Genomic DNA, 133,215 nt, shown 5'->3' with positions numbered 1-133,215 from the left:
ATTAAAAAAATAGTGCGTATACACCCGAGTGTACAAAATACATACAATTTTTTAGTAATTGTTACAAACAATTTTAACATTTTATTATGCATACATAAAACGTCCTTTTTCGTTCTGATGATACAATTATTGGTCAAGGGCTTTAAGCAAGCTTCTGCAACTCAAAACCAGCTCTCATCTGTTCAATTGGATTGGGATAGGAATTGAACATTTACAATTTCTGTAATAATTATTTTTATCGAAACCGACGTCTATGGATAAATAAACATTATCTTAAATACCAAAAACAAATACTTCATCCTTTCGAGGCTAAAGTAAAAAACACTTTTTTTTAAAGATTTTGCCTGGCGCAGTTTTTCCCAAGTATCATAAAATATATGGGTTTTCTGGCAATCTAATAAATTCCGCTTTGTTGATAATTGTTTTTTTTTTTTCTTCAAAATAAATTAATTAAACACTAAGCATAATAGGGGAGAGGTGCGGACAGTGAGACCCCCTTTTTTTAATTTGGTATATCTTAGAATGTTTTCAAGATAGCTTAACAAAACTTTGAGGACAGTTTAAGACACATTTTATCTTAATGTTGCAAAAAAAACTTGTAGTTAAAGAATGAATGAGAACATCACATTGGACTTAAATGTAGAAAAAGTCAAAACGTCTCACTGTTTGCAAGGGGTGCGATCAGTGAGACATTCTTAGGTGAAACAAAAAATTTACGAAAACGTCAAATAATTAGGTAATTGACAAGAAGTATATAAATAATTAATTTATGTTACTTTAACCCATTTTTTCAAATAAAAATAACAAAAAGCCCAAAAAAGAACGAAAGAAAAAACACTTCGAAATCATATTGAACATTCTGAAATAATAGATTTTTTAAAAAACTATATGTATGTCTCACTAATTGCTTTTTTAAAATCTTATGTCTCACTGTTTGCTTTTACATAATGTCTCACTGTTTACTTTTTGTCATTTTTCGGAAAAATATAAAATTATAAAAAACGAGAAGGAATTCTAATTACATGATATTTTTTTATGAAAGAACATATAAATATAATACATATGTAAAAAAAGTTCTCTCCACTAACCAGATTTTTGTGTGTTATACACTCTTTTTATAACACTCCAAAAACTACTTTCAGATGATTTTGTGTCATATTTTACGGTGTAGGGAAATGGACAGCTTTAATTAAGTAGGGACAAAATTAAAAGACGCAGACGGGGAAATAAACGTTTTGACCCAAACTAGCGTTACTGTGCTTATTTTCAGAAAAGAGAAAAATGGATTGTCTCACTGTTTGCACTGTCTCACTGTCCGCAACTTTCCCCTACATATTTTTCGAAGGAAATTGTCCTTAAAGTCAAAAAGTATCATAGGCAAGAAAAAACGAACAGCCTTTAAAAATTAATATCTGCGCAGCCAAAAAAGATATGAACATTTTTTAATAGTAGTTACAAAGGCTATTATTTATCCTAAAAATTATGACTTTTACCAAGATTCTACAGTTAATATTCCCGGAGATATTATCATTTACAAGAGTAAAGGCATACCAAAGTAGGTGTTTTCTTATATCGTCGCTAATTGGTATTATAGATAGAGCTTTACTGTAGATCATTCATTTCTTAGAATATACCAATTTAATAAGTTTGTTTTAAAATAAAAAATAATTTTAATAATTTATAGACAGTAAAAATACCTTTCATTTGATACCAATATGATTTTTCTACGTTATATATTACGCATTCTACGATAAATTATTTGAAAAAATTGCTGATATCTCGTTTTTGGGATGAGCAACTTCAACCTCAAATATCTCGACTTTTCCATGAACGATTTTTAAAATATTTCACAATTCACACACACATAACAAGCTCAACGCCACCTTTCATTTAATACCTAATTCATCTCTTTACACGCTGGGCCTTGGCTCCATAATTATGTAAATGGGCATTCCCTTTCTAGAAAAATAATTATGAGCCGTTTATAAAAAAAAAAATGTTTATATTTAAAAATTAAAAAAAAACTTAATGCAACACATTAAAATGAAATTTCGATAAAATTCATCAAATCGTTGTCAAAAAAATTCATTTTTCCAAAAATAAAAAATTTGGTTGAATGCTATGTCGTTGACGAGAAATTCATAAAATAAAGCCCTTCTATGAGAAATACCGTTAATAAAGGTACATAAAATATAATTTTTTTTTATTTCAAAAATTGGCTCTTATATGTGTAAAACTACACACACAAATTCTAATCAAAATCTTTGGAGCCGTTTTCGATAAAAGTAAGTTTTCTGTTTCCGTTATATGACAGGTACCGTTATTTTGGGTAAAATTTCATTTTCTTCTCTAGTGAATCACCCAAAAGCGTTTACTATCAAGTTTGAAGAAAATCGCTCCAGTACAGTAGTTAAGGCTCTAGCTAATTTTTGAAACCCCATATCGTCGGCACAAAGCCAAAACCGCGAATCTGTTTTTTTTTTTTACATTTTCACTTTAATGCGTCATTTAGCTTGTTATCGGTCCCTCTATTCATTGTGTCGATCCCAATACTCCATCTGTTGTCTAGAAGCCTAAATTATCAATTTCTGTTGCACGACTTCCCATAAGATTGCATGAGTTTCCAAAACTTTGAAGAGGTTTTTCTCAAAACTAGATTCGTGGTTTTGGCGTTGTGCCTACGATATCTCAGGAAGTATTAATTATCTTAAGTAACTGAAATTTTCTGATGTAATTAATATAGTCTTTGTCGAAAATGGTTTAGGTTGGTTTCTGTAAATAAGTCTGTACTGCTAAAGTTTGCTGGACTCCATCATGCCCCATGATATTCTCGAAGAAAGGAACGAGGAGTATACTTTACAGTGCCCAAAAGATGTTAAGTGTATAGTTTAGTAGGTACATAAATGGCTTGCTTCAAGTGGGTACAAACAACAAACTAACAGCCTTATTGTGATTTACGACTATCAATTGATAGTTGATAAATACTGAAATTCGGGATTTTGAAACCTAATTTATAGGAAAACTGGTTAACTTTTTAATGGAATTTTGTAATTAGTTTTCATTAAATTACGGTTAAGACCATTCTCTGCTTTCAAAACTTTTATTAATTAAGTAATAAGATATGGAAATTTAATTTTTATCAACTATCGATTGATAGTTGCAAATCGCAATAAATAAAACAAATATGTTTGAAGCAATAATTAAATTTATTTAAAGGCAGTAAAATTTTTTTATATAAACCAGTCCGTTTTCAACTAAATTTGTAATTGGGAATTCTTTCCTACACATTTTTGCCGCTTAATTGGCTTTCAAGCTCTGTTGCACCAATGGCAAGTTCTTGCTAATGAAGCACTTGAATCCACGGAACACCCATGAGCACGAATCGCTGCGTTGTTCGTTCTTGTCAACACACTTTTGGATCTCAGCTCTAACTTCAGTTTGGTTGCGGTTCTGTCCTAGTTGTTTGACTAAATTGTCAACTTTGAAGCCATCCTTAGCATTGAATAGACCGAATTTATCAAAGATGCATTCAATGTAGCAGCGTGTCTTCTCATCGTCTGTGAATTCGAATTTCTTGTACTTCTCAACTTGTTCGGGGGTGATTTTTTTCAAGTCGACACATTGTTTCCGGATGTTAACCAGATCAGCTTGGGTCTTAACTTTGTACTCTTGGGCAGATGTCTAAAAAGTTAAAAAAAAAAAATAGTTGTTAAAAAAAGGTATTATTGGTGGACTTTTGTGTCCAATCCAGTGCGATCCTTACAAAAGCGAAAATTGTAAAAAGGATTCCAACAGCGAGGTACTTCATATTTGCTGATTCTATTGTAGTTTTTGTAGTTTTAAGCTTGTGTTTGCGTTGACTTATCAAAACTGACTGATAATCCAGAATACTGTGATAGGGGCTTTTATAGTAAGATTTCCAAGTAGTGCGAGAGACTAGATTTTTAAGTGTCGTCCATCAGAGGGAACAATATCATTGTATGGCTATTAAGCTTGAACATTCGTATATGCGTGGGCGATTCTCGTCAATGAATCGTATTTTTTGCGGCATATATAAATTAATTGGACAGAGGAAAAAAACTGAAAGCATATTAAATCAAGTTCTTGCAAGCAATGACTGCTTGACACATTGTATATGGATGGGGTCTTTTTCATAGGGCACATCATTTCGCTGTGCTGGCTACTTAATTATATTGCTAATTTGTTTTGATGCATTCTTTACAATATTTAATTAAGGCTATAGGCTCTTAAAAATTGTTCTTCAAGTAGATAAATATAAATAAGTTGTTATTGTTTGTCATTAGGGCATGAAGTGATTGCTTGTTTGTAAATGTAACGAGTAACGACCCTTAGAAAGTTTTTATAGGTGCCTACCCTAAAAATGATTGTTATGGTTACACTTTGATGACATACATGTACGTATTTATGATTGCTGCTGAGAATTGGTTGGGTTGCCAGGTGAAAACGCCAACTTTGGCCATTTTTAATCATTTGATTGTACTGCGCCGATAGCATTTAATCCCTTTTCTGTTTTCAGTGTCGCTCACTAAGGAGGTTGGATTGGCGGCCTGTAAAGCATCTACTCAAAAAAGCTCAACTAGTGCTCCTTTATTCAGCTCCTAGACGTTTCGATATCATACATATTTTGTTACCTTAACAAACAGTTATAACGAATGGTTAATTTAGTTCTGGCAAGGAAGACAAAAACTGTGATCACTGATCGTTTTGGTCAGCAGAGACTGAACCTTATGAACGCTTATGGCCGCTATCCTTGAACCGGAGAGGAATTCACCCTGGAGGACCCAGTGAGCAGGACTTTTGCTTGAAAGGGTACCTGCGAATTCGATTACCTTTGGCTTTATTGCTTGTTTAGTTATTGGACATATTTCTTGAAGAGCCTATGACATGTAGGAGTGCTGAACTCCACCCATCGCCTAAGGCAGTAGTCGTTTTAACGTGACAGGCTACTGTTTTCGGATATAGTTCTCTTTCAGCGTCTCAGGAGTCAGGACCTAAAGAGAGTTCGCAGGAGATCGCCAGGTCTTTTTCCGATCGCGTCTTGAACAAGCTTATAAGAAGTTTCACTCTGGCATTTGCAGAGAAGGGTCAGAATCTCAGAATTCCCAATGAACATCGTTTGGTAACACAAGGAAGAAGCGCTCGAGGAAGTACATATAGGGATGGTATACCTATACAAAAAGAGGCTCCTGAAGTTTCACAAGATGTTTAACAAAAACATTTTAAGACTAAAAATCTAGTACTGAAACCTGCAACGACGAACAAACGAACATCGTAGTGAAGCCGCAAGCTATGCTGAAAATTAGGGGAAATCACTTCTGCAATCTTTATTGTGGTGAAGTCGAAAGAACTCGGGCCACGACCTGAGAGAAATGAAGGAAATTATCATATCCAAACTTAAGTCTGACGGACTTACTACCGAACTGTTACAGCGGCATTCGTTGATCTAATGCACCAGTGTGGCTTTAGACTATCCACCATCGACCTAATATTCAGATTACGGCATCATCAGAAGATGACGTATTTGACAAAAGTTCTCCTTGGAGAGCTTTATCTTAGTTTGAAAATGTAATTGACCAGCAAAGCCCTCTGTCGAGCAACTAAAGTGTTCCTATACAAGACTCTCATTATACCAATCCTGCTCTTAAGTGCAGGCATGGACGGAAATATCACTTCTATACAAGTTGGATGTTCAAAATCTTCATAAATAAGAATTTAAAAAACAAGGCACATAACGCTATTGGTCTGTAATTTTTTTTTTTTTTTTTTCAAAAATAACTTTAGTTTAAAAAAAATAATAGCTTCTCAAAGTCGTGTCCACAAATATCAAATGGACTTATTCTATTACACTGGTTTACAAGGGTTTTGTTGCCGAAACAAAAATATACTTTTCTGAAGGTTTTTGGTGCGCTGAACTCGAATCCGAAGTCAGAAACAACTAATCAGCTCCCGTTTTTTGAGATATTACCGTTAGAAAATGCAAAAATACGTTTTTTTGAATTCTTCGGACCTTATTCTTTTGTATAAAGAAAATTGTTTGAGCATATTTAGTAACGGTTTCTATAAGAACTGTTTTCCATTTTTCGACACCTGTTTAAATCTTTTCAATATCTTTTATATTGCCCGAGATATCTCAAACTGAAATAAGTGGGTTTGGCTTCATATATCATAAGGAAGATAATGACGTTATAAAATTTTTAAAAACACCAAACAACTTAGGATATCTCGGGCAGTAAAAAAGATATCGGAAAGATTTAAACAGATTTAAAAAGGTGGTAAATAGTACTTATGAAAACCGTTACTTAATATGCTCAAAAAATTTTCCTTATATAAAAGAATAAGGTCCGAAGTACTGCATTTTCTAACGGTAATATTTCAAAAACGGGAGCTGATTAATTTTTTTTGACTTCAAATTCGAATTTAGCACACCGAAAACCTTCAGAAAAGTATATTTTTGTTTCGGCAACAAAAAAAAAAGTTTAATTTTGTTAACCAGTGTTATTATTATGAACGCCTCACTCGGTATTGCCTGTTCTGGCCAATATAAAATGACAACTTGTATACGTCTGTTCATTTCACGATTTGAAGTTTTGAAGGTGTTGTTGCAAAATATTCGCCGATTCTTTCTGGATATTTCAGCTGATTAAGATTGCTTGGCGATGGAATTCGTTCGCGAATGCGTCTCTTCAACATTTCTCAGGCATACTTTATTAAATTTTAATCCGAATTTCTGGGTTTGTATAGTTTGCTCTTGAAGATATTTTGAAACCACTCTAGCTTTATAAACTTGTTCATTATAGGTAGTGCATCATAATAAACTGGAATAAATTTAGACATGCTGTTCGAGGATAACATTGACGTATTTTTGGTAACTTAACGCAAGTCTATGAAAGCTCTCTTGCTCAGTGTGTGTTGTAAAGCAGATTCTCTAAAGTTACTATTCCTAAGGTAGAATTCTTTACATTATTTAGCACTTCTTTACTTAGTGTTAAATTTCAAAAAAGATATACTTAACATTTTTTCTTGCAACGCCTAAAAATATTTGATATACTTTTTTGTATCCAAACGGTGCAATAAAAAAAATATATTTCAAAAATCGCTAAAAATCCAAATTTCTTCGATTTCTTAATATATTTTAAGCGAGCCAAAGATATTACCTAATAAAAATTAAAATTGTAAGTAAACGCAGAATTTAATTTAATTGGAAAATTCCATAGTTGAGCACTTTGAAAAACCCTAGTGGACCTGGACGTGGACACCATAATTCCATATCTCGCAATTGTTGCCAACCCAAAAATCACATGTCATAGCTTAACATAACTTTAGAATTCGTAATTCTAGTTTTTCGTAACTTCAGTTTCGCTTTGACAGCCGTAACTCTGTCGCGCGTAACTCTGTTATTCGTAACTCCGTTATCATTTCATTTTGAGGTTATGTGAAAAAATTGTTATAGATCTTTTTACTACCTACAACTTTGCAATACAACTTTTTTCCATAGGACTTGTAGTTTTGCTGGAAATCGAGATTTACAATTTTTTACCATTAAAAACTCAACCCACCCACTTCCCAAACTCGTCTTGGGTCTCGCCCGTAATTTATTTTTCCTTTCTATTTTTATAATATTCACCTTCTTTTCCAATTGGTTTCATTCTACTATGATTTTTTTTATTTAAAAAATTATCGACCCTGGGCTAAATTCAAATAAATACCTAATGTGAATAAATTGATCCTTAAGACCTAGTACGCAGATTGAGCTTAATCTTAGCTCCCATTAAAAATTCTCTACAAAATTTAGCCGAAATAAAACTAAATCAAGAATTTCAATTCTCATTTTCGTTTCCAACAGTACAATTACCTGTCACAATTTAGTGGGCTACTAAAGAACACTAAAGAAAAACCGAAAAAAAAATGTTAGCTTGAAATTAGCATGATCTGCTTAGTATTAATTTTAGCTGGGTAAGGTAATTTAACAACATAAGAAAAAATGTAGGAACTTTGAAGAATGGGAACCTTATGCCTAATAGACTAGCCTAAATGTGACTTTATAGGGTACATGGATAAGGGTAGGCCATCCTTTGGCAGTATACTATTCTAACTTTAATTATTTTATTAAAAAAATAAAACACATCTGGAAATGAACTAACTTATAAAACAAAAACAAAAAACAAATCAGGAAAACAATGAACTGCTTAAATAGTTGACTGTATCACGAGTTTACAGCAGTCATAATAATTTTTATTTCTCTAAAAAAAAATTAAAACCATCAGCTTATACCGTGTTACTAAATCTTCAATTAGTTAGAAGAATAAAATTCCACCTAATACAGAAAAAAACTAGTGTGAGACGGTTTACTAATAGAGGTCAAAATGACCTCGAATTACTTTTTTTTTTAAATTATTTTTATTATATTTTGTTAATCATACTCCTCATCCAATTTATGCAGTCACAGACCAGACGCATGGAAATTTACCGAGCATCATCATCATATGATCGAAAAATTGCAATCATAATAAAAAATAAAAAAAAATTAAAGCAAGAAAAAAACCATAAACAGATTACTAGGTTGTTGAACTACAAACACACATTATAATTTAATTTAAGTGAGTCCATTTAATGCAAATATTATTAAGTTGGGGAGAACAGACGATATGTCTTTTAAACAAAATGACCCTCTTTTTCTTTATAGACTTTAGTTACTGTTTATACAGTCGAGTACAAAAGTTTTGTGGTTGTTTTTTTTTTTTGCTCAGTTAAATGTACAAAATTTCCCTTTTTATGAGGAAATCAATTCCAGCTCACCAAATGTTGTTGTAAGCTAAAGGTCCCAATCTTTATTCAGGTGTCAAAAGCTACATAAATAATATTCAAAACTTGCCATCCTCACTTGTAAATTTTCCCTTGTAAAATAAAGCAAAAACTGTGGAATCATGTCACACCCGCATAAGGTGTGTCTCTCTTGAGCTTATATCTCTGCCAATTTACTTTCATTTATATCCAACTACGGGAATGTAAAAGGAAGGTTATTTATTTGACTGGTCTACCTATATGGTATGTGCATTATATTCCATCATACATATGTTATTAACTATTAATAGTATTTTGAAAAATGAGTGACTCTGGAAGCGTTTTGCTCTTCCAATGGTTGTAAGCTATATGACGTCACATTACATTGACTACAGTGCCCTCTAGAGGAAAAAAAAGACATGAACTAATATTTTGAACGTCCAGCGACTTTTCAAATACTTTATCCTGTCTTGGTCATATGCCACCAACTCTTAGAAAAATCACATAACAAATTGAGATGAGTATACTTATATTTTCTTGTTTCAAATTTCTAAGAGCTGGATTTATTTTTTTATTGTAAAGTGATTTGGCAACCGCTTAAAGATTTTTCAAGTTGAGAATTGTGGACTAATTTTTTTTTTCAAGACTTATTTCATTCAAAAGACCACTCTTTTTTACATAACTTTATTCAACCAATTGAACCAAGTTTTATTGGTAAAACGAAACCAATCAAAACAACTTATCTCGGTGTATCAGAAGTTCTTTTAAAGGCTTTTTATCCCAAATATTTTGAGGCACAATAAGCCCTTTAGGAATAATAGGCGTACCGATTGGCAGGTATTCAATAGGGAAATAGTTAAGAACCTCAGTCCCCTGAGGACTGATAATAATCTAGACCCAAATGGCTTAGATAAATTGACAGAGGAATTCACAGGAATTCTACGCGATGCATTGGACAAAAGTTGTCCTCTTATTACCGCGACGAAGAAAAACAACAAACCACCCTGGTGGACAGTTGAGCTCAGTAACTTAAGAAAAGAAACTAGAAAACTTTTCAATCGTGCTAAACGCACTAGAGCTGAAAGTGATTGGGAATCCTACAAAACCAGTCAAAGAAAATTTAAGACAGAAACTCAACGAGCCAAACGCTGTTCTTGGAGAAACTTTTGTAGTACTATCGAATGTACAAATCATTCGGCAAGACTAAGGAAGATCCTCTCCAAAACAGTCACTCCTATAGGCTCCCTAAAAGGGCCTGATAACCAATGGACTGAATCTTGTCAAGACAGCTTAAAACTCCTGGTGCAAGCACACTTCCCAGGTAGTAACTCTGAATTGGAAAATGTTTCCACAAACTCTTTGCACTCATTTTGTGAAATTCCTAGAGAAATTATTACGAAAGAAAAGTTGATCTGGGCCATCAACTCCTTCTCTCCTTATAAATCTCCAGGCCTAGACGGCGTCTTCCCCTTGATGCTGCAAAAAAGTAGTGAATTCATTATTCCATACCTGATCTCAATATTCCAAAATAGCCTACAACTGGGATATGTCCCTAAAACATGGCGTGAAGTCAAAGTTGTCTTTATACCTAAAGCTGGTAAATCCAGTTACACAGAACCAAAAGATTTCAGACCTATCAGTCTAACTTCTTTTACACTCAAAACTCTTGAAAGATTAATCGATATACATATCCGCAGTTATTTAAGACCGGAGACTATATCACCCTTTCAGCATGCATACACAAAAGGTAGAAGTGTAGAAACAGCCTTACACTGTGCAGTCAGAACAATAGAAAAGTCACTTGTGGTTAAAGAATATACCCTCGCAGCATTTCTAGACATAGAAGGAGCATTCAATAATGTTCATAATAGTGCAATTGAAAAAGCACTCACTGATCTTAAAATAGAAGACACGGTCATAAAATGGATCGTGTGCATGTTGAAAAACAGACAAATAAATAGTGAATTAGGTGGGTCACATATAAAAATGTACGCATCTAGAGGAACTCCGCAAGGCGGTATTTTATCACCTCTTCTTTGGATTTTGGTGATGAATGAGATTCTCATCAAACTGAATAACAGCGGTGTCAAGGTTATAGCCTACGCAGACGATCTAGCTCTTCTAGCGACAGGTAAATACCTAACCACTGTAAGCGAACAATTAGAAAGCGCATTATCCAAGGTCAGTAACTGGACCAGGAGATGCGGTCTCAAAGTAAACCCCCTTAAAACAGAAATGGTACTTTTCACAAACAGAAGGAAAATTCCTCCTTTTGCAGTGCCAAAAATTGATGGCACCCCACTTAAGATTTCGGATAAAGCGAAATATCTCGGAGTGATCTTGGATAAGAAACTTAACTGGGGTCCTAACACTCAAGAAAGATATAAGAAAGCCACGTTTGCACTTTACTCATGCAATCGAATTCTTGGCAGAAACTGGGGACCAAATCCTAAAATAATCATGTGGATGTATACCGCCATTGTCAGACCCATTCTGACTTATGGCAGCTTAGTCTGGTGGCAAGCTCTGGAGAAATCCACGAACTTGAAGACCCTAACCAAAGTACAGAGAACAGCATGCATTAGCACTACGGGGGTGATGAGGTCCACTCCAACCGCAGGGCTGGAAGCAATCCTTAATCTCACTCCCTTAGATCTATTTGTACAAGAATTAGCAGCAAACAGCGCCCTACGACTCAGTCAAACCAACATTTGGAATACTAGTCAAAACGGCCACACTACGATCCTTTCTAACTATGTTGGCAACAACGTAAGTACAGATTACATGACCCCTTACTTAGACTTCAACAAGTCTTTTAATGTCAGTTTCCCAAACAGACAAGATTGGGAAAATAGTGTACCTTTCTCAAATGAGTCGACTATCACCATCTTTACTGATGGTTCGAAAATGAATACTGGGGTTGGTGCAGGTTTTTACTCAGAAAACCTTAACCTTGCCAGTTCTTTCAGGCTCCCCGATCACAGCAGTGTCTTCCAAGCCGAGATATTGGCAGTGAAAAATGCTGCTAAACAAATATCCATGATGGCGATATCACCTGCTGACATCACCTTTTTCATTGATAGCCAAGCGGCAATAAAAGCGATTTCTGCCACCTTAATCAAGTCAAAGCTTGTTTCTTGCTGTCGCGAAGAGCTTAGGGTTCTTGGTATGCAGCATAATGTAAGACTCTGCTGGGTTCCCGGCCACAGTGATGTGTTCGGCAACGAAAAAGCGGATGAGCTTGCAAGGGAGGGCTCAGTTCTTGATCCCTCTCTCATAGACCATAACATCAGAATCCCACAATGTGAAATAAAACGAAATATTGTCAACAATATTTCACAAAAAACAAATGAAAGATGGAACCTCCTAGAATCCTGCGGTCACACCAGGAAACTATGGCCGAACTTCGACGAGAAAAAATCAAACAAGATCTTACTACTTAGTAAACCTTCCTTAAGATCACTAATAGGCATCTTAACGGGACATAACCTACTAGGATACCACAAAAAGAAAATGGGGCTTAGTACGGATGATCTATGCAGAGGCTGCGGCAATGAAGACGAACAGGAAAACACTGTTCACTTCCTCTGTCACTGCCCAGCACTCTGTCGCACTAGGAAAAAATTCTTAGGAAACTACTTCTTTAATGAATTAGAAGAACTTTCGGAACTTTCAGGCAATAGCCTACTGAACTTTGTAAAGTCCTCCAAATGGCTCGAACAACCATAGCATTCATAGGTTATCACTTTTTCAGGAAGTTACAATACTTCAGGGTATCACAAGGGATCTACATTGATCTAAGTGTGACGGTAACAAGATCAACTGTCAGCCCATTGAACCTAACCTAACCTATCCCAAATATTGTTTTGGTAATTTTTAATGGCATGAACATCAGATTGGTTTCATTATTTATCACCGATAGAAAACATGGTTTTAACCACTAGAAATAAATGTTCCGCATACGCCACAGTGAACGTCAACGATCGAATTTGAAATAGAATAATATGATTAAAAGGAAAAACACCTTACTTTTCGTGACCATTCGCTATTTTATTTATTGATTTTCTGGCTAATGTTTGATTTATATGATTAACATTATGATTGATTAGTTATTTTTTTTTTCTGTGATTCTTCTGAAATACATTTAAACTCAAATTCAATTCGGGAGAGAATTGTTTTTTTCCTAGTTAGAACTAAGACTATTTTAAAAATTGGATACGTAATAAATAAGGCTATCAGCTTTTCTAGGAATTTATAAAAGTAAGTGTGGATCAATTTTATAGATATTTTTATCTAGAATATTATTGGTATTTTTCGTTGGAAAAAATCTTGATGCGACGGAAAATGCACAAAATTAAAACAAATTCCTCTCTGGCAATGATTTAGATTTCTATTCAAACTGAATTCATGGAAGTTCTCTACTATATCTGAAGTTAGTGTTGTTCATAAAACTACCTTCGTTTCCTATAAAATTTCCATAGAGGAGACCGATTCCTCATAACAAACAAACAAAAAACTCATAAATAAGCTTAGTTTCGAAATAAAATTTGAATTTATAACAATGGTTTTCAATAAAATTTAATCAACCGTATTGTGAGTTCCACTTACAAAAATTCCATCCGAAAAGATTTGATTTGTAGCAAATCTAAGATACAAATGAAATTCGTGATAAAGCCAATTTTAATACTCGTAGATAAAAAGTAAATAATTTTCGATTTTATCTATTAGTCAGTAGTATTCTCTCAATTGAGTTTTCGGCGAAAAGTTGTTAACTTTCAAAATATTCCCTCATTCGGGATTTTTTGTTCAGGTGATATGCGACGTAATCCACAGCACTTTTTATTTAAGTTTGAATGACGAAAAATATTTAAAACAGTTTAGCGCAAAAAATAAAAATCCTGCCAATAAAAATAATTTTATCTGAAAATTTTTCCTCGTAAAACTCACAAAGCGACTCTTTGAGATAAATCTTTTCAGATAATTGTATGTTGTAATTCGATCAGTTTTTTTGCGGTTTCAGAGTACTCCAAAAATCGAGGCTCTAGGCCTGGGGTCTATTACGTAATACAAAAGGAGAGTGAACGATACTGAAGTAAAGGATAGTCACAACAAAGAGCGATTATTTAAAACGAGAAAGTCGTAAGGCTAAACTAATTAGGATTACATGCTTTCTAACGGCAGACGCAACAATAATACGATAACTTAACGAAAATCAAATAATATGAAAAAGACAGTCATAATGATTAACGAGTATCGTTTAAATAAAACAATTGTCGTAATCTCATTTGAACGTTAACGAATTAATTTCAACAATATTCGTTTTACAAAATAGGGCCCCTGGCTTATGTATATTAACTATATTATAAAGCTTCTACAGTTAATTATTGAAAAAGCCACGAGAAAGAAACATGGTTTCGGCAAACAGTTGAATAAACCACTTTTCTGAGCGAAAATCCTGCGGATTTTGTTGTTATTGTTTGCTTTCAGTTGAATGGGTCCAATTTATCTTGAAGGACTGGACTGACAAGTTTTCTCTAGATGTTGAAAATTTTATTATCGAAACTTACTTTGTGAGTGGTTCAACTAATTGATAAACATAAATTTTTTGAACAATCATTTAAATAAATGAGCAAAAATAATTGTTTTGTTTTTAACACAAGCGTAATTGATTATTTTATTTATTTTGCCAATTCATATTTTTTTTGTTTGTCTTTTCTTCTAAATATATAAACATTTTAAAAGCTTCCACAAAAAATGTATAATCTACATAGTTTTACCAGACAAACTGGTTATTACATCTATTTTTTTTTTTTTTTTTTTGTAATTTGTGAACGCTTTAAGCTTTCTATTTTTTTTAATATTAAATATAAGTACGATTATTCTTTGTAAGATAATTTAATGCCTTTCGTTTTGAATGTTTATGAATGACGATTATGGAAATACTTTTTTTATGAATGTATGAGATGATTATGAAGAAGAAACTAAGCGTTTTTTCATTTTTGTTTTTTTTTCTTTGATTAAAATAAAAAAAAAGAAATTATATTCTAGCTATGATAAGCTTATTAAGAAATTCATATAAGGACAAAAATTAAACAAAAAACAAAAGTTCGTTTACATAAATTTCTTTAAATTACAATTAAAAAAAATACAATTAATTATAAAAATTATTTTAAAGTTTTTTTTTAAGCTTTTTCTTATTTTTCAATAAAAATTATTAAACCCAAATAGTATACAAAAACAAAAAACAACAATTTTAAAAATAAATATAATTATAAATCTAAGAAAAAATAGTTAAACAAAAATTATAAACTTAAAATCATAAATTTCTTTGTGTAATTCATAAAGAGTAATTTGCTTAATGGAATTTAAATTAAAAATAAATACTATTAGAAATGCAAACCATTTCAGAATAAAAAAAAAAGAAAAACAAACAAATGTTTTTATCACAAAACGAACCTGGAAATATTAAACACAAAACAAAATCTAACTTAAAGTAGAAGATACCCAATCTTTTAACGAAGAAACTAGTATCTCTCAGAATATAATTTAAAAAATATTGTATTTTGATAAGACTACAAAAAAAAAAAAAAAATACAAAAACTTATAATATCACAATAATTAAAATAAAAAAAATGCAAACGAAAGTGTTTTATTTTATTAAAATTGAAAAAAAAGAGGAAAAATATTTCTAAATATTGTGTGATTGATTATGTGTGTGAGCTTTATATGCTTCCCTATTTTGCTTTCTGTGATTATGATTAAATATTGCATATTTTAGACAACTTGGTACAAATTTATATGTTTTTTTTTTTTATAATTATTTATTTCTGTTACTAGTTTATTTTTTGTTTGTTTGCATTAAAAAAAAATTCAAGAGGATTTTGATATTCTATTACTTTTGTCAATCATTTTTTTTTTTTATGTAAAGTTTTCATCATGGTTGGTAACCATATCATTTATTTTTATTTTTTTAAATTTAATTTTCTGGAATAGAGCTTAAAGGCTGTGATAAGTTAGTTGTTATGGTAAATGATGTTTTACTATCGTCCAGCTCAATATCAAGCTCAGGTAAGGGATCACGCCAGTAGTTAAAGTTGGAAAACTCAATAGAGCCCTCGTCATATTTGATGGGCGGGAAAAGTTGGTCGACAATGTATGTCATGCTGCAATATCTGAAAGAAGATAAAATCATATAATTAATAAAAAAAAAACTTAAATAATCTAATCACAGACAAAAAAAATTTTCGTAAAAGAGATAAATTGAGTGACTTATATTTAAAATTGTTACTATAACAGTAAAATTTAAGAACCAGTACCGATTCTTAAAAATCTTAAAAAATAATGTCAACTGGTATAACGATGAGGGTAGGTCCCCTTTGGCGAGGTCTTAGACCATTAACTTCTGACTGCCAAACCGTTTTTAGATTTTAACTTAAAGCAGTCCAAAGTATGCAGTGCTCTGATCTTTAAAATTAAATGTCGCAAGAAAATGAAATACATGGCAACCAAAGGCTTAAAACGGCTTCTCACATACCTTTTTTTTTTTTTAAATAATTACACAAATGTACAAAAAAAATTAAAAGTTACACAATCTTAAATTGAAAAAAAAACTTGAACAATACCTCAAAACACCTGTGGAGATCTGTTGCCGATGACCAGCCACCAGTTTAGGAAGTACCGTAATCTCTGTTTAAAATTTCGACATGGGAGGCTTTAAAAAATTGTAACTTTTTTTTCTAGGTGTCGAACAAATATGAATGAAGAAATATTTAAAGCTTAAATAACAACCTTTTATATGATATAAAATGTATTATATAAAATTGTCATATAAAAAAATGAATTAAATGGTGATGCAATAAAAAAAATTTATATTTTTTCGATTTTTATTTTTCACGAAAAAATTTTTTTTTTTAAGTTTTCACTTCTACCACGTGTGAATTGCATACATGATTTTTTTTTTGTTTTTTTTTTTTATTTAATAAATTCCGAACACAGGGCAACTTTGACTCCTCGCGGGGTAATTGGCTGTTTAATTATACCTTTCTACCTTTATTGGCTTGATTTTGACAATTATTGTGCGTATCGGCGAGAATCAATGAAATGTAAAAAAAAATTACACACACTTAAGTCAATACATACAAACTCACCCATGATTTTCTTTACCGTTTGTCCGACGAAATTTGACAGACTTGTTGTGTATATGCGCTTACAAGAGTCTATGCTCATTAGGGTGTTCGTTATTTAGATTTTTTTTGACAATCAAGTTCCTAAGTGGGAAAACTGTTTCTAAATAATGCATGCATGTCCTGACTAAATCCCTAGTCATAGAAAAATGGTTTATACCTTTTTGAAAATAGTGTTTAATGTAGACAAGAACCTCATCAAAAATTTGTACGTTAAGGCTATATCTAAAAAAATGGCCTCATAAGTCAAAATATACCTATTTCAAAAAAAACTTTAACCCTCTTGGGCGCCATCTAGCGTCAAAATAAAAATCTGAAATAATTAGCGGATTTTTTTTATTATTTGAAAACAGTTTTTCTACTTAGGATTCAAAAATAACGAACGCCCTAATTCACATATGTACCTATGTATATAAATAGCTAAAAATAGCTTGCATAGTTTAGAAATATCAATTTGTTAAAAAAATCCATATTTACTGACCAAAGTGACTAATATTCAGAACTCCAAAAAGAAAAAAAAAGTAATCGTTCAGATTAGTCTACCTATATTTCTGTTTCCCCAATTAAGAAAAACTATACTGTGTCTCTTCACTTACAACACTCAATAGCAGTTTAGTTCATCTATGTACATATATGTGTATTAAATTTAGCTATGAATATTTTTAAGAACAGCCCGCAAGGATCACTTATATATTGCAAAAACGTATACCTTTTGAAAAAGGGCGAATGAGAAGCAGCGCTGAACAGATGGGATGATGTGACTTGGTGTTAGAAACAGTTGAAGCGGCATCTAATCAAAATTTAAAAAAAACAGCAAAGAAAAAAATAAAAATTTAACAAAAAATGAAAATCTCCTTCATTTATTTTCAAATAAATCTCTATCACCTTACCAAAAACATATTGGATTGCTTTTTTTTGTTGACTTAACAAAACATTCTTTAAAAAATATATACGTTCACATAAAACAACAATTATTGCACAGAGAAAAAAATACAATCACTTAAGGTTTTTTTTTTTTGTCTAAACTAAATTTAAAATTTAAACTTAATCCTAACAAGTAATGCATATCACATTTAAGTAACACATTTTGTTATCCGCTTATACTGCAACAATACGATTTTTGTTTATCCTTAATTTTATAACATTCAATCTTATTTTTGTTTAGCTTCTTCTTCATATATGTATGTATTTCTCAAGGTACTTATTGGACTTGATTTTTTGATTAGCGTCGTCATTCCGCTTTGCACTTTGGTTTTTTTTTTTGTTTTTTGTCTTTTAAACGTTTTCTGCTGTTTTAAAATTATCATCGTCGAAAACATCATTTAAATCTTCTTCTACATCGGTTTGACTGAATTGTAGTTCGTCTTCATCGCCCGATACACAGTCATAATCTTCATCTAAATCGCTATCATCACGTTCGATTGGTGGGAAATATTCATTCACTTCCAGTGATTGATTGATGTAACTACAATAGAAAATTTATCCTCATCATAACAGATGAACAAATTTGTAGGGGAGAATTTTGTTTACATACAACTCGACAAGCAAGGAGCATTACACAAATTACAATTATGTTGAGAAAGAATATGATTTGAAGAGAGGAAACAGAAGGAATTTTTGGAACGCATCACCAAAATGGTACAATTTTTGTTAATCACGATTTAAAGCATTACATGTATGTTTCTCTTTGTTTTTAATAATTATTATCATTTTAGATGTAGACAGATTATGACTTTTTTTTATAATGAGTTAATTGAAGTATCTATTAAGCAGAAATGACGCGTGATTTTTAGTTTTTTTTTTTTTATAGTTTTTTCAACTGATTTTTAGTTTAATTATAATGAATTTAAGCTGAGTATGTTTTTTTGTTAAGCTAGAAAATAATGAAATGTTTTTTGCATAGTTTCAAAATTTTAGAAGCCCACTAACCACAATGAATTTTATTTAAAAATGTAAGTATGGACTCATTCGCAGATCTGTGAAAATAAGCAGAATGTCAATAAGGAAATTCCATTTTTTGGACATCGAGGTTGGTTTGTCACTCTTAATTATGAAACCTATATTTCTCAAAAACCTACATTTCTTTAAGGTAACAAGGACAAAGATCCCTATAAGAATCAGAAAATAAATTTAAGAAAATGAACGGTAAAGCGGTAGCGGTACAGATAATCGTATGAAAAATGATCGTCAACGTTTAGGTATGGAATTTTGTTCATGAAATTACCCGTACCGCTACTGCATAGCTTTCCGGTGTGTTTCTTCTTTAATGCATAAAAAAAAAATATTTAACTGCATTCTCAGTTTGTTTATTGATAATTGTTTAAATTTTTTTTGTTTATACTAAATATATATATTACTTATTTGAACAACAATTTATAGAAATTTCACTACCTTAAACATACAAAATTTGAAAGGTCACAGAATCGTCAGCAAAGTAATTAACTTTTCATTTATTTCTTGTTTAAGCTCTTACAAGTCCACTGTGGCGTATGTGGAATGTTTTGTCTGCTCTATTTGACAGCTATACCGGCTTTTTTGTTTTATTATTTGTTTGTATGGCACCCTTTGACAATCAACTCGAGTATTTGTTTGTAAAATTCATAAAAATTATTGATACCACTTGTTTTCCATTGCATATTTCTCAGATTTTAAAAGGCATTCTTCACTTGTTGTGAACAACAAGTGCAGTATGAATTTTCGCATTCCATTTTATTTTTGTAACGTTGCTATTTTTTTTTATTGATTCAATTCTTTCAAAATAAATTTGTCGAGCGGAAAAAGCTCGTTAAAAAATTACAGTACATTTGGTTGACTAAAAAAAGGGTTTTGATTTACTTATATTCATCAAACTTTTTTATCACAAAAATAGAAAGTAGAGCTTCAAATTACCTACTTTTTTTTTAACTTGAAACACACACATTTCATCAGAATAGGATTACAACTTTTCAAATGTCAATCAATCTTTTGTCCCCAATAGTAGTACGTGGCCTGGTTTGTTAGTTTAAGATGTTAGGAAAAAGCAACGGTCAAATAGGAGCATAACTTTCTCATTGAACGAATTTTGAATTTGGTCACTTCAGATAAAAATTTCTATTTTCTCGGAAAAAGGAGCTTCCGATTGCATTCTCAATTCGTGTAATCTGTGGGGAAAAATCTTGTTTTGCTTTTTCTTAAAAAAAAAAATAACTATTAAACATGAATTATTTTACTTCGTAGAAATAAGTTAATGACTTTTTCATAACAGCGCAGTTAAATATCACTTCGTCGTTCCGACGAATGGGTAGCTTAAACGTACTTAAACTATATGTTTAGCTTTCTAAAGTTAAGAAAGTTTTTTCTTAAATTAATTTCTTGGACCACTTTTTCATCATTCTTTACCTACCTTTTTTGATGAAACAAAATATGTATTTTTTTTCAATATAGATGCTTTGCCATAGACACAGTTAAAAAATAACCGAAAAAACACATTATTTTTCCTTAATTATAAGAAAAAAAAATTGAGCATTTGAAAAGTTGTGTATCTGTTGTAATGAATAATTCTGAAGGCAATTACCAGAAAGAATACGCCAAATTGGAACAAAATCCATCACCATCACATGGATTTTTTTTTCAAATGAAGGGTCCAGGGGAGCACAAGTCCATTCCAACTCGTTTTGAGAAAAACGCATTTTAAAATTTTGTTCTCCATACAACTAAGTACTAAAAGAACACAGTTTATATATTTTTCAGCAAGACTTAAATTTGTTTTACAAAAGTAAGGATGTCATCAGATAGTGCTCAGTAAATACTACAAGACCTCATCTTTAGTTTATTTTTGACAAAAAGTGGACATGTGCCGTTTTTCCCCTGGACCCTTCAAATATCATTTGTGAAATCCAAAGTAATTTATTCGTATTTGCGTATAATTTTAAAATTAATAACGAAAAATCTGGCAACATTAAAAATCCTCCTGGGGCACAACTATTTAATTCGCTTCTACAAAAAATGTGTTCGAATTCGCAAAAAATGGATCTCGGTAATTCTCTAAAACTTTCGAACAGATGCGAAAGTAGCAAAAAGTTACATAGTAGGGCCCCTTGTTCCGAAGTCTGTGAATAGTGATTCTAACTACTGATACTAAAAACAATAATTGACCAGAATAAAAGCTCCGACTTTATGAAGATTATAAATAATGTAGTATTTAAAGTTCAATACATTTACTTTCAATAGTCTCATTTCTAAAGAAAACAATCAATACGGCATCAACCAATCAATTTTCTGATACTATACATAATTTGTGTTGTTTTGTGTCTTTTTTCTTTTGGTTAATAAAAATGAATTAAGTACATTTCTACCAAAGTTAAATTTTATATTAGTTATATACAACAACCTGAATATATTCGATTCGTGCAATGTTTTTTTTTATGTATTTACACTCAATCACCTAAACTGTTACAGCAATAAATTTAATATGTATAACAAATTTACTTACGATGATTGGAATGTTTGTGTGAGTTCATGTTTCAGCTCTCCTTTAGTGTTTATGGTAAATATTCTCATAATAGGAATTCCAACTGCTCTATACGCCCAAACGTCCTAAATAAAAAAAATTTTAAAAAAAATATATAAATCCAAAACATATTATTTTAAAATAAAGTATCTTTACATTAATACGATTTCCATAACCAGCATAGAAAGGATTCTTTTCAGGAAACAATGCTTGTATATCAGACAAACAAGCAATTTTAAATTGTTCAGGTTTCTTTTCAATTACTTCACGATGAAAAGCTGAGATCAATGAAGTAGGATTTAAAAGTAATGGTCCGTCAGGTAATTTAACATCACCTTGACGAATTGATCGCAAGTATTCGCGAGTAGCTCGCGATTGACCAATAGCTCGCGCTGATAAATACAGTAATTTGTAGCCATTTTCTTCAATTTTCGAAAACAATTGCGCAACACCCAATTGTGCCCAATCTTTGCCAACCATTGGCAAAATATGACCCAGAACATCTGATTTTGTGATAGTTCCATCGATATCCGAAATGACTACTTTGTCACTGTGTTTCCAGCGGTATAAATAGCATTTGCAACGACTTGTACCTTGATAAGCCGTTGTCACACTAAATTCAATTTCATTCATTCCTGCTTTTAAATTTAATTGTTTCTGCAAATAAAAGTACAATTTTTATTCAAGGAAGGTTTAAGAGTTGTTGTTTTTTGTTACTTACAATAGCTTCAGAGCTAAGTCTTAAACTTTTTTTGAATTTTTCATTTTTAAGAGCCAATTTGGTTGATGACATGGATTCTTGAGAGAGCTCATCGTTATCAACAGCCGCTGAAGTGTTTTCGGCATTTAGAGTGGAATCTTCTGTTTTGCTTAGAGTATTCTCACTCATACTGACATCAGGTGAGGTTGGACGAGATGTTTGTGTTGCCACAGCAGCTTGATCCGAATCTAATCCTAAAGCTAAACACATTGCATTTAGAAAAACATTGATTTAATATCGAGATTCAATATTATTTACCTTTGTTTTCTTCGTCCTTTGAATCTAATTTGGGATTTTTCAAATTACCAGAACTTCCTGTAGCAGGACGACGCCAATACCACCATGAACGTTTGGCTGCAGTAGCATTAACACCACCCGATGTATTGCCTTCGACTTCACCTTCAGCTTTTGCATTGTCAATTTTAGAATTGTTCATGAGTTGCTCAATTGCATCCTTTTTTTAAATGAAAATGAATTAATGATTATTCCAAATTTATTTTGAAAAATATTTACAAATATGCAAGTTAGTTAAAAAACAAACAAAATTCTCTCAAGGAAGAAACAAAACAAAAAACAAACTGGAAGCAAAACTTACGTTAGACAAGGGCTTCTGAAATGTGATTATAGTCATGACGATGGGGCATGCAGCAGCCCAACTGTAGTATTTACCATTCAAACGAACAACTAAATTTGGCGAGGAAAACAGGCTTGGATTTTGGCAGACCTGAACATACACAAAGGTGCAATTTGATTGTGATATTTTTTAGTGGATAAATATATATAATATGGTTAGATTTATGTATTTATGCATAAATGATTTTTTTTTTTTCAATTTTATTTGTATGTACAAAAAATTATGATTTAATAATTATTTACATTTTTATTTTTGTGGAGCACATTTCAATTTATGCGAGCAAAATCTACGATGGTTTCAAAAATTTTGTTTAAATATAAGATACAATTTTTGCATCATTAATATTTTTTTTTTACATCACAATAAGTTTGCTACAAGAAGGATTTATTGCAAATTTTCAAATAACAGTTAATACCGATTTATAGTTTAATTTTTATTTTACAGATTGATTTAAAATTAAAATTTAAAAATCAATTAATCTTTACTCAATATTAAGTTCAAACATGAATGCTTTCATATTTATTATCGTATCGGTTTAAGTAAATTTTCATTGTGAGATTCAATGAGTTGGAGAGAGGTTTCCAAGTTTTCTTTCTTTTTTTTTATTGTTAAGTTAGCATGCAAAGTAATTTTCATAATTATGTACTCACAGCATACATTCATTCATTAAATAATACAATAAATACAAGAAAGGGGAAGAGTTAACCTTTTAATAAATCCGTTCAGAAATATCTTCATATATGTATACTTTTCTGATAGAAAGGAGATCTTGTCAAATCAGCAAGAAAACACTGTTAACACTGGTTAATTTGCAAGGAATTACCTACAAAAACTGGCTAAAAAATCAAGTTCTGCTAACATTGAAGCGGCTACCCAGATCTGATTCCCATCGAAAATTTGTGGACTTTCGTAAAAAGAGATGACAGAGTATGATGACCACATCAATGAGTGGGCGAATATTCATTCTTTCATGCAATTAAATATAAATCATTTTTTCTACCAGTTTGATAGAGTTTATATGTGGACAAGGCATTTTCCCGCCAATTGTGTCAAAACCAATTTCTTTAAGGAATTCGGAAGATCTCCGCGCAGTATTGCATAGAGAGTTATTCACTAAAATGACAATATGGTAGATGCACCGATCCGAAGTTAAATTTCCTTCACGACCACCACCAGGCACAAAAACCAGCTCGTTTTGAGTGTCATAGAAAAGTATGTACTAAATACTCATAACATAGACATAATGTTGATTTGGCTCTTTAAATTTTGATCTTGTTTTTTTTTTTTTTTTTTAATTAAATTAAAAAAAAAAATCTGGAGGGATAAGAACAGAAGAAATTGGCCGAATCATATTTGATTCATTGATTGAAGATCTGTCAATGCTAACAATTTTTTTTTTCTTAATCCTGATACCTACAGTTTATTTTTTTCGAAATCCTAAAACTTATTTGTATGAGTTAAATATTTATGAGATCTATTCGATTCTCTGAATCTTTAATATTTAGTTAAGAAACCACCACACCAGGAAAATTAAAAAAATATAAAATTTCATCATTTTTGAAGTGATAATGGTTAAGTGTTTTTAAAAACAAACATCAACACTTAACCGGTTAATGAATTTTGTGTGTGATGAAAGAAACGTTGAAGCAAGCAGTAAATTAAAGAAGTTAACAAATATTTCACTCTTCACACTTCTATTAGAACGCTTAAATTGAAATGTGCTTTTAAAGTATTTTTAGCACATTTAAACAAAAAGAAAATCAAGCAAAACAAAATTCAATCTCAAGGCAATATAATCTTACGTCTGAATATTTAATTAAATTCCTGTCAAATTCTTCATCCGAAGGGTCACCCTTTTCAATTCCACCGCACATTGACATTGCAACAAAGTCCAAATATCTTAAATAAAAAATAAGTAACCATAAATAAAATATATTTGCAAAAACTTATTATAAACTTACTTTGGATCCTGAGGTAATTTTCCATCCTCATAATCAGAATCCAAGCTTTTAGGTCCTTCCATCGAACTTGGGCTATGTGGAAGACTTGTACCATTTCCACTTTCCCTATCATCTTCATTTCCAATTATTGTATTGTCTTTAATCAAAGGGAAATACATAGCAGCCATTTCTGGGTCCATACCCTCGGCATCCAATTCCGACAAATAAACTCCACCATCAGTTGCATTCTTACGCATCTTATTGGTCTTCTTCATAAAATTAAACATGCCACTTAGCATGGAATTCCTTTGACCCTGTTGAATGTCTTTTTGATCATCAGTTTGTGTGGGCAATTCTCCCCATTTCCACGAAGCCGAATTCATGTCCGCATCTGTGTCTTTCTCTCGCATCGAAATCTCCAATTCACTGTCACTTTGTATTGGGGTACTGGGGCGACCAGCGCGACTTCCTGTCGATGCAACTTCAGTGTCGCTAAAGAAATGTATATCTAAATCTTGAATACGAGATGATGGTGTTATGGGACTAGTCTGATATTCACTTATCGGACTTGGAGCAATAGTCTCACTGGTTTCGTCAGTTTTTGTAGGTGATTCGTCATTCGATGAATTGGTATTGTTTGACATTGAAACCGCATCGGGTTCGACTTCATTGGTTTCCAATTGAATGGCACTGCCAACCGAACTACTCGATGAACTCTTACGCTGGGCATTTTTCTTTTTCATTTGAGACTTCTTGCGTCGTTTCTTTTTGCTCTTTGATTCTTCCTTAATACTATCAGTGCGTAGGTCAGTAACTATAGCACTTGTTGCTTCTTTGGTTGTAGGTGCTGTTGTAGCTGATTCGGTTTTAATTGTTTCAGCTGGTTCAGTTGTTAGTGATTTTATTGTTGCAATTTCAGGCTTCTGTTGCTGCTTATCCTGCTCTGAGGTAACAGATTCCAACTTCAACTCAACAGGTAAGGATTTTGAAGAAGGCTCTTCCAGTCTCAGTGTACTGTTGCTCCAATCCTGTAATGAATAAAAAAAAATGTGTTTATAAAGTTGAATTTTCTTCAAGATAAGAATATGTACTCGTTGTTTTGCAAATCAACATTTAAAAAAAAAGTTTAAAAGATTATTAGTTTTTGTGGTCAATCTAAAGAATCTAGCCATAAAGATCTAGTCCATGGAGAAGCACGTAAGTTGCTCAAATGATTTGGGTATGGGAAAGGAAAATAAAGGCTTGATTATAAGTACATATAACAAACGCGAAATATTAAAAGACGACGACTAGCGAAAGAGTCACTTGCTATCCAAAAGAAGAAGCAGATAAAGGATACCGAAACAGTGCATAATACTTGGAAAGCTTCGAAGGATTAGTTCTTCAAATTAACAGATGATTATTTTTAGCGACACAGAGCTCTTTTAATAAACTTATGAGCTCAGTAATTTTCTACAAAATTATTCACCAAGAAAACTAAAATCATTCAAATCAAGTTGAATGATTTTACTGATACGGGGTTCTCAAAAATCGCTACTACCTACATATATGTAAGTAAAAAGATAAATGAAAAATTAACTAGATACCAAAATGCTCGCTGTTACTTCAGGATTTAATGGGACTCTACAGAAATATTTAAAACGACCAAAGACCTAAGGCAAGGTGATGCAATATCAAGGAGCTGCTTTAATATTGTTCTTGAAAAGATATATCGACAACATCCAAAATTTTGTTTTTTCTTTCAAAAATTCACACACTCTTGTACTCTGGCAAAAAGTGGCCAATATAGTTAAGGCTTAACTCTTGCTAAGCACTGTCTCTAATAAAGCCTTATATGTATAAAACACTCATAATTCCAGTTTCATTTTATGACGCCTAAGCATGAACTATTGAAAAGAAGGCTCAACGTAGTATTTATGGTCTGGTTTAAACTAATAGAGTGGCAAACATTTGGAGAAGAAATTATAACAACGAAGTATACAGTATAACATGTCACTGGTCAGGAAGCTGCAAATAAAATAGTTAATATAGCTGGGACAAAGAGCCAGCTCTCAAAAACTTCAATGCCGAGATAGATGGAAAATAAACAAGAAACAGAGGAAAACCCCATTACCGACACGGTGTTGGACCACAGAGAAATCTGAGAAAAAGCTTGAAGTTGAGTTACTTTTGATGACAATTTCAATCATCGCGTAAGTCCAGCTAAGTTGGCTTCAGTGCCGGGAAAACTCGTTCCTAAACTGAAAGGAAGACTCTTAAAATTGGTTGTTCTTTCAGCACTCACGAATGTTCCTACGATTTACAATGTTGGAAAATGTAGAGAAAGTACGTTGGAATTAGAAGTTGGATCACCTGACAAAGCCTTTACGTTAAAAATGCAGTCACAAAAAAAAAACGACCGGCTTAATTGGTAATTACATGTTAACAGAAGAATGTAAGAAGTCTTTCAATACAATCGCAAATTAAGAAGAAATGCAGAATTTAAAGCTCCTGGTAAAGTCACCAGAATTTATTCGGCTACACAAATAGAACGTCTGTACGTACAAGACGTAAATCATCCCAATTTCGCTGTATGGAGCGAAGATATGGATAACAGCGGATGTCGCTTAGATTAGGAATAGATTACGGAATAAATTAAATATGTAACGCAGTGAAAAGAATTTTGGAATGTGAATTTAAAAAATATTAAAACACAAGAATGTTCCAGTAATCCAAATTCATAATTATGATTCCCATCGAAGAAACAAAAATATTGCCATTTAATTTTTTTTTTAATAGCAGGAAAGCTATTGAGGGACAAGTTGAAAGTAAATTGTGTGACAAATTTGAGTCATGTAACTATGTAATTTATAATAATTTTCTATCTCTGCAAATTATATGTTAAGAATAAAACTAATATTTCTTAGCCCTGATTTTTCAATCGTCAGTTAGACTATCAGAAGAATAAATGTCAATATAAAAAAAACTTTTATTCCTAGCCATAAGCTCTATCTGAGGTTTATCTGACTATTGAAAAATTGGCCCTTAATAAACATTATTTGTTCATTGTTTCTTAATGAAACCTGTCTTTTAATAAACGAAAACAAAAATTTTATTATAAAAATGTCTTACATTCTTTTCGGTGACATCAAATTGGAATATTTGCTCCTCGTGTTCAGCCCATTCTTGCCGAATTTTTTGTGTAGTATATTCCTTAATTTTCTCACTTAAGTTACGGCGTTCCAAGACATTGTCAGTGTGCCTAAAATTACAAAATAAAATTTTAAGCGAGTTATATAAATCAATCTTAATTTGTTGCATCAAAGAAAATTATATCAAAAGTTTACAACATTTCTCTTCATGATAAATAACGATAAACAACAATTAAAAAACCAAAAAATTAAAAAAAAAAAAAGAAAATGATTGTTTTCGGTTTTCTTAATTTTTTTACATAATTTATTTTGCTTATACGTATACCTCCTATGGCTAAAGTCAGAAACTTGATTCTCATATTTGGGCACGGTGTCTTCTTTAGTGCTCTCTTTGGAAAAATCAATTGAATTTCGTCTTGGCAATGGCAAGGACATCGGTATGTCTTCACTAGCTTTTCTAAAATGTTATGTAAAGATAAAAAAAACAAGAAAAGAAAGAAAATAAAACAGAAAAATAAAATAATAATAAGAAGAAAAGAAAAAAATATGCAAGAAAGTCAAAATAATTATGAAGAAAATGAAAAATTTGAAAGATTACAAGGAAAATTACAAAAAAAGAAAATATACAAGAAACAGAATGAAAAGCCAATGAATAAAATGGAAAAAAAATGTATTTTGAGTTCAAGTGTAAGCAACATGCATGCATTTAATCATATTTAAAGAACCAATGACATCATTTTTCTTTCAGTTCCGCAGAGAGTATTTTTTCTTTTTTCGTTTTTGTTTTGACTTTATAAAGGGTGCACGCTGCTGTGTGCTGGCTGAGGGCTTAGGTGTTGAATGCGGTGCTGGTTATTTGCAAACTTATTTATTTTATACGTACTTGGCTTTTTCATCGGCATCGTCGATATCAACATCAGTGTATTTGTTGGGGAAATAATCACTGGGTATGGGTGATGTTGCCAAATTGTCTGGCAGCTCTTCAACATCGTCTTCGGCACACTCTTCAACAAAGAAAGCTTCGCCGGATTCGCCTAATTTCATATGAATATCAACTGGCTCACCATTGATTTCAATGTCAACCTGAAAAAAGGAATGAATTATGTATATTTATGAAAATTTTTATTTCTTTCTTTTTGTACATTTGCTTTCTAAATGTTTTTTTTTAAATTCAATTTTGCAAATTGTTTTTAATAGACAAATCGATTGTTTCCGGTGAAAAATTTTAAGTGGCAAATTGCATTGAATGGATGTAAAAGAATTGTGCGCAATTTATTCACACAATAGAATGCCTAATATCAAAAGACAGACAAAATTAGAGAGAAACAAATATGATTTTAAGATGCAAGTGAAATAAAATTGAGAAAAGAAAATCCATAAATAGAAATCCCATCACAATTCAATTATGAGTTTGATATGCGGCACAAATGGTTAGGTTCATAAGTATGTGAAAAATAATTGAATATTTAGGTGATTATGCATTATCATACAATTATCTATTGTGTCACTCAATTTATTCTGGGAAACTTTTGGGGAACCCTAAGCAAGTGCATTGCTAATGAAGACACAATAATAATAAAGTAATGAAGGATTTATTTGTCGAAAGTCAGTTTAAGTAAAGTACATGAAACTACTTTTGCATTTGTTTGTGGTTTCAACTGCTACTTATGGATAGAAACGAAAAAACTTGCAAAGATAGTTAAAATTTAAAAGATAAACTTTTACTTCTGGATAGATATATAGTACAGCTATGTAATCTTAAATGTCTAGAATGAAAATAAGACCGAGAGCTTCCAGCAGAGACCCGACCGACGAGACTTGTTTCTTGCTTTGGGCTCATTTGTCGAGTGTTTGGGCGCAGGTAAAATGTATGTCAAGGGTGTTTTGTAATCAGATAGAGAGAAGAGGGATTCAGGATCCAACTAATTTTAAGTGGTTACCCTCAGGAAATTAATTTTCACAAAATTCAATTTTCAATATTAATATCAATCGGTTATCTCTACCAGCAATTTATACTGATGTAAAAGAGACAAAAATATTTAAAAATTATTTTGAAGGTAACAAGTAATCAAATTCGTTTAAAAAGTTGTAGAAAACTTTCAAAATATTTACCGCTCGGATATTGAAGATTTCAAAGTCAAATTTTTCATATCGTCAAAAAGGTTAGAAGTGTAAAATTTTGTTTTAATCAGCCCATAACATTAAGCATGATAAGCAAGTCCTTAACAGAATTTGGAACCTACATATTTTCCAAAAGCCTTTTAATTTTAAAACTTTAAATAAATGCCGATAACAAAATGGAAAAGTGTACATTTCAGTGATAAAGCAAATTTACCGTGAAGCACGGCGGAAGATCGGTGATTTTTTAGGGCTGTTTATTAAAGAATTAGACATCAGACATGCTTATATGGGCCAAAATACTATTTAGTGCCAAAAAAGTTGGACAGTGAATTTTGAAAAAAAATATGGACATTTTTACCAATATATTATCATATATTTTAGTTGACATAGAATGGTTATATTTTAATCTATTATAAAATAACATTTGCATCGATATGTTTGGAATGATATTTCTATACTTATGACAGTTTAAACAGAAAGTGATTAAAACCAAACAACTGCGTTACTTTACTGGAAATTTCAGTTTCATTTGTAAAATCATATAATTAAGCTCTCTGATATTCCTATTTGAAACTATAGGGACAACGTAAATCTGCTATGAAGTTAAATCACAGAAAAATTAATTTCAATACATGAATGGTGGTAAAAAATTGCAAAAAATACCATCCATTCACGAGGAAATTTTCAGATCCCAAAAAAATGCAATTTCGAAAAAGAAGCGACAAGAATATGAGCTAAAAACAATTATTTTTGGTAATGCTAGGACATCTTAAAAACACCATAACTAAGTCAAGAACAGAAATGTATACAGTTGAAGTTTTTAAAATTCCCCATATAACTGGACTAGCGAACGGATTAAATTTCAGGACTTTTTGCAGATTGTAAAAAAGTATGAATCTGAATACCAAAAATCAGCCTGTTACGAATTTTTTCCTTTCTTCGTCCTTTTTTGGATTAATTTGAAAAACTAGGATTTTTTGTGAAAGTGAAAGATTGCTGATTATAATCAATAATTATTGATAAAAAATTGTGCTAACATATTTCGCAAAATCTCCTACATACATAGGTTATCATTATTGGGCATTCCAAAGCAATACTCAAAAAACAGAACAAGAATTTATCATCCCATCTGAGTGAACTCTATTTTTATAACTATATAACAGCGCTTTCGGTTTACGTAGCTGATTATCATTGTTTCGTATGTTTAATGTATGTTATCTTGCCAATCATCTTTCACAAAAAACTAAAGACAACAAAAGGTTTTTGCAATCCCAAAAGCAGTTATTTCTAATTGTCTGTTTATATCTGGAAAATCTAACCTGTGTTTCTAGCTATCAGTCAGGGTTAGTCAAACAGCATTGTAAGCTGTCGATTCTTATTTTTACCGACTTCCAAAAAGGAGGAGGTATTCAATTCATCTGTATTTTTTTTTTTTTTTTTTTTTTTTTTTTTTTTTTTGTTTGTTACCGCATAACTTTGGACTGAGTGAACCAATTTTGATAATTCTTTTTGTATTGGAAAGCTGGTGGATGCAGTGTGGTCCCATTTCAATTTCGTTAACTTTAAGCCATAGGAACTATTTTAAAAACCATAAAACCCAGTTTTGATCCATGGAAGTCGGTTTTGTTTTTTGCTAAAAATGATTATTAAAAAATCCATAAGTTATAGGTGTCGTACAGTAGTTAATATTAGGCATACAACCAAAAAGAAAGGCAAACAAACTACCGTTTGTAAACTTATCCCTCTTAACTAATATTACATCAGTCCATGTCTACCGAAACAACTATTTTCTGTCAATACTTAATAACAAAACGTGCAGTAACATTCATAATTCGTAATAATCCAATAAGAAAAATGAACAAAGAAAGTTAAAAGAAGAATTTCTTTTGTTTAAATTTCCTGGGTTAAAGTACAAAATAAAAATACTAGTTCAAAGAACGAATTTCAAGTGCTTGGGACAGTGTTATTATGAAAAAAAAAAATGTGAACTCATCATTGTCATCGTCACTTTTATAATGTGTCATAGTAATCATAGCAGTTAAAAACAAAAAAAAAACAGTTCCCATAACTTGTTATCTCTAGACAAAATATTTTGAATAACATATTTTTACTATGTTATCAAGTGTTTTTTTAATCGATTTTAGTTAATAACACTATGTAGCTTTTTGAATACCCCTTTAATTATTAACAAATTTTAATTGTTAATAACAATTATCAAACTGGTGATTTATAGACTTCGAAAATACTCTTAAATTTTTTACTTACCACTTTTTCGCGACTTCTTAGAACACCTAATTTTCCAAATCTCACATGAAATGGAGAACATTGAAATTCACCATCTGGTTGTTCGACAACAATTACGTCAATAGCTCCTGTTAGGGTGGCTCCATTTATTTCACTATAGAACTCCTTGAAGTTACTAAATACTTTAACCAAGCTGTTCATTTTTTTAATTTTTATAGAGTATTAACGTAGACTTTTTATCGATTCTTTTTAAGAAGACAGTATTCGAATAAATAAAATTATTTTGGTTTGTTTTCGAATACGAGAGAGTTTTTGTCGGTCTTTATTTTCAAAAATTGGTGTTTTTCAATTATTCCATTTTTTACTTGAATTTTATTTTTATTTGTTTTCAAGCTTGAAGCTGGTTGACTTATTTTTGTTTTTGTTAACGAAGTAATCTGAAAGAAAAAAAAAATACATATTATATTTTTATTGAATGATAAGGAAATATTTGGGGGAGCTATGGTTTTAGGAAATGTGAAAGTCATTTTCCCTTGATTTTGTTTATCAGATATTAATGGGTTTGATTTTTAATATTTTTAGGGGCCAAAACAGTATAAAAAAAATACACTCATAATTATATACATACATATACAATCACTTGACAACAAAGGAACAATATTTAACAAGTAAGTTAGATAAGTTGGATAACTTGTTTGGCTTAAACGTTAAACTATCCCTAAATCGGGATATCTATCATTTCAAGTAACTTGGGTTCAACGATTTACTTATTACTTGTGTTGTGTAAACCTGACCATAGGTTTCTGAAACTTTTTTGATCGCGAACTTACCAAACTAAAACAAGATTTACTAAAATGTATGATAAATACTACCTGAACGTGAACGTGGAAGTTAATATTGGGCTATCATCTTATCTTACTTTTGCATGTAATCGAAAAGTATAAGTACCTACCAAACATGATACATATAATTCTGATTGTTATTCATATACAGGGTGTCCCACAGTCACCGCCCCAAATGAAAACCATGGATTCCTGAGGTCATTTTAAGTCGAAAAACTTAAGAGGTAATTTTCTCGTTTTCGTCCTGAGTGAATGAAAAAAAAATAATTTTTAAATAAAAAATTAATTTAAATGAATTAAAAACTTTTTCTGAGCAATTGTGGTTAAGAAAAGAACAAATAGATAAAAGTCAGAAAAAGTTTTAATTCATTTAAATTAATTTTGTATTGAAAAATTATTTTTTTTTTAATTCACTCAGTTTGTTTATTTTTTTTAATTACTTTCAGTAGCCTTTTTTATGAAATAAAACATATTTTTTTTTTTTTAAATAAACTGGGCTTTAATAAAAAGCACAAAAAATTTATACTCATAAACGTGTTTTTTTTTTTTACTTAAATCATATGAAAGTGTAAAAAACAACTTAAAAAACGAAGAAAATTGTGTTTGATGCAAAATTGTGGAGAAACGGTTGTCCGCATAAAAAAAAGTTTTGAGACAAACTTAAATTGCAATAAATTCTTGATTGGTTGCAAAAAAAATCTTTCAAATCAAACGTATTTTGGCAAAGATAAGGCCACTTAAAGGACAAGAGAGCAAAAATCATAAAAACCGTGGTAACTCGAAAACGGGACGAAAACGAGAAAATTACCTCTTAAGTTTTTCGACTTAAAATGACCTCAGGAATCCATGGTTTTCATTTGGGGCGGTGACTGTGGGACACCCTGTATTATTTTTCTTTGTATTTTTATGGGGTAATTTCCTAGCTAGCATGTTTACTACTTTGTTCGAAAAAGGGCCCATTAAAATAATAATGAAAAAAAAATATATATTATTAAGTTACATTCTTCAAAAGTTTAGGAGTCTATCGCAGATAAGAACGAGTTTCTTTAGCTTCTTGTTTTTTTAATATTAAAAAGATAACTTGAAGTATGTTTTTGTGTCAGCTAAACATTAAAATATAAAAAATTGAATTGAGCTCATAAGACCACACAAAGCTGATTTCATACTGTGTGGTTGCACTTTATTTCCAATAAAACCACTTTAGTTCAACTTTTCATAATTTTCTGATTAGAGAACAAATTGTTTAGTTTCAAAATAGAGAGTGACAAATTACCATGTGGGCATTTGTCCAAACAATCAGAAAATTAATAATTCTATGATTCACGAAATATCACATAAACATCGATTTTATGCTTCGTATGAAAATGTTGCTATATTTTTCATCTTATCTAAATACATAAAAAACAATAATTGTTTGTCCTCAATGAACTTCAATATTGTTTAAATGATTATGATGAAGTTTTGGGTAGTCGTTCTGAATACGGCGCTATGGTGAATTTATAGGCAAAATCAATATTTTTCGACCGAAAAACTCATATTCAAATTGACGATGGATTAGTCCGATTGCCAAGAATTTTATATTTACCGGGAAAATGACTTTTATTTGCAGTTAATGTTGGCTCAGTTGAAAAAAAAAAACTAAAAAACTGGTGCAATACATCTGTGGTTGAGTTAATAATACTAAACTTTACAAAAAGTAACGTATCAAAGCGTTACGTAACAAAGTGAAACGGTACGATAGCGTAATTAAATAAAGCGTAACGTTACATATAGTAACGTAAAATAACGTACCTTAAGATAGCGTAACGTAAGAATTTTATATTTACCGGGAAAATGACTTTTATTTGCAGTTAATGTTGGCTCAGTTGAAAAAAAAAAAAACAAAAACAAAAAAAAACTAAAAAAAACTGGTGCAATACATCTGTGGTTGAGTTAATAATATTAAACTTTACAAAAAGTAACGTATCAAAGCGTTACGTAACAAAGTGAAACGGTACGACAGCGTAATTAAATAAAGCGTAACGGTACGATAGCGTACCTTAAGATAGCGTAACGTAAGATGGCGTAAGTAACATAGTGTAACGTAATATAGCTTCGCGTAGCATAGGAGTTACGTAACGTTTTATTTGATTTCCCGTTGCAAAATGAGCTGACCGAACAATGTCTAGAAGAGGATTTGTTGGAACCGCTAAAAGGAAGTTTGGGCATTTCCCTGGGTCTACCTGTTGGGGCTGTAATGAACTGTGCTGACAATACAAGCGGTTAGAACGATAAAATTGCTGTTCGCGGAATTGTTGGTCATTTGAACCGTTCTAATGCAGAAGTTGGAGAAAGGGAAATCTGGAAAAAAGCAATGCTCCTGGAGTTGTTTGTGATTTCAGCGGGGAAACAAGTGACTGCACTGAGGCAACTCGGTCAGCCAAATTCACAACAAAATTTACAAAATTACAAGTAATATTACCGATCATTTATTTAGGAGGCATCTCGAAGAACTCTTATAATTTACCTAGACAACTTGCAAAATCCATGATGTTACCTATAGAAAATGATTTTACCAAGGAACTCGCGACTTTATTGGAACGACTTGTGGTTGTACCAGAGTAATCCATTGATTTTTCTTGAGCGGCAATGCATTTTGGAAAATCCTTCATACATAGGATTTTCCAAAATACATTCTTTTCAAAACGATTTTTTTCAAAATCGGTAGAAATTAAAAAGGCAGATATTTGCAACATTGAAAAAAACAGTGTGGACTAATAATATTCGCGAAAATGTTCTATTTTGTAAACATTTTGAAAATAAAATCCCAAATTATTTGTTTTAACCAAATTATAGATCAAGATAAAAAATAAACAACTAAAAGCCTCATTAACTCAATTAATGACTTGACTATAGACGAGTAAACTTTGAAAAGTGTCACGAAAAATATCACAACATAAACAATAACAAAAAAAAAAAAATTAAACGTTCATTTAAAATGTGACAAAGAATAAAAGTTTAAAAACTCATCAACCAAAACCGCACTTTCATAATAAACCATTAACAAAGTTTTTTTTTTTTTTTGTTTTCTTTGTTAGAGTAGGTTATTGCACCTCAACAAAATAAATTGACTATACATGTATGGAAGCTTGTTCATGGGTTCTTGTTTCTATGGGGAATCATTGAGTAAAAAAAGAACCTTGATCTAGCTATGGTATTTTATTAAGTTTAAATTATATTCAACTGCCAATTTAAAGATTTGTTTTATAATGAGTTATTAATGAACACGTTTTTTTTTTTTTTTGCTTTGTCCTCTGTCTGACTAGAAATAATTTTAGTTTCTTTTTTTTTTTTGTTTAAAGTTTCGGTACAAAGGTTATAATTTTATTTAAAAGACAGGTTTCTTTAATGAACAACATGAGGACAATGTTAGGAAAGGATAGACCACTTTTATGAGTAATATCAGAAAAAGCTAAAGTCGAAAATATTGGAATAGCCAAATAAAATAAATATTTAACTTTATATAATTATCTGTCATTATAAAGAAATCAATAATATTGCAGCATTTTTGCTAAATGAATCATAAAGAAGAAGAAGATTTGTTTTATAATACAAATTCTATATACTACTGAAATCAGTAAAATAGAAGAATAAGCACTATATTTAATTGGAATTATTAAATTTTTTTTTAATTAAAAAATTATTTTTTTTTTGTATTTTTATTTTACTTACTGAACGGGAATACATTATCGAAACAAATTTTGCAAAAAAAAAAAAAAAACTTTAAAAACGCTTGTAATAATAAAATCTAAAAAAAAATAGTGTGAAATTACCCCAAAAATGTGAAAAATTAAAATATCTAAAAAAAAATAAACTCCTAGAAAGCAACCAGTGTGATTTTTAGGCTTAGTGAACCCAAATGCATTAGGTTCGATAAGAAAATTTCTGGAAAATTTTAACAAACAGTTAAAATAAGCATAACTTTAAAATAAGTACGAAATTAACCCCAAAATGTGGAAAACTAAAATATTTAAAAAAAAAAATAGAGCTCCTAGAAAAAAATAAATGTGATTTTTAGGTTTACTGATCCCAAATACATTGAGTTTAATATAAATTTTTCTGGAAAATAAATGCTCAAAGTAAGAAAAACTTAAAAATTAAAATGTCCCAAATATGAAAAATTAAATATTTCAAAAACAAGAGCTGCTAGAAAGAAACCAATATTATTTTCGAGCTTACTGAACACAAATCTATATAATTTAATATAAATCTTTCTGGAAAATTTTAAAAAGTTGAAAATTGTTGGCCAGTGTTATTGATTGATTTAATATAGCTTTTTAAGGCCAAATTTTTGTTTGGACTAAAGACCGTAAAAAGCTATAGTCTACAAACGAAAATATTTTACACCGAAAAAAAAAAAACAATATTAATTTAACATTTTTTAAATATCAAATTAACATTTTTTAAATATCAGCCAAAAATGCCGTGTTTTATGATATTTAAAATGCTAAAACAACATTTTTATTATCAGGATGATATTTAAATGTCACATTTTTGAAATTTTGTTTGATATTTTACTATCATTTTTTCATATCAATTTCTCATTCCAAATTATTGAAAAATATTAAATAAAAAATTTTTAATGTGTACTAATTTAAAGGCGCTTTGTGTTTTTTCGAAGTAAAATGTATGATTTACTGAGAAAATTTGATCGGCACTAAGATTTTACTTCACATAGTTTGGGAGAAAATAACAAAACAATTATATCACCTCATGAAAACCATGGATTCCTGAGGTCATTTTAAGTCGAAAAACTTAAGAGGTAATTTTCTCGTTTTCGTCCCGTTTTCGAGTTACCACGGTTTTTATGATTTTTTCTCTTTTGTCCTTTAACTGGCCTTATCTTTGTCAAACTACGTTTTAATCGAAAGATTAACCAATCAAGAATTTATTGCAGTTTAAGTTTGTCTCAAATTTTTTATTTCTGCGGACTACCGTTTCTCCACAATTCTGCATCAAACACAATTTTCTTCGTTTTTTAAGTTGTTTTTTACACTTTCATATCATTTAAGTCAAAAAAACACGTTAATGAGTATACATTTTTTGTGCTTTTTATTAAAGCCCAGTTTATTTTCATAAAAAAATAAGTTTTATTTCATAAAAGAGGCTACTGAAAGTAATTAAAAAAAAATAAGCAAACTGAGTGAATGAAAAAAAAAATAATTTTTAAATAAAAAATTAATTTAAATGAATTAAAAACTTTTTCGGAGCAATTGTGGTTAAGAAAAGAACAAATAGATAAAGCTCAGAAAAAGTTTTAATTCATTTAAATTAATTTTGTATTGAAAAATTATTTTTTTTTTTAATTCACTCAGTTTGTTTATTTTTTTTTTAATTACTTTCAGTAGCCTTTTTTATGAAATAAAACCTATTTTTTTATGAAAATAAACTGGGGTTTAATAAAAAGCACAAAAAATTAACACACATTAACGTGCTTTTTTGACTTAAATGATATATGAAAGTGTAAAAAAGAACTTAAAAACCGAAGAAAATTGTGTTTGATGCAAAATTGTGGAGAAAAAATGTCCGCAGAAATAAAAGTTTTGAGACAAACTTAAATTGCAATAAATTCTTGATTGGTTGCAAAAAAATTTTCAAATCAAACGTAGTTTGGCAAAGATAAGGCCAGTTAAAGGACAAGAGAGCAAAAATCATAAAAACCGTAGTAACTCGAAAACGGGACGAAAACGAGAAAATTACATCTTAAGTTTTTCGACTTAAAATGACCTCAGGAATCCATGGTTTTCATTTGGGGCGGTGACTGTGGGACACCCTGTATAATTATTTTTTTACTAACTGGCAAGAAATCGAAAAATTGGTTTCTTATATTCTTCTTCTTAAGTCATTTTTTTTTTCGGAAAAAATTCACTAATTTAACATTCTGTTTTTACAAAAAATTTATTTACATGTATTGAAAATTAAGATGACATATTTCAAATCTTTCCTCTTTACACAATGCCCAGCAGCCCAGCGATTCAATACAAACCTAACATTTGTTTAAAAATGAAATTAAAAACAAACAAATTTTCATTAAAAAAATTATTGTAAAGTAAAATAATTTGTTAGGCCCGCCAAATTACTATTTTTAGCATTCAAATATAATTTAACCTTTCACAGTTTAATTTTTGCTATGTTGTCAAATGTTTGTCTAAAAGGAAAAAAACCACACATTTTATTTATTTTTTTTTTTATGGCTTCGTTGCTTTCCGTTTATTAAGCTTTTGTGTAGGTACAGTACATAATAGATTTTTTTTTTGTTTACTTGACAATGATGAAAAAAAAATACTTAAAGACACATCAAGTCTTCTTCAGTATAGACAAAGAAAATTAAAGCCTGATGGGAAGAATGTGCGGATATAAAAAAAAAATAAAACAAATAATCCAATTTGGATTGTGGTAAATACTTTTATTTACAACAATCAGTCACAACTGAATTGATTGTAAATTCGATAATTGTTAATATTAATTTCTATTAAATAAAAATACTTATACCATATACAGTGAATTTGAAATTAACAAAAAAAATATTCAAGAATAAAAATATGTTTTCTGTAAATATTTACATATTTAGAACAAGTACGAAGAAAATTTCCATTCATGCTCGATTTTTTTGGCAACAACATTTGAAAAATAGACATTTTTCCAAGTACACATGTTTTCACATTTTATATAGTAATTTGTCTCAATTTTTTTTATTTGTTTTGGTTTGACAAGTATTTTTTGGCAAATATTCATTTTAATAAATCAGCCCGGAACAAAGTCTAGCCTTTTTTCGAGAGCAAGAAAAAGTTATTTTATCGATATATCTCCTTCATGTTTATACTAAATTTGTGATTCATTGTTTCTTTTTTTTTTTGTGTCTGAATATTTATCTCTAAAGTCAAAAAGATTTCACCAAATTGTTGGCCAATTAAAGCGAAAATCGTTGTTCTTGGGGGATTCATTAAAATTTGTTTTAAATTAGAGAAATTCAATTTAGATTTCTCAAAGTTATAATCACTAACTTGTTTAAGTTAGACGTTAGATGTATATATTTATGGTTCTTTTTTATAAGGCAGTAATTTATGTTTAGATAATAAATGAGTATAACACGCAACAGAACAATTTTTTGTATTTCTTTCTTTGTCAGTTAACAAACATTTGAAAGAAGTTATCAATGCGTAAAATAAGGTGTAATGAAATATTGTTTCGCACTAATAAAAAGTAATTCAATCATGTTGAAATCTTTAGTATATGCTGCAACTAGGTTAATATTTTTTGCAAAATAAAAAAAAAATAAAAATATCATGACGACGATGACATAAATCAGAAATTAATATTGTAAGCTCGTTATCTTTCCTACCTTGATCAATATTCTGACTTGCCCGAAATTATTCTAAGGGCCAATTTTTCAATACTCAGATAAACCTCAGTTAGAGCTTATTCCTAGGAATAAAAGTTTTTTTTATATTGACATTTGGCAGTTTTTATTCTTCTGATAGTCTAACTGACGATTGAAAAATCAGGGCTAAGAGTATTTAATTTGACCCCATACCTATGAGCAAGATAGATTATTTCTATTATGTCGCAATATAATACTGGATTTGAACCCAGACCTCTGGCGTGATAGTCCATTGAACTAAACATTGCCACACGGTGTACTACACGTATAAGGTTACCAAAATACAACTATTTATTCGCATGTGCATCAATTGTTACAGCGGGAGAGTCTTAAATTGAATTAATTTAAATACTTTTCGTGAGTGTCCACCAGTTTTATACAAAATTTCATAATAAAAAGAACACCATATTGTCAATAGAATACGAATGAATGGGCTTTTTAAAAAAGGTGTTTACTAGTAGAAACAACCAACCCCCTGTACAAGTACATACACACTAGGGTGTGTCAAAGTGCTATGGAATTTTCAAATTTAATAGCTTTTAAAAGTTGCATTGCTTATGAAAATTAAATTCCGCGTTTACAATTTTCATTTTTACTTGCGATATATGTAGGTACTTACTATATATCTAGTTATGTATTCGTACAAAAAAAAAAAGTTGAGATAACATTTTTCCATGACATTACGATGGTAGAGAATGCCAAAAAAGTGGGTCCCGGAAGTCCGTCTGTCTGTCTGTCTGTCTGTCTGTATAAGGAGCTACAGCCTAAACGGATGGACCGATTGACTTCAAATTTGGTATGTAGCGTTATTTGGCGACTCTCCAGAGGGGTTTTCGGAATTAATTTTTTTGGACCAAAAATAACGGTACTTGTCATATAACGATTTTAGTAAAGTTGAAATTGCTCAAAAACGGCTCCAACGATTTTGTTTAAAAAAATCAAATGTTAGTTTTAAGACAAGGTCTATCTTCTAATGAAAAAAAATTTGTTTGAAAATCATTATTAACGGTACCTGCCATAGAACCGTTTTTTTCAAATCCGATTATCTCCGAAACTGCTGATTCGATTTCAACGAAACTTTTTGTGAAAAAGTATTTATATAATTTAAATATACCTAAGCCAAAAATAAAATTTTGAAAAAAATAATTTTTGGATTTAAAAAAAAAAATTTCGAAAACGGGACATTGAATTTTTTTAAAATTTTGTTTTTAGATGTTGATTAGTTATTTCTACAAAATGGCATACCAATTTTATTTTTAAACTTTTTTTCCAAAAAATTATTTATAAAAAATTAGTTTTTTAAAAAACGGCTCTAACGATTTTGAAAATTTTTTACTAAAAATGCACCTTAATATATCAAACAAAACTGCATACTTGTTTTGTGGGGCGATTTGATTTCAGATATTGTTTTATTTTTTTGAAAAATTAATTTTTTTTTTTATATAAATTTCCCAAGTTTCTATATAAAAAGTCTTAAAAATTTAAGCAACTACAACTCTAAGAGCAAGTTCGTGCGACCCAGTCGTGCATTTTATTATTAATATCTTTGGCTCGCTCAAAATATAGGAAGAAATTGAAGAAATTTAAATTTTTAGAGATTTTTTAAATTATGTTTTTTTTTTAATTGCACCGTTTGGATAAAAAAACAAATATATTAAATATTTTTTAGGCTTTCTCGTGAAAGATAATTAAAAAAAAAAACTTTTAAGCTTATTTTTGTTGAAATTGAACAATTTTTTTTTTCTTAACAACTTCAACCGATTTGAGCGAGCCTAAGACGAACGATGTTATGACTTTTTTTTACATATTATTAAAAATTAGGCCCTTATACAACTTTTCGCCACTATTACATTACAAAATTAGAGTACTTTTTTTCTGCCATACAAAAGTGACACACCCTAATACACACTTATTTCTTATATTATATTTTTATATCGAGCGGGAACATTACGTTAATGTATTTATTCTTCTATAAATTACGTTTAATGTAAGAATATATATTTTTTTTTTTCATAATCATTGTGTTGCCTCACACGTTGTCTGTAATTCCAGGCTTTAGAATTAAAATTAAATATAAACATCAACATCACCACTAAATTAAGGAAGAAGAGTAAGCATTTGTTTATTCAATTGAATAATATGTATGTAAACAAATTTAGTTTTTAATTGAGTTATCAGGAATGAAGACGTCATTGGTGGAAAAGCCTCAAGATAATAAAAAAAAAACAAATTCTTTTGAATAACAGAGTAAACCTTTATTTTATCCACTAATGGTTAGAAAATACGTAATTGGTTAGAAAGTACGTAATATCAAAGTTCATTAGCAAATCGATATCAACAAGTTACACAATTTACTAAATGTTGTAATTGCATTCCTAAATCATGAACAACAAAGTTGTACCGGAAGTTAAAAGAAAATCAACACTTTAAAATACTTAACTGAATTTGAATTAAATTTAAAAAGATTATAAAAGATCGAGTTAATATTATTTTTTTTTGAATACACAATGATTTATCGATTTTGTATAGTACCGTTTTAAAGAAACAAGTTTTAAATGGGCAGAATATATTTTTATAAATTTAAATAAATATTTTGGTTTCTATACAAGAATCACCTTGAACTTGAAAAAAGAGCTTTAAACTCAAAATAAATCCAAATTAAATCTTAAATTATGTATTGATATTTTTATTTTCTGATAAATAACTATACATAAAGTATTTCCACTTAATTCATTCATATTTTTTGTTAATTTTAACTTTTGCAAATGAAATATGAAAAAGTGCAATGGGCAAATTTGTAAGAACAATTCCATTACAAAAAAAAAAAAAAATGTTAAGTATACACCACAGTGACTTTTTTTTATTTAAATGAATAAAGTTGAATAGAATGTTAAAGCTTTTTATGTAAACATTTTGTAAATGCAGAAAATTTTAAATTAAAATGTTTAACTAAAAAAACTTTTTAAACACTTTCGATTTTGAGTTTTTTCTAGAAAAAAGCTGTAACGATTTTGTTGAACAAAAATCTACTGTTAATTCCAGAGATCAGAAATAAATCTCAACCGTTTGAAAGGTTCCTTAATAACTTTTACTTGTCGCCATTTTCAATAAAGGTCATAAAATAACCTTTATTTTTAAAAAAGAAAAATTTCGGTCAAGGCCTGAGAGAAACCTTTATTTTGTATTTTTTTATGTTTCGGTCAACCAGTGAGATTTATCGCTGAGAGAAAAAAATAAATCTCATCTGCAAATGAATCAATTCCTAGAGACATGGGAGTGGTGCCATATGAAAGCTTATATCCTCAGCTACCCGATAGTGGTATAATCGGGTTTTTGGATTTTTTTTCAAAACTCCGAGAAAATCGCGTTTGAAAGTTGGGGTAAATTTTTTTTTCGAAAAATCCCCGAATCTTTGAACGCTCCTGGAAGCTAAACCGCTTGAGAGCAATTTTTGGGAGTGATGACCAAATGATAGCTTGTGTCGTGGGCCTGCGATTTGCACATTGTCAGATTTAAAAAAAAATCATCTTCCATGTTAAACCGCCACATCATGCCTATTTTTTCAGAATCGGGCTTAACTTTTTTTTTACCTTTAAGTTCACCCGGGTTGAGAACGCGTACACCTACAGGGATGGGAGTTGTACCCAAATGTAGGTTAGAGTCCCCGCTACCTTTTGGCATCAAAAATTTTTTTTAATTTTTTTTTTCAAAATTCCGAGATATAGCCGTTTGAAGTTGGGCGGGCGAAAACGCTTCTGGAAACTGAACGCTTTGACCTGGATATTAGTACATCGGTCTCCTGAAATATTCGAAATTGCACTGGTTGTGCTTGTCGTCCCAGCGACACAAATCACAATGGAAAACACATTTTTGTCTTTTGATTTTACTTTAAACGAAAAGAGATATTATACATAATCCTGGCTCTAAAGAACTTAGAGAGTCTATTTAGTTTATACATAATTTAATACATAAACTTAGAAAAAGCATCCTCTTCATATTTATTTTTGCAATATAAAGACATTCTTGACATATTCGACATTTTCCTCTGAATTGACCATTTTTGATTTATTTTCAACGAAAACGGTTAAAGGTTGACCTTTTCCATTTATTTTTTTGTAAAAATCTCAACCATTGAGAGATATTTAAAAAAATATCTTTATTTTTAATTTTTAAAAATAAATCCCAAACCTTAACCGAAACAATTTAAAGTAATGTGGTAACTATCAGAGAGAAACCGATTGAAAATAAAGGTTGACTGTTATTTCTGGTCTCTGGTTGATTCGGATGCAAAATTATTTTTAATGATTACATCGGCACACAAAAAAAAAACAAAAAGTAGGGTGTTCACTAGAACGTTTTAATGAATTTTGAATTTTATTGCAAAAATTCCTTTTTTTGCGATTTTTTAAATGGTCGTGACCCAAGTATTGTAGGGTCGATTTATTTTAGTGTACCTATATTTTTGTTTCAAGTTGAAACAACTTTTTATTCATGGTTAAAAAAATTTTAAATTGACGTCGATCTAATATGATTTTAAATTTATCGTCTTCAACGCAAAAAAAGTTTAATCAAAGTGGTTTTCGAGATTTTTGAGTTGTTTTTTAATTCCTCAGTGTACTGAGTTTAAATTCAATTCATCCGACCGTTATTTTGTTTTATTCGATAAAGTTTTTGAAAAAAAAATCTAAAGGGCCACATTTTGTTCACAGGCTTATTGCAAACAGAATAAAGAAATTCTTAATTAATGAAACAAATATTGTTTTTTTATTTCAAGCTCAAAATTTTCCAAAAAAAAAAAAACAAAACAGGAATAATTTTAGGTAAAGCCTAGCATCACATCGAACATATTAAAGAAAAATACAATCGGTTATTATAGCAAAGTAAAAATAATAAAAATAAAAATCAAAAAATTCAAGTAAAAAAAACATTAGAAAATAAGTTTTAAAGCAAAAACAAAACAAATTTAATTTCGTTCAAGATTTCGTTAACGAAATTTTGTATGGAAAATTTCGTTTCGCTTCAGCTGCGTACTAGGCTTAAAGTTTGAAGTTATCTAATGTAATTTTGTTCAAATTTTGTATACTCTAGAAAGAAGAACGCAACAATAAAGGTTGGTTAATCGCCAACTGAGGAGGGAATATTTATAAAGTTAGTTCATGAATTTTGAACATTAAAAAAAATATGCTGAATAGGCCTTCGGAAGCTACATCAACATATGGGATACCCTTCTATTATACACAAACTGTTATAAATTCGAATATTTATATTTAATTGTTTGGATTAAGCAACAAATGCATTAACATAAAGACTATGATTTGTGATAACCAACAGTATGACAGTGTGTGTATAACAGGTGTATTTCGGTAATGTCAATATACGTCCACACAGGTTCAACGCTTTTTATAGTGACATTCATAGTTTGTCTTCTACCCAAACAAAGTACATTGTATATTTCATGCTTTTAATGCATACAAACTGTTATAAACTAAGATGCATTTGATTCTCTTATTGTATCTATTATTTTTCATTGATAACACTGGTCAACAAGGTTTTTGCCACAAGAACCAAAATATACTTTTCTAGTAGTTTTTGGGGTGCTGAATCCGAATCTGAAAACAGAAAAGTTTTATTGGCCTTCGTTTTTGAAATATTACCGTTAGAAAATGTCAAAAAACGTAATTTTGGCTGTTTTCTAGGTTATGTTTTTATGTGGAGTAATTCATTATGAATAAATTTGTAACGTTGCCTATAAGAGCTAGTTTTATTCTTTCATAAAATGTTTAAATCGTTCCGATATCTCTTTTATTGCCCGAGATATTTAAAATTTAAGTAGCGGTCTTTGAATCAGAAACAACACTGGCCAACCAAATTAAACTTTTTTTTACCACAAGAATCAAAATATACTTTTCTAAAGGTTTTTGGGTTGCTGAACTCGAATCCATAATCAGAAAAATTCTATTAGCCTTCGTTCTTGAAATATTACCGTTATAAAATGCAAAAAAAAAGGGTTTTTTTTAGCATTCTATAACGGTAATATTTGAAAAAACGGAGGCCAATCAAATTTCTGACTTCAGATTCGGATTTAACACCCTAAAAACTACTAGAAAAGTATATTTTGGTTCTTGTGGCAAAAAGAAAGTTAAATTTTGTTGACCAGTGTAATTGTACAGTTCTGCTGTTAAAGCTAACGATCGTTTTAAGCTTATTTGATATATCTTGTTAAGTGCTCTTTTTCTTTTTTTGTAATCCCATTTTGATAGGTTCCACAATGAATGCTTTGTTGAAAGAATATTCAACGTTATTAGACTATGCCAATTTTATATTTTATTATATATTATATTTTATATTCCAACTTTGATCTACCATATTTAGACCAAAAGATCATTCATTCAGAAAAAAAAATGTCAATAAAACACATCTGCTTTCAAATTTTCAACAACTGTTTACGTTTGCATTACAACACATGAAGTTACACAACTTTTTTCCACCTACATAGGCTTCAATTCCTAGTATGCTAGCCTTTTATAAATAAAAAAAAGGTGCATCATCACATCATTAATAGCCGCACGCTTTACATTATAGATCAAAACAAAACAAAAATTCACCTAACAACAACAAAATCAAAATAGTATTTTTTTTAAAGGCCAAACAAAGAACAGATGGACGTTGCAATTATTTATTATTATTTTTAAAACTTACTTGTAACTTATTTAAACAGCTGCTGTGGGTAACTTTAAAATGACGTAACGGGGAAAAAAACATAAATTTTAATCCATAAACATTGATGATGTTACTCGTACTCTTTGAATCGGTTCTAAAGTTTAGACTCTAAAGATTGACAGTTGACAGATAAGAGTAGTGTTTGTTATCTGTATCGTATTAACTAACTTTCGTGCTCGTTTTCAGTTTTTTTTTTTAAGAGATAATGATCAAAAGAGCATGCTTTCACTTTTTTTTTAATACTTCTTGAATAAAAAAATGTATGTGTGAAGTTTTTAACAATAAATGGGAATATCTAACTTTTTATTTGTACAGAAACAAAAATACTTCCGTTAAAGTACTTTATTTATTATTTTTCAAAAAATACTGGAGGTTAGGATATTTTCCACCGCTCATTCACTCTCACTCAGAGATGATCAAAGATCACTTTTTTTTTTGTTTCTCTTAGAAGAAATGATTTATTGCAAAATCATTAAAAAAACAAAAAATTGCACTTGATTTCAAAACAAAAAATCAGCGAGATATACAAAACAAAAACAAATGAACGCACTTTAAGAAAATTACGAGCAAGCATAAATTTTTCTTAATTCAATTTAATTTGTTTAAATTCTTCTCAATAACTAAATCACACTCTTGATTTTGTTTTTTAATTCGTAAATTGCATTTGTTTAGATTAGATAGAATATATAGATTGGCTAGGTTTCTAGCGTTTTAAACTTTAAATTAGGTTTAAAGTCCACAAACTAAAACTTAGCACAGCCCAGAGCACACAGTACACACAGTACAACGGTTAGTATTTGAGTGAAAACTTGTTAGGCTCTGTGTATTTCATAACAAAAAAAAAGGGAGGCAAAAGCTTTTTTCTACTTTTTTTTTTTGTATTTCGTTTCGAACTTGTTTATTTTTTTATTATTTTTGTTTTTTTTGTTGCTTTTTTTAATGCTATAAATGCGACTTGAGAGATTTCGCTATTATACAGACGATACAACGCCAACAAGTGCGGATCTCTTACTGAACGAATAGTAGGACGTGTTACAAGCTAAATACTAATACTAAACGAAATAAAAGTTTGTTTTTTTTTTTTTGAAGAAAACGGTCAACGAAACGACGACGATGGCGAGACGCAGACGATTCAGTTGATGGTGTGGAAAAAACAAGACACGAATATTGAAATCAAAGAAACAGCCGACGACGACGAACGGGCTGAGAAGAAAATGTCTCTGTCCATTCACCATGATCTAACAGCGTTGCCAATTTATTTGAAATACATGTTTCCTTTAAATATCTTGAAGATTTTAATCAATTTTCTGTACAAAAGTTTCTTCTTTTTATTTGCCTACTTGTGAGAATGATCTAGAAATCTAACCTAAAGTCTGATAATTTGTGATAAGACACAAGATCTTTTTTAAATGTCTCTTCAAGGTTCAAGTGACTCACGTGGGAAGTTATACATTCGTGCACAATTTCTCGTCTGTCTTTATGAGTCACACACTATGGTTCGATTTACTTCAAACTTTGTACTTAGCATTTATTGAATACTCAACATCGTTTTGTATTACAAAACCTTTATGGTTTTTGTTATTTTATAAGCTTTATTTCGATTAATATAGGGGTAATTACAACGTTTTGAGTTCTGTGGAAAAAAATTGGAGAAAAATCACAAAAATTTTATTTACAGATTTTACTGACGAGTATATTAAGTGGGGAAATAGGTACCTCTGGAATTTTTTATTTTTGAATTATTTTTTTTTTTTTTTCTAATAAATTCATTTAACAACCGAAGAAACTATTTTCAGTGGTATTAGCCTTAAATGAAGCCTCAAAAGTCCCTAGATAGTTCCGAATCCCATGCTCTCCGAACCTACCACAGCACAGTGGTACCGGTTTTTTTAAGAAGGGCGGCCATAGGGGATTATGGTTAGGATAGCAACAAAATTTACTTGAATATGTGTGAGAATATATTTTTTTAGCAATAAAAAATTAATTAATTTAAAAACAATTGTTTTAAAAAAAAATCTTGTATATATTTAATAACAAAATGTAAAAAGAAGCCTTGAATCTACATACAAACAAATGATAAGTTATTTTTTAAAATTAATTATTTGTTTTTTTTTTTTTCAATTTCAGTCATAATTTTTATGTTACATTTCAGATTTAAAGCTTGCTTAATATCATATATTTTTATAAAAATATGTGCAAAAAAATAAGGAAAACATAAAAACTAAAAAAAAAAAAAATTTTTTGAAAAAGTTTTCAATATGAGAAATATGGGTAAAATTGAAACAATGAGTGTGAAAGAGTCAGTCGTCGCCCGTCGCACTTATTCGCAGACAGATTCAATTGTTTAAGAAACTACACATGCTAGAGAAAATTTATGTATATGAATCATGTATTTATATTGATGACAACATAGTTAAAAGTTTCGGTAAAGTGAGAAGAAAAACAAAAGTATGGAATTTGAACCTGTCCTTTTCTAGTCTGTTTTTTATTGAAAATTTTAAATAAAATAGAATTGTAAACTCTTTAAATAAAGTACATACCTTCAACTTTAAGTTCCATAACAAAAAAAAAAACTTTAAAAATAATTTTAACCGAAAAATACACTTAAAAGTTTAAGTTGATTCGGGACCAAAAATAAAGCATTGAAATCAGACTTTTTTCGACAACTTTTCATGGTCGATATAAAAAGTTCCGTTATTTTCTCAAAATGTCTGTTATGCTATCTTAAAGAATAGGCTTTTTATAACAAACATAACGAAAAATGACGTCATTATATTGACATCGATATTTCGGCCTATGGCCTACTACGGAACCACTGTGCACAGTACGAAAACGTAAACTTTAAACGCATTTTTCTCGAAACGCGTTTTTTTTCGCGCCGTGCAACGTAACTCAAAAACTAATGAAGCTATCGACTTGAAATAAAAGGCAAATTACTCGTTAAATAATTGGCCATTACATGAACCTAAAAGTTTAATAAAATAATTACAAATATTTTTTAAATTATTTTATAAATATTTTTTTTAACAATTGCTTTATAAAAAAAAACATTGTGTTTTTTCGTTTTTTTTTGGTCTCTAATTTTTATTTTAGATTTGTTTTTACTAAATTTAGGTTCATGCAATGCGTATAAATATATTTTATTGGAAAAAAAATTTCTTTTTTGATCATAAATAGTTTTCTGGACCAGGGCATTGCACGGCGCTAACGCGAGGCGTCAACTTCAAAGAGATCCGCCATTTTGTTTTTTTTTTTTTTACTTCAAAAAAAATTGTATCAATACTTCATAATGTCAATATATTATTATATTATGATATTCATATACTTTTCTAAATTTCAACAAAGCTTTCGGTTTTCCAAAAAAAAATTATTGAAAAAGCTGTCTTCCAGAGGGATTTCCCCCTTAATACAGCGCAAATTTAGGTTTTGTAAAAAAATCAACTTTAGATAAAAATTTTATTGATGCTGAAGAAAAAAAGTGGAGTCCTGTGTTTTCTCTGTCTCTAGCTCGATTTGCAGCCTAAAATACTTTCAGCATCTGCTACATACATATTTGCTTTGTAAATTTGTGATGAGGGAAATTTTTGCGCTAACGATTTCGATAACAACTTATCAAAATTTTTGTGAAAAAAAAAAAAACATTTTGGGATATTTTTAAGGAAACTTACATTTCTTTTAGAAAACTTTTGAAAAAGGGAATATTGAAATTAAGTTTTTATATGCGGATTAATAATTTCTTAAGAATGGCCTTTTTAGTCTTAAAAACTATTGTTTTTTTGCCTAAGGCTAAGAATACAACAATTATTTTTGCTGTTTAATGCAGTTACAACAAATATTTAAAGTGACCTCCTTGATTTTTGTATGTAGCTTTTTTTTATGAATATATTTGTTTTTTTATTTTATTACACAAAACAAAACAAATATTTTGTTTTTTAGGTTTTATGTACCTGTTGCAGGTTTTCGAAAGTAGGTACATATTACAAATGACAAAATGTGATCTTTCAAATTTGTGAATGACTTTTCTGCTTGTTATTGTTTTCTTCATAAATTAGTAAAACACTATTGGCTGCGTTAATTTGGAAAAAAAATTATCTACTGCTTAGTATTTAATGCTGCTTTGAACTAGTTTTTCAATATAGCAAAAGTAGTTCAAGGTAGTTTTAAGTAGGTACTAAGCAGTAGATAAATGTTCCCAAAGGAACGCAGCTATTATTATCACGCCTTTATCGAAGAAAAATTACCTCAAAACCAAATTTTTTTTTTATTGTTTTCATCATAAAAATAAATTAGTAAAACACTATTATTATCAGGAATTTTTAGAATAAAATTGACCTCAAAACCAAAAAATATTATATCATATGGGCATTGGAAAATGGAACAGCCTTTAAAATTTAATATCTGAGAAATAATTACAGATATCAACATTTTTTAAACGCCTGTGCAAAGAATAAAATTTCTGCCAAAAAGAAAGACCTTAACGAATTTTCAACCATTAGTATTAACAGTGAAATTACCATAAACATGAGTAAAGGTATACCAAAGTAATGGTTTTCTTAAATTATCGCTAAGTGGTATCAACTTTCCAGATAGAGCTTTACAGCAGAGAATTTTTTTTTGTTAAAAAAATACCCAAGAATCACATTTTTTTAATGTGTTCTTAATTTACTCACGACATTTTAAGTGTTTTAAAATAACGATATCTTCCAAACGATCATTCCGATGAAGAAGATTTTTGTAGCGAATTTAATAATCTTCAAATTCAATAGCTTTCACTTATTGAAAGTTATATGACGCGTTCACGGTTTGTCTATAGACTTCCGGATACGTACATATTTCTTTTTTTTTTTTCTACATGTTAACATGGTCTGCAATTCCTTCAAATATTCAACTCCAATAGAATGTACCCTATAAGTATTACAAACCAAAATTGTAATTTCCAGTCCTTTTTTGTAATAATTTTTTTAATCCAACACAATTTTTTCGAACAATTTTTCAACCTTTTTTATAGCATCGACCAAATCGGGAAACCGACGAAGTTACGAATACCAGAGTTACGGGCGACAGAGTTACGAGCGGCAAAGTTACGCGAAACCGAAGTTACGAAAAACTAGAGTTACGAATTCTGAAGTTATATTAATTATGGAAATACAAACAAGAGATTAACATTTTTCTCATTGGTCAGAACTAAATGAGTAAAGCGAAAATGGGTGTTTTTTAATCTTGTAAAATTTTGATTGGATAGGTATAGATATACATATATGGTTTTGTTTTTGTGAGAAGATCGCAAAAACGTTGAAATAGAAAAAAAACATAAGTATACTTATGTAAGTTTGGGGGACATAATTGAAATTAACTTCTTATTTGTCCAACTAATATTGCACCTACGTATCGATATTCTCTTATTTATGTTTCCATAATTCCATATCGTTCCTCGCAATTGTTGCCAACCCAAAAATCACATGTCATAGCTTAACATAACTTTAGAATTCGTAACTCTAGTTTTTCGTAACTTCGTTTTCGCGTAACTTTGACGGCCGTAACTCTGTCGCGCGCAACACTGTTATTCGTAACTCCGTTACCATTTCGACCAAATCATGTTATATTTTGAAGAAACTATAGACACGTCTATCCAATACTCCGGATCCGCTTTTATAAAAGGTTTCGGTTTTTATTTCACGATCGATGGCTCAAACTAACAAAATTTCAATCGGTATAAAACACTTCGATATTTTTTAAATATAAAATATTAGAAGCATTTTTTTTTTTTTCTTCAAAAAAGTTTGAATTCTTAACTTAACTTAATTCTCTTTTGGCCGATGTAAAATGTCTCATATCTAACAAAATTTCTTGAAACGAGAACTCGGCGTTGCCCACGGAACAAGAAAAGTGTCAGGAACTTTCTTATTTAAATAAATATAAAATTTTATATTTCTAACTAGTTCGTTACGAAATAAACAGGTAACGAAAAAATTCATAAAACATAAAAATTACGGAAAATGTAGATTATAGTTTCGAAAATTAAATTTAAAAACTGTTGCTTTTTTTGCATTTGCGTTTAGTAGGTACTTAAGCCGGCCGACCAGTTCGCATCAAATTCAATATATTATATTGCTGGCGAAATTTCATGGTTGTTAATAATAGCTGTGTAAAGATTTTTTCTTTTCTACTTTTCTCACTAAAAATGAAATAATATATTCCACCAACAACATCATTTATAAATTCATATACACAGATGTTAAAAAAAAATAATAAATGTGCATTATATGCATAACATGGCAACGCTAATGAAAACATCACCCGGTTTTTAGGGCTATATTTGTCAGCTATTATGTTTGTTGCTATTGTTGTTTTTGTCATTAGCACTGGGCATTGAGAATATAGTGGACAAGCAAATAGGAAGGCGTTTAAAATTTCCAGATACAGTCAATTTTGTAAGAGATACATTTATTATTCTTGAATAGCTTTTATTGAAATTGTAAGTTACCTAAACGGTTTTCCAAATGAATGTGATTAGGAAGAGGAAAGACTTTTCAAAGAGACAAACAAACAAGACACATTGACATTTTGCATTTTTTTTCAAAGAACAGTAGGATTGAACATTGAACACCACGCGATCAATGAAATGACTTGTTAGTATTATTATTGATTGTGGAATAAAATTCGTATAAAAGCTTGGGGCTGTGTTTTGTTTGTGCAAATTCGTGATTAATCTATAAAAAAAAAAGCTTTTTGTGACGCAAAATTTGTATGCCTGCTTACTTACAAACATACTTATCAGACAAACCGTATGACATGAGGAGTGTGTTTTTATCAGCTGCTGAGTGTTAGCATGATTGAATAGATCAGTCAATGAAGATTTATTTATTTTTTTTTGCGAGAGTAGGTACTTAACTTTGCAATTTTACAATCAAGTCTTCGCTGTTTAGTGTTTATAAACGGATTATTGAATAATTTTTTTACTGGGGATGAAGGAAAAAAATTAAGTTCTAATATTTGGATCCCGAGTATTAAATAAGTATTGGTTTAAGTAAGGTTTTTACCCTTGGAACACAATCGTCTCATCTAAATTTTCGCTTTTTTTTTAATCTGATAGATATCGAAAAGCACGCATATAAGACCAAAGAAACTGAAGAAAATTCATAAAGCTTTGCAAAACTTATTAGTATTCGGTGTACGTGTCAGTAGAAACATAAGAAGGGTTCATAAATTTGATTAATGAATCACCGTCGTCCATCACCTCTTAAAAAAAGTTAACTTTTCGAGCTTTAAGAATAGATTTATAAAATTACACATAATTATTTTTGTCTAGCTAATTTTTAATTTTTTACAACTTTCGCGAAGAAGAAACCAAAACTTCACACTTCTAAAAGAAGAAATTAAGTGGATACCTACTCGGGAACAAAATTTTTTGATGACATTACACTTTCAATTACAATAAATTATATTTTAAATTCTGCACTTCTTTAATTTTAATTGCGTAAATTTTTATGACTTTCAGTTTAGCAGTAAACATTTTTTTTTAATCAAAACATTGCTAAACGGAATCTAAAAGAAATCAATTTTTCTATTTGTATTACGGAAAATTTTTACAAAAGTTTAATCTCATTTTGCCTTTAAGTTTTTACAGAATTCTGGCATATCGATACTGCGTTTGATTTCCATGACAAATTTAATAAAAAAAATTTATTTCAAACAAACAAAATTGCATTAAAAAAATTTGTATTGCAATGAAAAAAAAAAATGCATTGAAAATAAAATATTTTGCATTAAAATAGTATGTTATTGCAAATAAAAAAAAATTCTTCATTAAAAAAAAATCAATACAAAATGTACTTATGTATTAAATAAATATGCTTTTATGTATAACATTTTATTTTAACGCAAAATATTCTTGTTTATTATTATTATTTAAAATGCAATTTTTTATTTTTTTTTTCATTTGGGATAGCAAAAATTTTTAATGCAAATGTTTTTTTAGTTTGGTGTAACTCAAAAAATATTTATTTATTTTTTTTTTTTTTTTTGACGGGAGGAAATCTTCAAAAGACACTTGGCAGTATTCGACACCAAGTAGTGTGGGACTCTTAACCACTAAAACCACCTCTTTATCAGGACCAATCTTGAGAGATCGACATCAGATTTTTCTTTCTTAACTTTGTAAAATCACTTTGGGGGAAGTTTAAACTTTTAATACTTTCCCATATCTTTTTAGACCATAAGCTCATGAGGCTTGGTTCTTCTTAATCTTCGAACATGGTTTCTTGTATTCAAGACGGACACCATTTCAGAATTGGTATGACTTTGCAGTCTCTGATTATGCGATACAGCGTATTTTTTAACAACTTCTGTAACCGTTTCTATTTGTAAGTCACGATGTAGATCGCTATTTCTTATGTACCAAGGTGCATTAACTATTCCACGAAGGACTTTGTTTTGGAATTTTTGGATGATTTCGATATTTGTTTTCTTTGTACAGCCCCATAATTGGATACCATAGGTCCAAACAGGCTTTAGTACTTGATTATACAGCATTATTTTGTTTTGGGTTGATAAATCAGAGTACATTTTTCTATATTTCAAGTTTAGTTCTTCTCTTTTCTTTTTGATGTGCTCTTTCCACTTTAGCTTTGCATCCAAAGTCATTCCAAGGTATTTGGCCGTATTGGCGTAAGGTACAGCTTGATTATTAATGAATATTGGAATATTGTTTATCTTTTTATTTGTAAAGTTTATATGTGAAGATTTTGTTTCATTGAGCTTGATACGCCATTTTTCGGTCCAATCTCTGACTGTGTCGACGGCATATTGCAGCTTTACTGCTCCCCTAGAGACACATTTGTTGGGTACCAAAATTGCGGTATCATCTGCAAAAGTAGCCATTATGGTGTGATTCCCAACTGGGATATCCCTTGTGTATAGTAAATACAGGGTAGGACCTAGGACACTTCCTTGTGGTACACCGGCTTCTATTTTCTTCAATTCCGAATATTCTTGATCGTACCTTACTCTAAACAATCGGTCTGAGATGTACGATTTCAATATTTCATAGTACTGTCTGGGAAGATCCCTTTGCAGTTTGTACTCAAGTCCCTCATGCCAAACCTTGTCAAAGGCTTGAGCAACATCTAAGAAAATAGCTGAACAGACTTGTTTTTCTTCTAATGCTTTTTCTATTACATCCGTTATTCTATGAACTTGGTCTATCATGGAATGTTTATTTCTAAAGCCAAACTGATGATTTGGGATTAACCTTCTTTCTTCTATAATTTTGCTAAGTCTCTTCAGAAGCAGTTTTTCAAAAACTTTTGCCATAATTGGTATAAGCGATATTGGTCTGTAAGACGTCACTTCTGTAGGTGGCTTACCTTGCTTGGGTATGACAATAACTTCAGCAATTTTCCAATGGTGTGGGACATACCGTTTCTTAAGGCATGCATTTATTATATATTGGAGTTTTATGAAGGCTTTCAAAGGCATTTCTTTCATAACCTGAGCAGTAATAAGATCGTAACCTGGTGATTTTTTATTTGATAGTTGATGTAAACACATACTTTTTATTTCTTTTAATCTTACAATTGGTATTTCACTTTCATCTATCTTATCAACAAGCTGTAACCTATTTTCAGCCGCGTTTGCTGGGTATGGCTTAAAAACATTCGCAAGATGCTCCGCGAAAAGGTTAGCTTTTTCTTTTGGGTTACCGATCCATTTCCCATCTTGAGATTTCAAGGGAGAGTTTAGTAACTGCGGTCTTTTCAGGCGCTTGGCTGCTTTCCATAGCGAAAAATCGGTTGAAGCATCAGTCGTTAAATTCTTTAGGAATGTACTGAGTGAATCGTTTTTGAATTTATAAATTTGTTTTTTAAGATTGTTGCTTATACGGTTAAACGTTGTTTTATCATCTGGAAATCTAGTATTTTGCCATTTTCTTCGAGCTCTTCTTTTCTCTATTATCAACTCTCTTATCTCTAAAGGATATTTTATTTCATTTTGTCTTCTATTAGAAAATGTTGGAGTACTTTCTTCAGCGGCCTGTTGCACATCAGCAATAAATTGTTCCACTTCATGGTCAATTTGCTCGATTGTATCCATGGGAGATCTTAAATTTATAAAACTTAAAAGCCTTTCTCTAAAATCACTCCAGTTTGTTTTCTTATTTACAAGCTTTGGATTACTTTTTTCTATTACTTCCGATTCACTTAGTGTTAGAATCACTGGAGTATGATCTGATGACAAGTCATAATTACCTTCGACACTAATGTGATTTCGTTTGAAAATCGCACTCGCAGATCAAAACAAAAAAAATTTTTTGAGGCTGTGACGTTTTTTGAGGTTATCTTGAAAACCTGACGTGATGAGGCAAAATGGACTTTGGATTTGGATTCAGCGACCCTAAAAACCTATGTATTCCACTAAAAAATGACTCAAAACACAATATATAGAGTTACTACCCCATATTAAAAATTTGAGATAGTCATCGAAAAAAACCCGTTATCTTAAAAACTGTCCATTTTTTTACTTTCTGCCCATATCGACTTTTGATCAAGAGCTTCAAGAGAACAACATACTAAAATTTCAGACAATTTCACCGAGGGCCACTTCCCATACAAAATGTGCGGGGTCCTTTCATCTAAATCCATGATAAAGTGAAATAGTGCCGATTTTTTAAAACTCTTCCGATGTCTATTCAAATTCACATTTAAATGTGAACTAATAATGCCACCAACCGTGAGCTTCAGGGAGTTGCACCAGAAAAATAACTTCCAATTTTTTCATTTTTAGAATTATTCATATTGAGAGAATAGAATTGAGACATAAATATATGATATTGCAAGAAATATTTCCTTTAATTCACTTAGTAAACTCTGGCTCAAAAACAGGATTAAAACAAAGTCTACCGTTCGCTTAAAAAAACTACAGACACTTATGCAAAGTCGCTTTTTGTTGAGAAAAGCTGTTATTTTAATCACTTCTTGAAACTCATAAATAAATATTAAATGGAACATAAGACCAAACATTTTGAATTGGGATTTTTGCATAATGGGAGAGACATAAGTCCGAAATGAATTTGGGACTTATGTCCCTTATTGGATTTGGGCCTTTCATCCCATTCAAAACAGACCAAATATAGTGTTATCCACTTGGGAGTTGTTCCCCTGCATCTGCGGCCTTTTTTCTCAAATGGCATTATTTCACTTTTACAAAGTGCAACAAAGTTGAAAGTGAAAATTCAGCATTTTTCACAGACATAAATTGCAATAAATACGAATTTTGAAATTGGGCTTTTGAAATTCGCTTGGAATTATTTCATGGCACCAATGGATTTCACGTTGATTATTTTGTTCATTGTACTAGTTACTTTAAAATTACCTAATAAGTTTAATATCAAATCTTAAGCCGTTTTTTATATTGAATTGGTCACTGGTTCCGTAGGAATTTTTTTCTGTTATCAGAAATGCTCAAATATTTGATAACAATTCACAAAGAAAGACAGGTCACCACGCTCTATAAAGAAAATTCTCAAATGTTCGATTTTCATTTCAGTACCACCTATAAAATCAAACAAATAATAAAAAATTAAAACAAGTAAAAAATTTGTTTAATAATATAAATGCACTGATATATTTTTTCCTCGCGTCTTCTTCTTTACAATAATGAAAATACTTGTTTTTCTTTTTTTATACAAACAAAAAAAAATATCAAACAAAAAAAAATGCGCAATAATGATAATAATATAATATTATTAATAACGTACTTAAAATTTGTGAAACATTGCATAATTTAATATAACTCAAATACAACCATTTTTGTTTTTTTTTTTTTCTTTTGTAAATAAAATATCTATATGTATATAGTTGCTGTTAAAGTTTTAATCGCACCACATCCCCTATCTCTCACTCTTTTTTTTTTTTCTTTTTACTGATAAAAAAAATTAATTTTTCGACTTCCTGCGTCTAGCATCTGTTATAGCACCCCATAGTTCAATTATAAAATCATCTGTAAACCCAAACGATTCTAGATCTGAGTTATCGATGGCTTCAGCAAAATCCATTGAATTTGTCTTATTTGCACCCAGATCCCAAATTTGTGTGGCCAATTCTGTATCGTTGATGCCCATAAATGATTCTAGCAAATTATTTATAGCTTCAATGCCGCATTGTGTTGAGTCGTCGGGTTTGTCTTCGATTTCAACATTGCCATTCGCTTTGAATCTTAGTGTCTCCTTGCCGCTACCATAGCCCTTCCCTGTCGCTTTAGGTTGTGAACGCGGTCCAATACCTTGGAATCCACTCTTCATCGGTTCCACCAATCGAATGGTGAATGTGGCGCCGGTAGGGATTTCTTTTAATAATCTGGCCACTTCATAGTGGCGTTTCCCCACCATATCCACCCCATTCAGCTTTTCTATATGATCACCAATGGCAATATGCTGAATACGATCAATGACACTCTCTTCTTTGATTCGCTTGATAAATGCATAACCAGCACCATTGTCTGTGATAGTTAGACCAAGTGCATCCTCGGATTTAATAATCTCGATTTCCTTCGGTCGACCCTTGCGATGAGCAAATATAAAGTCATCGAGTCCAATTTGACCACCCAGTAGCTTGGACATGTCAACTTTGTGGGAATTTAATGTGCAAAATAGGATTTCTTCGACGGGAATGTCATAGCACTCGGCAATCTTTTTGTATAGTTCTCTGACACTGGCGAATCCTGTTATCAGTCCTGTGGGACTGCCATGTGCCAGTTGACAATGAAAAACAAGTTGTTGTTTTGTAGCATTGTTATCTGGTCGGGGTACATTTGCAGGAACTGCTGATAATTTGTTATTGTTATCAAGGTGGGGTATCGTGTCAGGCACTGGTTTGGCAGGCTTCTTGGCAAAAAGCGGCATTATATCTGTGTATAAATTGGAACTCGTATAGTAATATAATATTTTTTTTTTGTTATTTTATAATTTTCTTGTGTACAAAATTTACATTCGTGTTGTGTGGTTTAATTACATTATTGATAATAGAGTAAGTAGTATACATGTATGTGCATCTCAAGAACTTTTGGTTGTATTTAAATTTAATTTGATAATTTTTACAATTTTTTTTTTTTTATAATAATACTAGCACCGATTAATTACATTTTATAAATTTATTACCTGACAATTGTTTTGTTCCGTCTTATGTCCTAGTCTTTTTGTTCTTTCTAAAATATCTTTAATGGCTGGACTAATTATGGTTTATAATTTCGAACATCATTTTCTTTGATAAAAAAACAAATCGAAAAGTTTACTCCAAAACGACTTGACTATTTTTGACACTTCCGGCACTATTAAGAGCACTTGGAGAGAATACCAATTCTTAAACTGTTCAAGTTTTGACGACCTTGAGGTAAAATTGAAATAAGACAATTAATTGAAAACCAGTATTCAAAGCAGAATTTCACTTTTTGGTCCCTATAACTTTCCTTCCAAAAAAAAAAGTTACGCAGTTAAATTTTTATTAAAATTATTTGGAATTGGTCAAAACCACAAGTCCTCATCCAAAACAATGCAGTTAAATTGATAAAAACACCATTAAAATAATTTTTTCCAGCGTTCCGCTAATTTTGACGGTTGGTGTAAATATAAGTCGGTTGCATATCAGCTTTTTGAATACGACGTTATTGGCAAAAATGCCATTATAAATTGATTCCGGGTAGATTTATGGAATACGGCGGATGGTTTTATGGACTTCTGGTCTATTGGAATAGGCTATGTTCCAATTAAAGGTCTTAATAAGTCAATTCATGTCTACTCATGTGAATGAATATACATTTGTTTTGTTTTGAATGATATAAATGCTGCAAATGAGGTACTTCAAGTAAAATCAAATGTCTTTGAACCTTCACAGCTTTAGTTCCAACTACACGCTTTTTCAAAATAATTTGTAGAACATCACTCCCCAAAACAAAAAATTCAGTTTCTGTGTTCTGAATTTTAGCAACCAGGTATGTGTGTGTTAGTGTAGTTAGTTTACAAAAATAAAGGGGACCTACAATTTCTTTAGAGTTCGAACGGCTAATATACAGTTCTGGGTTCCAAAATGTAAGCAACTTAAATACATTAATGTTTAATTTCGAAAGACCTATTTTATTTCAAAATCTAGTAAAAGACGGGGAGACTAATAGCCACGGTTACACGATTGGTTGAAAAAACTTGCATATCGGGTCTTACTTTGCTTAAGCCACCAACCTATCACATACATAGATGACTGCTACCTTTGTCGATGGTTTACATTCATCATCTTAACTTGCCAGCACTACCGATATGATATGATAACTCTCCAAGGTCTTCACATCAACCATTGACAATTAGAACATGAGTGAATAATATTCACAGATACCCTTTTGAGCAAGAGACTTCCACATTGGATTTTGCGTTAAACGAACTCGCTTTAAGTCCTGGGAAGCTGAATGGGCACTGAATAAACTGAACTATTCCAGCAATAGGTCAAACAATTTTAATCAAACAATAAGGCCAAAAGTGAGAGACATTCACATGTACCCTTTCGAACGAGTGACTTGCTCAATACTCACTGAGATGGATGAACTTAGCTTTGGGCTCTTCTTTGTTAAATAAGAAATTCATAACCAAATACATCGGCGTCAGTGCAACAGATCGCTACGCAGACGACTGTTGTACTAGGCAAGGACAAACATTCAGCATCCCTCGACCAGGCATCTCACCACAGTAGTTTTAAACTTACTTGACCAAATCGTTGAGTGATACAGTTTTTGTCTGCCTTCGCCAAAACCACACTTAACCATTTCACAAACAAAACGGCGAAATCAGTGGAGCACCTGGCTTTAGAGGCTGTCTTTTCTACTTAACCTGAGTGCATAATTATTATTATTCCACATGGTTATCATTATTCCCCATGGTTATTATTATTCCCCACGAAATTTTACTGAAATTTAATTGCAAAATCCTTCTTTTGTGTTTAATTTTAAATTTGATTTGTTCTTATGCAATTTATCGCAACTCTTAAGAGTTCCCATTTAACCGGTTACTACTGTATAATATAAAATTGTATTTCTCTCAGAACTAGAATAATATTTCTCAATCAAGTAGGTATCCCTATAAAAATATAAACAAGCTAAAATGCAAAAAAAAATATGAGAATGCAAATTCAAAACCATTTTTCTCTCCCTAAATGCAACAAGTAGAATATTTACACAATCATATTCCTAGTGCACTATATGGCAGTATGTTATTTAATACGTCTCTGTCCGCTTTTGAATATATCAGCAAAATGAATTCAACCTCACGCATGCTGGCTCACAATTTCCGTTCCACTATATTTAAAAAAAAAAAACCCTCTCTGTCTCGTCTTGAGAACAATGCAAGCGTCTCGCTCTCATTAAATTAAATCAATTGGACTATAATTTATTTTAATACTCTCCTCTGGTCGGATTTTGACCTTTACAATTTCTGTTTGTTAAACAATTTTTTTTTATATTTTTTTAAATAAACAACTAAAAGAACTTGAGACCACATCATTTAAATACTTAATAAACATTAAAAACACACACAGCATAAAAATAGAAAAAAAATTATTCACCTTTTTCCAAAAAAAAAAAATTAATCACTTAATTAGATAACATCAATTTACAACAAATCCACCACCGGACAGATTTTTGTTTTAACAATTTTAATTTGTTAGTTTCAGTACTTTTTTTAAATTTTTAAATAATTTTAGTTAAAAAAAAAGAATTTTGTTTTTATTTACAGGAACAGAAAAGTTAGGAATGACCTTTTAGCTGCCGTGAATTTTCACTTAAACCGAAAATATCTTTTTCTTTCTTGCTTTTTTCTTAGACGATGAAAAAATAAGTTTCCACTGGAATAGGCCACTTGGTGTCTTATCTTGGAGCAAGATAAGATACTCCAATTGCCCCGTAACCGATACAATACGACGACAAATACAGAAAATATACAAATGTAAACACGCTCACATTCACAGTTCGGCGCTGGAATTGAATGTCAATTTGTCGTTTATATCAGTTCAGCTTCTCCTTCTCGGTGACGCTGAGCTTTTCAAAACAGCTGGCGTCCTCATTTTTTTTTTTTTTTCGTAGTAGGTAGGTATTCTAAAAATGGAATTTGAATATTTAATAATAATGACGACTACTACGACGATCGACGTCCACGACTGACGGTGAATGGGACAAACGAATGTATTCTATGTGGAATGCATGCATATACGAGCAGGGAGATGTGTCACAAGACGCTTTGTCTTAAAATTTTAAAGCTACTGCATTTTACAAGTCGATGTCGATGCATTCATCTCGTTTAAGATGTACAAAAATGGAAAAATTGAACGTTGGACGGCAATTGGAAGACAAAAAGTTTTTAAGATTTCAATCGACACCTCTTCATTTCATATTGCATCGCATCCCACATTCCGGTGGTAGTCAGTTTTTTTTTTTTTTTATATATGTATTTGAATGCTTTTGAGACAGTCAAACCGTTAATTTGATGCCACAGACTTATGTATCAAGTGATTGTATTTTTTTTTTTTTTCTAGGTTATGTACATGTACATTTATTTAACTGTTTATACTCACTTGAGAATCCACGGGGAATTTAGTTCTATGATGAATTTAGTTTTTGGCTTTTTTCTTTTTATTTTTTTTTTCCTTTTAAAAACTATTAACAATTTACTCGTTTGTATTCCAAAACAAAATTTAATATTCTGTCACTTTTGTGAGTGAAGAATTTTTTTTTTTGATTGAAAATTGTTTATTGCTCCACTTGAGTGATAAAATGTTTTCCTTTTTTTTCTAATTTCTTTTTTTCAAAACATTATGATAAGAAGAACACGTAACTTCGATAAGTATCTATACTATACTTGGTTGTTTATATTAATTTTTTTGATTGTTTTAGCAAATTTTGTGACACAATGGTTGTGTGAGTTTATTTTCAAGGGGACATGTGTAGTGTATGCAAGTAAATATTTTGAAAAAAAAATGGTGTTTATTATAAAAACTAAACAGTTGGTTATACATGTATTCAAATCGTAATCATTAATCGATATACATTTAAGACAATAAAAAATTAATACATATATACGGCTACGCAATACATTTATTATTAATTTGTATTAACATTCGCGCCTGGATGCAATTTCCGTGATTGTTGAAAAAATAAGAAACATGTGAATGCCGGTTAAAAGATCAAAGTTCATTATATTATGGTTATTGGTTATGCAATTTATTAGCAGTTACACAAACCATCATGAAAAACGTAGGCGATTATGAAATTTATTAGCCAGCACACAAACCAATTGAAATATCAAGTATTAAAAAGTGAAGTGCTACTAGAGAAGAACTTCACAGATGAAGTGTTAAAAATCACAAGTAAAGTGGTACAAGTGAATTGTTGTACATATTTTGGGTGGTATATTATTTATCTTGCAATTTTTTAATTTTTTTTTAGAGATTGTCATAATACCAATTAGAAAAATATAAATTTTTCAAAACAGTTCCAACGATTTTATTAATTGTTGGTTTTTAGACAAGAGGTACAAATGTATTGTTGATGAAAGTTTTTTATTGAAAATCATGCCAATGAACGGTTTCTTTTTTAGTTCTGACTTTCAAACTCCCAAACGACATTTCAATTTCAACGATTTTTTTTGTATATAAGTTTTAATACTATGTAAACCAAACACAAAATTTTCAAAAAATGAAGTTCTGGGGTAGGTATAAACAATTTTTTTTTTGCCAATTTTTTTATTTCAGGATTTTGAAAAAAAAATATTTTATTTAAGTTTAACTTGTCTTTATAAAACATATAAAATATTTTCTTTTTTTCGAAAAAAAAGTGAGCCATAATTTAAAATAATAAGCAAAATGTAAAAAAAAAGTCTGTGTACTACCTGTTGATCAATTTTACTTGGAAGTGGCCCCAGAAATTATTATTTCGATTTTTTTTTTTTTTTTTCAGAATAAGTACAATAATCACAACTTTCAAGCAATTTTTAACTTAAAAAATTTTTTTTTTTACATTTTTCCAAAAAAATAAAATTTTTCGATCAATATCTTATATTCTATATAAGATAGGAGGCTGAAAATTCAACAGTATGATACCAATAGTATGTGGATCCAAACTAGGGGGTGACCCAACGTTCATTTGAAAATTTTACTTTTCCCATACAAGCGTGAAACACTCTAATGACCATCCTTAAAAAAAATGAAAACCTCACAAAATGAAGTTTTGCAGAAATGCAAAAACAAAAAATAGCCGGGAGCAACAACTTTGATATGTTTTTAGTCTGCTGAATTCAAAACGGTTTACAGGTTCATTCTATCTCTTTTAATTTTTTAAGCTATACGCAATTATATGTATTTTTGATCCAAAATAATATATATTTTCCGTAATGTGTTGCTTTATTTAATCCAGAATGGAATATAAATAAAATGCACGACTGGGTCGCACGAACTTGCTCTTAGAGTTAAAGTTGCTTAAATTTTTAAGACTTTTTATATAGAAATTTGAAAAAAAAAATTCGTTTTTTAAAAAAAATTAAATAAAATCTGAAATTAAATTGCCCTCCAAAACAAGTATGCAGTTTTGATTTTTATGTTAACATGCATTTTTAGAAAAAAAATTTTCAAAATCGTTAGAGCCGTTTTTTTTTAAACTAATTTTTTATAAATAATTTTTTGGAAAAAAGGTTTTAAAATAAAATTGGTATGCCATTTTGTAGAAATCACTAATCAACATCTAAAAACTAAATTTCAAAAAAATTCATTGTCCCGTTTTCCAAAATTTGATTTTTCAAAAAAAAATTTTCAAATTTTTTTTTAAAATCCAAAAATCATTTTTTTCTAAATTTTATTTTTGGTTTGTATTTAAATTATATAAATGCTTCTTCACAAAAAGTTTCGTTGAAATCGAACAAGCACTTTCGAAGATAATCGGATTTAAAAAAAACGGTTCTATGGCAGGTACCGTTAATAATGGTTTTTTCATTGAAAGATAGACCTTAGCTTAAAACTAACACTTGCATTTTTTAAACAAAATCGTTGGAGCCGTTTTTGAGATATTTCAATTTTACTAAAATCGTTATATGACAAGTACCGTTATTTTTGGTCCAAAAAAATTAATTCCAAAAACCCCTCTGGAGAGTCGCCAAATAACACTACATACCAAGTTTGACATTAATCGGTCCATCCGTTTAGGCTGTAGCTCCTTATACAGACAGACAGACAGACTGACAGACAGACAGACAGACAGACAGACAGACAGACAGACGGACTTCCGGGACCCACTTTTTTGGCATTGTCTACCATCGTAATGTCATGGAAAAATGTTATCTCAACTTTTTTTTTTTGTACGAATGCATAACTTGATAGGGTAAAGTCGGGGGATATGGCACCCATTTTCGTTTTTCGTTATTACTTGAGAAATAAAGAAGATATCTATTTCAAACAAAAGCAGATTTATATTAAATCTATTTCTTAAACACAAAATAGGTACATAAGTGTAATTCGAAGATAATTTCTTGTTATTTTTTGCAAAAATAAAAAACATTAAAAAAAACATGACTGAAAAAATGGAGGGTGATATGGCACCCTATATCTTCTTGATATTTTTTTGTGACACTTGTTGCATGTGTTGTTGAAAGACGTACACGAAGCATGAGACCCAAAGTGACATTATGATTACTGCCTTATTCCGCACTTTTCATCCAATCTGAAAGCTATTTGGCAAACTTTTAGGTTCTGATCATTTAAGAAGCCTTTTTAATGTAGTGAAGTGTGAAGGGAATCGCAAAATGCTTAGGTCCTGCTTTTTTTGACATTCCGCAGCTCCAACGGCTGCTGTGATCTGGGTTTAAGTCCACTTGGCCTGGTTTGCTGAAGTTTTTTGAAATTACAATTGTCAGTTGAAAAATAAATAGGTTAAAAAGTAGATGCGGGGGAAATGGCACCGGTGCCATATATCCCGAGGTTTTTGGGTGCCATATCCCCCATTTGACTACACTTCTGTTTTCTTCAAAATACACGAATAATCACGTTTGCTTAGTTATTGCAATGAGCAAACACAAAAATACAATCGTTACCGTTCTTTATGTGTTAAAATGAACCCCCGGCGTCAAATACTTTTGGAACCACACGTACAACAATTTTACACAAAAAAACTTTTCGCTCAAATTGAACTCACTTTTTTGTTTGTCCATTTTTTAAATTTAAGTGGCAACGGTTACTGCGGATCCGAATGCATCCACTGAAAGCTTACGTTAGACTGAATTCTATTTTGCTCTTTTTGATTTGAAAAGAAGTCATTAAGTGGGAGATATTGAAAGGGTGCCATATCACCCGTGGTGCCATATCACCCGACTTTACCCTATGTATATAGTACCTATATCGCAAGTAAAAAACACAAGTTATGTTATGTCATAATTAACTTTGCAATAAAAAAATAAATATGTTGTAGATGATAAAATATGGCTTTTTGAGATTGAATAAGTAGTTTCTCAAAACAATTCAACGGTGATAAAATTCGAAATTACTCAAAAACCGCGTTTTTGATCTGTATAAACAGGTCAAAAACGAGGTTTCAAGTACATATTTCAAAAACGAGACGTGTCGGTAAATTGATTTTGGATTGGGACTCAACACACAAAAATTGCTTTGAAATAAATGGTATGGTTCAAGATCTATTTTAACAAAAACCAAGACTTCTCAGCTTTTATAATATTCTTCTTTCAGAACTGAAAAAACAGCGTTTCTGTATTTCGTCCCACAAAATGGCTGTTTTTAATTTAGTTTCCTGTTCTATTAAAACAATTGCCCATTTCGATCCTATTTTTCAAAATTCGAATTTTTATTTGTGCCTAATAGATTAACAAAAAAACCCCAAAATATAATAATAATTGATTTTATTTTATTCGTCAATTTTGTTCTGAAAATATACATTAGGGTGGGTCAAGAAAAAAAAAATCGACTATCCAAATCCCAATGCACACTGGTCATAAAAAAAACTATTGAAACCAGTGGGCATTAGGGTTTGTAAACAAATATCTTCAAAACGATTTAACACCAATGATTTTTATGTAACAATTAAGCCCCTACAAGAATACATCTTACTAATTTGATAATAATAACCTCTTTTACCTCGAATATCTTTCCAATGGTTAGATTAATTAAAAAAAGTACAGTAGACCTTTTTTGTAGAACAATATGTTTCCTATAAGAATTATCATATAAATATTAAATATTTAATTATCATAATACCCCTTTGATTATTATAATTTCTGTTCAATTTGTTATAAAATTTAAAAAAAAAAACGAATTTTAATAATAATTTTCCAAAACTTTGGACCTCGAATATCTTTTAAACGGTTAGATAAACGAAAAAAGTGTATATGGCCGTTCAATTTTCTGCAAGAATTGTAAGGAAACATTAGTAAAAGTCGATTAATTAAAATATTATTTTTTTTTTTTAAATATGAGATTGATGTAAAAATGGAAAACTTACTAAGAAACAAATTTTCAAATTCGCTTTATTGATTTTTCTGCGAAATGATTTATATTCGCTTTTATTTTTATGAAAGTTATAGATTTTCTCAACTGCGTATAGTGTAATTATAAATAATATGCTTCTATCCGACATAGAAATTCTAAAATGGTATCAAAACACTTTCTCTATGCTATCTATTAGAGTGCCAAATAAGGAATAATATTATTATCATGTTTTTTTTTTCATTATTACAGTTCACACGCGTAGCTCTATAAAATAAACAGACGTATTTTTTTCTAAATCTATTTCGTAAACAAAATAATATAGAACACGCCTCAAGTAGATACAATTGAGTCAACTACCCCTGGAAAAAAAAACAAGAGGCTCGACCAGTTTAGTTGGCTTGGCTTATAGATTGTATACAAGCCGATTGAATAACATCAACATCACGAGGAGGTAGGTATTAATTTATTAACAACAAAAAAAACCGGTACTATGTAGAAATCAACAGATTGTGACAGCTTAATAAGGCATTGATTCTCCGTCAGAATTATAGTAAATAGCAAGTAGGTATCAAGACAAGCCTCCAAAACCACAAACAAGCATAATGCGTTACAAATAAACATTATACCCTGAGACTGAGACTACCGATACAAATAGTCTGCATCGTAGAGCATTTTTGCATTCCTTAATAAATAAAAACAACAAACAACTCAATTGCCTTGTTTTTGTTGTTATTGTTTTTGATAAAAAGCTTTTAGATAAGTAAAATTTTCTATCTCCGACCCTGAAATTTGACAAACAACAACAACAACAAGAGATTTAAATGCGGAAGTGCGTGCATGTCTCGAGTTATATATTAAATTTAAAATTTAATTTTTTTTTCTCTATGAAATATTCATTCTCATTTCAATAAAAATCAAAAAAAAAAATATGTACAAGTTTATGCACAGCACACAGAAATAATTTAAGAAGAGACAAGCCCACAAGTTGTAGCCAATCGTGTTTACGGAAACGAAAACACTTTATTTCAAGTCTGGGCATAGCTAAGCAATAAGTAGGTATGTATGGTTGTATACTGACACACCACCAACGATTTACCCTGACGAGCATTGATCAAGGAAAACCGGTCACAATGTTTTTAGCACAACATAGACAAAAAGCTTTTCTTCTCTAAATTAAAATTCTGCAATAAATTGATTAAAATAAAAATAAAAAGTCAAATTTTATGTCGGCATGGCGTGAATGTAATATGGCGAAACGCGAAAGCTTAAATCCAAAATGTTTAATTATTTACTTTTGGTTTTACCCAATCGTTCGATTTTTTTTGCTCACTTTTTCATAACAAACAACATCACGCCACTTTCGGAACTCAAGTTGTTTTTTTTTTATGGAACGATAACATCTTTTATTTGGACATATTGAGAAAAGGTTGTTGCGGAAAAGAAATGAATATTTTTGTTCTCATCAATTCGATTTTATAACTTTCAATCTTCTTGAGAATTTGATATTGAAAGAATTAATAAACGCTTAATTACAGGCTTAAAGAAAGTATAAGCGTAAACATACTTTGGTCTAGAAGTTGCCAAAAGCAATTGCACATTGGGCCCAATCAAGTTGACGTTTTTTCCAACGTATCGCAGTTTTTTCGCAGACACACGGTTTTGTCGCACTTTTGCGAATTTTTCCGCAAGTGATGTGGCGTTTTTTTTTTAATTGTGTGGCAAATTATTGGTATTTTGTTGTTTTTTTTTTTACATTTTTGCAGGAACTTTTAAAGTTTTGGTTTTTTCTTTGATCTGCGGATTTTTCAGCTTTGTCGAATATTTTCCGCAATTTTTTTTTTGCGCGTTCGTATATTTTTCGCGCTTTCTCGTTTTTTTCGCAAGTTAGGTTGCAGTTTTTTGACATTTTCGCAAGATTTTTGGAGGTTAGGGTTTTTTCCTTGATTTGGGGATTTTTTACATTTTTCAAACTTTTTTGATTTAGGGTAAAAACAAAGAATGAGGTCCATGCAACTGATTTTAAATAACTTCTTAGAATAATAATTGGAAGAAATAGAGTTTTTCGCAGTATCGCAGGATTAATGTTGATTTGCGTTTTTTCCGACATCCGTGTTTTTTTCAGCGTTATGAAAAAAGTTGTTATTATCGCGGTAAGTCCGTAAAAATACTTAATTAAAATCCAAAGAAGTTTAAAAAAAAACCACATCACCTCAAAAAAAAAAAAACATCGAGTTTATTTCCGCACTTTTACAATATTTTTACTTGCGATATAGGTACTATAGGGCAAGTTTAGGATTCGTAAAAAAAATCGAACTCGAGATAACAATTTTACATGACATTACGATGATGGAGAATGCCACAAAAATGGGTCCGGCAATTCTGTCTGTCTGTCTGTCTGTCTGTCCGTCTGTCTCTATCTGGAGCTGCAGCCTAAACGAGTGAAGTGATTTTCTTCAAACTTGGTAGTTAGCAGTTTTTGGTGATTCCCTAGAGGGGAAATTGAAATTTTTTTTTATGACCAAAACTAACGGTACCTGCCATATAACGGAAATAGAAAAGTTAATTTTTTTCAAAAACGGCTCTAACGATTTTGATTAAAATTTTTGTGTGTAATACTACACATAAGGGCCAACTTTTTAAATAAAAAAAATATTTTTTGTACCGTTATTAACGGTACCTATCATAGAACGGTTTTTTTCGTTTCTGAATATCTCGTACAAAATTAACCCGATTTAAATGAAAATTTTTATACAAAAGTGTGTAAGTAAAGATAATATTAAAATTTTAGAAAATTTTCAAAAAACGCATTTTTGGTTTTTTAAAAAATATTTCAAAATTTTTTTTTGAAAAATCAATTTTTTGAAAACGGATCAATGAAAAATTTTGAAATTTAGTTTTTATGTGTAAATTAATTATTTCTTCAAAATGGCATACCAACTTTTTTTTTGAAAAATGTTAAAAAAATTTTATATATAAAAAATTATTTTTTTAAAAAACGGCTCCTACAATTTTCAAAATTTTTTTTTCTAAAAATACCTTTTTATACGAGAAATAAAATGGCATATTTGTTTTTTTTTTTTAAGATATTTTAAAACGGAGTTTTATTAATTATAAAAACAGATTTAATTTTTTTATACTACTTATGAAATTTCTTCAAAATATCGAATTTTAAATTTCTTGAATAAAAAGCTTTAACATTATAGTTACTTTAAGCATAAGAGCAAGTACGTGCGACCCCAGTCGTGCAATTTATTTTTATTGGGTTCCGCAAATTTTTCTTCAATAACGGGTTTTAAAGCGGTTTTTTCCGCTGATTCGGTTTTTTTTTCTCTTTGTCGTAGTTGCAGTTGATGCAATAGAAAAATTACGCTACACCCTTGACAAAATGCGGACAAAGCGGAAAAAACCGCTTTAGCCACTTAAAAAGTATTAAAAGCGTAAAATGAACACGTTTTTTAAAAATGTCATGTCAAAAGATACTAAAAATATGCATCATAGCATTTAGCAGAATCATCTAATTTTAGAGATGGCACTCTACATTTTAGAGATAGAAGAAGATCTTACCCAAAATCTGATGTATGTTTTAGTGTTTAACTTTATTTCTAGTATTTAGTGTTGGATATTTTTCAGCATTAAAATAGGATGGCCGAGTGCTTACTCGTACTCGTATTTTTGAGACATTTTTTGAGAAAGAAAGTTTGATTAAAGCTCATGTTTAATGTATAGTTTAGCCTTTTAGTGTTTAAAAACTTATACTCTTTTGTTCAAAAAAATATTGGCAGGTTCTTGTCATTTAAGCCGTCATAAACAAAAAAATAAAATGTTTAAACATTTTTGAAGCCATTTTTGGTGTTGAAATACTAACAATGTTCCTGTTACCCATACACAATACATATAAAAAAAAACATAAAATGAATGCATTAAAAATTTTATTAAATGCTCACAAAAGAACTGATAAATGAAAAAGAAACTCAAATGATAAACGTTTTATTAAAATGCAATGCAAGCAACACACAATAATAGTAACCATTTGGAATTAAAAAAGTTATCTACATAAATGGTTCATCAACATTCAACATTCTAAAAGATAAAGAATGTTTTACGTCTTCTATCTGGTCACGCAAAAATATTTTTCTTTAACGACAGTGAAACGTCCTCTTTATAATAAAACAAAATATATAATTAAATGAATTATTTTTTAATTAAAAAGCCTTTGGGAGTTGAAAAATGTTTGTCTTAGTCATATACTATTGCATTATGACAAAGGAACTATTAAAAAAAATATTTTTCTTTAACGACAGTGAAACGTCCTCTTTATAATAAAACAAAATATATAATTAAATGAATTATTTTTTAATTAAAAAGCCTTTGGGAGTTGAAAAATGTTTGTCTTAGTCATATACTATTGCATTATGACAAAGGAACTATTAGATGCAGAGATGTTGATTCACGCTATATCTGGTCCTAACATTATGCAGAAATAAAGTAAGTAAAGTAAAATTATGCAGAAATACATATGCCACACAACGGACACGAGGGAACTACACATCATAAACAGTAGTTGGTTTTAGAATCGATTCCTTGTCCTTTTTCTGATTCTTTTGTGTGTATTTCATAAGAATTCGTTTATCAGGATTTTTTGTTTAACCAGATCAATCGAACATGAAGTTCTGATCAACGGCACCGCAATGAGTTGGACATATCAATTCATCGTTGTATAGAAGTTTCAAGCATTTTCTTGAAATAGAAGCTTGTCTTTGTCTAAAACCCTTTAAATCTTAGCAAACAACTTTCTTTTTTTTTTGTTGAACTCTCCTTTGATAGATAGTTTAACAGTTTAAAATTCCTTTTTGTTGGATGTTCGACCATTATGATATTAAACCTAACCGACAACAAAATAAATGGTAATACTATGTTTCCACCTACGCTAAATCCGAGATTTAGCTAAGTAGATTTAGAATAAATCTCGAGATTTATTTTAAATCTACTTCGCTTAATCTCAGATTTGGGTTCAGCTACCCTAAATCAAAGATTTTCAAATACTTTCAATCCGAGAATTAGAATAAAACTCGAGATTTATGCTAAATCTACTTAGCTAAATCTCGGATTTAGCGTAGGTGAAAACGTAGTATAAGTAATTTTAATATTTTAACCGAATCGAAATGTGTTGATAATAATTATTTGATTATAGAAAACAATATTAAACCGTATGAACGGTATATTAAAATCATAAGATTTCATTTAATGCAATTTCAACACTATACAATCATAATAATTCTAACTGTAACCTAATATTAATTTAAACTTATAAACATGTTTCCAAATCACGCCACAAATCCAACGAATGTTTATTTCTTTATCTTTTTTCTTCTTTAACTTCAATAAAAGCTTTTATTTTCTAGTCTTTATGCCTCTTTTTCAAAAAAAAAAAAAAAAAAAAAAAAGCTACATTGTTGTCTAAGGTCATATTCTCAATTTTTATATTCGTTATCGTCACTCACCATAAACTCCAAGTAAAAAACAAAAAAGCATTGAATGATAATTTTAATTTTGTTCGAAATAAAGACCTTGACATCTTACAATAAGCATTAAACCTTTAATTTTGTTTAAGGTTTAAACAAAAGGAATACCAATTATGAGCAATGATAAATTGCTATTCAGCAAACGAAATCATGTGCAATAACTGTTTCCAAGTGCAGTACAATAACCTCAGAGTGAATGGGTTGACAACTTAAAAAGCTAAGCTTAAAGAGAAGAATGAAGAATAGCTTTAAATTTTGGAAGCTCTGACCACTCATACTCATACTCTTACTCGTATTATATTTTTATTTATTTACATTTTTTTTTGCCTCCGGGATCTATACGAGCAAACTTTACTTTATCGGTTTTATGCAAGATTCTTCTTTGAAGCAAATAATGTAATGAATTAAAATCGTATAGTCTGAGAAATCAAAAAAGTACAAGTCTTCATCAAAGAACTTAGAATGAATAGCCTCAGACTGAGCCTTCTAAGAAAACCCAGCAGGATCTAGTTTTCAAACCCGATCCCACGGGCAAAGACCTTTTTAATAGCTAAGTACCCGATCAATCTTAAGCATTTGTTTCTAACCAAAAGTTATGCCAGAGCAGCCTTTCTCACTTGTACCAGAACTAAATGAACAAAGCTGTTATAGAAACTTTAAGTTTATTTTTTCAATAAGGGCTTGACAAGATTTGTTGCAAACCATTTTAGATATCTTGTAAATTTTTATTATTTATTTAAAGTTAGGTCAAAATATCAAAAATTGGAATTTCATGGCGCTCAATGTTTACCACGGGTGCGTTTGCAGCGATTCGGTGAACTCAATTTTCGATGACTTCGCCACAAATTTCGAGGATTATAATTTTACTGTGAAATTGGCCATCTTCTTCCAAAATATGTAGAGAAAACGTCAAGATCCTTACGCAAAATTCGCTATAGCGATGCTTAATTCTTGAGAATGTCGGCTATTAAATTGTTTTGGTTCCTATTTACGCACTTTGCACAAACCTTTGTTTGAGGACAGGCGGCGAAAATTTAGACTCAAAATTATTCACCAGACTATTAGCCACTTGTCTTCTACTGGGACAATGTTTCGTTGCAATTACTGAATGAGAATTTGGTAATAAGTAATTTTAATTATTTGTAAATGTTTCTCTGGGTAACATTTGTATTTTGTATTTATTGGTTAAGCAACCCTGTACATCAAGTAGAACTTATAGCTAGTACAGGATAAATTTTTTAATAAAAACAAAGCGTTTGTTGTGCGATTTTTTGTGCATGAAACAACCATGTTTTAATAAATATGATTATTTTTTTTGAGAAAACGCTTTTATCCAGAGCAGAAAGTGCTGTGATGTTGCAATTTTCATATTAATCAATTTCTAATTATTTTTATTTGAATCTGAGGTTATTAAAGTTCATCTTCCAAATACCGTAAAATCGTTAACTAACATTAAAAATTGCAAATTTTCAACTTTTTTTTTGGCTTAGAAGTAGCATAAATTATTGTTCCATAAAAAGTTATTTTCTCAGTTTTGCTATTTATTATTTTGGAAAATAACTTTTTGCTATTTGTATTTCTTAGTTGTGATATTTTTGACACGATAATACTGAAAAAAACATTTTTTAATATTGATTTTTCATAGCTTAAGGGTTAACTTAAGGATTGGGATTCGCTGTATAGTGAAGACTACATCCAATGATTGTCAATTTGTCTAACCGAATAACCCAAATGAAATTCAACATCAAAGTGAAGAGAATACAAAGCGCCATGAAGAAGACGGAAAAGTTGTAATGGAATTGTAACGGAAACGGGGAAATGTGCTGCTTTCAAGAAACGGGTACAAGAAGTGGGAGCAAACAAATTTGCTAAATCAATTGAGATTGTTACATAAAGCGTTCTACAAAGGCTGGAACTCAAACGAACGAACGAACGCGTTGGATATAAATTTTCGTATCAAAACCCGATAATGTCGGAATCAAACGTGGTGCGACGTCAAATTTTTGAAATTGATATAGCAAAACTGCAGGGAAATGCAGATAATTATTAAGAAATAACTGTTTCTTTTATCGACAGTAATACTCAGTCATAATAAACTTGATTGTTTTTCTTCGCCATACCGTAAAAGGCAATTGAGAGCGAGCTGCTTTCAGCAGGAAAAGCAGGAACAACTATTCAAATTGTAGCAGGACTGCAGCAAAAAAAAAACATTTCCACAATTTTTGTGGAATTATCCGATAATTCGACTTCATCCTTTTCAATGATCACTAATACTGGAAACCAAAAAGGCGGCTTTTTAACACTTGTACCCAAACGTCGGTTGCTAAAACCTTATTTATCTCTCTTAGCCACCAAAAGGACAAAATTCAAAGAATCAGTTGGAACACTGCCAAGGAACCGCCAGAAGATGTCGTGTACTAGATTCCACTAGACAACCAAGAAGTAGGTAACTCCTGGTTCAATAAAGAATGTGAACGAGCATATGCGCTTCTAGGATAAAGCCTATTATACAGCCAATGGTTTTAGCTGCTAAGGAAACATCTGATGAGTTCTTCGTAAAAAAAAATAGTAGATGAACTTCGATACCTAAATGATGGCGAAAAAATAAGGAAAACAAACTTTTTAAAGAGTAAATTCACAAATGACATTATAAAGTGACTCTACTTTTAGAAGATTTTAGCGAAGTTTTTTTTTTCAACAAACTAAACAGCAACTTAGATCAGTAGTAATATGACTTGACAAAACAGCTTACGCCATAATTTTTTTATATATTCTTTGGGTGAAATGAAGTCCCATCCATATAGACAATTTTCAAATTTGGAACTTGTCTTATACGCTGACAGCACCCTTTTAGACCGACGGACGTTTAAAGAATAGGGGTACAGAAACAAAAGTGCATATAAAACTGCATCCAATTTTTAACGGAGCGAAATTGGTTCTTCTGCTGTACCTCATGATTTTAATGTGCTTGTGCCAGTTTCAGCGTTTCTTCTTCAACCACTACTACTCTAATTTCTAAGCAAGAACAAAAACAATTAGCATCTTGGTCCTCGGATTACTATGATTCCGATTAAATGAAAGCAAAACCAACTTCTTCTAGACTTCCGGCAGGAATCAGAAAGCTCGACAAGTAGGTATATGAACGAAATTAACCCTTTCGGACCCAGCGTTACTCTCATGTAACATTTTTTTAAAAATTCGTAAAAAATATTAAATTAAACAATTTTTTAGGTTTTGATGGCTTAATTGAAAGATAATAATGCCTAGTTACTGGATTATTACAAAAAGTTAGTTTAATATCATACCTTTAATTTTTTTTCTATAGAAAAAGGGACTGAAATTCACATTTTATTTTTTTTTTGCAAAAATTTTTTTTTTGAATATGGTCATAATTTTGAAAAAAAAAGATATAAAAAATATTAATGCAGAAAGTGTTTTCTTTTTTTGCTTAGAAGAAGTAGCATACATTATAGTTTCATAAAAAGTTATTTTCTCAGTTCTCCGACTTTTTTTGGTGGTCATAGGCAGTACATGTTACTTACATTGAACATGAGAATAACACATTAGTTTTGCTATTTATTATTTTGGAAAATAACTTTTTGCTATTCATATTTCTTAGTTGTGATGTTTTTGACCCGATAATACCGAAAAAACATTTTTTAGTATTGATTTTCATAGCTTGGGTTCGAAAGGGTTAAGAATTTTTATAACAAATAAAATGTTCTCTACTATTTTTAAAATGATGTTTGTTTTATACACTCCTGCTCAAAATTAACGCACGCTTTTTTCTTCTGTAGTTATACCCTTATCTTATTTTAAATGGCTTTAAAATTATTTGGTCTATTTTTTTTTTTGTTGTTGTTTTTTCTTATCGTTTGCTAAGTCGCATAAAAGCTAAACTGCAACAGTATTATTTACCAAAAAGAAAAAAACATAAACCAAATTTAACAACTCAACGTCTGAAAACTGATATTAAAATAAGTTTTGTTTTTTAAGAATTAACTTTTGAAGGTTTTTTTTTTAACTCTTCCTTCAGTACAGCTTTCAATTGATCAAGACTGCTTGGAGGTGCAATATCGAGCATCAGACTAAATTGTGGACCAAATCAAGGAGTGATTGGAACCGCATGCTGTTCGAGGATATCATTCAAGTATCTTTGGGTACATAACGTAGGTCTAGAAGAGCTCACAGCAGATTTTACTCCATGAACATTTATGACTCACCTCTAAAAGGTTCGCGGGTTGACAGACAGACCTCAGCAAATCTCTCCAAGTTTTCCCCAAAAACATTTTATTCCATACCTTGAATTTAAGATCATGTTACTGTGACATAAAGTAATAATAGGACTTTTATTTTAAATAAATCATAGTGCGTTAAATTTGAGCAGGAGTGTAGTTTAGAACAAATTCAGTAGCGTGATTTGAACTAAATGATCAATCACTGCAATGAAATAAAATTCCCAACTATAGTCACAGCATTATAACCGCATGCGGCCCTCAACGAATAACTTTGCGGCCCAGTCCACATTTTTTATTAATTTTGAGTTTTAGATTATAATTTAGATTTTATGTTCACAGCTTTCGACACACATGCACCTCCTTTTTTTCCTAATCAACAAATAAATATGGGATAAAACCAAAAAAATAACAAATTTTATAAGATCTCGTGGGTTAAATCAGGGTAAGTTATGTGATTTCTTAAAGTGAACTAGGAAGTGAATATTCTGAGTTAACCTACCAACGATTCTGGGGCTTGGGAATTTTTTTAGTTTTTAATGTTAAAAGTCTTTAAACCAGCATGTCTTGCTATCTAAAATAATTGCAGAGTTTATAATTCATGATACCTACCTAGATGTAGCAAAAAATTTATCTGAGTTAAACTCAAAACTGCGAGGAAAATTCATAATATAACGAATATGTGAACAAATGCAACATTCAAATGCAAATGTGCATTCAAATCCAACCTAGCTCTTTTGGAACATCAGAAGATAAACTAGGATTTGACGTATCAAAAATACTACGCAAAAAATCTAAACTATAAAATTGAATACGAAAAAAGGCTTGCAGAATATTTCTTGAAAGACAAGTTCGCTTGATTTTTTTCGATTTGTTCCATAAACATAGAGTTAATGCCGAATCATGTGAAAATGGAGGAAAGCGATTTCTAATTTGACTCCGAAGTAAGTTCCAAATTCGTTGAAAAGCCCGATTTTATAAGTATTTTTGTGCACTTGAAAACTGCCATATAAAATCGTTTGTAAATTTCACAGTAGGTACCTGTCGAAGCGAGCAGTTATTTCAGTCATTAAGAGGAATGAGTTACCTATAAAATCCTGAATAACTAACTTTGGTCTGAGAAAAAAATGGTAAATGAAAAAAAATAGTTTCATCATTTTCGCTGTTTTTTTTTTTTCAAAATTGTTTTACGTATAAAAATTGTAGCTTAACATGTTCTGCGGCCCACACAAATTTTTATCTCGCTGTTTTGGCCCCTTGTAACCATTCAGATTGACATGCCTGCATTAGAGTATCCTTAAAAACGGCGTCTTTGAATGAGTGAGGTAAGATCACCACCTGAAACTATACCCATAGCCGATGTCAAATGACACAGAAACAAAACCTAAATAATTTCATCAAATCAAATAAACAATTTTAAACTTTATCTATGAATTCCCATCTTTACCAAATATGAATTGCGTAATAAAAAACAAAAACTATGTCAAAAAACTCTTCCGGATTCAAAAATTTGCATCCGTTCATTTGGTTAAACATTATTTGTGTACTCACGCGATCATCAAGTAAAACCTAATATACATATTTTTTGTATCCAAAATCACCTGCACAATAATGTTCTAAAGGTTGACCATCGAGCCACAAAACTTATATTGTCGATCAAAGAAATGGTCACGCTTTGGTACACACAAACATCGACAGTAGAATAAATTAATTACCATAAGTTACAAACATTTTTTGTTGAAACTCCCTTTTTTTAATCAGAATCACCAACACTTTAAAAACAAAGAAACTAAACTACGTCATGACAATGAGCCTGTTTGAATAAAAAGGTTTATATTACTTTTATGATTCATCAGACTTTTTCAATGTATCCTTCCTCCGCCCAACAAAATCGATTTTCATCCTCCCATAAAAACACCGCAGACAGATCAATAATTTTGCTACATTTTTCATGTTGGGCGTTGGAAGACTTATTTTTCCACACCGGAAGTTAAATTATTCTCATGAATTATTCCAAAAGAATTGGGAAAATAATTCTTTCATTCATATCCCAAAACTATCTACTTTTCAAGCCGGACAATGAAGAAAAAAAAACAACAACAAAACAACGATAATCTACTCCCAAGTCCCAATCGCAAGTTGTAAGGAGGAATTTATCGATTTTCATGTTCTCGTTGTTCTGTGAAAGTTTGAAACCATTTTTTCCAGTTTTTACAAATTATTTACATGAACCCTTTTTGTTAGTATTTAATTTTATTAAAATATAAAAAATATACAATAGAATGAAGAAAAAAAAACATGTTAATCAACTTTCCAGCAGAGTTAGTAGCAATATTAAATTAATTAATTTTAATTTGTGAGATCCCAACCCAATTTGTTGCCCACTACAAAATTTATTAGAGAAGAAAAAAACTCATTAAGCTTACCAAATTTTAATGGAATGCAGAGTAATTTTGTGAGAAAACAATTTGCAAGTTTTTCTCAATCTAATTTGCCAATTAGAATAAAATTTTTCGGAATAGTTTAGAGGAAAATTTCACTTGGAAAGCAGAAGAAAATTCTTTTTATTTTTTCGAAGAAACCAAAATCACCTGCACTGTACACTAAACTGCACCACTGACATTAAAAAGAAAAAAGTTAGAAAAAGAGGTAACAACGATCGAAGCAGAGAAAGAATGACCGAAAGTGACAGATAGACATTTATCTCTGGAAGAGAGATGATTTTCCATTTCTTTTCTTTGGATAGAGCAAAAAGTATATTTACCCTTTTCGATTTGCATAAGTTCAAGAGAGATAGTTATATTATTTGTGCAGAAAAGAAAGTTAGAAAGTGTAGGAATTGTGAAATAAGTGAGAAAGAGTCAAGTAGATTATTTTGTTGTTTTTTTTTGTTTGCATATTTTGACAAATAAAAAACAAATCGCATGACATTTTTAAACGTCAACATTTATGACAGAAAGAAGATTAAAAAACAGGGTGGTACAATCAGAGATTGGATCTCTAGCGGCGAAGCCGAAAAGCTAAACATCAATACAAAGTATTATGGAGAGAGTTTCGTTGTGTCTTTGTATTTTCTAAAAACAAAACTTGAATTTATATAAAATGTTATTTTATAATTATGATTCGTTATATTTTCAAGTGGAATAAGAAATAATTTGTAGTATTTTTATTTGGAGTATCAATTTAAAGCAATTTTACAATTTTTTGTTCATCAAATTAAAGCAATTAACGAAGCATTTGGGGGTAGTATTTTGTTTAAAGCCTATTATAGTACGCAGCTGAAGCGAAACGAAATTTTCCATACAAAAATATCTTCAATTTAAAGTATATAAATAAATAGGAAAAGAGGTGCGACTCTTTTAAAAGAGAAAAAAGAAAAAATAATCCGACAGGAGAATCGTGGGTCGTGAGTCCGAGACTCTTTTTTGACGTTTCTTTTTTCAACATTCCCTCTTGGTGCAATACAACAACAACAAATTTTAAATCAAAAAAGAAATGTCAAATTTGAGTCCTTTAAAATTAAAAAAAAAAAACCAAAAGATTCATTTTCAGGATAGACGAATGCAGGTAATGAACGAAGGAATAGTCAAAATTTTGATTTTTGACAAAGAAAAAAATCGTTTTTTTTTCACGAAAATTTACACTTTAAAGTGGCTTAGAAAATCGAATTGTTATCAAAAACCTTTTTCCTGACAAAAGTAGGTATCTAAGAAAATTGTGTAAAAATTTCAAGCCGATTACTCCAGCCGTTTCGGAGAAATTTTGCTCACCGCCAGACACCTTTTTTTTTGGAGGTCGTCTAGGAGTATGGTATATAAAAAGAGAAGGTATGATCATTAGAAAAAACTTAGTATCGAGAACTGTCAAAACTTATGGCTACTTAAGGTTTTGACAGCCCAGCCCATTGAAATTGTTGTTGTAAACAAATTTGTCTTGGAAATTGTTGTTGCTTTTGACTTTGCCAAGTGCCAAACGTCAAAACCTTACTACCCTATTTTGTAAGATGGCGGCTCTAATGATCATACCTTGTCTTTTTATACCATGGTCTAGGAGATCTACTACAAAAATAACGGAACCCAATATTTTTTTAAATACACAGCGAATTCTTTTAATACATTAAATTTGCTATATGGATATGGTATTCTTTATGTTTATATAATTAAATGCCTCTTTACAAAAAATCCACAAAAAAGAAGGTTTTTTTTGCACTTACAACTAGATAAAACCCCTTAAACAGACCTATATTTTTAATTTTGTGGTCGGAAAAACTGTCACAAAATGGATTTGAAAATGTTCACATTTTGACTTTTTGTAAAAAGTGGCCGTTTTAGTTAAAGTCTGGTACGCAGCTCGCTCTAAATTTTAGCTCCCATACAAATTATCGATAACTTGAATGGGAATTTTATCTCGGCTAAAATTTAGCTCTAGCAGCGTACCAGGCTTAAGCCTTTAACCAGTAACCAAATTCAAAACTATTTGGTAAAAAAAAATAAAACGTTCAATTTTTTTTTTTTTTTTGAAAAACGTACCTACCCCAGAATTTCGAACCTTTGTTCATTCCAAATCCTTACGGTTTTTATTGAATGCAGTTTATTTGATAGTATTTTTACTTCACCAGTCCATAATTTATTTTTATTTTATACCAATATTTCAAAAATTAATTTATCAAAACATTTTTTATCTCTTGCGTTATTTTGCTTCAAATTATCTAATTCACAGTTTTAAGTTTTAATAAAACTCAATTTCCAATTTACCCATATTTTAGAACAGCACTTTCTGTGACCAAAAATTCATGTTGTTTACCACTGCTTTATTTTTTTTTAACTTGCCTGTTATTGTAGTTTTCAAAATTGGTACAAGAGTTACCAAAGTTGAAATTAGAATGAAAAAAAAAATTACAATTTGCATAATACAGAAAAGGGGCCGAAATTTACATTATTTCGGTTTCTCTTGTTATTGCCTTTTTTTTCCTTTTAATATGTTTTTTTTATCTCTTTAGCGTCTCTAAGTTAATGCCTACACACAAAACACTCAAATATACAAACAAAAAGCTAAGGGCCATTTGCTGAATCGAAACTTAAATAATTTATGTTGAACATAAACTCTTAGGCTAGGCGCATCACACATGCGATTTTAGTCGCGCGATTATTCAGTCGCAAAAATGGATCACATGGATTTCAATGCCTCTGAACACACATGCTTCCCGCGATTAAAAAATTGAAAATTGTGTCTACAGTCATTGAAATTCTTGTCATCTAATTTGCGACTGAATAATCGCGCGATCAAAATCGCATGTGTGCGCTTAGCCTTATTCCCTACTTTAACCCCTACACTAATCACCCCACACAAACAAAATTGATTGAAAAGATCTACCTATGCAACTTGTTTGTTTGCTATTTCTACCATTTAGGCTAAGCCTTATTGTCTTCTACGTTCTATTGCGCGGTCGACAACCGACAAGTATCAGGGTTCAAAAGCTAACTTAATCAATTTACAATACTCCTTTGAAGAAGTTCTCCAGATTTTGGACATAATCAAGAGAGATTTTGAAGCTGCGAAAGGGGCAGTCGCAAAAGATGTTTTTGAGAAGTACAGATCTATTTTTTTTTGGCAAATAAGGGACTCGAGAGAGTTGAACAAATAAATTGGGTAATACATGGGAACACAAATCAAGAGCTCCCGGCAAATGTTGAAGTAACCCACTTGTCGAGTGCTTTAATTGGGGTCCAGTCGTCTCTACAGATGTAGAGAGATCTTTTAGCTCCTTTAAAGCACTCTTAAGGGACAATCGCAGGCGCTTGTTAACTGAAAATTTAAAAAAAAACTCATGATTGTTCAAAATTACTGCCATTAATTTTTATATTTCATTCTTTCTCTCAATAAATGCATTTTTATGCCTTTTTGGGAGGTTTATTTTGCCTTTTTTTAAGTTTTTAGGTCAACAAGATCCTATCCCTGGTTATAACGATTTTTGGAAAGGTGGCCGGAAACTGGAGACGGCCGAAAATAGGCAACTCTACCCTACATAGGTAGGTTCAAACAAAACTTGATTTTTACAGACCAATGCCAATGCCATTGTTCAGCCGGGAATTTTTTTTCGCCATAAGGCTGACCATTTTCCAATCTCCAAAAGATTTTCTTAATTAAATAAAAATAAATAAGAATTTAGAAGCAATTCAATAAAATAGTATTTGTTTCTGAAGTCGTATTTTGCCTTGCCTGGACCAAAAATATCCAAATGATAAAATAATAGAAATTAAATGCCCATTTTTAACTTCAATTCCAAAAATAAATCTACCACATAATTAAATTTTAAACCACTTCTTTCACTTGGGGATATAGCTCAGTGGTAGAGCATTCGACTGCAGATCGAGAGGTCCCCGGTTCAAACCCGGGTGTCCCCTTAAGATTTATTTTTTTTTTTTATTTTTAGAATTGGTCTTCTTCTATAAACATGATAAATCAAGTTTCTCCCATCCAATATCAAATACAATTTAAATAATTATGTCATCATTCTAAAATAAAATTGTGTCTTTTGCCAATTTTTGTCTTCTTCTTTTTTGGATTTTATGTGACACTCTAAACTCAAAAGCTGTAAAATGATTTACATACATAGCAAAATCAAGAGTTGCAAATCGAGTTACCAGTACTATTCGATTATCTTTGAGAGACTATCCAAATCTTCTTCTTCACCTGCAAAATCGCTCCATGAAAAAAGAAAAATCGATCCCAAATTACTTACGATTTCTTGAAAAACTTCTCCAAAATGAGAAACCATTAAAAAAATATCTGTTTTTTTTGTATTTTAATTTATTTTAAATGAAAAGCAATTTTAATACATATTTTATTACATTTTTTTGTTTGTTCCGTTTTTTTTTTTTTTACATTAAACATTCAAAGGCTTTTGGTTAGCAAAATAAATTGATTAAAATAAAAAAATGAAATTAAATATAACTTCCCTTCCACCACCAAATACATTTTTCATCCAAAACAAACAAAAGGTTTTAAGGAAGGAAAGTCTCTTTTCAATTAATAAAAACAATATAAATGAATAAAATCAAAATGACAACAAACAAAATTGACAAATTTCTCTTAAGTTTATACTTCCTATCCAATGCAAATAGAAAATTCTTAAAAGAATCTGCAACTGACGAATCTGTTTGCATTGTACTTCTTCGACCAACAATCGACGATGAATGTTGAAAACGTTGAGTATCTCGTTTCATTGGAACATTTCGAGGAGTTTCAACTCCTTTAACCAATGGCTCCGCTTTAAGACGTTCCAATTTTCTAGCAAAATCACTTAGATAAGGAGTTTCTGGTTGATTTTCATCATTTTCTTCTTGATCATCAAACATGCTAGAGTATTTTGGAGCTGGTGTTGTTGGTATTCCATAACCACCACTACCACCACCAGCGCTAGTATAACGACGTGTTGACGATGTCGTCACTGACGAAGCAGTATTTGACGAAGAATAACCAGATCCTAAAGAACTATAACGAGAAGTGCCTCCAGGTGCCACAGATGGCCCCGGAATTAATGGTTTATTATATAGAATTTCAGGTTCAATTGAAGTTCGATTAACCGAAGTCGTCCGGAAGGACAAAGTACGATCCGGTTCCATGACAACTTTCGGTTCCGAAAGACCGTAGGACGTTTCCCGTGTAATTGGCTGGGATTGAGCCAGCGGACGAGCAATTGGCTCATACAAACTAGCATATTTTGAAGTGAAATCATATTCAGACTCGGATTCAGTTTCATTGACTGTCGGCGGAGTAGCGACAGTTTCTTGGCTATACGAAGTAGTGACTACTCCTGTTTTGGACAATGAAACCGATCGACGAGCTCGAGGAATTACAATTTCCTTTTCACTCTGTTCGGCAGCTTCCAACAAAATCACATCATCCTCATCGTCTTCATCTTCTTCGGCAAGAATCACAGCAGTTTTGCGTTTCTGTGAAATTGGAATGACTGGAGCTGGTGGATTCAGCTCAGATTCAACCTGCGACCGAACAGAGCGTCGTCTTTCTGTAATGGGCTTTGTTTTATCAGATTCTGGTAAAGTAGTGTCATCGACAGTGGAAGTGACACTTGTTGCAGCAATTGTTCGTCGATTCATGCGACTGGGAGGTCGTTTGGGTGCCTCGTCGGTGTTTGTGTTTGAATTTGCATTTGATTCGACTAAGGATGGAATTTTAGTGACATGAATTGTTTCTCGGCGATTTGATTTCTTTTTGTCATCGGTTTCGCCAGTCATGGCGGTGCGTAATTTGCGTATAAGTAATTTACGACTTGTATCTGTGATTGGAACATTTGGGAGGCCATATTCGAGGCATTTTTTGCGTAGTGACGCATTATCAAGGCTTTCTAAATTGTCATCTGACATTTTTTGTTATAAATTAAATTGCTAGCAAGAAATATTAAATTGAATTATAAATTCATAAAAAATAGAAAGTTTAACTTACATTTTTTTTTTGTATAAATAAATAATTTTTTTTTTTCACGGAGCAAATAATAATAAAATTATTACAAAATTCAATGAAATGCTTTAGCTTTTGGAAATGCCGTATAGTTTTTGTAACGTTTTGGATTTTTAAAACATTTTTCCAGGCTGGCCGGCTGTCTTTTTGATTTTTGAAAGTATTGCACAAGAGTAAGGAAGAAAGCTATATGTTAATATGGGTTTTGTTTCATTTTATTTTGTATGACAACTCATTTTCCAGATGCCATTTTTTGTTTGTGGAATGCATTCCATAAATTAATGTAGACTATATGCTTTATGGGGATGTGTTCGTATGGTATGGAATGTGAGGATTTATACGAAGCGATTTTTGTTGCTCAAGCCTAAGCTCAGAGAATAATGCCGACTTTTCACAAGTCGATTTTAGCCGCACAATAGGTGTGTTTTTTATTACCACCGGTCTTAACTGGACAAAAAAAAAAAAACGCAGTCGGGGCTAAGCAATTTACATGTTAAATGCAACAACACTTTAGCCCCTTGAGCTTAGTTGTTTAGCATGGAGAATTCTCTGGGCTTAACTTTTTCAACAGATTTAAATCTGTGCAAAGAAAATCCAAAAGCGAAAAATATGACAACTTTATATTTTTTTGTGTCACCTGATTTCGAAACATTTAGTATGCAGTGCTGCCAATTTTTCTCACTAAGCCCCGAGGCGTTTTTTTTAACCAGTTAAGCCCGGTGGTAATAAAAAACACACCTAATGCCGACTTTTCACAAGTCGATTTAAACCGCACGATATGTCGGTCGACTAGGATTTTTCTATGGGGAATGTTAAACTGGAACAACTGTTTGGTGTGGACGCATCTGAAGCGAAACGAAATTTTCCATACAAAATTTCGTTAACGAACGAAATTTGTTTTGTTTTTGCTTTAAAACTTATTTTCTGATGTTTTTTCTTGAATTTTTTTATATGTATTTTTACTTTGACGTTATACCCGATGATATTTTTTCGTTAACAATAGGTGTGTTTTTTATTACAACCGGTCTTAAGGCTTGGCCACACTGGAGGGTATGCGGTAGCGGTACGGGTAGCGGTGAGGGTACTTGTATGAAAAAAATTCCAAACTGACACATCAACGTTCAGGTGTGGAATTTTTTTAGTACAAATATCGTTACCACTATACCGCATACCCTCCGGTGTGGCCAAGCCTTTAACTGGACAAAAAACGCAATCGTTTTTTAGTCTCCAAAGCCGACAACAAAAATGCAAACGAAGAAATATCATCGAGTATTCTGTCAAAGTCAAAATAAACAATTTCAAAATTCATTTAAAATCAAGAAAAAGCTACAGAAAATAATTTTTAACACAAGAAATAAATGAATTAAAAAGTGAAAACACCATCAACCCTGCTCTTGGAGTCAAGAAAAATGCACAGGACTGTAAAAAGTAAGTGACATAATGAGTGAAAACTCTCCAAATTTTTCCCTAGAGCTGCGTACTGAAAAACGAAAAGCTAAACGAAATTTTTCGTTCAAGATTTCGTTCGTTTTGGTCTATTTTGCCTTAAAACTTATTTTCTGATTTTTTTTCTTGAATTTTTTGACCGATGGTATTTTTTCGTTTACATGCTCGCTGTTGACTTTGGAGACTTAAAAAATTTTTCTTTTCGCTTCATCTGCGTACTAGGCTTTAAAGAATAAAATCAATGATATTTGTTCTTTAGTATTTTAGATGTCGAGTAGTTTTAGCTAAATTTCAGCGGTGTACTAAGTACTAGGCTTGAAGATAATCTAAGTTCCTATAGTTAAACTGCATACCTTTTGCTTCTGGAGAGAATTATGTATGGGAGCTATAATTTGGGGCGATCTGTGTACTATCACTCAGAGAAAAAAATAACTATTTTAATAGTTAAAACCGGGAAAAATATTTTAAATAGTCATTATTGGCTGTTTAAACAGTCACATAATATAAATGTTTTAATATTTAAAATTGACTATTTAATAGTTAATTTCGAGAATACGAGTACTTCGATCGACTCAAATAAAATAGTCACAAATAACCATTTTTTTTAACTATGTATTTTATTATTTTTCCCGGTATTAACTAATTTTTCTCTGAGTGTAGGCAGAAATGAAAAATATTTTTTTAAATGTATCTGAAGTGATGAAAACTACATAATAAAATGATGATTCAGATCCCCTTCACACAAGTCCATAATTACTATGTACCTAAGTACTAGGGATGTTGCGGATGTGGATTTTTTCACATCCGCGGATGCAGATGCGGATGCGGGTTTTTGAAAGTTAACATCTGCAGATGCGGATGCGGATTATATACAAAATTAATGTAAATGATTTAAAATATTGATACCGTTAAAAATTACTTTTTTTTATTTGTATTTAATGAGAGAAATTAAAAATAGGTGCATCAGACTTAATAGTAATACCGCCACCTTTTCTGCATCAAGTCGGTTACAAAGAGGTTGGTTAATTAAGCCCCACTACTAAATAATTGTTCAATAGGAAGACTGCCTTGTGGAGTGGGTAGAAATTGTCGTTAAGTTCTTCACTGGCACTTTTTTTTTGTCCGGAAAGAAAGATCTTTATTAGCCCTGTTCCATTGGAGGTGGTAGTTTACTCGTGAGTAGAAATCTAGTACAACAACTACACATTCCTATCTCCTCGAGTAGAAGATCATGTGTTAATTCTAGTACTAGATCTACTCATGAGAAAACTACCACCTCCAATGGAACGGGGCTATCAATAGCCTGTTTTCACCCTAAAATTTTTAATTTCGCAAATTAGGTCAGTTCGAATTTCAAATTCTAAAAATTTCCTATACAATTTGAAATTCGACTTAAGGCTCTAGTGAAAACGGACTATATTTAAGACTTTTGCATTTTTTCTGTGTTTTGCCTAAAAAATTCAGTAACAGGCGTATTACTCGGTGCGACTCCCACTAGTACGCGCCATTCGCTGGCTCTACCCAACTTCTTTCTTGTCGCATCTTCTTTGCATCCGCATGAAGAACCGCATTCATTATTGCGGATGAGGATGCGGATGTCCCAAATCATGCGGAAGTTCCGCATTTGCGGATGCGAATATTCGCAACATCCCTAGTAGGTACTTACATATGTACCTACCTAATCGCCATTTATTCAAACTTGACTTCATTTTGGTCCCTTAGGATTTTATTTTCAGCTTTAAAAGATATTTAAAAGTTGTACATATTTGTCTATGTTAAAAAAAATAAAATAATTCAATTATTATAAAACATATCATAAGAAAGAAAAATGATAAAAGTCATAGTCATTAATTAATTAAATAATTAATTTAATTAATCCTAGTTTAAAGTAATTAATATTTCAGTTCTTCAAAAACATAAAATCTAAAATACTTAGTGGAATACGAAAAATAGCTTGCACATTTTAAAAAAATAAGTACATATTATTTTTATACCTACTGCCTTAAAGCTCTGAATAATTGAAAACTTATTACAAGCATATAAACAGTAATATAACAGTAAAAAGGCTTATTGTTTTTCTCTCGAAATTCTTCAACGCTATCAGATATAACAGCCAATTCTCTATGTGTTACTCTAGCTTGTTCCTCAGATGATACTGAAAAAAAATTATATATTTTATAAATTAATATTTATGAACATTATTAAAAAATATATATATATATTTACAAAAGAGATCAAGTATGTCCTTTCTTGAAGCCTTTTCTAAGGTTTTTATTGCCCTGATGATTTCACCATGCATCTCTTTTATTTGTGTTGACTTTAAGGTTTGTAGCAAATTCAATTCATCATGCCAAAAGAATTGTATTTTTCCATCAAGAAGACATTCTTCAAGTCTTTGAAATACCTGTTAATTTTATTGAGTTTTAAAGTGTTCATTTACAAAAAATAAGGCTACGCGCACACATGCGATTTCAGTTGCGCGATTATTCAGTCGCAAAAATGGATCACACGGATTTCAATGCCGGTGAACACATATGCTTCTAAAAAATAGCCGCGATTTAAAAATTGAAAATTGTCCCATTTTTTTGGCGACGCGATTGTCGCAAATTAAAATGGAACAAATGAACCAGTATAGTTGTGCACACATTTGCGACTAAACCGAAAACGACTAAAAAGTAGCAGTCGCAAAGAGGCCAAATCATGCGCACACATGCGATTTTCCACCACTCGATTTTTTAGACGCAAGAAATGAAACACATTATTTTCAATGAGAGCGCAGAGACATGCGATTTTAAAATCGCATTGTTTAAAAAAATGGATCTTGTTCTATTTTTGGTGCTTCTTTTTTGTTGCACATAAAGATGTATCAAATAGAAAATAATGCACCTGCGTGCATAATGGATTTTACCAGAAAGTGTTGTGTAGTGGCTCTTTTGTTACGACTAGAATCAAAGCAAAAACGTAAAAGAAAGTACTGGGTTCATCCGCTTATAAGCGATAGGATTATGAAAGGATAGTTCCATAAAATTAATAAAAATTTAAGAGAACACTTTGATGAAATACTGGTACTCGTCGAACCGAAAAAAATGGAATCACACTTTGCGTTCTGTAAAAACGATAAAATTGATCGTGAAGTAATTGACATACATATATGTTAATGGTACCATTGAAAAGCTTGAAACGAAGGCTTTAAGTCAATGCTAAGAACTTAAAAACCCGTTCGTTGGTTCAATCCAAACAACATAATGAAGTAGGTATGTAAGGAAAAAAAGACTGATATTGAAACAGAGAGTATCTAGAAAATTTAACATAAAAAAAAAATTAAGTGCAATTTATTGAAAGATAGAGCTTACACTATTGTATCCATTTTTATATTTTTACCAACAATTCAAAATAAAAAGTACAAGCTTTAAAATGAGACCATGAGACTTTGAACACACATATTTTATTCAATGCAATTTTTGTTTTTAATATAGGTATATTATTTATTTGATTCCGTTTTATTTGCTCCTAAGTGTAGATTTGAACAATAAGTAATATCTGGCCCTTTTGATCTTAAGATGATGCATTTTTGTTAATCAAAAAACGGTCATGTATTTCGATCAAACTATGTTTTTTCTTGCAACTAAATAATCGCGCGATTTTTTAGTCGCAAGTGTGTGCACGGTAATTTTATGTTGCGACTGCGATTTTTTAATCGCAACGACTAAAAATCGCATGTGTGCGCCTAGCCTAAAGCATTTCGTTTTGTGGTAATGTACTACCGACTAACAATTTTGCTTCTATAAGGCTTTACAGATGCTACAGAGACACCTGAAAAGCTTTACACAAGCAAAATATAAAAGTAAAATAGCCCATCCTGCAAGAAAACAAAACAAAAACATAACAAACATTAAACTTACCACCAGCATAATTTCAAATATCGGTTTATTCCAAAATGTCTTGTCATAATCTTCATTCATCCATAGAAAGAGTGTTTTAATATAATAACTCTTCAAATGCTTCATATTGGTTCTAAGATCACGATATTTTTTTACAAGTCTCAGAGCATTTTTCATCTGGTTTTTTCCAGATATAAGTAAACGTTCCGAATCCGTATAAGAAGTTCTAAATGATGAATTATTTAACTGTCCATTATGGAGTCCTTTCAATGGCCTTGGTATGGCTTCCCAAAATGCTGAATTTGGAATTCTTGACGATACAGATTTTTCAATTGGAAATACAAATCCTGGAACAAAATCAATGGAGAAAAGAGGTTGATTTTCTTTGATATTTTGTACTATAATATTATGAGCGGGTCCTTCTCTTCTGTACTTTAATTTGTATTCTTCATTTCCATATATGATTGTTTTATTGATTTTCGTCAAAACATCTGTCATAAGACTCTGAAGCCATTGTTGAAATTTGTTTTCCAACAACAAACCTTGGCTGTCGACTAATTTACTTAGAAAAACGTACATATTGTTTTCTTTTTGAATATCGCGCCGAAAGCTAGTTAGTACATCAGTTAAATCAATGAAAACATTACCCTTGTTTTCGTTGTCTGGATAAATTTGAACATAATCTTTTGCGGGAAATTGAAGACGAATAACAATGTCAAATTCGTTGGGTTTGGATACTTTTAAATTGTCTGCGTAGCTACCTTAAATTTATAAAAAAAAAATAAACTTTAAAATGTTGAATTAAAGTACAATACTCGTACCTATATACATATAATTTGTGTATTGCTTCGAATTTATCTGGAAAGATCTATACAATTATGGTAAAGTTCTCTAAAAACTTTTGCACTAGATACACTCATATTTCCAAAACTAACTCAGACCATTTTTGGACCCCTCTAATTTCTATACCAAAGATACCAGAATTTTTAAATTCTTTACATTTAAGGCTGCTTAAAATCAACGACACAACCGGAACCTTGATTTTCAGGTGTGAAATTTTGTCATTAATCTGGGACAGTCTTGAAGCTTAAGTTAAGATAGCCAATAGCTACCAAATGACAAAATGTCTTAAATTTACCATTAGTACCTAAATACTGATATTTAAAAAATTATAACACTTCTAGGTACCTAGAAGTCGCCTTTTCTCATATCGCCATGCCGCTATCTGCCTTTTTTGCCATGTCGATATGTCACAATGTCGACAGTTTGATATGTCGCCATGTCACTATAAATAATTTTGTCGCATTTATCGCATATTATTCGCACATGTCGCACTTTTCGTGTCTGTCGAGTAGCACACATCGCCCATGTCACACATTTCGCCCATGTCGCGAATGTCGCACATGTTGAACACTTATCATTTTTCACACATGTCGCACTTGTCGCAAATGTAGCCCTCATGTCGCACATGTTGCGATAAATGCAATATGCATTATGCAACATGCAAAATGCAAAGATTGGAAGACTTAAAATAATAAAAATTGGTAGACTCATGGAAGACAATTTTCTTGACACATGAGACATGACAGAAAATATGAAACTATTTTAGAAGTGAAAGTATGTATTGGTTGCCATTTTTTTTTGTGCTGTCACTTTTGATAGATAAAATCGGATGTTTACATGTTGATAGACTTTTAACAGAAAAAATATCGAATTTTATGTCCCATTTGCAGCTTCAGATTAAAAAAAATGGTGATCGTAATTTAAATACACTGCCGGTCAAAAGTTTGGAAACTCTAAATAAAAAATCAAGTTTTCATGTTTATTGGTGCTTCCCGGGTTCAAATAAATTTTGTTTCTATGGTTTTCTTAACTTTTTCTTAAGCTTGTGTTATAATCTAGACATTTTATACAAATTTTAAAAATTCAACCATTTTAAACGACCATTGGACATATTTACTTTCAAAGAACATTTTTCATATGAATTCTTGCATACAAAATATTGCGTTTTTTTTGTCTCAATTTTTAAAATTTGGCAAAAAACCTGCATTATTTTCACTTTAAATATACTGTACTGTAATTATGATGTCTCTTTTTTATAAAAATGGAAACACAAAGAGACATTTAATACAGATTTGTGAAAACGCAATAAATTTCGAGGATTTAACGATTTTTTTTTGGTAAAGTTAGTTTAAAATGGCGAAAACTAAGGAATTATCTATTGAGAAACGGGCTAATATTGTTATCTTACAAAAAATAGGGAAAACTTTTATCGAAATAGCCAAAATTTTAAACATTTCCAAGGAACGGTTTCAAAAACACTTAGAAGAAATCGGGAAACGGTCACAAACACTGACAAAAAACGATCTGGTTGACCTCGGAAAACATCAAAAAGGGATGATGACAAAATATACACCATCCACTATGCAAATCATTTTGAAAGGGCTTCAAAAATCAGAAGCAAAATAAATGAACGTTTGGATTTAGCAATTTCCGTAACTACTGTACAGCGAAGACCGCGTGAAAAAGGTATGTTAGGGAGAGTGGCTGCAAAAAAACCACTTCTGCGACCACAGAATAAGAAGAAGAGACTCGAATTCGCCATGCAACACAAAAACTGGACCATTGACCAATGGAAGGAAGTGTTATGGTCGGACAAATCAAAATTCGAAATATTTGGGTCGCATCGTCGGTAATATGTTGGCCGTAAAGCGAATGAAAAATATAATTCGAAGTGCATTTCGCCAACGGTCATGCATGGTGGAGGGTCAGTGACTGTATGGGGCTGTTTTAGTTACGATGGAGTTGGTGAATTGATGGCATAACGAGAAAAGAAGGTTATCATCGTATTCTACAGTACAGTGCAATACTGTCTGGGGTCGGTCTTATTGGATATGGTTTCAGTTACCAACAAGACAATGACCCCAAACACACTTCTAAGTTGTGTTCCACCTATTTAGAACGAAAAGAAGAAGAAGGTGTGCTGCAAAAAATGGTTTGGTCACCGAAATCTCTCGATGTTAATCCCATCGAATTATCGTGGGAAGAAATGGACTGCCAAGTAAGGGATTTGAAACCAACCAGCCAAATTTCAATGTGGAATTGTCTAAATAAAGTTTGGAAACTTTCAAGTCAAAAAACTTCAAAATCTGGTCAACAGAATGCCCCGAATATGTGCTGTTATCATAAAAGCAAAAGGCGGCTTTTTCGACGAAAAGAAGTTGGTCTGATTTCTTTTGATTTCTCATGTTTTAAAATGGTTGTTTTAAATAGAAATTTATTTAACTGTTTAGCAAATGCTACAAGTACCGCTAGTGTATTCATTGACATTCAATAAAATTCATAAATGGCCAATAACATTGCACCAAAGATAAAAAATTGATTTTTTGTTCAAAGTTTCCAAACTTTTGACCGGGAGTGTATTTGACTTTGTATTTTTATAATACATTTACAAATACATGCACATGCCCATGCACACACGTGCAGATTTTATCTTTTAGTTGCTAAAAAAAATCTTCGAAGTTACACAAAAATCTCATAAGCAAATGTGACGACATTCAACAAAATTTAAATTAGCGGCACAAATTTTAACCCAATTTTTTTAAATCGAAATTTTTTAAAAAAAACCTCATCTTACATTAGCTGTGTTTTATTTTCCTCGTGATCCAGATCAGGAGGTCAATTCATGGTCTTTGAAACTGTGAAATGATAAAAAATTTATCATTTCACTTTTCATATGAAAAATTTTTGAAGTTTGTTTTAATTTTTGAATTTTTTTTAATTACATTTTTGAACTATGTTTTAATTTTTTTTATAAATCCAGAATCAAATTTATTATGAAAACGTGATAAAACTTATCACTTCACAGTTTCACAGATCGGGAATCGACTCCCAGATCATTGTTTTTTATTTGCTTTACAACAAAAGCAGGATTTTGTTTTGTTATTGTTTAGCAAATAAAAACAATGATCTGATCTTGATCACAAGGAAAATAAAACACAGCTATTGAGATCAGTGTTTTTGATTTTTTTTTTTCATATTCTTGTTTTTTTTTATTCATATTCTTGTTTACTTTTTTATGATTTTGGATAAACTTTTGTTTATTTTGATTTTTTCATTATCATTATATACAAACCACATAATTTTTCATTGCTAAACAATGTTTTGAAGTTATCGTTTCTTTTTAAACCATCTAAGATTGTTTTCCTTATAATATCGTAAAGTTTAGTATAACGCTGACGTTCCTTGTCGATATTGATTTCTTTACTCAAAATATGATAAACATTATCCATCTGTAAACAAAAAAAAAAAAAACAATAAAATATTAGCAAATTGTTTAAACTTTGAAGAATGATGAATTGGTTTTGTATATTGGAAAAAAAAAAATACGAATAACGAAATTTCACACGTTCCTCACACAAAGAAACAAATTTTTTAAGAGTGATCTTAGAACTTCTCTTTCCATTCAGCATAATGAAATACTCTTTAAAATAATGTCTCATATCCCAGAATATAAGAATAAGAACATAAAATTTCTACAAAACATGAAGTTGAAAAAATTCAATAAATAAATAGAAAAAAAAAATAGTAAGTATACGCCACAGTGCATGATTGTGCATGTGCACAACGTGCAAATAATGAGAATAAAATAAAATGCACGACTGGGTAGCACGAACACGAACTCTTAGGGTTCAAAGTGCTTGAATGTTAAGGAGTTTTTATATAGAAATGAGTAAATGTAATTATTGATTACATTTTATTAATTTAAAAAAAAAAAAATAAAAATCGTTTTCGAAATAATAAAACATTATCTGAAATCAAATTGCCCTCCAAAACCAAAAATTTAATTTCATTTGTTTTACCTATTAAGATGCATTTTTAGAAAAAAAAACCAAAATCGTAAGAGCCGTTTTTTAAAAAACAATTTTTTTATAAATGATTTTTTGGAAAAAAAGTTTTAAAATAAAATTGGTGTGCCATTTTGTAGAAATCACTAATCAACTTCGAAAACCAAAATTTGCAAAAAATTCAATGTCCTGTTTCGAAAATTTGATTTTTCAAAAAAAAATTTTCAAAAATTTTTTAAAACTCCAAAAATGATTTTTATCAAAATTTTATTTTGAATTTCTATTATAATTATTGAGTGGTTTGGCAAGGAAACAGATTTATAAAAAAAAATAGTTCTATGACAAATAGGTATCGTTAATAATGATTATCGAAAAAAAATTTCCATCGTAAGATATATTTTGGCAATAAACTAATATCTGAATTTTTTTTAACAAAATCGTTGAACCCGTTTTCAAAAAATTAAACTTTTCTGAAATTTTTATATGACAGGTACCTTTATTTTTTGTAAAAAAAAAAAATAATTATAAAAACGCCTCTGGAGAGTCTCCAAAAAATGTTACATACCAATTTTGAAGTCAATCGGTACATCCGTTTAGGCTATAGCTTGTTATACAGACAGACTGACAGATGGATTTCCCGGACCCATTTTTTTGGCATTCATCGTAAGGTCATGGGTCATGGCAAATTGTTATCTGAACTTTTTTTTTGTACGAAAGTATAACTTGTTATACATATAGTACCTATACAGGGTGTCCCAAAAGTAATGGATCAAACGAAATATGCTGATAGGCCAACTTTAGGGCTCTCAGAATTTGGTAACTTGTTCATCCCAAATCCTTACGGTTTTCGATTTAATGCAGTTTTATGCAGTATTTTGCTTCCTCCGCTCATAATTGATTTTTGTTTTTTACAATTCTTTCACTTAAACATTGCCTAATAATAAGAAATAATTAATTAATCAAAATATTTTTCATTTCATACACCATTTTGCTGCAAATTAATTAACAGTTCCATGTTTTATAAAAACTCAATTTCTTTCTTTTATTTCAGAGCACACCCTTTAAAAAATTTGTTTGGTGTGGCACTGGTTTATTATTTTGAAAACTTGCCATGTTGTTGCAGTTTTCAAAAATGTATAAAAGTTTTAAATTATAAATCAATTTACCAAAAGTCCTTCCACGTAAAATAAAAAAAAGGGTTTTTCTTAGAAAAAAGTTGTGTTGGTTTCATTTTTATTTCTCAAAAACGACAAGACATTTTTGCATCTGGTTTTCTGTTTTTGCTTCAAAACAAATGAGAGCATCGAATTTAAGAAACTAAATTAGTACTTAATTACATAAAATTTTGAGAAAAATTAGTTGAAAAATTTTTTTTTTCAAAATTTTGACTTTGAAAATTAATTTTTCAAAAACTGTTTCAAAAACCAGCTTTTTTTAAAAACCAAATAAAAGAAGAGGATTTTAACTTTACAAAAAAGTATAACACGTTGTTGTAGGTATAACCGTTGATTTTTAATAATTTTTTTTCCAAATTAAGTCAATTTTTTAGAAAATTGCCCCTCCCGGCTAAGCGGAGAGGAATAGACCCCCCCTCCCATACGATTTTTTTCTTATCTCGACCTAACCTACACGCTCTAGCTTTTTAGCACATTACTCCTGAATCACCCTGTACATCGCAAGTAAAAATTTTGTAATAGAGTTTTTGTTATAGTTTTACTTAGTAAACAACAAATCCAAGATTCTGAACTTTGCAGACAATTTGTTTTGGTTTGGACAGCCACCAAATTAAACGGCAATCGCTTCGTTTTTTTTTTTTTAATCTAGTGCTGATACATTTTATTTTTTTTTTTTTTTAATTCGTTTTAACAAATAAGTAATGGTCAAAAGACGTGAAAAACACCAACAAAATATTGCTTACAAAAATTTTGGACTTTCTTCACCACTGTAATAATGGACCGATTTTCATATTTAATTAAAATCTAGGGGCGATATTTTTTATTTTTTTTTTTTATTTATCTTAAAAAAAAAAGTTATAACAAAAATCGCAAAAAGCATTATTACAGTGGTGGTTAAGGTCTAAAAATATTTAAGATTTTGTCTGCGTTTTTTTTGGGTTTTTTGCTAACTAACTAACTAACTTTTTTGTAAAGAGAAATGAAAAAAAAAAAAAATGAAAAAAATGCAGCCTCTAGATTTTAATAAAACGCTTTTTTTTTTTAAATCGGTCCATTGTTACAGTAGCGATGAAAGTCCAAAGTTTTTAAAGTTCATTTTTTTTTTGTTTTTTTTTTTTTTTTGCAACCAAAACTTTTTTGTTAAAACAAATAAAGAAAAAAAAAATATCTCCGCTAAATTTTTAAATTTTTAATGAAACGAAACAATTGCCGTTTAATTTTTCAAAATCGGACGAGTTTTGCGATTTTTTGTTGGTTGTCCAAATGTCAGCACACAAATTGTCCGCAACGTTCAGGATAGTAAAATCCAACTCATGGATTTTTACAAAATCTTGTAAGGCAATTGTGGTGACAATTTTCTTTGATAGTGAATTTTTTCCCGGTGTCACTTCTAGATGAATCTTAAAACGGCAGTTATAGGTCTGAAATGTTTGCAATTCGTGGGTATTTGTTGCATTTTTTTTCGTGGCCCTCTCGTAGATAAAATACCCACAACATTTAATTGGGAAAATTTACACAAAGATGAAACTATGTACTATGAAAATTTGAAAAAAAATTCTTCGCCAATTTAGTTGACCGGACAAATACCTTATAATTTTCAAAGCACAGTCTTTTAAAGGCAAAAAATTGTAGTAAAAAAGTTTGTATACTTTAATATAGACCGGTGTTTTCAAGAGATCAGCGAAGTCTGACTGTTTTTTTTTTTGCCCAAATCATACAATTTTTATGGCATCATATAAATTATGACAACTCAGGATTTAATCTAAACGAAAAATGAAAAACAATTTATGAAACTCTTATGATCAGTTGATCAACACAAACATAAAAAAAAAGATACAAACTGTCAGACTTTTCTAGAAACTTGGCGAAACTTCGATCGTCAAGTCAAGCGTAGGTATAATCCAATGAGTAAACTAATCATTTTTTTTATTCTCAATCAATTCATTTCGTAGAGCACTCAATATCAGTAAATATAAATGTGTATACAATAATAAACGGCAATTACTTGATTATTTTTTGTATTTATTTTTTTTTTTTTTCTTTATTCTAAGAAAACAAACTTTGAATGCTTTAAAAAAGAAAACAATAATTATTATTTAGATGGTTACCTTAAGAGATTTTCATTTATTTATAATTTTTAAACTGAATTTTAAAATAAATTTATCAAAATGTGTATTTTTGTAATAATCAGAATACAAAAATACTACGTTAACCACAGTTTGATAAGAAGTATCTATCTATACTGACCGGCAAACTGAATGCGATTAATTTTTTCTTTCATCAATGAAGCTAGTGAGTGACAATAAGGGAGCACTGACAAGTTGTTTGGCTTACGAAAGAAGATGACTAAGTTTGGTTAGGCTTCTATACAGTACTTTACAGATATAAGAAACATTGGAGAAAAGAAAAATTAGCTCATAAGAATGTCAATCATTAACACTCAGTCCAAATTTGGATAAAAATAAACGGGGAAATGGTTTCAAGAGATGGACTTCAATTCGCAAAAAAAAAAAAACTCCTACGACAGGGATGGCGAACCTTTTTAGAGTCTCGTGTTATTTAAAAAAAAAAAAAAATTGTATTTGAGGTGCCCTCGGCGTGCCACATAGTTTTGATCTAGTTATTTTTTTGTGACAACTAGAAACAAAATTAATTAATTTTAAACTTAGCAGCAGCGTTGCCGCAAAGAAAAAAGCAGAAAAAGGCCATTCCGCAATTTTTTGAGGGCCATTTGACAAAAGTGTGGTCGAAATATTTTACTAACAAACTTTTTCTTAAAACATAACATTGCAATTTATTAAAAATTGTATTTATTCTTTTTTATTTGTTTAATCCATTTATGGCCGATTTCATAAACTTTTAACAGGCTTTTAAAATTTCAAATGACGTATTTTATATGGGACAATCGTCATTTTAGGATTTAAAGCCTGATAAATATTTAAAAGGGCTTTATTTTGTTAAATCTTTTTAGTTTAAAAAAAAAAAAATTATAAAAAAATCACAGATGAACATTTTAAACTTTTAATTCACAGACATATCTTTTAGGTTTGAGCCACTTATTAAAAATATGTAAATAAAAAGAACTGACGTGAGAAAAATCAAATTATGTACTAAACGAGATAAATTAATGAATACAGTATACATACCTATTTATTTGTGGTGCATCGCGATGATTTTGTAAAGCCTTTACGATTTGAAGATAAATCTACTAAAATTTGGATTCGTAGGCCATTTCTAATCGGCCCGGGCAAAGGGCCAAAATATAAATTAGGGGGCCAAATGGCCCGATCGGGCACTTTGTGGCAACGCTGCGCTGCTTCGCAGCAGACTTTATCAAATTGGTTCATTAATGACTGAGATATGACCAATTGTGTATCTCTGTATCTCTTTAAACCTTTTGTTATGATCAGTTGGTCATATCTCAGTCACTAATGAACCGATTTGCAAAAAATCAAAAGACTTTATTATCTTACTAGACATCAATTATAATATTTACTAATTTTGTGTAAAATGACACTTACCAATTTTGAGATAGTTCCTTTTGTTTATAAAATTTCAGGAATTTGCAAAGACTAACATTGTAGCTCGATTTCTCATCCTCAAAAACATATAAAAACACTCCCATATTGCGTTAATCTTAAAATCTAAACTTAAATCGAATATAACGTTGTAGTTTTTTTTTAAATTAACTTGAAAAATATGGGTCATATAGAAAAATTTATTAAAATAAAAGTTAAAGAAAATAAAATGTCTTACAAGTTTTATCGGTATAATTTTTTTCAAAAATGAATAATGGCCGAGTTATTCACTAAAACTTGTTTTTCCTTAAATCCAAGATGGCGGATTTTGCTGATGTACGATTTTCCCGAAAAACTGGCTTTAAGCACTCAGTGATCCCCTCTACCGTCATATGAAAACAAATTGCACGATCTATTTTTTTTTTCATTTGAAATGTTTAATTCGACTGGGCTATATTTGTTTAGAAAAACTACAAAAAATAATTTTAAAACCCAAAAACAAGAGCTTTCTGCTCTTTGACATTTTTCACTTTTCAAATTTTAGTTGTACCTTAACCAAACAAAACAAAGAAACAGAAAATAAATATAAAAATTGAAAGAAATATTTTAGTTCGACTTCTGTTGTTGCTAACTCAATGCCCAAGGAGTTTATATCAGGGTTATACATCGTCACTTTAAGCAAAATGCAGGTTAAACTGAACTTAAATCATCTGACAATCCGCTTTTAAGCGAAGCTTTAATGTTATTCATTTAGGCAAATTATGACCCACAGGTGTAAGTAGACGAAAACATTGTCAAGATCTCCAACTTTTTCAATTCCATGTTTATATTAATTTGGAATTGGAATTGTTCGTTGTATTGCCCTCCAGCGTCTCTAGTTCGATTGATTCCAACTTTTTCCTTGTTTCGAAGAATTTTTTATGTCGATATCGAACAAGATTGAAATTCGTTCAGCTGCATTTTAATGTCTTCAATTTCCAAACAATCAAATTTAGACAAGTAAAGTTTATCAAAAAATGTCGTATCAGGGTTCAAGTAGACCTAACGTTTCTGATAATTCTTTTAATTCTGAAAACCTTGACGAAAATTCTTCGATTGATGAACTTATCCATTCAGTTAATTTTACTGACTGAAAAGTCCAATAAAATCCCAAAAATCGATTTCTTTTTTACTTAACAAACATATCCGAGGAACTATCAAGATTTTAACCATTATTTTTGAAAGTACTAGTAGTATAAGTCCATGTTAAAAAAACATTTAATTAGGGGTATTCATGAAAACAAAAAATTAAAAACCAAACTAAATCTTTAATGTATCCCGTTTATAAAGTCCATTGTAAAGATCGGATTGAATCTGAATCGAAACTTTAATTCAGTACTATGATTATACCAGATCGAGGAATCGAATTGAAATAGAATCGAAAACAGAGTTGTCAAAAGAAAATAGATAACAAAATATATGTATGTATGCACAATAAGTTTGGAAATAGGTATAATTGCATGTTTTCGATTCGATTCAGCGCCCGATTCGGATTTATTATTTTTGTAGTGTACCAAGATATTTGTTTGATTTAAGGAATTTATTGCATATATCCATATTCTACTGTATGTGTGGAAAAAATCGTGCTGATAAGAGTACTATATACTATTAATTGAGTGATAGATTTCGTATGTCAGATTCAGGAGAGTATTGTGGTCTTAAACTCTCAAACAGCGTGAATATTTTCTTATTAGTCTCCACTAGCCATAATTCGAAAGCAAGCTTTAAGGTATGCTTTAACTATCGCAAATGGAGTCCTATATACATAGCAGCTATAATTTTATAGTGCGCGTACTTTTCATTGCATACTTTATCGCAAACAAAACTTTAAAAAATTTTCATTTTTTATTTGGCATCTCAAAAGTTGTGAGTATGATCAATAATGTGAATTTGAAAGTTCAATTTTTGTTTAGTGGTAAAAAAAATTTGAGATTGGAAGCTTTTTCAGGAGCAATTAAAATTTAAGAGTCCCCATTCTCTACAATACTAAAAGCGATAAAGTGTCCACGAAAAAAAAAAAATTGAAAGTTAATCTGCTTTTTACCTACTCTCTGCTCTTGCATTTTCGACGGTGTTAAATTTATCAGCAATGAAGACAGCGTGTTTGGACATTTCTAAATCAGTCAAATTCAAATGTGACAACTTATATTTTGATGAAGCTAAAAGATGAAAACTACAGAAACGCTCAACTCATCGAGCTAAAGAAAAATTCACTTTTTACCTACTTCCAAACAGGAGGAGGTATTCAATTTGTTACCTCATAACTTTGGACTGAGTGAACCAATTTTGATAATTCTTTTTGTATTGGAAAGCCATGTGGTCCCATATCAATTTCGTTCAGTTCTGGTCATAGGAACTATTAGAAAAACCATCAAACCCAGTTTTAGCGATGGAAGTCGGTTTTGTTTTTTGATAAAAATGATTATGTAGTAAAAGATGACTTTGAGTAACTTTGAAAACCAGAGGTCTTCCGCATAGCCGTATTTAGGGGGGGGGGGGGGGGGGTATGGGGTTTAATATATACTATATATTACTATACTTTTTCAAAGGGTTGCTGAACTCGAATCCGAAGACAGAAATATTCGATCACATCTCGTTTATATTACCGTTAAATCTATTTAAATCTTTCCGACATCTTTTCTACTGTCCGAGATATCTTCAGTTGCTTGTTACCCACTTGTGTTCTATGTTAATCTTAAATCCAGTATATAAACGAAAATAAATGTATCCTTTTATTCAGAGAGTGTAGTATATGTATATGTATATTTTTAGCTTCCATTATCAAATTGTTTCAAATTAGAAAATTAATAGTCCGGTCAAATTAGACTAAAATAAGGAGGTGAGGTTACATTAATTCCCAGCAAGCTGAAATTTGGTAGGATTGTTGGAAACACCATCATAAATTAAATCTAAAAAGTCCTCATCGATCCGAGACCTGGAAAAAAATTTAATTGGCGTCAAAATTAACAAAAACTGTTTTTTTTACGATTTTTTATAATTTGTTAAATTTGACCAATTTTTTTTTTGGAGTAAATATTCCACTGTAGTTAGGCTGTTTTGGTCTATATAAAGCAAATGCGAATAAAATTTTTTTTTTACGATTTTCTACAAAACGGTAAGTCTTATCAAAAAATTTTCAATGCAAGAATTGTAGACCAGATTATTATATATAAAAAGTGTCGACACTTTTTTTCCTAAGACCCACCGTTTCTTAGGTATAACGATTCAAAAAGTTGAAGTTGAGTTGTAATCGTCATAATCAGGCCTATTACTGGAAAATAACTTCATTATTTTTTTAGCTTGAATTTCGTTCTTCGATGGTTAAGAACATGGGGAAAGCAAAAAAATGGAAATTTTCACCATTTTTCCGATTGGGGCCCTTCTCCCGAAACCATTTCCCTGGTATTTTTTGTTTAGAATGGGTCCCAATAAAATACAAAGTGTTCGATAGAGAATGGGCAACTCTAAAACGGCTGATAGCTACACTTATGACTGTTCCAAAAACATAAAATATTGGCTTTTTTTCGTTCAGTGTACTTTAAATTTTATCATCTTATGTTTTCGTTCATTACAACCACGAATGAATGAATTTTATTTATTTCTTTTTTTTATAATTTTCTAAAATAATTGGATGAGTACATAAACACTTAAAAATTTCATAGCTATTGCACATTTTTCTTAAAAAAATTTTGAAATCTGTTTTTTGATGCAAAATGTAAAAAGAGTATTTTATGAAAAATTTTAAACAGCCGTTTTATGGTTGTCCATTCTCTATCGGACACCCTGTATATATTCAGACCTATTCTAAACAAAAATTCCCAGGGAAATGGTTTCGGGAGAAGGGCCCCACTCGGAAAAATGGTGAAAATTTAAATATTTTTTTGCTTTCCCCATATTCTTAACCATCGAAGAACGAAATTCCAGCTAAAAAAAATAATGAAATTTCAAGAACTTTTCAGTTGGGAGTTCTTTTTTCAGAATAGGCCTGATTATGACGATTACAACTCAACTTCAACTTTTTGAATCGTTATACCTAAGAAACGGTGGGTCTTAGGAAAAAAAGTGTCATGACACTTTTTATATCTAATAATCTGGTCTAAAATTCTTGCATTGAAAATTTTTTGATAAGACTTACCATTTTGGTGAAAATCGTGAAAAACCAGTTTTTGTGACCTTTGACCCCAAGTAATTTTTTTTTCCAGGTCTCGGATCGATGAGGACTTTTTAGATTTAATTTATGATGGTGCTTCCAACAATCCTACCAAATTTCAGCTTGCTGGGAATTAATGTAACCTCGGATGTCTAAATTGACCGGACTATTAAATAAAGTTAATAGTTTAATTTCAAAGTGAAGTACTAAGCTCATGCCAAACAACTTGGATTATTAAAAATTTTTATTTTTATATATTCCCGATTTAATATCTAATTTTCAGAAAATTTGGAGTTATACACACTTTTCTGGTTTTACCGACGTTATGTACCTACCTATATTAATTTTTTGCTACAAAATTCCAGTCCGAGAAAAATTTCATTTTTCAATGTTTTTTATATAAAATTGTACGAACTAATTTTTTATATAAAACCCAAGAATGGTTCAAATTTATTTCTTCAAAAAAATTGTCTTGCTCGCTAACGCTCGCAATTTATATCAAACAACTTATCACTCTTTGTACCAATTTAAACTAGAGATGCCGCCGAATATTCGGCCATTTTATATTCGGTACAATTTTAAAGTTTTAACTACGAATTTCTCTCCTAAAAAATACTCAAAAAGGGTATTGGCAAGTTTTTTGCTTCGACACAGTTCTAATCCCGACAAACAATTTTGGTTCTATAAAGCCTTACAGATGCTATTGTTGCCTCTGTAAAGCATTATAGAAGCAAAATTGTTAGTAGAGATGACCGTTTGCTTTTTTGTGTTTCCAAAAAAAAAAATTTTATTCCGCTTTTTCACCTTTAATTCATTTATTTCTTGCTTTAAAAATTATATTCTGTAGATTTTTCTTGATTTTAAATTGATTTTAAATTTGTTTATTTTGACTTTGACAGAATAATCGATGATATTTTTTCGTTATCATTTTCGTTGTCGACTTTGGAGACTTGAAAATTTTTCGTTTCGCATCAGCAGCGTACCAGGCTTAACCTGGCAGGACTGGCGCACAGTGGTAAAAATGATCCATCTAGGTGGACATTTGGTTGAAATTTGAATGCAATTAAGAGACAAACTGGACTTTTCACAGTTATAAGGAATGATTGACAACTGTGAAACCACCCAATTTATTTCATTTGAGAAAATTTCTCCAGCTTAACAGAGCAGTCTTTTCAAAGCAAAAGATGATTCCAGGACTTTGCACATAATGCAATTTTTTTTAAGATTACGTGTTTTAGCTCTGTTTGTTTTCAACCGAGTTTATTTTTTTTGAGAATTGTCAACAGTTGTCAGCACTATATGTGTATATGCAACACTTAAAGAATTTTTTGTTAACAATACCCAATAAACACTGGAGAACCATTTGATAGAATTAAGAGTCTATACAATTTTTGAAGTTCTGTAACTTTTTTTGCCCACCTTTGCCCACCTTCCGGTTTTCGTTGTCCGGACGAGTAATTCATATAGATTACACAACGGTAATATTTGAAGCCATACACAACCATAAGCGTGCTATATTGGAAATTTTCTTTGAAAATTTAATTTTTACGGAATGATTTAATTAAAATCTGGAGAGAACAAACCGCTCAAGAAAAGGATTTTGATGTTCGCAACTATGTGAATGAACAGATTATTTTTAAAAGTTTTGATAATGAGAACTTTTCAGTTTTTTGAGAAATGGGTTATATGACTTTTAAGCCCTAAGAAGAAAAAAAAAAATTCAGACCAGTTTTATGCTGTGGTTCCCCATGAGTGTGATTTAAATTTTAGTGACACAAGTAACGGCGCATGAGCTCAAATGGATTTAGGTTATTCAAAAATATGTAGTTTTGATCATAATTATTAAGACGAATTAGAATACATAACTTTTGGTATATAACCTAATTTTTCTCAAATCAATATTGCTTTCAAGCATTCAAAATGATTTCAAAAAGCACGATTTTGACTTTACTTCGACATTGAAAATAAAACTACAGATTCGTCAATTTTTAACCAATTTAATATTTTTTTTATCTATTAAGAAATATAGGTACCTATATATATTTTATGGTTAATGATAAAAATCGAAAGCCAGTTGAAGTTGGATTGTGTGCACAATAGGTGTCAGAAATCAATTAAAATTAAATGAAAAAAGAAAATCCGATTAAAATAGATTTTTCGAACAATTTTGTTAATTTTTTATCGAAAACTATTCAAAACTATTTCAGCTGATATCGAAGCAGAAGTAAAGTAAAGAGTTTACTGGCAGCAATAGTTTTTTTTTTATTAGTTATAACTTAGAAAATAAATAAAATCAATAAGATAATTTTCAAACACATGTTTCAATTCTATTTCGAGTAAATGTGAAATGTAGAAACTAGCTAATAATTATTAAAATCTGCAGAAAATAATCCTCTACAGTTAATAAACATATACTCAGTATTTGTAGTAGATAATTTACAATTTTAATGCAGTTTATGAGTAATGTCCACCTAAAAAGTCCCTTTTTACCAGTGTGTGGCGGTAGGGCGGATTAAATTGGTCGTTTTTTAATGCCCTCCTCTCATCGAGCTGATGAAAGGTAGCAATGTCTTCTTTAATAATTCACAGGTCTTCCTGGCCAAATCTTGGCAGTTTTTGCACGCGAACAGCTTTAAGGTTGGAAACGATGAAAATGATTTTTTATGTTAAAGTCATGTTTTTTGGTGTGACCGTTGATTTAAGAAATTGTTTTGTTACCAAATCAAAGATAACAGCATGAATTTACTAAATCCATAAAAAATATTAGGAATAGATTAAAAATTTCTAAAAATAGACCATTAGAATGTCAAAAACTACCTTTATGCTCTGAATTTTTATAGTTATCAAATTTAGTATGAAAAAGATGCCAAATTGAAGGTTATAATGCCTACTTTTATATTTCAGAGGTCTTCCAAGTAAAGGCTTGGCAGTTTGGTCACGTAGCCCATTTTCAGTCCCAATACTACTAAAAAATTGAAAAAAAAAAAATTAAATTTTTTTTTTTTTTAATAAAACAAAATCTGAAATCAAATGTACCTCCAAAAAAAGTATGCAGTTTTATTTGATATGTTAAGGTGCATTTTTAGAAAAAAAATTTCAAAATCGTTAGAGCCGTTTAAAAAAAAAAAAAAACTAATTTTTTAAAAATGGGTAATTTTTTGGAAAAAAAGTTTTAAAATAAAATTGATTGATCTAAAAACAAAATTTCAAAAAATTCATTGTCCCGTTTTCGAAAATTTGATTTTTCAAAAAAAGAAAATTTCAAATTTTTTTTTAATCCAAAAATTATTTTTTTCGAAATTTAATTTTTGGCTTATATTAAAATTATATAAATGCTTCTTCGCAAATAGGATTTAAAAAAAAAACATTTGAAGATAGACCTTGTCTTAAAACTTATACACAACAAAATCGTTGGAGCCGTTTTTGAGAAATTAAACTTTTCCGAAATTTTTATGACAGGTAGGTATACCGTTATTTTTGATCCAAAAAAATAATTCCAAAAACCAATCTGGATAGTCGCCAAATAACGCTACATACAAGGTTTGACATTAATCGGTCCATCCGTTTAGGCTGTAGCCTCGTTTACAAACAGACAGACTGACAGACGGACTGTCATGGAAAAATGTTATCTCAACTTTTTTTTTTTGTACGAATGCATAAGATTTACTTTCCCTTAAGGAGTCCTAATACATTGCTGACAAGACCCAGAATTGGTTCTGGTTGTGGTTCTGGCTGTGGTTCTGGGTCATGGTATAAAAAGACAAGGTATGATCATTAGAGCCGCCATCTTACAAAATGGGGTAATAAGGTTTTGACGTTTGGCATTTGGCAAAGTCAAAAGCAACAACAATTTCCAAGACAAATTTGTTTACAACAACAATTTCAATGGGCTGGGCTGTCAAAACCTTAAGTAGCCATAAGTTTTGACAGTTCTCGATACTGAGTTTTTTTCTAATGATCATACCTTCTCTTTTTATACCATGGTTCTGGGTTAGCTTGAATTTGTGACGGCAACCAAAAGGGCTAAAGCGTACTTGTACATTTTTAGTTTTGTTAAGTTCGACAGGAAAGAAGAAACCGACTTTGCAAACAAAAGGTATGAATTTTGTTTGTTAGCCAAATATTTGCATTTCCAAATTCAAAAATGGTTGCTTGGGTAATTCCAGCATGTATTTTTGTTGATATATCAAAAATATCTAAGGAAAAAAACCACGTATTAACAAAATTATTTTCCTCCTTTATTGACAGCAAATTAAAGCAATGAATTTACGGAATTGGAACAGCCAAGAAAAATCGTCATTCATCTTATATATCTTGCATATTTTAGAAAAATAGCTCTCAGTTACTTACAGTACAAAAGTGTTAAAACTAGTAAATACCTAAGTAACTTACGAAGGTATGTAAAACAGGGAGTATATTGATTAACATAATATTATTTATTCTTATTTGTTTTGTTAAACTGTAAATACTATAAAAGTAAAGATTACCATTTAAGTTGATCCAAGTAATTGTAGTGAGCAAAAAATTAGAAGGAAAGTTTACATAGGTATGCTTCAAAACACTTTCGATAAAAAAGAAGAAGAATAATAAGAATAATGAAAAATCTTCAAATGTATGTAAATCCCGACCAAATATGATTTCTTGTTTTTGTTTACAATAAAAGAGGCAAATGTTTTTGAGTATACGTGGACGTGGTTTCTTTCCAAAATATTTTTGCTGGAATTACCCAAACAACAATTTTTGAATTTGGAAATGCACACATTGGGCTAGCAAACTAAGTTTATTTGTTTTGCTTGCAAAGTCGAAAAAATATTTACACATGTGCTTGTAGCTGTAGCAAATTCATAGCACCCAATTTTCACCTATAAAAGGAAGAATTTTGGTGGAAAAAAGTATCAGTTTCTTCTTTTCTGTCGAACTTAACAAAACTAAAAATGTACAAGTACGCTTTAGTCCTTTTGGTTGCCGTCATTGCACTTGCATCACAAATTCAAGCTAACCCACAATCACAACCAGACTTAATTTTGAGTAATATCAGAAATGTAGCAGGACTCTTTGGTAGAAAGTAAATCTGCATTGTACATAGTTAATAATTAATTTGTGTTGCGGGTTCTAAAATACAGATAATGAGAATAAAAATAAAAATAAAATTTTGAACATAATTATGAAGTTCTGTTTTTTTTTTTTAGGTTAAGGACGCTTTCATTTCAGCCTTCAGACGCATTTCAACCTTTTTTTTAAATGCGTTTTTCAACTTAATTCCTTAATTTTACTAGTGGCGTCAGTTCTAGGGCCGTCTTTAACTATCCTGGGGCCCTTGGGCACACAAGAATTTGGGGCCCTTTTGGAAAGTAAAATAAGTTCAATGGTTTGCTAAAAGGTAATGGTTGGTTAAGGGGTGCCAATATATCGTTCCATATAAAGTTCCTAGTGACTTTATTATTGGCAGGGGGTGTCAATAATACATGCATTGATACATCAATCGTTGCCACTGCCAATAATTGTACTTTTTATACTGCCAATATATTATACCCTGTATCCGTTATAAGTTTCAGTTTGAAGAATTGGAAAAAAAGAGCTCAAACGGATTGATTGATTTGCTAAAAACTCGGTAGAGACGATTTGTACGTTTTTTTTATTTTATTGTCTCTTTTTTAACGGATATCTTGTGTATAAAGTTTTCGAGATATTCCAATTTTCTCAAAAACGGATAACGATTTTGCTTTGAAAAAAAAAAAATGTAATGCTGCAAATAAGGCCGCACTTTTGAAATAAGAAAAATATTTTTTGGATCGTTATTAACGGTACCTACTTGCCATAGAACCGATTTCTTAATGTAAACGACACAACCGATTTTAATGAAAATTTTGACATAAAAAGGCTTATACATTAAAGCTTGTATATTAAAATTAAGAAAACTTTAAAAAAAAATAATTTTTGGATTTAAGAAAAAACTTAATTTTTTTATTTGGAAAACAATTTTTTTTAAAGTTATTTAATGAATTTTATGGGAAAGTGGCCTAAAATGGCACCCCAAGGTAAAATGACTACCTTGCTAGAAATTGTAGAATCGAAAATATTTAGAAAGTTTTATGAATGCGATTCTTTAGTTTATCTGGCAAAACCAACATATACGAAATTTTAGCAACTTCAAGCCATTATTTGAAATTTGACAGGTCAAACTGTCTCTATCCACATCAAAATGTACACTCGTTAAAATTTTGTGAATTTTTTTTTTGCAAAAAAAAAGTATAAAAAACATTATATTTTGGAAAAAGAAGTTACGTATGAAGTATTTCTTATTAATTTACTGAAATAAATTGGTTTGAAACGATTTTAAATTTTTTGGTGTGAAAATTAAATTGAAAAAACTTGAAATGGGCAAAATGGCCTACTTAGTGCTCGGGTAAAATGGCATACCTATTTCACATGTCATTTTAAATTTTTTTTCACATTTTCAAATTTTTAAAGAGAAAATAGTTGCTATTTATGAACGATGTACAGAGATTAAGTCCTCGACTGAGAAAAGCCCTTGTTTCCGTCAAAAACCTGGAAAAAAGCATCCAAAAAATTCAAAGTTGCAAAAACTACAAAAACGAGGCGATCAACTAACATGAACTGGGTACTGGGTTTTGAATGACTCGTAGAAAGATCTGGGGAGATTAAGCACCACTTGTTGCAAGAAAATGGAAAAGGAGCCCTTTGACTCAATTTTGCATTTAAAATCACGTATGTTTGGACAGTATGCCATTTTACCCGGGTAAATTTGATCAGTGAAATTTGTAGACGTCTTGAAAATAAAAAAAATTAAATACTTTTTGGAACTTTTTTAACTCGCAAATGGAAAAAATGTGAGAGTAATATATTAAACTTTGAAAAGTATATCGCATTTAAGTTTGAATGCTACTGTTTTTCGAGTATTAGGACGTTTTCCTTAAGGGGGCTATTTGTACCTTCGACGAGCTGGCAAAAGTTTTTTCTTTAACGATTTCCAACGGAAAAAATATTGATGTTTTTTTTTGGCCACGAATTGATTCTTTTTTCGTCTTTTAATACGAATCTACACATATTTTTACACTGATTTTAACACGCACTACAAATTTCACAGTTTTGCAAACTTCAAACGAAATTATTATCTAAGGAAGAAGATAATGGAAGAGAATTCGTTATTTTTATTAATAAATAATAAATAATCTTACCTACAGTGGAAAAAAAGATATTTTTCTTGTTTTTTGAAAATATTATTGTCTTATTTTTTGGAAAATTAAATTTTGGTTTGGTCGTTTGGATTTAAAATTTTGTCAGCATACAACGCCACATAATTTGTTTTCATTTTGAAAACATATATTTTCCGTATAGGTGGAGAACAAAAAATTTGTTGGTAGATGGTCTGCCCGACAAAAATGTTTTGAGAACAAATGGTGTGAGAGAAATTTTCGTTCCTTTGGGGCCCCCCTAAAAATGGGGGCCCTGGGCACGGGCCTCGTGTGCCCTAATGGTAAAGACAGCATTGGTCAGTTCAACCCAGCAAAGTATAACAGAAGCGTGTTCTTTTATTCGCCGACGTTCTATAAGCCCTGTTTATTGGAGGTGGTAGTTTACTATTGATTAGATAGATGAATTAGATGTGACGTCACAACATTGTTCCTAAATGCAATGTTAATGTGCCAAATAGTTACATTTTGTTACTTTCTCCAACTCAGCTTCTGGATTTGAGTTCCATAGATTAAAATTCAATTTTAAAGAATTGTTTTAGTAATAAATTAGTTTTTCTTTTTTTATTCATTCATAAAGTTGATCTTAAACAATTTTTTTTTTACAGATCAACAAAATGTTACATCAGTCGGACCTAAATAAAAGTTGAAATTTTCTAACAAAAACAAGAAAAACTATTTTTTATGACAAAACTCATATTTTAGCCACAAGAAACTTTTTTAGTTTAAATTTTTTAGGAGGGACAAAAATTTCTGTAATAAAAAGACGTAAAACACACATTTTGGAGTAAGCAAACACGATTTGGACTTAAACAAAATATTCAAAGGAGAATGGGCGTTTTGGACGTTGAGCGGCCATTTATGAAATTGGTATCAAATGAAAGAGCTATATATTAGGAAAAACTTTTACATTGGAAGTTTGGCTGTATTGCTTTAAGAATGCAAGATAATGCAATAGTAGTATTGTTAATACATCGTTTAATGTGTGAAAGAAAAATTAAATTATATTTTCGTTTAAAATGTATAATATGAAGCTCTGTCATTCTCCCTGACCCTGAAGATATTGATCTTGAAAATCCGATCAATAGAACTCAATACAAGATTTTTAAGACAACCATTTTTGTTTTTGTTCGACAGTTTTTTAATCGATTCAAACTAACAAAAAATTGAACAACAAAACTCTCAAAATTGGCTTGAAATTGTTGTTTAAAACAGCTAAAAGTTTGGGTTCTAGTGGTTGGATATTCAAGATTAAGGTCTTCAGAGTCAGGGAAAACGCCAGAATATCATAGTATGCACTTAAAATACATATTAAGTTGCAACATAGAGACAATCTGCATAAAGTGTTAAATGCAAAAATGCATTTTTTCCGTTTCTAAAGTACGTCACAAGGATAAAACTTTTGCAAAACATATGTAAAACTTAATAACATCATAAAATAACAAATTCATTAATGGCCGCGTAACGTACACGTTCCATACAAATTTGCCCATTCTCCTTTATTTGTTTTGCGGCGTAGATATTTGTTTTGTAGCTATAAATGGTTTCCTTTAAACTACTGTTTCATCAGTAGAGCCAGAACTATAATTGGAAGAAGAAGACGGAAGCTAATGTCAAATGGTCATTTTTATTGTTGTTTCTTTGACTTTTTGATCCGTCCGACACTTCCGTCAATTATAACTGATGTTAGCTCTCAAAAAGCTTAACCAACAAATTCTGATTTTTGGGAAATGATCTATCAATTTTCTTTATTGTAGATGAAAAACTATTTTAAGCATTATTTTTTCTCAGTTAATGCAGGCACTTTTGCTTTACTTAACTTGCTTAACAGGAAAATTTAACAGCAAAAATTAGTTAAGTCAAAGTGCAAATTGAATTAAAAACAATTTAATAAGCTTGTTTTTTTTTTTGGTATCGCTATCCGCAATATACAATATAAAATAAACCAACCTTTCAGTTGGTTTATTTTATTTTTAAGTTTTATAAAGTTTGTCTAGCTGTCAGATAATAAACTAGAATCAAAAAGGAAAGAATTTTATTCAAGATTATTTTCGAGACCATAGAAATAAACCAAAATAAATAAATTTTATTATGTACCTTTATTATTCATCTGCATTTGTTCGAAGTTCGATTTGTTATTTTGGTTTTGCTTTCGGATCATTTTTTGATATATTGGGGTATGTTCGTAGACTTGGTCAGTCACCGTTCATGAAATAATTTTGACAATAGGAGCATTCATGGAAACGTTGTTAAGTCGCTGATGTGGTAAATGAGCTGTCAAAAAATGTAAAAAACTTTACTTAAATATTATGGTGAACTTTCCCGCACGGCAAAACAATGGGCAAAATTGAAACTTTAAAAGTTACACTTTTTAAAAGCCAGAATTTTACACTTAATTTTAAAATCAAGTTATTTTAACAAACAGTTTTTAAAATAACCGAATTCAAAATCAAAAGTTGTTAAAAAAAAATTTTAAAAACACATTGGATACATAATATTTTTGTTAGGCCTGTGTAAAATATACAGTCCTTATAAAAATTGATTGATAAAGTAAACTGCCTCAATTGATTGATCATTAAACAATTGAGGCAATTTACTTTATCAATCAATTTTATTCTATTAGTATTCAATGCGTTTTTTTACGCTCTTTATTAACAATTTTTGACTTACACTGAAAACTGAAAAAAATTTGACATTACAGTGACACCATTAAAAAGATCTTTCATATTTAATACATAAGCCGTGTTTTATTGGTACTCAGTATTTTACTGAGTAAACATTTTAACTGTAAACAACAACAATTGAATACCTACCTTTATTTATTTATTAATAATCCTTATTGTTGAAAGGTCAAAAATGCATAAGTTTAGAAAAAAATTTATTTGTAAACCAACAAATAAGAAACTTTTATTATTATCCAAGAAAAACACTAGATATCTCCCAAGGCAGGAGCCAATGTCAATAGCTTTTACAATCTAATAAAAACCATGCTATCTAAAGTAAAGAGGACCTTGTTTCTTACTTTACTTTTTTGGTCCTCTGTCCCGTTCACGTTCACTTCTTTGCTCCGCTTAGGGTATGTAAAGTCCCCAGGCAGGCGACAATGTCAACAGCGTTTTAATTAAAAATATTTTGCCTCGTCCCCTTCGTCAGAAAAGGAACTAAACCCTTCATTAACAAAAACATCATTAAAACACGTGCAATTAAATTTCCTATTTTTCAATTTTCTCAAAAACTAGAATGTATAGAATCATTTAATGGTTTTCAGCGTTTTAAATAAGGCAATTTATTTTATTAGAAAATTTTGTATTGAAATCCACAATCCTTACAAAAATTGTATTCAATGTACACATATGTATTTTATGTATGTAATTTTTTTTAACTTTTTATTCCGCAATTTTGACTTTGAAATCGAGTAGATAATGATTGAAATACATAACTTGATTTAAAAATTCAAATAGGGTCTGAAATTCATTTGAAAATGGTGTCATTCATAGCTGTAAGTGTTGCCGTCATTTCAAAATATTTTTTTTTTATTTTGAGTCATTTTATTCAAAATTGCCCCTCTCTCCTAAACGAGGATAGATAGACCTTTTCAAAGTAAAAACTGCGAAGTTCCAAAAACTGTAGTTATAAGGAGACGAGAAACCAACATGAACAGGGTTTTGAGTGACTCGCAGAAAGATTTGGGGGGGATTAAGTACCACTTGTTCCAAGAAAATGAAAAACAAGCCCTTTGACCTGATTTTTCATTTAAAATCACGTATGTTTAGACAGTGTGCCATTTAACCCGGGTAAATTTGATCAGTGAAATTTGTAGACGTCTTGAAAATTAAAAATATTAAATACTTTTCAGAATTTTTTTAACTCGCAAAGCAAAAAAATTTGAGAGTAATATATTAAACTTTGAAAAGTATATAGAATTTATGTTTGAATGTTACTTTTTTTCAAGATATGGTAGATTTTCCTTAAGGTAGATTTTCCTTAATTCTAAAATCTATAAATATGAATTTCTTTTGAAGTCGAAATTGTTGTTATTTTTCCTTTTAAATAATTTTTTGTTTTAAACAATATTTTACTTACTTCCCTTTGACATTTCTTGTTGAAAACTAAAATATCATATTCCAACGCCGCACAGTGTGGCCGATGGTAGGAAAAGTTGGCAAAAATTATTTTTGTTTGTTTTTAAGTTTGTTATGGGTAAAAATACTATAATAAAGTACAAAACTAAGACAACTCTTGTGACTCTTAAAAATTATTAAAAACGCACATAACTAAGAAGGTATCTGTTACCTTTAGCTTTGAAGTTGTTTGAGAAGGAAAATTGTTACTTAATTTGTCAATACTTTGAATTTACTGGTTTTATTATTTAAATAAAGTTTTTCTTAAAAAATATAGTTTTATTGTTCAAAGATTTTTGACCTAACTCATTAATTGGGTTAACAAAATCTTCTTAATCAAAAAATACACTGGTCAACAAAATTCAACTTTTTTTGTCCAAAGAACCAAAATATACTTTTCTGAAGGATTTAGGAATACTGAACTCGAATACGCATTCAGAAATATTCTTTTAGCTTTCGTTTTTTTAAAAATATTAGCGTTATAAAATGCAAAAACAAAAAACTTATTTTGATTGTTTTTGAGGTTATGCTAATAATGGTTTATTATTTCAGCATTGTTTGACGCCGTGATCTGTTTTCCATCTTCAAAAAACTGTTTAAATCTTTCCGACCTTATTTTATGCATGAGATATCTCAACATGATGTTGATCAAGACTATTTTCTTAAATTTTTAGCCAGCATGCTAACCGTAGATACAAACTCTCAGTTGTGGCTAATAGAATAATTTTGACTATGGATACGAGTTCAGAATCTCTTACACCTTCAAAAAAGTATACCTAATTTGGTCCTTGTGTCAAAAATCTAGTTGACCGGTATTGCGGTATTGTCAGCACTGCCGGAATCTGAGAAATATATACAAAAAAATGGTTATTTTTAGATAACTTCACAAAGTGTTTACTCAAAAAGGGGCAAACATGGGCAACATTTTTTTAATTGACACGAAAGATGACACTCTCATCAATAAAGGGACACCAAAAACAAAGCGCCACTTCACATCCTTATGAACTTTTTGTCTTCTCCGATCGAGTATCGGTACTCGAAAAAATGTCAATAAGTTATCTGCAGAAGTTTTTGTTAATAATTATATGTTTTTAAACTGGACTTTAGGTCAAAGCCCAAGCCCAGTTTAAAGCCCAGTTTAAAAACATATAATTATCTGCAGAAGTACATAGTGGTTGGTGCAATAGGGCCCAAATGGTTGAAAGTTGGAGCTAGCCACACGTTATGTAGATTACTTCTCAATCCCATGTTTCCCTGTGTGGATGTGGCAGCTGGCAGGGGTTCACATAATACTAAGAGTGAGAAATGTAACCTTAATAACAGGTACATGTGCACACAAGGGTGGTCCTTATTTTACTCTTTTGCGAAAATTGAGTGCGACGCCCCCTAGATTGGTTCAAAATCAGGAAAAAAGAATACCCTATTTTTTTTTCATATTTTTAGATCTAACCCTTCCTGGCCCTATTTTGATAAGAAGTTACTAAAGCAGGGGCAATATTCTGTGTCCAGTATTGGGTAAATGGCTGATGTTTGATCATTCATAAACTTCTTAATGAAATAGTTTCAGGAAGGGTTAGGAATAAAATTTTGAAAAAATTAATGCATTTTTTTTACCTGATTTGGAACCAATCTAGGAGGCGTCCCCAATTTTTTTTTCCTAAGGACCACCCTAGTGCACACATTCGGTACACCTTTTGTTTTTTTTTTTAGTTTCATTTGAAATTATTTGTTAAAATTTACAGCATTTGCGTAGCCAAAAATTCTTACCAAAACAAATACCTATGTATTAAATTTTGCTAAAAAAAAAACCAACAAAAATGTTTTTAAAAATTTATTTAATCAAGTGCAAGATATATTTATTTGCTTTTCAGTATGTTTCACAGTGGTCTGAATTTGTTAAAGTTTATCTAAAGGAAAAGTATAGCAATCACATGAACTTTTCAATAAAACGAATGTAAACTGAAAGACCAATAATTACAGCGATTCCTTATGAAATTTTATTATACCAATTTGTTGACAACCTAAATAACTTAGCCGATATTATCAGTCAGCCAGGATGATCGATAGAAGCAATAAAAAATAATACCTAGAAAAGTATAGCAAAGAAGTAAGTTCAGAGTTTTATACGAACTAGCCGACCCCGCCCTCGAAAATTCGAGCGCCAATTTCTTTATTTTTTTTTATTTGCAACAATTTTAAACACAATTATACCAAAATAGTTTCATTATTTTGTATACTATTTGTTGTTGTTTTCTTGCGATTAACTACACTTTTTGAAGACAAAATACACAGGTATATATAATATACCCACTTTTTGATATTTTTTAAACCTGATTTAGATATTGTTGAACTACGTTTTAACTGCGCTCAACTACGTAAAAAAAGTATCGAAAATGAAAATTCAAAGTGTAATCGCCTTAATGCATTGTGTTTGCACCTTGCATTTTGCGATTCAATTCAACCTGTTTCATGTTCCATTCATTCAAATTCCATCATTCAATCATTCAACCTCCACCAACTTCACTCAAATTTGCCATTCACATCCTTGTATGGCTTTGTAGGTTCTCGTCTTAGCTTAGCTTGTAGAAGTTTTAATTTCCGGAAGGGAGAGGGCGTTATTTATCGCACTTCAAGTTGGAATGATATTTGTGAAAATTTTAATGAATGCGTTCAGCTATTAATAAGAGATTAAAGATAGGTTCACATTTATTCAAGGTGTGTTCAGGTGTTGATTTTCACAGTATACAGTAGTAAAAAGGTAATCCGTGGTACTGTGTGGCAATGAAATTTTAAGCAAAACATCCCTTTGAAAGTGAGAATCGACATTTTTTAATCAAACAAATCAATTCTTAAGGCTTTACCACACCAACTGCGTCGCACGATAACGGTTTTTTTATGTTTAAAGGCTTAACTACATACACCGCTTTTTGGAAAAGTACAAAAGTGAAAATATTTTTTTTCTGGTTAGCGCAATTGTTTTGTGAAAAAGAGTATACGAACTGTTTTCTAGACCAAAAAATAAGCTTTATGCATCATTTGTTTTAATTGTTCATCCCAAAAAAACTATACAAAAATGCATTTGAAAATTTTCACTTTTATACTTTTTCACTTTTTGAGCCAATGTAGTTAAGCCTTAAGCCATACCTACAATGACCTAGAAAGTGAAAAAGTGGGAAATTTACAAAATTAAATTTTTTTTATTTCTTTCTAGCGCTATTTGTTTTTGGAAAAAACTATAAAAATTTTGTTTGAAACCAAAAAATAAGCTTTTTCCATCATTATTTTTAATTTTGTGGTCGTAAAAATATCACAAAATGAGTTTGAAATCTATCACTTTTTTACTTTTTGCAAAAAATGGCCGTTGTAGTTATACCTTTAAAGTCTTAACTACATTGGCTAAAAAGGTGAAAAAGTACAAAAGTGAAAATTTTCAAACGCATTTTTGTATGGTTTTTCGGGCTAGAAAATTAAACAAAAAATGCGGAAAGCATATTTTTTTTTCTATAAAAACAATTAAAAAGTGAACATTTTCAAACTCATTTTTTGACAGTTTTCCTTACTTTAAAATCAAAAATAATGATGCAGAAAACTTATTTTTCGCTTTAATAAACAAAAACAAATAGCGCAAGAAAGAAATTAAAAAAAATTAATTTTTAGGTTATTGTAGATAAAGTCTGGTATGCAGCTTGCGCTAAATTTTAGCTCCCATACAAATTATCGAAAAATTTTATCTGAGCTAAAATGGATCCCATACAAATTATCGATAACTTTTATGGGAATTTTATCTCGGCTAAAATTTAGTGCGAGCAGCGTACCAGGCTTAAGGAACAAAAAAGACGTTTTTGTTAGTTTTCCCTGAACCTCATAAGAAAAACGCTTTGCCATGCGGCCATAAAATATTAGTGCCTTTTATGCAAAAATGTAAACGTCTAAAAGTGAAGACTTGGTAAAATGGTAAAGGAACTGTCAAAGTCAGCTATTATATGAAGCCTCAAGAGGCTTGACTCTTTTTTCGAATTTTCTTTTGATAAAACAGCCACACACAAAAAAAATAAAAGTTCTGACCTGGGGTTGCGACTTAGTTTTAGTTATAGTTTTTGGGTCGCTGAAACCGAATCCGGAGTCCGTTTTGCCCCATCACGTCAGATTTTCGAGATAAGGCTTAACTACAAACACCACTTTCTGAAAAAGTACAAAAGTGAAAATATTTTTTTTCTGGCTAGCGCAATTTTTTTGTGAAAAAGACTATGCAAATTGTTTTTTAAACCAAAAAATAAGCTTTCAGCATCATGTGTTTTAATATTTTTTTTCAATTTTTGAGCCAATGTAGTCAAAGCTATAACCTCAAAAAATGTCACGAAAACAAAAAAATTTTTCTCTGATCTGGATGTGCGAATATGTTCATCATATAGTTTTTGGATCGCTGAATCCAGATTCGAAGTCAATTTTGCCCTATCACATCAGGTTTCTGAGATATCCTCAAAAAAATGTCAAAACCAAAAAAACAAAATTTCGTATCTGGGGTTGCGTCTAAGTTTTTCATATAGTTTTTGGGTTGCTAAAACCGAATTCAAACTCTATTTTGCCTTATCACGTCAGGTTTTTGAGATATCCTCAAAAAATATGAGATAAGAACTTTTTTTTAGAGTTTAGACATTTTTCGAGGATATTTCAAACACCTGACGTGATACGCCAAAATAGACTTCGGATTCGGTTTCAGCGTCCCAAAAACTATATGAAAAATTTAGTCGCAACCCCAGATAAAAACTTTTGTTTTTTTGGTTTTGACATTTTTTTGAGGCGAAATTGACTTCGAATCTGGATTCAGTGATCCAAAAACTATATGATTAACATATTCGCACATCCAGATCATAGAAAAAAATTTTTTGTTTTCGTGACATTTAATGAGGTTATCTCAAAAACCTGACGTGATGGAGCAAAACGGACTTCGGATTCGGTTTCAGCGACCCAAAAACTATATAAAAAACTTATACTACGTTTCCACTTACCCTAAATCCGAGATTTAGCTAAGTAGATTTAGCATAAATCTCGAGTTTTATACTAAATTTAGGATTAAAAGTAGGAGAAAATCTTAGATTTAGGGTAGCTGAACCCAAATTTAAGATTTAGCGAAGTAGATTTAAAATAAATCTCGAGATTTATTCTAAATCTACTTAGCTAAATCTCCGATTTAGCGTAGGTGAAAACATAGTATTAGTCGCAGCCCCAGGTCAGAACTTTTATATATTTTTGTAATCATTCTGTGAGGCCCGTACTATTACACGATGTCTCTTGAGTCAAGGACTCAAATTTGACATTTATCTTTTGAATTAAAATTTGTTGTTGTTGTATTGCACCAAGAAGCAAAAAGAAATGTGAGGGAATGTTGAAAAAAGAAAAAGTGGAAAAAGAAACGTCAAAAAAGAGTCTCGGACTCACGACCCTCGACTCTCCGGTCGGATAATTTTTTCTTTCATCTTTTTTCTCTTTCGCACTCATTATGTTTAAAAAGAGTCGCGCCTCTTGAGGCTTCATGTAATAGCTGACAAATTCTTATGTTCTTTCAAGAGAGAAAAGGACGAAAATAGATTTCATTGGTATCAAAAGTGTTTACAAAAGATTGGACCTTAGTAATAGACTCGATTTTAATAGAATTCGATTTTAACAAAAAAATGCATGGTAATAAATCAAACATCTTACTTCTAAACTTAGATATAACTAAAACAATGAAAGTTAACCATAGTTAACATGCGATCTTAAAACAACGCACCAATGTGAACCCACCTTAATGTTTTTTGATTTTCGCTGAATGCTTTCATTCATTCACTCAGTCATGAATGACATTTCATTCCAGTCGATTGGAAATTCCAGTTGTTTTTGTTTTGTTTTTTGTTTTTTTTTGTTTTGTTTACTAAAATATCGAATTTTAATTTAATTAATTTACCTACTTCGGTTAAAAAAAAACTTAAAAAATTATACATTCTGCACGTCTCGAGAGCATTTCCTATCGTTCGGTATATAATTTATGCCCCTTCGGTTTTTGTGGGCCGCGTATTTTGTACCACAAAAAACACGTTCGCCGTTTTATTATATGATAAGAAGAAATTTAAAGAGTCAAGCTTTAAGTCAAGAATTTACTGTGGCCACAAGCCTTAACCGCCTAAGTCGAGATAGGATTTTTTAGAGATCGTCTCACTAAAATGCTTGCCATTTATGAACTTGCTGCACTATCAGCTGAAATTTTTCTTAACTCGACTAAGGTTGTTTTGCTCTAATTTTTTTTGTATCAAATAAATTATGCGAGTACAGGTTTACCCTAGGGAGGCAATATAAAATCCTTAATTCGTCGTTTTCCTATCTCGACTTAGGCGGTTAAGGCCCATTTCACACATCGCCGAGAACCGGATAAACGGCCCGGATACACGGTTGCTAGGATACACAATCTTATGGGCGCCTTCACACGTACAAACCGAAACCGTGTACACGGTTCGGCTGCCGAAATAAAACCAACTGCGCTTACTTCTCGACGACGTGTGAAATGGGCCTAAGGCTTGTGGCCACAGTTAAATAACCAGCTACATATAACTGCTGCTTTGAAAACCATTGTTAAAGACCAATTTTAAACAACTTGTTGGTATTGATATGTTGACTCTGGAGATAGCTCGATTCAATTCGAAATTGAGTTATGTAAATATATCAGAGCATGGCCCATATCGTGTTTTTTATTTTTTATTTTTATTAAATCGTAAATATCAGAATGTATGAATGGACCCTTAGATATTTTTGAACGTGCGTCGGTCGCCGCGCCAATTCTGAGAGCTGAGAAAATGTTTACACATCAAAAAAATAATTTAAATAAAGTTGATTTGACTTTAAACATTAAACCGAGTTTGAGACAATAACAACTGTTTATATTTGCTTTAGAACTGCGGAGCTACGATTGTTTAAGCATTAACCAAATACGACATCATATACTTCAAATTCTATTTGTTTTTTTATTTTTGTTAACTACGTCTTAACTTTTGTTTTATTTTGAGTAAAATTTAATACATATGTATTTGTTTTGGTAAAAATTTTTGGCTACGTAAATGCTGTAGATTTTAACAAATAATTTCAAATGAAACTAAAAAAAAAAAGCAAAAGGGTGGTCCTTAGGAAAAAAAAAAAAATTTGGGGACGCCTCCTAGATTGGTTAAAAAAAATGCCCTAATTTTTTCAAAATTTTATTCCTAACCCTTCCTGAAACTATTTCATTAAGGGGGGAAATCCCTCTGGACGACACCTTTTTCAATATTTTTTTATGAAAAACTGAAAGCACTTATTGAAATTTGGAAAAAGACAAGATATTACTGACATTATTAAGTATTGAAAAAAAAATTTTTTGAAATGAAAAAATAACAAAATGGCGGCTCTGGAGCCTTTCAAAGTTGACGCATCTAGTTTACGCCGTGCAATGCACAGGTCCAGGAAATCATCTTAAATCAAAAAGGAAATTTTTTTCCGTTAGATGATATTAGTACGCATTGCATGAACCTAAATTTATTTTTTTTAAATGAAAAATAAAAATTAGAATTAAAAAAAACGAAAAAAAACATGTTTTTTTTTACAAAGAAGTAGTTAAAAAAAATATTTACTGTACAAATTGTATTTAACTTTAAGGTTAATGTTGTGGCCAATAAGTTAAGGAGTAATTTGCTTCAAATTTCAAGTCGATAGCTTCATTAGTTTTTGAGTTACATTGCACGGCGCGGAAAAAAACTAGTTTCGAAAAAAATGCGTTTAAAGTTTTCGTTTTCGTACTAGGTAGATTCGGAGCGCATTGGTTTCGGGACTATCTAGGCAATTTTGAGGCTTCATTTAAGGCTAAGACCACTGAAAATAGTTTCTTCGGTTGATAAATAAATTTATTACGCAAAAAAAAAATAATGCAAAAATAAAAAATTCCAGAGGGATTTCCCCCCTTAAGAAGTTATTACTTATTACGTTTGAATTATCAAACATCCGCCATTTACCCAATACTGGACACAGATATTGCCCCTGCTTTAGTAACTTCTTATCTTATGGGCCAGGAAGGGTTAGATCTAAAAATAGGACAAAAAAATAGGGTACAATTCTTTTTTTCTGATTTTGAACCAATCTAGGGGGCGGCGTTGGGTTGAAAACAAAAAAAAAATTGTTTTCATAGGGGGCGCTACTAGTTAATCCCTTTGACAGTTCTTGTCAAAAATAAAATTTTCACCCCAACGCCGCATAAGAAGTATAACATTGTATAAATATTCTTATAGTACTCTCATGAAGTAGAATTTTCTGTTTTGCGTCGCCACCGCTGGGACCGCTAGTTTATTTTATGTTTGAACCTTATGCAGAAAATTGAAGTGTAGATCTACCAAAAGATGTCGCTAAAGTATTTTCATGGATTGATAGTACTATAGAAATATATATACAATGAGTATAACTTCAAAAAAAAAACTCAAACTGTCACACACTTCTAGAAACTTGGCGAAACTTCGATTGTACTCAAGCGTAGGTATAAAGTATAATCCAATGAGTAAACTAGTCATTTTTTTAAATTCTCAATCAGTTCATTTCGTAGAACACTCAATATCAATAAATATACCTAAATGTGTACACAATAATAAACGCCAATTACTTGATTTTTGTTTTGTTTGTTTATTCCCAGAAAACAAACTTTGAATGAAAAGAAAACAATAACTATGTACATAGATTGTTACCTTAACAAATTTTCATTTATTTGTAATTTTTAAACTGAATTTTAAAATAAATTTATCAAAAAGTGTATTTTTGTAATAATCAGAACATAAAAATACTACGTTTACAACAGTTTGATAAGAAGTAGGTATCTATCTATACTGACCGGCAAACTGAATGCGATTCATTTTTTTCTTTCATCAATGAGGCTAGTGACACTGACAAGTAGTTTAGCTTACGAAAGAAGATGACTAAGTTTGGTTAGGCTTTTATACAGTATTTTACAAATATAAGAAACATTAGAGAAAAGAAAAATCCGCTCATTAGAACCTCAATCATATAACACTCAATCCTTTCTATTTTGGATGAAAATAAACGGGAAATGTTTTCAAGAGATTAACTTCAATTCGAAAAATACCTAGAATATCGTCTTTCTCCCCTTTAAAATGTTGTTCCCTCTTTGTTAATAAAATGATGAAAAAAAAAAGCAAAATGGAAGAAAGATTTCTTTAAACTATTTGATTTGAAGTCCTCTCGCTTTTACCGGGAATTTTCAATCGGAATAGGGGTGACTGTCTTTACTGTAATTTTCCTTACAAATCAATTAAGCACCTAGACAATTTGCATATAAGATAAGCAATTTTATAAGAACCTTTTTTGTATATGTAGGGGAGAGGTGCGAACAGCGAGACACCCTTTTTTTTTAAATTGGTATATCTTAGAATGTTTTCAAGATAGCTTAACGAAACTTTGAAGTCAGTTTAAGACATATTTTATCTTCATGTTGCAAAAAAACTTGTAGTTAAGGAATGAATGAGAGCATCACATTGGACTAAAATGTAGAAAAAGTCAAAACGTCTCACTGTTTGCAAGGGGTGCGATCAGTGAGACATTCTTAGGTGAAAAAAAATTAACCAAAACGTCAAATAATTAGGTACCTAATTGACAAGTATATAATTAATTAATTTATGTTATTTTAACCCATTTTTTTCAAAAAAAAAAAATAACAAACAGCCAAAAAAAAAAACAAAAGAAAAAACACTACAAAATCATATTGAAGTCATGCTAAAATAAAAGATTTTTTAAAAATCTATGTCTCACTGTTTGCTTTTTAATAATGGGCACGTTCAGGAAATATTAGGGACTAGATATTTAGGCAACGTCATTTTGTGAACGGAAATTTGAGTAAATTGACTAAATTAGTTTGGATGTGATGCTATTGTCAAATTTCGAAATTTATTTAAGAATTTTACCGGTCGCATGGGTAAGACACCAAATTTCACTTAACTGTAATGAATAAATAAAATTAATTATAACCGATAATGCACTTTTTAGTTATTTTTTACACAAATAAATTTAATTTTGCTAAATTAATTCTTTTTAATTAAAAACAATCTGCTGTCATGTTGACAAAAAAAAAACTTTCCTAAATTTTTAGGGAAAATTTTCTTGCCTAACTTTCCAGTCAGCTTTCCAATAAAATTACCTAAATTGGAAGGATTTTTTTTTGACAGCTGACCAATCAGAGACCTAGAAATTACCTAAATATTTAGTCCCTAACGTTTCTGAACCTGCCCAATGTCTCACTGTTTACTTTCTGTCATTTTTCGGAAAAATATAAAATTACAAAAAACGAGAAGGAATTATAATTACATGGTATTTTTTTTATGAAAGAACATATAAATATAATACATTTATGTAAAAAAAAGTTCTGTCCACTAACCAGATTTTTTTGTGTTATACACTCTTTTTATAACACTCCAAAGACTACTTTCACCTGATTTTGTGTGATATTTTACGGTGTAGGAAAATGGACAGTTTTAATTTAGTCAGGACAAAATTAAAAGATGTAGACGGAGAAAGAAACGTTTTGACCCAAACTAGCGTTACTGTGCTTATTTTCAAAAAAGAGAAAAATGGATTGTCTCACTCTTCGCACCTTTCCCTACATCAATATTGTAATGTTTTAATCAGGTTCGCCATAAAACTTATTTCGTTTAAATTAAAATCCAACTTTACTTTCCTTTAAAATAGCACAAACTTTATTTTAATTCATTTTATTTTTATCAACGCTCAAATAAACACACAATTTAAATCACTTCCGCATATCCTTTTAAACCTTAAGTTCGAAATTCGAAAATGTCTTCGAACGTTTTCGGGGGAGCAAGAGGGCGTTGTTCAGCACACTCCCAAGAGAGGTAGGGATATTTTGTGGCACTATAATGGACTGCATTCAGATATTTATTAAAAGTAGGTAGTGTGTTCAGAGATTTATCTTTAAAGTAGTTCATTAGTTCATCGTTAAAATATTAATTTTTAGTAGAAAAAACTCCTCTACAAAATTTACTTCATCAAGCAAACAATTTTTTTTTTTTTAAATTAAGAATAAAGAAGAATTTTCTTTACAAGAAATAAATGAATTAAAAGTGAAAAAAAAAAAACTGTCAACACTGCTGTTGGAGTCAAGAAAAATGCACAGGACAATAAAAAGTAAGTGAGAAATGAGTGAAAACTGTCCAATTTTTCGCTAGAGCTGCGTCTGAAAAACGAAAAGCAAAACGTTCAAGATTTCGTTAACGAAATTTTGTATGGAAAATTTCGTTTCGCTTCAGCTGCGTACTAGGGTTTAGCCAGCTCAATTTAAAAATGAAAACAAAAAATTAGTCTCACATATCGAGCTCTGAAAACCGACGAAAACGGAAAATCGTATGAAAAATTACAATTTAGCTTTAAGTTTTTTTTTTAAAGTAACCATCATTTTATCCTTTATTTGTTTTTGTACTGAAGATATTTGTTTGATTTTTAAAGAATTTATTGCATATATCCATATTCTACTGTATGTGTGCAAAAAAAAGATCGTGCTGATAAGTGGACTATTGATTGAGTGAAAAATAAATGAGTGGTAAATCGAGCCATAAATCGAAAGCAAGCTTAAAGGTATGCTTTAACTATCGCAAAATCGAGGCCGATATAGCACCTATTATACTATTATAGTGCGAGTATTTATATACTTTATCGCAAACAAAACTGTTAAAAGTTTCGCCAATGAAGACAACGTGTTTGTGGATACAAATTAGGTACCTACTATAGGGTAGGGCTGCAAAAGTAACGACAAAATGAGTACCCTCATCCCGCATGTATACGTTACTTTTGTATAATTCGTATTTTTCGTATATTTCGGATGTTTCGTATGTTTCGTTACTTTCGCATGCTTCGTATGTTTCGTAAATTTCGTATATTTCATGTATTTGATACGTTTCGCATTTTTGGTATTTTATGTTTTGTACGTTGGTATAAGGGTGTAAGAAATTTTATTTTGAAAAAATCAAAAAACAATTTGTATACCTAATCTAAGCTACATTTTAAGGCCATAAACATTAATTTCAGTTGCGGCGTTCTCATGTTATTATAGAGTTTGAAGGTAGCTATACTGATTTCACTGGTCGACAAAATTGAACTTTTTTCTGCCACAAGAACCAAGATATTCTTTTCTAGAGGTTTTCGATGTCCTAAACTTGAATCTGAAATCAAAAAAATTTGATTCGCCTATCCGTTTTTGAAATATTACCGTTATAAAATGTTAAAAAAAAACGTAATTTTGACCGTTTTCGAGGCTTTACTTTTATGTGAGGTAATTCATTATAAAAAAATTTGTAACGGTGATTATAAGAACAAATATTCTTCTTTTAAAAACTGTTTAGATTTTCCCGATATCTCTTTTAGTGCTCGAGATATCTTAAAATTCAGTTAAAAAGCCAAAGAGACACTAAACTAAATCAAAAGTTCAAGTCACTGGTCACCGAATTTTTGCCAAAAGGACCAAAATATACTTTCCTAAAGGTTTTTGGGTTGCTGAACTCGAATCCACATTCAAAAAAAGTTTAATTTGGTTGGCCTGTGCTGTTTCTGAGTCAAAAACCTTTACTTAAATTTTAAATATCTTGGGCAGTAAAAGAGATATCGGAAAAATTTAAACATTTTTTGGAAGAATAAAACTATGGGCACCGTTACAAATTTATAAATAATGAATTATCCCACATAAAAACATAACCTCGAAAACAGTCAAAAATGACGTTTTTTGACATTTACTAACGGTAATATTTCTAAAATGGAAGCCAATACAATTTTTTTGACTCCAGATTCGAGTTCAGCACAACAAAAACCTATAGAAAAATAAATTTTGGTTCTTGTGGCAAAAACCTTGTTGACCAGTGTTTTTCTTCGATTATTTTTATCAAACGTGGAAACTTTTTTGATTTTTTTTACTAATTTTTAGACAAAACTTTGGTAATTTGTTTTAAATATTCGTTGAGTTATCTTATCACAATTCTTTAGAGACCTTCAACATTTCAATACAACCATGTCGAACAATTTTTCATTTTTTTTTTTTTTTCTATTGAGAGTGATTTTCAAACCTCGTTTTCTCGACTGTTTTTTTTTTAGTTGAAAATTTTGCACTGAAAATAAAATTTTTTTTTTTTGAAAAACCAAAAAACTTTTGTACATTCTTAAGCTACCATTCAAGACCATTAACAAAAAGGTCATAAACACATTGGTTGCGGCGGCGTGGCGTGGGCAGGGATGAGAATGCTAAGCCCGAAAAGTGAAACATACTGCCCAAAAAAACGAAGTAGATTTGGAAAATATGTAGCAGATAATGAAAAAAAAAATATACATATAAAACAAAGGAGATTGCCCAAAAATAAATATATTAAAAAAAAAAAAAACACAGCACCGATTTAAATGAGACCTGCATGGCTTGAAAGCGCATCACTCGTAAATAACAAATATGATTTTTTTTCTCAAAAAGCCATCCCCGTGATTGCTATAATGATTTGTAATTTCAAATTATAAAGTGTTTTTTATTACAAAATTATTTTCATTGACTTGGTCTTAGTTCCATGAGCAAAGATGTGCCATCTGCCATATAATAACCTAAGATTGTTTTTTAAAAGCCGATGTCTGATTTATTTTATACAAAATGCATAACCGGACCCACAGCCATTATGTGGATCTGGGCGGTGACATAAAATAATTGATATCTTGGATGGGTCTTTGATTTGGATGAAATTCTTGCAGTGCCTAAAGAGCACTAACAATGCATTTTTTTTAACAAAAAATGAAACAAGATGACACATCTTAAATGAAATTTTGTTCGTTAGAAAAAATTTTTTAAACGAAGTAGAAATAGGTTGCTACGTAGTAGATACATCAAAATAAATTAATGAAGTAGATCTGCTACATATGAAGTAAATACTCATCTCTGGGCGTGGGTATGTATGTTTCGTATGTTTCAGTACCCAGTAACGAAACATGCGAGTAACGATACTGTTTAGAAAATAATGTTTCGTTACTCGTTAATGAAGCAAATACCCGCATTTTAGTAACGAATACATACGATTTGCTACAGCTCTACTATAGGGCGAGTTTAAGATTTGTAAAAAAAAATCGACATGACATTAGGTTAGGTTAGGTTTAAGGTTAAGGTTGACAGTAGAATTTGTTACCGTCACACTTAGATCAATGTAGATCTCTTGTGATACCCTGAAGTATTCTTACTTCATGAAAAAGGTGTAAACCTATGAAAAAGTGTAAACCTATGTATGGTATGATTGGTCAAGTCATTTGGTAGAATTGACAAAGTTCAGTAGGCTGTTGTCTGATATTTGACGGTTGCCCCTCAAAACTAACTAGTTGGAATTAATAAAACACCGTGATAGGACAATGGCACGTGTAGCTTTTATATCTCAACTTAAAATGCGCCTCTCTCCATAAGTTAAAACGTAGGTATTTTAAGCAATAAACAAACTGAACAAAAAAAAAAAAAAACATTGCCAAAGACGTATAATATTAATTCAAGTGTCTCCTGTTCGTATTTGGTTAATGCTTAAATAAACCTTAGCTGCGCAGATCTAAGACAAATATAAACAGTTTGTTATTTTGTATTTTATGCTCATATGTATATTTAACTCTGTCTAAAACTAAGAGGTTGTTTAAATAAACTTGATTCAATATTAAAATTCAAAACAACTTTTTTTTTTAAATATTGATTTTTTTTTACTTGCCCAATTCATAGAAAAATTTTCTGAGGGTGCTATTATACATTCGAACATTTTTGATTTCATTCAAAAACTCGATACATACATAATTTAGGTCTGGTTAGGTTATTTTTGGACAAAAAATATGAAATCTGTGAAATTTTAAGTAGACAAATTTTGCAAAAGTACCCAGAACAAAATCTTCTGCAACTTTTTTAATGTTAAAAAGTGTAGAGATAAACAACAAAGACAATTGAGATAGAAATAATTACCAAATGAATTTTTCATACAATAAAATGCACTAAAAATTTTGAAAATAAAATAGTCCAAAAAATAAAATTTCGTCTATAATTTATCTCACAAAAATTCATACTCATAAGTTTAAAGAAACCAACATCCGTAGTTCAAAATTTGTAGAGTTGTAGATATGGACTGACTGACAGACAGACAGGGGCGGATTGGGGTTAAAGGGCCTCCCGGGACTTTTAGGAAAAGGGCCATAAATACATAATTTAATCTCAAAATTTTTAAAAAGAAAAGTTGATATGCAGAAATTGTTTCTTGATATTTAGTTTTTTTTCACGTTTATTGATCTATAATCTGTGAACAGGCGGATCAATTTATTTGAGTGATTGAAAATAAAAAAAATGTACAGGGCTTAGTTATATAACATTCATTTTAAAACGTTAAGTGGGTGTTACTTTCAGTTTGGTCAAAAGAAAATATGTATTCTTTATATATCTAATATAAGGTCTTTATATATCAATCATATATCGAATGTCACTTTTCATAAAAATTTCTTACTGAAAGAAAAAATCAAAATCTTTCGAATCCTCATCGTTATAAATTTTGCATGTGTAGTACGTTTTTTGGAAAAGATAACAAAACACTATTCTTCAAAATCTATGGATTTTGTGACTATCAATATTTTCGACTCTTTTTGTTACTTTCTGCGTTTTTTATCTATATATCTTAAAAAGCAAGCTGAATTGAAAATTTTTATTAAGTAATTTTTGAAGATAAATAAATTAAGACATTGATTGT

General features: G+C 30.5%; 5 protein-coding genes and 1 non-coding gene across 14 annotated transcripts; 1 reads left to right on the top strand and 5 right to left on the bottom strand.

The window, feature by feature from the left end:
- Positions 1-3,183: 3,183 nt before the first annotated feature.
- LOC129905851 (general odorant-binding protein 99a) lies at positions 3,184-3,912 on the bottom strand. The gene is made up of 2 exons (XM_055981474.1): positions 3,764-3,912; positions 3,184-3,681 (listed from the first exon to the last, which is right to left on the bottom strand). The coding sequence occupies exons 1-2, from the start codon at positions 3,806-3,808 to the stop codon at positions 3,298-3,300; spliced, it is 429 nt and encodes a 142-aa protein (XP_055837449.1). The 5' UTR covers positions 3,809-3,912; the 3' UTR covers positions 3,184-3,297.
- Positions 3,913-15,545: 11,633 nt separating this feature from the next.
- On the bottom strand, positions 15,546-81,182 carry LOC129905844 (phosphatidate phosphatase LPIN3). Of its 5 annotated transcripts, none has more exons than XM_055981453.1 (13): positions 80,979-81,182; positions 32,326-32,741; positions 28,823-29,022; positions 28,265-28,396; positions 27,920-28,049; positions 24,830-25,836; positions 24,671-24,767; positions 22,830-22,958; positions 22,493-22,688; positions 22,196-22,434; positions 21,631-22,131; positions 21,457-21,560; positions 15,546-15,974 (listed from the first exon to the last, which is right to left on the bottom strand). In XM_055981453.1, the coding sequence occupies exons 2-13, from the start codon at positions 32,503-32,505 to the stop codon at positions 15,779-15,781; spliced, it is 3,111 nt and encodes a 1,036-aa protein (XP_055837428.1). In that variant the 5' UTR covers positions 32,506-32,741; positions 80,979-81,182; the 3' UTR covers positions 15,546-15,778. The 5 variants fall into 5 exon arrangements, with proteins under 5 accessions (XP_055837428.1, XP_055837427.1, XP_055837431.1 ...); XM_055981452.1 differs by lacking the exon at positions 80,979-81,182 and adding an exon at positions 47,266-48,380; XM_055981454.1 differs by lacking the exons at positions 15,546-15,974; positions 80,979-81,182 and adding exons at positions 17,818-18,450; positions 47,266-48,387.
- LOC129905849 (PDZ domain-containing protein GIPC1) lies at positions 58,859-64,009 on the bottom strand. 4 transcript variants are annotated; one of them, XM_055981466.1, is made up of 2 exons: positions 63,888-64,009; positions 58,859-60,189 (listed from the first exon to the last, which is right to left on the bottom strand). In XM_055981466.1, the coding sequence occupies exon 2, from the start codon at positions 60,182-60,184 to the stop codon at positions 59,219-59,221; it is 966 nt and encodes a 321-aa protein (XP_055837441.1). In that variant the 5' UTR covers positions 60,185-60,189; positions 63,888-64,009; the 3' UTR covers positions 58,859-59,218. The 4 variants fall into 4 exon arrangements, with proteins under 4 accessions (XP_055837441.1, XP_055837442.1, XP_055837443.1 ...); XM_055981467.1 differs by lacking the exon at positions 63,888-64,009 and adding an exon at positions 63,075-63,285; XM_055981468.1 differs by lacking the exon at positions 63,888-64,009 and adding an exon at positions 62,883-62,985.
- Positions 81,183-84,884: 3,702 nt separating the features above from the next.
- Positions 84,885-84,956, top strand: Trnac-gca (transfer RNA cysteine (anticodon GCA)). Its single transcript has one exon. It is a non-coding gene; the product is annotated as a tRNA-Cys (tRNA).
- Positions 84,957-85,556: 600 nt separating this feature from the next.
- LOC129905845 (otefin-like) lies at positions 85,557-87,181 on the bottom strand. The gene is made up of 2 exons (XM_055981457.1): positions 87,019-87,181; positions 85,557-86,960 (listed from the first exon to the last, which is right to left on the bottom strand). The coding sequence occupies exon 2, from the start codon at positions 86,937-86,939 to the stop codon at positions 85,578-85,580; it is 1,362 nt and encodes a 453-aa protein (XP_055837432.1). The 5' UTR covers positions 86,940-86,960; positions 87,019-87,181; the 3' UTR covers positions 85,557-85,577.
- A 3,042-nt stretch (positions 87,182-90,223) lies between these two features.
- Positions 90,224-100,646, bottom strand: LOC129905846 (cyclic GMP-AMP synthase-like receptor). Of its 2 annotated transcripts, none has more exons than XM_055981458.1 (5): positions 100,491-100,646; positions 96,496-96,652; positions 92,382-93,121; positions 90,706-90,883; positions 90,224-90,634 (listed from the first exon to the last, which is right to left on the bottom strand). In XM_055981458.1, the coding sequence occupies exons 2-5, from the start codon at positions 96,650-96,652 to the stop codon at positions 90,474-90,476; spliced, it is 1,236 nt and encodes a 411-aa protein (XP_055837433.1). In that variant the 5' UTR covers positions 100,491-100,646; the 3' UTR covers positions 90,224-90,473. The 2 variants fall into 2 exon arrangements, with proteins under 2 accessions (XP_055837433.1, XP_055837434.1); XM_055981459.1 differs by lacking the exon at positions 100,491-100,646 and adding an exon at positions 99,970-100,088.
- Between the last annotated feature and the right edge of the window lie 32,569 nt (positions 100,647-133,215).

Source organism: Episyrphus balteatus, chromosome 1 (assembly GCF_945859705.1).
Source record: "Episyrphus balteatus chromosome 1, idEpiBalt1.1, whole genome shotgun sequence".
NCBI classification, from domain to species: domain Eukaryota; kingdom Metazoa; phylum Arthropoda; class Insecta; order Diptera; family Syrphidae; genus Episyrphus; species Episyrphus balteatus.
Note: the sequence above shows the minus strand (reverse complement) of the source record. Positions and strands in the feature narration are given on the sequence as shown.

Bases quoted from the DNA above. Each gene is read 5' to 3' on its own strand.
- LOC129905851 (XM_055981474.1), bottom strand. From the start codon at position 3,808: ATGAAGTACCTCGCTGTTGGAATCCTTTTTACAATTTTCGCTTTT. The intron at 3,682-3,763 runs GTAAGGATCGCA...TTAACTTTTTAG, and splicing joins TTTTTACAATTTTCGCTTTT to ACATCTGCCCAAGAGTACAA.
- LOC129905844 (XM_055981453.1), bottom strand. From the start codon at position 32,505: ATGAACAGCTTGGTTAAAGTATTTAGTAACTTCAAGGAGTTCTATAGT. The intron at 29,023-32,325 runs GTAAGTAAAAAA...TCCTTTTTTCAG, and splicing joins TAAGAAGTCGCGAAAAAGTG to GTTGACATTGAAATCAATGG. The intron at 15,975-21,456 runs GTAAGTAAATTT...ATCTTCTTTCAG, and splicing joins ACACAAACATTCCAATCATC to ATATTGCAGCATGACATACA.
- LOC129905849 (XM_055981466.1), bottom strand. From the start codon at position 60,184: ATGCCGCTTTTTGCCAAGAAGCCTGCCAAACCAGTGCCTGACACGATA.
- LOC129905845 (XM_055981457.1), bottom strand. From the start codon at position 86,939: ATGTCAGATGACAATTTAGAAAGCCTTGATAATGCGTCACTACGCAAA.
- LOC129905846 (XM_055981458.1), bottom strand. From the start codon at position 96,652: ATGGATAATGTTTATCATATTTTGAGTAAAGAAATCAATATCGACAAG. The intron at 93,122-96,495 runs GTTTGTATATAA...TATAAATTTAAG, and splicing joins TAGCAATGAAAAATTATGTG to GTAGCTACGCAGACAATTTA. The intron at 90,884-92,381 runs GTAAGTTTAATG...TAAAATTAACAG, and splicing joins TATTTGAAATTATGCTGGTG to GTATTTCAAAGACTTGAAGA.